Source organism: Mya arenaria, chromosome 4 (genome assembly GCF_026914265.1).
Source record: "Mya arenaria isolate MELC-2E11 chromosome 4, ASM2691426v1".
In the NCBI taxonomy this organism is placed as follows: Eukaryota; Metazoa; Mollusca; class Bivalvia; order Myida; family Myidae; genus Mya; species Mya arenaria.
In genome coordinates, this window is record NC_069125.1 from 20,199,733 (window position 1) to 20,333,544 (window position 133,812).

The window sequence follows — 133,812 nt, forward strand, 5'->3', positions numbered from 1 at the left end:
AATTTGACCGATGGGAAATAAATAATTAACAAATAAAGTGTAAAGAGTAAAAGTTTTTTTATAGTTATATAAGTGATATATTTCAATCGTTTTAAAATACATGGTCACCATTGTAATATCCAAATTGTGAAGCATCATGGGTAAATCATATTAATGGGCTATTATATAAATGCATATCATATAACATTACTCTTATTCTTATTCTAAAGCATTGTAATAATACTTTGAAAAAGTAAAAAAAGAAAAGAAAAAAAGACAAGATCATTCGGTCTAATCTATAACAAAACCTCCAAAACTGCACAGCAAGACATTTATATCTGAGATCTGATAGAGAGCAGACAGCAATAAAGATTAAGATCAATACACAGAAGTTGTCTTCTATACGCGAATGGGGGGGGGTCACTTATAGTAGGCTTAAACTGGGCCTTTAAACGCTCTTTTGGGGCACGCAGGTTTTCCAATTTGTTTGTTCCTTGGGTATTTTCTGGCCCAGCAGCTTGTAGTCCTAGTTCAACAATGTTATCAACTAAGTCGTTGCTTCCAGCATTTATTTTAATTGCCACATACTCATGAACCTCTGTACTGAATTAATTTTCATTATTTCGCTCTCTGCGACTCACTGCACATGTATTGTCTTTGCTTGAGATTTTACTGCCAACAATTAGTTCTTTCTTACTTTCACTTGTAATTATAGTTTGTGCTTCTGTTCATGTAGTATTTCGATGGATATACTTTTCTGGACTTATATTGTCCTTCAGGGTATTCTGTTTAAGACGTTAAACATCTCTTTTTGCACCCTGAGACCCTAACTACTTTGGGAGTGTCATAAAACAAGGGCGTTTGTTTTCATCGGCTAGCATTTTCTGTTCTTGTATTGACGGATTTCTTTGTCACTGCGGTCTTCCGAGATTTTCTGTATAACGTTGAGGCTCGTTCGGGCCATGGTGAAGTGAAAAAGTCGTTGACTTCAAATCATGATACACATCACAAACCAAACTGAAAGAATCGTAATCATTAGCGATTCTCAGAAATAAAAATGTATCCTCTCAAGACTAAATAATTGTGCAGAAGTTTGTTTGCATCTCACCAAAATGTGGGTAATTTGCTTGCAATAAACATAATGGGGGGGGGGGGGGGTTGTCTCCTTAGCCACAATCTGTTCAATAACTTTTTTATCTTTGAAGTTATGATACCAAACTAAGATTTTGATTGTAGAATATGTTTTTCGCCACAAACTGGACGCATACATTATGCAAAATTTAAAGAAAAAGTCCACTTACCAAAAGTTGGTACCTGAATCGGTACTTTTCATTCTAAATCCGCCATTTTGTTTGCCATGAAACATTTTTCTCACTTAATGTTTGCATAAAACAAAATTACGTCCTCCTCCTTGTACGTTATTCACAAAGTAAGTGCTGAACAATGCTTAAACACTATGAACCTGTTGTCAGCCTCCTATATTATATCGCCAGTGGCGTTGAGTTGAGCATGCTCTGCTTCTGTTGGAACTGTCATACGTGTATTTTCTTGGTATGTTCTCAATCCTGTAGAATACATGTAGAATCGTGTAGGGTTCTGTTGTAAGGACACATCGATCCTTTTTAACCCTTCTTTCTGTAGTAAAGGTACGACAGATATGTCTCTTGTGGTTATAATAGGGTTTAAAGCATGGCTCATAAAAAAATAACGGAGTGATAAACTGAACGGTTTGGTCATTTAACACTCTCTCTTAACCGCACATATTTCAATCTAAGAATCATATTTTTTCTGTGCATGCCGATCGAACAAGATCTTTAAGTCCCCCTCCCCCTTGAGCTGCTAGTGTAGCACCCGTCTTTCATTGTAGGGAAGATCGTTGACACATGGAACTATTTTGGTTGCACGCATATGTAGTCTTACAATGGAGTTTATATCTGTATAAGTAGAGATACCAAACGACATTAGCAAAGCCCACATGTGCGCTAACAAGTACTGCAATCTCCATATAACGTATGTTATAAACCCTTTAGTGAGTAGATACATCAGGGGCGGGTTCAGGATTTGACGTTAGCCCGGACGTATCGTAGGGGCGTAACCTATCGACATGCGCTCCTCCATCATAAACGAAAATTATTTGTTTAAAGTGTTCGAAAGGAGGGTTGGGGGCACTCCCCAAAGAAAAAAATAACAGGTTCTATACCTAAAAGTTGCATTTTGGGCGCATTTTACTACTTTTTGCTCCTTTATTGATAAAAAGTAAACTTGAACGATTTTATGGGGGTGCCCCCTCCCCCTCCCCGCTACTGTTCATAAACCCCAACAATTGAATCAGTTATGGAATGTATTATGATTACAAACTATGTTTAAAAAAACCTTCTATAATAACCAAAACTTGCACATCTATTAGGGATGGCAACGAGTAGTAAAATTGGTACTCGAGGACTCGGATAATCTAAATATTTATAATTATTACTTTTTATTCTGCTTAATTTCGTCCATATCTATTATCAAACTCCGCGCAGTGTTACTTCCCTTGCAGTACAGTAATCACTGCCTTCACAAATATCACGTGATGATAGAAACGGCACGTGATTGCAATTTACAAAATGGACGGAACACCTTTAAAAGAAATTCCAGCAACATGTTTCATTTGTTTAGAAAATAAACGATTTTATTCCATAAAAGGAAAAAAATGCAAAACGTTCGATACATGTCTGAATAGCTAACAACACATCCATGTTGATATTGTAATTTGTAAATCCTACTTTCAATTTGAAAAAAGACCGAACATTTCCGAATGTTTTTTTTAATTGTTATTTTTTTATAAAACATATTATGCCTATCAACTGGCGTAAAGTAATTATTTAAGAAAGGATATAAGAATAAATATATATGATTAAAAAAATGCCATTAAAAGTTTTCATCCAATTTTGGATGAAAATCTTGTGGTGGCAGTGATTACTGTACTGCAAGGGAAGTAACACTGCGCGGAGTTTGATCTATTATAATTATTTCGGTTGTGCGTAACCTATTCAATTCCGTACCAAAGCAAATCCAAATCTAATTGGTTTAAGTTTCCCATGATATCCAATGACAAGAGCTGATAGAATGGTCTACGCATAAACATTATCTTAAAATAGAGCATGGGGAAACCAAGTTTAAATAGGACATATAGCAATACACAAACCAAGCAAAATGTCTGTCAAAAAGCCTGTTAAAGATGGATATTATCGAACAGAGCTGAATAAATCGGATTGGGAAGTGCCTAATCGTTACCAGAAGTTGAATTTAATCGGATATGGAGCTTTCGGGCAAGTTTGTTCGGCAATAGACACAGTCACTGAACGAAAAGTGGCCATTAAGAAACTTTCTAGGCCTTTCCAATCTGGTGTTCATGCTAAAAGGACTTACAGAGAATTACGTCTGTTGAAGCACATGCAACATGACAATGTGATAGGTCTTGTGGACTTGTTTACACCTGCTGAAATATTTGAGGAGTTTGACGAATTGTATCTCGTTACTGTTTTGATGGGAGGGGACTTGAACAAGTTGATCAAACAGCATAAACTCAGTGAAGATCACATCCAGTTCTTCATTTATCAAGTACTTCGAGCCTTGAAATATATACATTCCGCTGGAATTATTCACAGGGATTTAAAACCAGGAAATATTGCGGTGAATGAAGATTTAGAGCTAAGAATCTTAGACTTTGGTTTAGCCAGACAGACGGACGATCAGATGACTGGATATGTGGCCACTAGGTGGTACAGGGCGCCGGAAGTGATGCTCAACTGGACTCACTATAATCAGACCATGGATATGTGGTCAGTTGGCTGCATTATGGCCGAAATGTTAATGAGAAAGCCACTGTTTCCTGGAGGGGACCATATAGACCAGTTGACACACATTCTGTCTCTTGTTGGTACTCCAAATGACCAGCTTCTAGACAAGATTGACAGCCAAGATGCAAGAGAATATGTTAAACAATTACCAAAGTGGACGAAGAAAAGCTTCAAGGAAGTTTTTAAAGGAGTGAACCCACAAGCCATTGACCTACTTGAGAGAATGCTTGACCTGGATGGAGACACCCGTATAACAGCCGAGGAAGCTCTAGCTCACCCATACATGAGCAAGTACGCAGACCCCTCAGACGAGCCAACTGCTCCGAAATTTGACGACTCTTTCGAGTCCACAAACTATTCCGTGTTGGAGTTGCGAAAATTGGTGTTTGATGAAGCGATGAGTTTCAAACCAGCTGATTCCGAAAGCATGGAAAACTAGTATAAACGCATGTTAAGGCTGAAAAAGGGTCTATATATGATTACCCTTTAATGGCTATGAACATATTGATAGATATTATGTTAAACATAAACCCCATACTGTACTGGGCTTCTATAGATATAGGATGAGATATGCTAGGTTTGAGAATGTTGCAGCCAAAGTGACACTTTACTCTGCGGTTGTCTATGATATGTAGTAAATACTGTAGTTTCCACTTTTTATTTTATTGTACGTCTATGCATGAACAATTGAGATTGCACCAACCTGAGAATAACATTAATGATTTTAACACCAATAGTAAACTACTAGTATAATTTATTGCTACACTTGTAATAATCTGGTACACTCGTATTGATATTGCCAAATTTTGAATTATATGTACCCTAACCCTATCCTGATTCTAGAATGCAATTACGCAAATAAAATATAAAACCTAAAAAAATCAATATCTAATCCTCTTATTAAAGGAACACGTACAATACAGATTGATGCAACAAATGTTATCATCATGCATTTACTTATATATATATGTTTAACTCGTTGTATTTTATTGATAAAAACAACATATTATGTGTACGAGATAAAACAAATAAAAGCGATAGTTCGAGCCTTTTTAACTAAAGCATTTGTGGCAATGTATGCATGTTATTAATTGATTATAAAGGCTAATCTTTTCATGCGTACACAAATCATATTCTTTTTTAGTTTTGCTGGTTTTCGGCTGGTCTTAGCATATGATTGCCAAGGTGATGCCCGTCGTCCCGTATTAAAGTCGTATATTGCGAAAGAAGTGTGTCGTGGCGAATTTTCACTTATTTGCATTTTCGCCTTCCGTTTCGGAAGGCTAAAGTGCGAAGATACGTCAAGTGGCGGGTAGAAAATGCGCCGCATGATTATTTCGCAGTTTCTTTTCTTGTTGCCTCGCTGATTTGCGAATTTCCGCATTGTCGCCCGCCATTTGATGCATTTTGCTCTTTTGCCGCGAAAAGGCGAGACCACGAGATAGCACTAATCAGCCATCGTAGGTGTACTTTCTGGCAATATTCAACAAACAAACTTCCGCATCAGAGGTAGCTGCTAACGCCACTACCAATACCCCCAAGAAAATGTGACGCACGTGCACACAACAACAAGACGACCCTCGGGCTGAGAATCAGAAGCACGCGTACACTTGAATGCGTTACCATTATGAACGATCCGTTGATTGTATTTTTGCCAAGTTTTGTTTTATCCGTGTTTTTAAAAACATGTTTATAAGAAAAAAATGCCATAAAAAAAGTCGAACTTTAAAATCATTGTGACCATGCACCCGAAAACTAGAATATTTTTAACAGTAATAATACTTTCGTTTTTGGGTCTGTCCGCGAGTCCAGTAGGTCTGCTATTATGGTGGTAGGAGATTCAAACAAAGAACATCATGGGAGGGTCTGTCCGCGAGTCCAGTGGGTCTGCTATTATGGTGGTAGGAGATTCAAACAAAGAACTTCATGGGAGGGTCTGTCGTGCATAACAATAGTGTTGCCAGCTCAAAGGTCAAGGTCAGACACGCAGTTCAACTCTCGAGTTCATAGAATCCCTAGCGGATTAAGGGGACGGGCCTACAAAATTAGATAGTCCACGTCTTATTATAAAAGCTAATATAGTGAAGGTGAAAGAAAAAAGTTAAAATCATCATTATTTGTTTCAACAAATTGATAAGTACTCAAAAATTGTAATAAAACCCCATACAAAACCTCTTTAGCATTAAGTTACTGGATTATTTGAATCATAAAAGCTCATTATTGTGGACGATTTGTAAGATCATGCAGGTCAAATCAGATAAACCTATTTTGCATATCCGTACGCTGTCTTTACATATCTACAAAGACAGTACATCATTTATCTCAAGGACAAGTCTTTATCGACATAATTATGAAAACTTATGCCTTAGGCTGTGCACGAATAGCCGTGTTTGCAGAAGTTCATAACTTTTGAAAACAATGAACGGACTCAGTTATTCCCGGTGTTCGAGTGACGGATCTTTTGACTATACAACTGTTAAAGATATTTTAGAAAAATGGTCTACAGTTCAGCCTGAGAAAGAAGCATTTGTTGGATATGACGTCGACGGCAACCGGACGTCAATAACGTCGCGACGGCTTTACGAAACAAGCGTCGCTTTCTCCAAATTTGTGACGAAAAGTGGACTAACAAAAGGGAAGTGTGTAGTGTTTTGTACGAAAAATTCGATACAGATGCTACAAGCGATGTTTGGCGTTCAAATTGCTGGCGGAATACCGATTTTCACGTCCTGTTCAATGGTTGATGGAAGTGACGTTATCGATCTTGTAGTGGACAGCAATTCTACGTTGCTCGTCATAGACGAAGCTGATGGATTATTATCATCATGTCTTTACGATAAAATAGTGAACTCCACGAGCGGCAACAATATAAAACAAGTGAAAAATCTTATCACAATCGAAAACAGTGTTATGAAGAATACCAGTGCTGAAACGGGTGACACTTTAACAATTGACCTAGCTTTGACTCTATATTCTGGTATAAAACTACCTGAACTGTTCCCTGAAGATATTTCCGTGTACTTCAATACATCTGGTAGCACTGGGAAACCTAAACTAGTTGGCCACACCCACATTTCGTGGCACAACAGCACCCACACCATATGCAACTTAATGGATGTGAAGTCTCGGTCGCGCTATTTCTGTGATCGGCCGTTTGGGTGGAGTGTGGGGTCTCCTAGGATATATTTGGCGTCTGGAGCCACTCGCGTGTTTGCTGATACCGACCTCTTCCTGAAAGGAGGAAATACAGGTTACGCAATATGATATTACGTAAACAATTGGTAGAAAAAAATACATTAACATAAAACAATACCACACCCAGATGATGCCACTATTTATGTGGCTATATTTGATTGCTAAAAGGCCAAATACTTTTCTTGCACGTGGTTGTGCTTAAGTGTTCAAAACAGAATATCTTTGAAAATGGCTGTGCATGTAGTCATACATTACAATCCAGGATTAGTGGCCATTGATTTCTTCTAATTTCTCCGAGCTTGTTTGTGAAGACAGACAGAAAGTTAAAAAAAATATATGTCCGAGACGGTCTCCTGGTTTGAACCCAGCTCTTGTGTCCTTCTTTGAAAGGCCTTGAGAAAATGCCCCTGCCGAGGCTGAAACCAACGGCCTACTTTACTGACACCTTTATCGCAACACCATTTCATCTGATTATTTATGCACACAGATCGTCTGGCGGACATAGTTCGGCGTGAACGCTGCTCTCACGTATACATGCCAGGCTACCTTGTGGCTGATATGGTGGCTCGGCCTGACCTCGCCCCAAACTTCACAACCGTACACAGCATTAAATGTGCAGGGGAAAGGTAGGAGATTGGCTGAATGTCTAAACTATTAGTGTTTAACGTGTTACAAAATTTACAACCAGTATTCATAGACATCCACGATTGGGTGTTTGTATCTGCACACCATGAGCCTTTAAGCCATGGTCCTGACTGAGGAATCATGAAATGTAATATAATCGAACAGAATCACGAAACCATAACAACATGCAAACAGAATTGATAAAATTTTGTCTTTACTGTATCTTAGGATATCCGTGAGGCATCGGGAGCTGTTGGGTCTGTTTTGCCGGAAGTTGGTTATCTGGTACGGCTCCACGGAGGTCGCCGGGGTCGCCGCATTCTCTAGTCCGCAGCCGGAACTGTATTTACCGGGCATCATTGGCACACCGCTTCCTGGTATGTTGTAATGTATTTAAAGTGACACTCTTATTCAAAATCAATACATACACATTTAAAACAAACATAGATTTTGAGTGATAAACCTTAAACGTCTTACTAAGTAATGCATTTATCGAAAATTTTAATTTCTGAAAATAAGATTTTAACCGTGTATTTTATAGCTAAAAACTCAAAAATACTAAATGATTGGTGAGCGCTAAAAAATTACTGTGATCTACTATCGTCTTAAAAGGTAGAAATACCGTGTTTTCTGCACCTTTCTTTAAAAAAACCCCACAGTATCCTTTATAAAAACCATTGTCATTCTTTTTGGTATATTAAAACAATTGCATAAATTGTGTAACCTTATTTAGGAGTAAGAGTGCAGCTTTAAGTTGTCACAAGCCGTGACACTCGGGCGTCTACTAGTAAATGTATCTTATCGTAGATTCAACTTTCGAAGGCCGGTGCAAAGTTTAAATAATTGAAATTGTGGTGCCATTCGGATATGACGTCAAAAAGGTGGCTGATTGCTGCCCTTTTTTGCATTTTCGCAGCGAAAGAGAGAAATTCGACAAAACAAACATGCGCCAATAGTCGGGCAATCGTTGCACAGCCATCTGCCAAAATTTCGCATTTTGCCCCGCCTATTGGCGCATTGTCTAACTTTTGCCCCGCCTATTGGCGCATTGTCTTACTTTCGCCCCGCCTATTGGCGCAATGTCTAACTTTCGCCCCACGTATTAGCGCATTGTCTAACTTTTGCCCCGCCTATTGGCGCATTGTCTAACTTTCGCCCCGCATATTAGCGCATTGTCTAACTTTCGCCCCGCCTATTGGCGCATTGTCTAACTTTTGCCCCGCCTATTGGCGCATTGTCCAACTTTTGCCCCGCCTATTGGCGCATTGTCTAACTTTCGCCCCGTATATTAGCGCATTGTCTAACTTTCGGCCCGCCTATTGGCGCATTGTCTAACTTTTGCCCCGCCTATTGGCGCATTGTCCAACTTTTGCCCCGCCTATTGGCGCATTGTCTAACTTTCGCCCCGCATATTAGCGCATTGTCTAACTTTCGCCCCGCCTATTGGCGCATTGTCTAACTTTTGCCCCGCCTATTGGCGCATTGTCTAACTTTTGCCCCGCCTATTGGCGCATTGTCTAACTTTCGCCCCGTATATTAGCGCATTGTCTAACTTTCGGCCCGCCTATTGGCGTATTGTCTAACTTTTGCCCCGCCTATTGGCGCATTGTCTAACTTTTGCCCCGCCTATTGGCGCATTGTCTAACTTTCGCCCCGCCTATTGGCGCATTGTCTAACTTTTGCCCCGCCTATTGGCGCATTGTCTATTTTTCGCCCCGCATATTAGCGCATTGTCTAACTTTCGCCCCGCATATTAGCGCATTATCTAACTTTTGCCGCGCCTATTGGCGCATTGTCTAACTTTTGCCCCGCCTATTGGCGCATTGTCTAACTTTACCCCGCCACTTTGCATATTGATGCATTTTGAATCCGGTAGTTGTGGACTATCGAAAATGCGAAGACACGGAGTGACAAATATCAGCAAGCATACGTAAATGCTGTTGCCAAATACAACTGAAGTAATATAGTTTAAATGCCTATTGCTGAGCGTTTTATAGGATGTTCAATATGCGTCTTTTCATCTATTTCATTTCAGGATTCGAAATAAAGCTGGTTGACGGTGGCGGAAACGTGATACATCAAGGACAGACCGGTGAGCTATGTGTTCGTAGTGTCCACAGGTTTGTCGAGTACCGCTGTATGCCCGAGAAATTTTCACAAGCTGTTGACCCTGCTAACTGGTGCCACACTGGCGATATGTGTCATATGAACGCGGACGGGAACTTTATAATGGAGGGCCGCAAAAGTGACGTCATGTCCATAGGAACCGTCAAGGTGTTTCCTTACGAGATAGAGAAGGTATTTTTAGCGTGTACTGGTGCAGCGGAAGTTGCCGTCGTTCCTGTACCGGATATCCGGTTGTATGAATGCGCATGCGCGTGTGTCATTCCGAAGCAGGGTACCAATATGACCGTCAACGATGTCTTTGAGTTTTGTGACGGTGCGTGGAAGCCTGACGCCATTATGAAGCCGCGACATGTTATTCTGTTTAATCAGTTCCCTAACAACGATTCGGGGAAAACGGATAGGAAACTTCTGGCGCAAGAAGCGCGCAAACAACTGGGACTGGAGTAGAAGAAGTACAAAGTGTACATATAAATTAATATTTGAATACTCAGAATGATTTGAATACTTTGTTAGTTCTTATTTGTTATGTTCATGTGTACATGATAAAAGAACACATATCTGCCTCATTGATATAGCCGCATATGTGTTTTAGGATGCCGTTGAATTTGGATTGACATATTGTCATGAACTTTTGAAAGAAGCAAGCTTATGTGAAGATGTACCTCAGGATTCGATTTGGAGTATGTAGGGCCATGGTCAAGGTCACAGTTACTATAAATAAGGGAAAGGTTTCGCTCAGTAACTTTAGTTTATAATAGAAATTATGAAAATGGAGCGAAGGCGAAAGTTAAACCGCTCAGGCGTTTATTTCATGAAATGAGTCGCGGCTTTTTTGAATATGGTATTAAAGCAAATACTGGGATGACCTCGTAGTTTTTATTCATAATGATCAAGATTGAATATTTTGGAACTGAATTTGCTTGATTGCCGGTTGTATATATTATAAAGAGCATATTAAAGGAAGAAACGTAAATGCGATTTGTATTTGAATATTGTTACAGAAATATTTTAACTGTGCACTGACTAGCTGTCAATGCGATTTGATAGCTGATAAAACATATATTTCCAATTCGGCTTCATTACGTAAGCTTCTACTGCCTGCCTACGACTGTGACCCTTATGTGCCAATCATAGTTACTTCACGCATGCGCAGACCGGGGTAGAGCTATGTATGTAAAATGGACAAAATGCTCTCTACGAAAATAAATGTTTGTTTTCACCGTCAAATCTGCTCTACATGCTATGAATATGGAGCTACAGTAAATGGGGTAAATCTTCGAATGTCATTGGCTCAGGAATATGTGCGGACACCAAAGCATATTGAAGAATATTTTCACAGATCTTTAGATATAACAATAAAACGGTCATCAACTGAAAGACATGTTCAAAGATATGAACATCTAAATAAATATGACATGCAACTCAACATATAAGGTCTTGCTGTTCCTCTTCCTAACCCTTATTGAGTGAAATCTGACACCATGAAGGCTTGATAAGTATTTTCTGGACATTTTCATTTTGGTGTCTAATGGCGACATTCTCTGAGAATTGACCAAGCTGAAATGTACCAAAAATGCAATCAATAGTCTTTGTTTTCTTCCATTCTGACAACTACATGTATAGAGATGAACAATTGCATTATAGTAATGAAACTATATAAGTAAACATGCAATTAAACATAGTGAAACTGGCAAACAAATCATCAAAAGTAAACGTGAGTGATATCATAACCTGCAGATTTATAGGTTAGAGTGAGTGAGGGCGCGGGGTAAGATTGACCCTTTTCCAGAGAAAAGGCCGAACACCCACATCGGGTTTGAAATTCATTTATCATAGTTTAATCAAAGCGCTTAAAGCGTTGAATGGCTTTCGGCCTGCAACATTTTGTGAGTATAGTCATGTAATTATAAACATATGTATTAACATAAACATCTAATTTAAAGATAGTATATGCTCGTGCATAATTTCCTTCACAAAAACTTTTATGTTTAATGTTGATTCTCAATAAAATCAAGAAGTATAAGTCACTTGAAATGTGGAATACGTCAAATAGTTACTTATAAGGTATGGAGTAATACTCAAAATCATATAAAACCTTATCTGGAGCTTTTGTTTCATAAACAATGCACTGACACGGATAAAGCAGTAAGGAATTCTTAGTCAAATCTACTCTACACTTCAAACTTGACTTGAGGCGTATTTAATTTACTAACTAGGGTATGCAGGCTTAACCAAATGCATCCCAACAAAATGCATTGGACATATTAATTAGGTTTATGTTTAAGACTTCTTTCTACAACGCCAAATACCTCAGGGTCGAATCACCCACATACTATTTCTTCCCTGTATGCTTTATGTACATGTATCTGAATATTGCCCTAAACATATGTCACTCGTGGACAGAATGAAAAGTTTATATCAGTTGTGTTTTTAAATATGCATATGCATTATGCTACATGCTCAAGATATCGGACTGAACTTACTGAGACAAACTAAGAACTATTCACATACTTTCCGTTTCATTCGGCATTTATACATGACTATGACAAAAATTGTAGCAGGTCGATAGCCTGACAACGCTTTACGCGGTTTGATTTGAATTGTAAAAGTGTATTATATTCATTTAGTAAATGGTTAAAAGGTTGTTAGTATGTACTTACACAAGAGAATGGTTTTATGCGACAAACATTTTACAAACACAATTAAAAACTAACAATCTCAATAAAAATGTCAAGTAAAAGCCGATTTAAGCAATTACAAAGGAAGAAATTATACTTATGAAGAAACTGATTGTAGGATAAAATGAAGTATCATAATTTAATTTAAAACATTATGGTTTGATATCTTACGCCTAATTAGCATTTTATAGCATCATAATACGATCCATATTTTTCCGTCTTTTAACGACTTCTCAGAGGTTATTTCCGGGGAATAACCATATCCGAATGTCATGACCCACAATCTATTCTTAACTACAATGTACATGTAGATATTATCGGTTTCCGGCCGAAGCAAAATCTAAACACACGTAAATAATGCATGAATTTATTGGATTCAGTACGCGTTCATTTTGCTACTATTTGCGGATTCTGCTTTTCTTTATTGTGGTCTGTAATTCGCCGATATCAAAATATATATCAATTGCGTTATATTACGCATAACGCATCTTTTTTCAAACTATATTAACCGCATAACATAGACCGAAGACTCCTTACAGCGCTATTTATAACAAGCTAATAAGTATGCAGATCGCAGTCCGTAGCACTTAGAGCAGATTGCTTACTAGGTATTTTCGATGTAAATGTTATTGTAAATTAGGTCGGTGACCACCGCAGTTCTAACCGCGCTAGGGTTGATACGCCCGTGCGCGCATTAATTCGCTAAAAGTTAAAAATGTTATGTCGATCTGCCGATGCGATTTCCGAGATACGGTTATAAAAGTCTGCAGGCATAGCGGCCTACAGCCTAAAAACCAAAGTTGCACAAAAACTTTGACCAAGGCCCACAATTTGTATTTAGGAAACTGTGGAGTGTGATAGCCGTAGACAACTGTGTGAAGTATTCATTCAATTGAATGAAGGGTATAGAAGGTAATAGTGAAACCCCAACTTGCACTAAATCTTTAACCGGACATAATGTGCCCTAAAACTTTAACCTAAGTTTCAGGGTCAATCAGGGGCCATAATTTGTATTTAGGATGAACAGATGTCATGTTACCTAATTGTAAGATGATCGTCAATAATTGCGTGAATTATTAAGTCAATTGATTGAAGGGTATAGAAGTTATTTGTGACGTGAATCCAAACTTGCAGTAAAACACAGTGTGGCCTAAAACTTTAACCTAATTAAGTTCCTAAGTCAATCAGAGGTCATAATTTGCATTTAGGATGATATGTAACAGCATTGTGTGGTGGTCCTGAACAACTGTGTGAAGTATTAAGTTCATTCAATGAAGGGTGTTGGAGTTATATTGAAAATGCCAACTGTGCCCTAGCTAAAACCTCATTCTCGTTCACCAGAGTGATGATACTATATATATATGCGTACCACAAATTTATCATTATCAAACCTCTGATGAATAAGAATGTAAAATTAACGTTAACCAGACGCATGGGTGAGTCGTATAGCCTCCTTATTCTTCGAATAGTCGAGCTAAAAACCTTCCAACCATAACTAAGTTTAGTCAGAATTATGGGCATAATATCTTGGGCAATTTCGATAACAGCCATATCGCTATAATCAAAAGAGAGTTATCGCCCTCTAAATATAGAAATTACATAAAAGTTGTCTTGTCCGATCAATAACTTGAGAAGCCTTTGTCCAATATTCACTGAATTTAGAGCAGAATACCTCGTATGTGTTCGATAAACACCCAAATCGCCTCAGCCACTCGAGAGTTATGACCCTTGAATTGGCAATTAAACACTGTATATTCCTATTTACAGTGTCCGCTCCCTAAATTTGGCTGATGTACAACAAGTCATCACTAAACTTGGTGTCTAAAAAGGACGGGCGTCAGTTGGCGTACCCCTGCAAGTGTATTCACTATCACACGTGTAGATAACCCACCAGGTGCACAGGCCGAATTTGTCTCAAATGATGTCTGAAAGTCATTTTTTCATAACCTGCAAAACCCGCTCATGTGGTTGCATCTATAGAAATATTTTCGTTTGGTTTTGCGAAATAAGTGTCAAGTGTTGTATACATATCATTGTAAAATAATTTAGTAAAACGTGACTGTCCATGCAGATTGCTTTCGTTGTGTTACTTATAGAGAACAGAGATCACTTACCTAGCCTAAACGGATGTTGGGTATGTCAGAAGCACTGTTCCATTTTGTAACACTACTGTAGATAATTATATATTTGTGACAGAATCTTGTCCGTAACTAAGTGTTGTCTTCTGTCACAGACCCGGAGTCGGTGCATTTTATAATGCACCAGTCAATTGCAATGCACCAGTCAATTTGTAACCACGGCTTCCCCAGATCCGGAGGTATACCGGGGATAGCCGGGGAAATGGGCCGTGTTTTTATCTTCCAGGTGGCCCCGCAGTGCCGGGTGAATGCGGTGGTTTTGTCTTCGCGCAAAACATAGCGGGGCCCTTGGGTACGTGGGCATTTGGCGGGGATTTTACCATTAGTTCGTCCCCGCAGGACGGGGATTTTACCCGGGGTTGGCTGGACCGAAAGTCAAAGTCCCCGCTATTCCCCGGACCTTGGGCGGGGGGGGGGGCGTGGTTACAATTGATTGGTGCATAACCACGGCCCCCAGGTCCGGGGAATAGCGGGGACTTTGACTTTCGATCCAGCCAAGCCCGGGTAAGACCCCCACCATGCAGGGACGATTTGCTGGTAAAATCCCCGCCAAATGCCCCCGCACCCAAGGGACCCTAGGTAAGGCCCAATCCCCGCTGTTTTTGGCGCGGAGGCAAAACCAGCGCATTCACCCGGCACTACGGGGCCACCTGGAAAGTAAAAACACCTCCCGGCTTACCCCGGTATACCCCCGGACGTGGGGGGGGGGGGGTTACAATTGACTGGTGCATAAATATAATGAATTTTAATTTTATTTCGTAGGTCTTGATTGCATCTTAAATTGTAAGATTAACACAAAATTTTCTGAAAAGTCGATAGGTAAAGATCGACAAAAAATTAAATTATTTCAGATACTACAATCATTGAACGTTTGATATGCGCTAAATATTGCATCAATATTTTCAAAACACCGCTTGTCACTCAATACCAGTTAGTCGATTAAACGTACTGTACACAGCGTATTTCGAAAACCAATCAAGACTACCACAACTGTCACAGGGAAAGGTTGACAAGCGGCATAGTAACACTTTTCACAGATAAGAGGCTACAATTCATGGTTGATATGAGAGCGGATCATTGTGTGTTCGGTTCATAAATATTAATTCGTCATGCCTGGCAAGACTTCTCCAAAACGAGACGCTCTGACCGAGATTAAATCAAAACAGAATGGAGTAAAGGCTAGGCAAGGGAGTGGAAAAGTAGGTCTCATTTTGTTTGTGTTTACATTTAAACAAACTATTTAAAATAGAAATCATAGCGTCACAAATGACTAAGTTCTCAATGTAATTCAAGTACTAGATTTTTTTCAAACTAGAAACAAATAAGCTTACTGTAGGTAAGTATTGCAGTGCATTTAGTAGTTCCTGTTTTAATTGATATGGTTGGCAATGTTGCATACCAGCCTTTCAGGTAGTTGGTGTATTGAGGAATGTTAAGTATGTGAATGTATTTCTTACTGTAAAAATGTGTAGGTGTGACAATTATTGTACTTGTTATAAATAGTCCACTTAAAGGGCGATCAACGTGTCTTGATGATTTTACAACAAGGCAGACTCGAAACAGGTACTGTATACATAAAAATGTGAAAATAATAAAAACAAGCATCCATGAAGGTTTATGATTGTACCCGGTAGTTTAGTAAATAACTTGAGGGTGTGGTACATGTAGGTAAGAAATTAGCTTAAACATAACTTAACTGGTATTGTAATTTAACATTTCAGGCTGCAATCATCCAAGGTTAAACAATTTTAGGTATTGTATAAATGAGTTGAATCAAACATTTTATAGGACACTGAAAACAGCATGAAAGGCCGGAGAAAAAGTTATATCATTATTTGGCAAGAATTGTTAATGATTCTAAATCAGTAGTTTAAATGACATTGAATGATTATAAATATAACACACTTACTTTTTCTATGGCTTTGTGATGTTGTGATATATATGTGTTGTAAGCATGTTCAGCCTGCCATATGTATCAACGAAACTCTCTGCTTACTTGCTGTTTAGAAAGCTTTTTAGTGCATAATTGAGCCAGCAGCTTAGCCGGTATGCAACCTGACAGGGTATAATGTATGCAACCTGAGGGGGTATAATGTATGACTGTTTGCTGTATGCAACCTGAGGGGGTATTATGTATGACTGTCGGTTTTATGCAACCTGAGGGGGTATAATGTATGACTGTTTGGTGTATGCAACCTGAGGGGGTATAATGTATGACTGTTTGTTGTATGCAACCTGAGGGGGTACTATGTATGACTGTTTGGTGTATGCAACCTGAGGGGGTATTATGTATGACTGTTTGTTGTATGCAACCTGAGGGGGTATAATGTATGACTGTTTGCTGTATGCAACCTGGGGGGATACTATGTATGACTGTTTACAACCTGAGGGGGGTATAATGTATGACTGTTTGGTGTATGCAACATGAGGGGGTATTATGTATGACTGTTTGTTGTATGCAACCTGAGGGGGTACTATGTATGACTGTTTGGTGTATGCAACCTGAGGGGGTATAATGTATGACTGTTTGTTGTATGCAACCTGAGGGGGTACTATGTATGACTGTCTGGTGTATGCAACCTGAGGGGGTATTATGTATGACTGTTTGTTGTATGCAACCTGAGAGGGTATTATGTATGACTGTTTGTTGTATGCAACCTGAGGGGGAAATATGTATGACTGTTTGGTGTATGCAACCTGAGAGGGGTATAATGTATGATTGTTTGCTGTATGCAACCTGGGGGGATACTATGTATGACTGTTTACAACCTGAGGGGGTATAATGTATGACTGTTTGGTGTATGCAACCTGAGGGGGTATTATGTATGACTGTTTGCTGTATGCAACCAGAGGGGGTATCATGTATGACTGTTTGCTGTATGCAACCTGAGGGGTATTATGTATGACTATTTGCTGTATGCAACCTGAGGGGGGTATCATGTATAACTGTTTGCTGTATGCAACCTGAGGGGGTATCATGTAAGACTGATTGTTGTATGCAACATGAGTGGGTATTACAGTACACTCCACGCGGAACTACCAATTTCCTCGGTGACTCGGAGGCGTTTTTAATTTATCGCGGATTTCCGCCGAGTACGCAACCTTTTTCCTCGCTAATTTTCGCCGAGTTGCACCGAGTTAATCGTTTTCTATGGAGGGTTTTATTGCCGGTAGCGCCGGTGATCGAATCGATTTATTGATCTAATCGCGGAACTCCGCGTGTTGTGAATAGCTACTACAGAACATTGCTTCTGTTAAAACAGTATTGAATAATTAGAGAATTAATTTTTCAAAGTACAGTAAGTTTCTTTTTAAAAACAATTATCGAAAATTTCCATATCAATTTTCATCAGCATCGTCTAACAACTGTTGTTTTTCACATTATGTAATTGAAAGATATACCATAGCGTGCGTTTGTTATTGTCATCTTTCTCTTACTATATTAAGGTGTTGAGAACTTAAATTAGATTGGAGTAATGAAGGTGTTGAGAACTTTGTAAGTGTGAATATTTTTCGGTCTTTTTTTCCTAATTTGCATTTTACCTGACTTATTAATTTATCCGTACTTATCAATGGTTCTAAACTTATTTATAACGCATATAGGTGTAAATCCTTCATCAAGTTAATTAAAATCCCATTAAACACCATTTTATACATGCATTGAAATGAATAACACATTCTATCGGCTTTAGATCAGTCACTCTGTGTGACGTCACATAACTCACAGTTTTACCCACGAGGATCTCATGGAGAGCATGTATATTGTTATGCAGGATTAATGTGTCTGAGTGGTGTTTTCGAATGTAACTGGAGTATTGCATTTCCAACTTTAATTCATCACATTAATTAGTTACCTATATCATTGAATGTGTTGACTTTTATTGATGATTCAATAAGTATAACTGTACATAATTGCTTCATACAGTCTATAAGTGTGGTATAAGTTTTAAAGTTTATTGGCAGATTGTTTTACAAAAATGTCATGTCTTTGTTTTCTTAATCCCTAGATTGCCCTTGTTGTTAATTTAATCCTCCAATAAATATTTCACACTTTCTCTTTCTACATGCAATACATCGTTTAAGATGGGTATTTACAAATTAACTTGTCACAGTGGTGTACTATACGGTTAGGTAATCTAGCTAGGATAAAAGATGAAAATCAATAATCTTCGTCTGTGAAACTTGGTAAGTGTGAAAGTTACGATTGATGTCCTTTGGGTGTCCGAAAATTAGGTACGCGAAATAAATTATTTTTATAAACAATTACGGGTGTAGCAAAAATTATCAAATAAATTAAACAAAATTAGATACAGTGGGAGATTCTTATCGGTTTTCCTCCGAGTTTCGCGGTGTTTTTACCTCCGAGTAACGCGGCGATTGTAATTATACGGTCCACTGATCAGCCTCGGTGGGTGAACGAGTAAAAACGCCGAGGAAAGAGGATTATGATCAATTGGATGTCGTGTCCGCGATGACCAAAATCCGCCGAGGAAAACGGAAAGTGGTAGTTCCGCGTGGAGTGTACTGTATGTATGACTGTTTACTGTATGCAACCTGAGGGTGAGTATAATGTATGACTTTTTGCTGTATGCAACTTGAGGGGGGTATAATGTATGACTGTTTGCTGTATGCAACTTGAGAGGAATATTATGTATGACTGTTTGTTTTATGCAACCTGAGGGTGTATTATGTATGACTGTTTGGTGTATGCAACCTGAGGGGGATATAATGTATGACTGTTTGCTGTTTTTAACCTGAGGGGGTATTATGTATGACTGTCGGTTTTATGCAACCTGAGGGGGTATAATGTATGACTGTCTTTGCTGTATGCAACCTGAGGGGGTATAATGTATGACTGTTTGCTGTGTGCAACCTGAGGGGGTATAATGTATGACTGTGTTTGCTGTATGCAACCTGAGGGGGTATTATGCATGACTGTTTGTTGTTTGCATGTTTGAGACTCTTATTTGTTATTGAAAGTAAAGTTAGATACAATTTAGATATATTTTAAATGAACAAAAATGTGATTATAAACCTACCTTATAAACATGTACTAGTATATTATTTTAGTCCTTAATTACATAAAAACATGAACTCTGTGTTTTGAATAGCTGATTGTGTTGACATTTTCCTTTCTAAATATAAAACATTTTATACAAAATGGAGGTTACATGTATATGACTGAATTTTTTAAATGTTTCTGCCATTTTATGAGTAACATGTGAATTAAGCAGAATGTTGCATTTTGTTTTGAAATTGTCTGTCAATTTTCAGCAGTCCAGAGAGACAGACCAGAAAGGTCCATATGTTATAGAGGTACAAGGTCTGTTTATGGAAGAGACCAGTCAACGTTACCATGTTAACAAGATGGGCAACTTAATGAGTCAAGAGGTGGACTTGAGGGATAATGAGGGACAGGGTGACCCACTTACAGAGGCAAAGACGGCACAAACAAAACATAAAAATGATAGAGACGAGGACGGAGAAATCCAAGATGTCGGAAATGGTGCTACTAATGATGTACAAGAACAGAGTGGGTCAGGAAAGGTTGATACGTTTGTTGAAGTTGATATAGGCGATGGGAATGTAGAAAACAATAACAGGGGCAAGAGGAAAAGTGAAAAGGATGAGGTTGAGATAAAACCTGATGGTTCATATGAGCTTGATCATCGCAAAGATGACACTATTGAGGTCCTTGATGCTGGTAAAGACGATGTTGATGCAGCCAGTACTTATTCCCTCTTTATGGCACAGAAGGATTTCAGATACTATTTCCAACACCCATACAGTCGCCTAATAATTGCCTACCTTGTTGTTTTTTGTAATTTTTTCATCTACGCTGAGGACCCTGTTGCCCACAGTCGTAAAGAGTGCTATATTCCAATGATTGGAAATGATGTTGCCTTCATTCTCACCCGATACCCGCCCAACGCCTGGAGTCTTCTAAAGGTTGTCTTCTGGCTCATTGGTCTCGTCATTGGCCTATTCGTGGGGAAGCTGCTAATACATGGTCGCTTATTTAGTAAGTATCTCAGTAATATGCCGGTACAGGAACTGTCTATACTATGTACACACTTGTCTATAGTTAAAGTAATATCTTGATGGATGATAATTATATGCTATTGTTGAACTCTTAATATTCAATTAAAAAGCTAGTTGTAGCTCCCAAAGGTTCTCGCCAGTTATACAGTATAATGTCAAATTGTTCTGGTTGGTGAATGCCTTGATTATTTATTTGTTGTAGATTTTAATTTTTAGACTTTGTAACTGTCATGTCAAGAATCTCATATATATATATATATATATATATATATATATATATATATATATATATATATATATAAAATATTGATTCCATTTCTACAAAGAGGACAATAAGAAACTATGACAAACTTGTTGACAATGGTACTGTATGTTTAATTTTTTCAAATTGGTTTATTTATTATTTTTATGTAAATACAAATACTGTGATTTATAATTTTGTACAATGAGATGATAAACAATAATCGTGTAACTTTAAATAGGTGAACTTATGCTTATACATACGGAAACAACGAATCTCTCGAGAAATCTGTCAGGAAAACATTGATTTTCTAAAATTAATTCACCATGTGTTGATTTATATCAATAATTCATCCAATGATTTGAAGTATAACATTATTCACACAATCAGTTCTGGAATGAACATTCTTATTGCATATTACTGTTTACTTACTGGTTCTTGTGGTTAGATTTTTTTCACTCATGTGAAATTTTTCACATACAAATATATTCATTGTGCTGTTTTGGAAACTTTTGAGGATTCAGTGAAAACCCTGTTGATACAACCCAGTTTGTCAATTCCATTTCATTAAGGGATATTTTAGACTTTACTTGGCAATTTTTGCTTGTTACCACTACAAGATGCTGCTTTGATACTTGGCTGGCATTACCATGAATAGGCTATAAGACATTTATTGCATTGCTGCAAACAAACAGTCCCAATGAATAATTAATGCTGATGTTTAGAATATTGCCTGTTTGGGAAAGTGAAGCCACATGGAAACACTTAACCGCTTATTGTCTAATTTGGTGATAATGCCTTTCACACTAGTTGTAATAAATAGAGGTTGTTGGTTGCCAGTCATGTGTTATAAATCATTGGAGTTTATTGCCATACTCTGTTAACATACTGAAAGCTAAAGCATTCCTTATAATGAAAATATACTTAGGAATGTAGATAATTGACCACTAAATAAATTATTTTGATTATTTAGTGAATTTACCAATTTGCACACAAAATAATACTGATTTCTAGCGTTTCACGATCCCAACAACATGTATGTATGTAAACAGAGCAAACTGGTGTTTCTCTCTTCTAGTGCACCTGCATGATTTCTTTCATTTAGGATCATTGCCTTCTTGGATATTAGCTGACCTTCGATCAATATTAAAGGCACCTAAATGGTCAGGAATGAAATCAGTATCTCACTCAGATACATGTATTTAAAGTTTTGTTTCTAAAAGAGAACAAGTGAATAGTTTTGTTGCCGCAATAAGATACGGCAGACCAAAGCCAACAGACATTTTTTGTGTTTTAATCATGATATTGTCCTGTTTTATCTTGGCAAAATCCAGATTTTTTCGTTGTCAGCATTAAGCTTGAGGAAGTTAGGCAAGTTCTACATGATCAGATTTTGATTTTTGTTCAAAAATCCGCATTCAACGCAACACAAAGTAAACATATTTGGAACTACATTCCCCCTTTTTTATTTTGCTCGTATAAACACCTGAAAAGGAAATATGGGAGACCATACTCACTGTTTACGTCCATTTTCAACTCATTGGCTATACAATGGAAGATGTGATGTAGCATTTTCAACAAAATATTGTGGTTTTAATGATTGCCAGCCATGTTATGAAAAGTATAATATTGTTCACATGAAATTGCTATACAGTTATACTATGACATACTAGTGTTGCAAGTCCCGTCACTTTGGCTATAACCTTTGTTGAGTTATGTCCCTTAACTGAGATAAAGAAAATGCCAACTGGAGCATACATATACCTACTGTGCTATATTATAATGTTCTATACTCTTTTGTATGTTCTACACCATTATATTTCAATTTGTCAAGTCTTGGGCATTAGGAAACCATGTGCATTTTTCATGCAATGCATGTAGTGTGTATGTTACAAGCAAATCTCTTGTCAATAATCTTTTGCAAACAATGGTTGGCTACTAGTCGTGTTAGTGACATGTTTATTACTCTATAATTCAACCCATGCTGTGGACCTTTCATCTCAGTATTGATTGGTGAAAAAATGGTGTCAGGGTGAGCTCCTCCCATTGCCCACCGTCTGTCGTCTGTCCGTTGTCCACCCATTGTCTGCCAACAATTGCTTCATACCACATCTCCTTCTAAACAGTCTGGCTAATTTAAATGAAACTTCACTGGGATGTTCCTTGAATGGTGCACTTAATATGTAAAAGATCTTCTTTAAAAACCATGATATTTGGTGTGTGTCCTCTACCAAGTTTGTTCAAATTATGCCTCTGGGGTCAAAACTAGCCCTGCTCCCGGGGTCACAAGTTTCTTACATTCCTACTTATATAGGGAAAATTTTCTTGTCTGAAACTGCTAGGCCCAAACCTTTGATATTTGAATGTAGCATCATAAATTATAGTAGTCCTCTATCAAGTTTGTTCAAATTGTGCCCCTGGGGTCAAAACTGGCCTGCCCTGGGGATCATTAGTTTTCTATATACTTACATGTATATAGGGAAGTCTTTGTAAATCTTCTTGTCTGAAACCGCTAGGCCCAGACCCTGGATAATTTGAAGGTAGCATCATCCTCTTTCAATTTTGTTCCAATCATGCCCCTTGGGTCAAAACTAGCCAAAAAAACAAAGGTTTAAATCTTTCACTCAGATGAGCGATATAGGGCCATCATGATCCTCTTGTTTCCTTTCAACATTGCCGAGGAACTGTTTAAAATTGCACAATATCAAATGTGTCTTTTTGAAGAAGTCAAAATGAATGATTTGCATTTGTGATCAGTTATCAGACAAAAAGTCAATTTATATTCTACATTTTAAGATATCACGCATGTTGAATAAATTGCATTTGCTTATATCTTTGTCATCTCCCACATTTATTTTGGTCAAAAGAGCTGAGAGAGAATAATTACAAACCACTTGATCCCTTGTTTGACATCAATTTCTGGTTTGCATATCTTGGAAGGCGTACAGACTTTGCGGATATTGATGGTTTGTGAGAGGCATTCCCAGAGTAATTAATGACAGAACCAGTCCCTGTCTTGTAGGAAGTACAGTGATCAGAAATCTAATCACTGTTCTATTATTACATAAAGTTTTCATATTGATCTGTAACCCACTAGCACATTTTGTGGACTGTTTATTAATGAAATTCTGGCTGGCTGTAATGGTTCATTATCAAATAAGTAATGGCTATTCAATTGTGATTCTGAGGTGTCCCTGCTTTAGCAAAATGTACAACCTCTGCTGAAACATTGTGTTGTTTATAAGAGTTATTATAGAATGGGCATCAATGTGGTTAGCCTTGTGACAGACTAGCTGCACCTTATACACAATGAAAAACTATAATCGTCATCAATGTTCATAATTTGCAGTGACAACATATACTACTGTTTCCTCATGACAATGAAAAAAGTCCACAAATAAGACATTTTTTTTGCTGTGCTGTAGATAGAAAAACACCTCAGCTCAAACTTTAGAATAAAAACAACAACATTGCCCGGAAACCAATTTAATTTTGTAAGCAAAATGATGAAAAAATTGACAACAACGACGATTGTGTTATCTAATCAAAAGCTGCTGACACATGGTATTTCATGAAAGCTTAAATGCATTAAAGGTGGTATTTCTTTTTTACACCTTTCAATTTCAGACAAGATATTTCGTCTGAAGATGTTCAGTGATGACCAGGGTTCGTGGATGGTCATGTTCCTCATCTCGCTTATCAGCATCTTTATCATGTCCCTCTTCTACAACCTCTTCCTAATGATCGGAGGGGACAACACACTTGATTACCGCATCTCAGACTTGATGGGAATCTCCAATGATTTCTTCATGAAGGTTGCAGCTTGTGGTACATGGTGTGGAGATTTCTTCACTGCATGGATGGTATATGTTTAGATTAAACTGATTATGTCTCAACTAAGAGGAATAGATAGATACTGATATTATACGCCCATTTTTCTAGGGATAAGATGAATTATGGTTTTACTGGAGACGGACAAGCGGCGTTTACTGAGTTGTCCAGCTCAAAATTGAGAGACTTTGGTCCATCTTCAAGTTTTGACAAAATGTATATGTTTATGGCCAGAATTTTTCAGCCCAGTTCAATAACCAGCCATGTTGCTCCAGTTATTTCAGAGTTATTGACATGAGTGGCTTTCATTACACAGTCTTGATGTTGTCCATGCTGCCCTGAAAATCATCACCAAAATTAAAGAGTCACTTCAGAGTTATGGCCCTTGAATTGAATGACTTACACTAAAATTGTTGTCTTCCCTAACTCTAGGAGCTGTTGTCCAATTTATCAGCAAACTTGGACAATAAATTCAATATGTGTGTATGATTGATAATGTGAAATTGTGCACAACAGAAGATTTAGATTTGGTCAAATTGTAGAGTTATCTCTAATTTTGATTTGTTAAAAAAAGTTTGTCAAAACCATTACTCCATAAGTACTGAAAGTAATTGAATGAAACGTTGAAACTTCAGTTAGCAATGTGCACAGGAGTTTAGCTCTAAAGCACTTTCTTGCAAAATTATCTTCCTTTGCACTTGATCTTCTTCAGACTGAATTTGTCAGAAGCATATCCTCAGAAACTAGAAGAAGAAACTTGGAATATTGATAATATGACAATGTAAGGATGTGCTAGAGTTCTAATTCTTGCTTACCGGACGTGTGTTTCCGGTCATGTAACCTGTGCTGGAATAACCCGACTTACATTCCCCATGTAAAATAAGTCAGGCGCAACAAGGCACCACTTCTTATTTCTTTTATTGTATTGTATGAATTTAGCTCTCCACATATGTCTTATTCTATTCTGATCTAATGCTCTTTTAACTGTTCTTTATACTGTTCTTAAACAGATGCGCTTCAAGATTGTAGAAAGAAAAGATTGACATTACCATATAAAAGACAATTATTATTTCTTAGAAAACATGAGTTTATGACCAGAACTGTCTGTTGCATTTTGTTATGGATGTGACCAGATTGCCGGCTGACTGTGGGAGTTCAGAATATAATCAACATTATTGGAGAAAAGAAAAGACGCTAAAGGCTGGAAGAAAATGTGATTTCTTAATAAGAGTGTAGAGTAAGCTGCAGGCAGTCTTTTCTTAAAAACAATCTATGAATTGATTTAGAAAGTGCCTAAATCCAGAAGATGGAAAAATGTTGAATCAATCACACAGTCTGGTGAATAACTATGCCGCCAATGCTGTAAACTGTCAGGAATAACGTCTGTATAGTTTCTCATGTCTCTTTACTTCAGCCTTTATTTTCGTTCTAATTTGCTGTCATGCCATTTGGGAATTTTAAAAATGTGTCTGAAAATTTTTAAGAGCTGTTTATGGAAAACATGGTCAATGTGGGTTTTGTACAAAAAAGGTTCAAATTAATGAAACTATTTTATTACTGGAAAAAATGTGGGATTTTCTGTATCATTCTGTGTTATTAAATCTCCTTTGTAGAATATGTTCCACTGACCATCCCCAGTAGAATATGAACCAATGACAATCCCCAATTGAATATGTCTCACTGACCATCCCCAATATAATATGAACCACTGATCATCCCCAGTATAATATGAACCACTGATCATCCCCAGTATAATATGAACCACTGAACATTCCCAGTAGAATATGTCTCACTGACCACCCCCAGAACAATATGAACCACTAAACATTCCCAGTAGAATATGTCTCAGTGACCACCCCCAGTACAATATGGACCACTGACCATCCCCAGTTGGATATGTCTCACTGACCACCCCCAGTACAATATGAACCACTGACAATCCCCAGTTGAATATGTCTCACTGACCATCCCCAGTACAATATGTCCCACTGACCATCCCCAGTTGAATATGTCTCACTGACCACCCCCAGTACAATATGAACCACTGACCATCCCCAGTACAATATGTCTCACTGACCATCCCTAGTTGAATATGTCTCACTGACCACCCCCAGTTGAATATGTCTCACTGACCACCCCCAGTTGAATATGTCTCACTGACCATCCCCAGTTGAATATGTCTCACTGACCATCCCCAGTTGAATATGAACCACTAAACATTCCCAGTACAATATGAAACACTGAACTTCCCAAGTAGAATGTGTCTCACTGACCACCCTCAGTTGAATATGTCTCACTGACCACCCCCAGTTGAATATGTCTCACTGACCATCCCCAGTACAATATGTCTCACTGACCATCCCCAGTACAATATGTCCCACTGACCATCCCCAGTTGAATATGTCTCACTGCCCACCCCCAGTACAATATGAACCACTGACCATCCCCAGTACAATATGAACCACTAAACATCCCAAGTACAATATGAACCACTGAACTTCCCAAGTAGAATGTGTTCGACTGACCATCCTTAGTAGAATATGTTCCACTGACCATCCCCAGTAGAATGTGTCCCACTGACCATCCCTTGTAGAATATGTTCCACTGACCATCCCCAGTAGAATGTGTCCATCTGACCATCCCAAGGAGAATATGTCCCACTGACCATCACCAGTACAATATGAACAACTGACCATCCCCAGTACAATATGAACAACTGACCATCCCCAGTACGATATAAACAACTGACCATCCCCAGTAGAATATGAACCACTGACCAGTCCCAGTAGAATGTGTTCCACTGACCATCCCCAGGATAATATGTTCCACTGACCATCCCCAGTACAATATGAACAACTGACCATCCCCAGTACGATATGAACAACTGACCATCCCCAGTAGAATATGAACCACAGACCATCCCAAGAAGGATATGTTCCACTGACCATTCCTAGTAGAATATGTTCCACTGACCATCCCCAGTAGAATATGAACCACTGACCATCCCAAGCAGAATATGAACAACTGACCACCCCCAGTATAATATGGACCACTGACCCTCCCCAGTTGAATATGGACCACTGACCATCCCCAGTAGAATATTAACAACTGACCATCCCCATTAGAATATGGACCACTGACCCTCCCCAGTTGAATATGGACCACTGACCATCCCCAGTAGAATATTAACAACTGACCATCCCCAGTAGAATATGGACCACTGACCCTCCCCAGTAGAAAATGTTCCACTGACCATCTCCAGTAGAATATGTCCCACTGACCATCCCAAGTAGAATATGTCCCACTGACCATCCCCAGTAGAATATGTCCCACTGACCATCCCCAGTAGAATATGGACCACTAAACATCCCCAGTAGAATATGTCCCACTGACCATCCCCAGTAGAATATGGACCACTAAACATCCCCAGTACAATATGGACCACTGACCCTCCCCAGTAGAATATGGATGACTGACCCTCCCCAGTAGAAAATGAACCACTGACCAACCCCAGTAGGAAATGTTCCACTGACCATCCCCAATACAATATGAACCACTGACCATTCCCAGTAGAATATGTTCCACTGACCATCCCCAGTAGAATATGTTCCAGTGACCATCCCCAGTAGGATATGAATCAGTGACCATCCCCAGTAGAATATGTTCCAGTGACCATCCCCAGTAGGATATGAATCAGTGACCATCCCCAGTAGAATATGTTCCACTGACCATTCCCAGTAGGATATGAACCACTGACCATCCAAAGTAGGATTTGAACCACTGACCATCCAAAATAGAATATTAACCACTGACCATCCCCAGTAGAATATGTTTCACTGACCATCCCAAGTAGAGATGAACCAGTGACCATCCCTAAGTAGAATATGTTCCACTGAATTTTTTGCAGTCATAAACCATAACAAGGCTGTTTACAACGGATTTATGGCTACATGTAGGTCACCATGGCTCCTATAAGATCAGATAATATGTTCATTTAAGTGCTTTAACTTTTCTAACCATTCATTATTATATTTTCAGGTTACAGACATCATGCTTCAAGAGAAGCTCTACCCTGGCTGGGCACGACCTGTTAGGAAGTGGTGGAGGGCCGGTTTTCACCGAATCATCCTGTTCTGGATCATTGTTGTTATAACATCCTTTATCGTCATCTTTGTCATTGCCACAGATTACATTCAGTGGGACTTGCTAAATCGAGACTTCATGCCAACTAATGAAGTCGCTCGTGCTTTCCTGGCCTCCTTTATTTTGGTCATGGATCTACTCATTGTCATGCAGGTAGGAACAAGCAGAAGTAGAGTGTTTTGATGAATATTTGATGTGCATTGTTTACCCTTGGCAATGTCATTGTAATTTTTAACAGTGTTAATCTTAATACTAGCTGAAGCCAGGAACTATTGCAGATACACTTTAGTTTTACAATGTCATAAGACATATTTATAACAAGCATATAAGTAAGGCTACAATGTATATCCCCCTTGCACTATCTAGACTGTGCCAGCAGGAGGTCCCTGGCAGTGTCTAGACTGTGCCAGCAGGAGGTCCCTGGTAGTGTCTAGACTGTCTCAGCAGGAGGTCCCTGGCAGTGTCTAGACTGTGCCAGCAGGCGGTCCCTGGCAGTGTCTAGACTGTGCCAGCAGGAGGTCCCTGGCAGTGTCTAGACTGTGCCAGCAGGAGGTCCCTGGCAGTGTCTAGACTGTGCCAGCAGGCAGTCCCTGGCAGTGTCTAGACTGTGCCAGCAGGCAGTCCCTGGCAGTGTCTAGACTGTGCCAGCAGGAGGTCCCTGGCAGTGTCTAGACTGTGCCAGCAGGAGGTCCCTGGCAGTGTCTAGACTGTGCCAGCAGGAGGTCCCTGGCAGCGTCTAGACTGTCTCAGCAGGAGGTCCCTGGCAGCGTCTAGACTGTCTCAGCAGGAGGTCCCTGGCAGCGTCTAGACTGTCTCAGCAGGAGGTCCCTGGCAGCGTCTAGACTGTCTCAGCAGGAGGTCCCTGGCAGCGTCTAGACTGTCTCAGCAGGAGGTCCCTGGCAGTGTCTAGACTGTCTCAGCAGGAGGTCCCTGGCAGTGTCTAGACTGTCTCAGCAGGAGGTCCCTGCAGTGTCTAGACTGTCTCAGCAGGAGGTCCCTGGCAGTGTCTAGACTGTCTCAGCAGGAGGTCCCTGGCAGTGTCTAGACTGTGCCAGCAGGCGGTCCCTGGCAGTGTCTAGACTGTGCCAGCAGGCGGTCCCTGGCAGTGTCTAGACTGTGCCAGCAGGAGGTCCCTGGCAGTGTCTAGACTGTGCCAGCAGGCGGTCCCTGGCAGTGTCTAGACTGTGCCAGCAGGCGGTCCCTGGCAGTGTCTAGACTGTGCCAGCAGGCGGTCCCTGGCAGTGTCTAGACTGTGCCAGCAGGAGGTCCCTGGCAGCGTCTAGACTGTGCCAGCAGGCGGTCCCTGTTAGCGTCTAGACTGTGCCAGCAGGCGGTCCCTGGCAGCGTCTAGACTGTGCCAGCAGGCGGTCACTGGGAGTGTCTAGACTGTGCCAGCAGGCGGTCCCTGGCAGTGTCTAGACTGTGCCAGCAGGAGGTCCCTGGCAGCGTCTAGACTGTGCCAGCAGGTAGTCCCTGGCAGCGTCTAGACTGTGCCAGCAGGAGGACCCTGGCAGTGTCTAGACTGTGCCAGCAGGAGGTCCCTGGCAGTGTCTAGACTGTGCCAACAGGAGGTCCCTGGCAGTGTCTAGACTGTGCCAGCAGGAGGTCCCTGGCAGTGTCTAGACTGTGCCAGCAGGAGGTCCCTGGCAGTGTCTAGACTGTGCCAGCAGGAGGTCCCTGGCAGTGTCTAGACTGTGCCAGCAGGCGGTCCCTGGCAGTGTCTAGACTGTGCCAGCAGGAGGTCCCTGGCAGTGTCTAGAATGTGCCAGCAGGAGGTCCCTGGCAGTGTCTAGAATGTGCCAGCAGGAGGTCCCTGGCAGTGTCTAGACTGTGCCAGTAGGTGTTCCCTGGCAGTGTCTAGACTGTGCCAGCAGGTGGTCCCTGGTAGTATCTAGACTGTGCCAGCAGGAGGTCCCTGGCAGTACTTAGACTGTGCCAGCAGGAGGTCCCTGGCAGTGTCTAGAATGTGCCAGCAGGAGGTCCCTGGCAGCGTCTAGACTGTGCCAGCAGGAGGTCCCTGGCAGTATCTAGACTGTGCCAGCAGGAGGTCCCTGACAGTATCTTGACTGTGCCAGCAGGCGGTCCCTGGTAGTATCTAGACTGTGCCAGCAGGAGGTTCCGGGCAGTATCTAGACTGTGCCAGCAGGAGGTTCCGGGCAGTATCTAGACTGTTCCAGCAGGAGATTCATGGTAGTTTCTGGACTGGATACATGCATTTGTATTTGTATAACCCTATAACACTTTTTGAGATATTCCAAAAGATCATCATAATATTTTGTGTTTTTCCAGGACTGGGATTTCCCCCACTTTATTAGCCCTATTGACATTAAGCTACCAGGACTGAATACAGCCCACATCCGCTTCCAGATCCCAAAGTTCCTCAAACGAGAGCACTGGAATGTCCACATCACTGGTAGGTGTGATTAAGTAAAATGCCACCATTTACTGCTGTACTGATAAACTGGACTGAGCTAGGATCTGTTTGCCTAGGTTTTCAATTAAGTTGCCTCTGTTAGAATCATGGCAAACTATTTTCTCACATTCCATATGCTTGGTTTATACTTATTTATTTTTGCTTGATTATGAAGGCAGTTGATAGCTGATATAAATAACTCAGAAACACAAACCAGTGAGAGGCCAATAGCACGTTCCCCTGGTGGGCATCTAACCCATCACTTCTAGGGTCAGAGGAGGACACCTGTACCACATGCCCTTGTGTGTCTTGTTTATTGGTAAAACACAATGAGCACTTGCGTAGACATTGAATCATTCGTGTCAATCATGAGCATCACATACATTTAAGGGTTCTCTATTCTGTTTTCAGTTCGGATTTGTAAACAATTACGAAATGCAAATGGAGAATGCAAATGTACATTAACCTGTGTATCAATCTAGTGTTTGGATATTTCAGGTAAATGGTTCAACTATGGTATTTTGTTCATTGTGATGCTGCTGGATCTCAACATGTGGAAGAACCAGATATTCTTCTCCCCGTACGACTACGGCCAATATACCAACAACGAGGGGCGAATATACACCGTACAAGATGATTACAGTCTCAACACATTTAACGAGTCACAGATAACATTCGAGTACCGAAGCACGAATATCAACCCCGAAACTAATAAAACATATGTGGAAACAGATACACATATGAATACCAAATACCTTTACACTGCTTTGGGTCTTAAATGTTTAGCATTTATACCTAGCGTTGTAGCCTTTATAGTGTTCGGAATTCTCATTTGGCAATTTGGTAGATTTAAGCCCACGGAAAATAATCCATATGCAGGCAGGCTAAAAAAGAGAATAAAGAAGAAGCGATTCTCATTTAGGTTATCTTGGAAACGCAGAGTGGAAATTAAGCGGAAAATTAAAGCGGTGCCAAAGCTTTTATATTTTAAGAGTAAAGGTGCGAGTGGGAAAAGAACAGCCGCAGAACAGGAAGTACCCACAGAAGCATTTACAGATAACAATATTGAGATCGCAGTTGAAGATAAGGATGTTGAACCATAAACGATATGGAAATATTGAACATGACTGTGTTCTGTAGTTTTGATGAAATGGAAGTGAAAATGTTTCAACTGCATGATTTTGATATGGATCAAGGGCTTAGTGCTCGACAGACATCACTCGCTAAAACATGTGAGGGAATGACTTCTGCTGCAGCTGTGACCTTGTTTTGCAACTGTTGTTAAGAACAGACGGTGTGAATTTTAAAACACCATCTTCTTCAGATATTTTAAAAAAATGTTTGAAATGTATATTCTAATTCTGAAATTATCATTGTTATTTATTATTGTATCAGGTATGTATTAATGGATCATCACTTGCAGGGCTGTATACCTGCATTATTACTTGCAGGTCTGTTTACATGTATCATTACTTGCAGGTTTGTATACATGTATCATTACTTGCAGGTCTGTATACATGTATCATTACTTGCAGGTCTGTATACCTGTATTATTACTTGCAGGTCTGTATACCTGTATTATTACTTGCAGGTCTGTATACATGTATTATTACTTGCAGGTCTGTATACCTGTATTATTACTTGCAGGTCTGTATACATGTATCATTACTTGCAGGTCTGTATACATGTATCATTACTTGCAGGTCTGTTTACATGTATCATTACTTGCAGGTCTGTATACCTGTATTATTACTTGCAGGTCTGTATACCTGTATTATTACTTGCAGGTCTGTTTACATGTATCATCACTTGCAGGTCTGTATACCTGTATTATTACTTGCAGGTCTGTATACATGTATCATTACTTGCAGGTCTGTATACATGTATCATTACTTGCAGGGCTGTATACCTGTATTATTACTTGCAGGTCTGTATACATGTATCATTACTTGCAGGTCTTTATACCTGTATTATTACTTGCAGGTCTGTATACCTGTATTATTACTTGCAGGTCTGTTTACATGTATCATTACTTGCAGGTCTGTATACATGTATCATTACTTGCACGTCTGTATACATGTATCATTACTTGCAGGTCTGTATACATGTATTATTACTTGCAGGTCTGTATACATGTATCATTACTTGTAGGTCTGTATACATGTATCATTACTTGCAGGTCTGTTTACATGTATCATCACTTGCAGGTCTGTATACCTGTATTATTACTTGCAGGGCTGTATACCTGTATTATTACTTGCAGGTCTGTATACCTGTATCATTACTTGCAGGTCTGTTTACATGTATCATCACTTGCAGGGCTGTATACATGTATCATTACTTGCAGGTCTGTTTACATGTATTATTACTTGCAGGGCTGTATACCTGTATTATTACTTGCAGGTCTGTTTACATGTATTATTACTTGCAGGTCTGTATACCTGTATTATTACTTGCAGGTCTGTATACATGTATCATTACTTGCAGGTCTGTATACATGTATCATTACTTGCAGGTCTGTATACATGTATCATTACTTGCAGGTCTGTATACATGTATTATTACTTGCAGGTCTGTATACCTGTATTATTACTTGCAGGTCTGTATACATGTATTATTACTTGCAGGTCTGTATACATGTATCATTACTTGCAGGTCTGTATACATGTATCATTACTTGCAGGTCTGTTTACATGTATCATTACTTGCAGGGCTGTATACCTGTATTATTACTTGCAGGTCTGTATACATGTATCATTACTTGCAGGTCTGTTTACATGTATTATTACTTGCAGGTCTGTTTACATGTATCATTACTTGCAGGTCTGTATACATGTATCATTACTTGCAGGTCTGTTTACATGTATTATTACTTGCACGGCTGTATACATGTATTATTACTTGCAGGTCTGTTTACATGTATTATTACTTGCAGGTCTGTTTACATGTATCATTACTTGCAGGTCTGTATACATGTATCATTACTTGCAGGTCTGTTTACATGTATTATTACTTGCACGGCTGTATACATGTATTATTACTTGCAGGTCTGTATACATGTATCATTACTTGCAGGTCTGTTTACATGTATCATTACTTGCACGGCTGTATACATGTATTATTACTTGCAGGTCTGTATACATGTATCATTACTTGCAGGTCTGTTTACATGTATTATTACTTGCACGGCTGTATACATGTATTATTACTTGCAGGTCTGTATACATGTATCATTACTTGCAGGTCTGTTTACATGTATCATGACTTGCACGGCTGTATACATGTATTATTACTTGCAGGTCTGTATACATGTATCATTACTTGCAGGTCTGTATACATGTATCATTACTTGCACGGCTGTATACATGTATTATTACTTGCAGGTCTGTTTACATGTATCATTACTTGCAGGTCTGTTTACATGTATTATTACTTGCACGGCTGTATACATGTATTATTACTTGCAGGTCTGTTTACATGTATTATTACTTGCAGGTCTGTATACATGTATCATTACTTGCAGGTCTGTATACATGTATCATTACTTGCACAGCTGTATACATGTATTATTACTTGCAGGTCTGTTTACATGTATTATTACTTGCAGGTCTGTTTACATGTATTATTACTTGCACGGCTGTATACATGTATTATTACTTGCACGGCTGTATACATGTATTATTACTTGCAGGTCTGTATACATGTATCATTACTTGCAGGTCTGTATACATGTATCATTACTTGCACGGCTGTATACATGTATTATTACTTGCAGGTCTGTTTACATGTATCATTACTTGCAGGTCTGTTTACATGTATTATTACTTGCAGGTCTGTTTACATGTATCATTACTTGCAGGTCTGTATACATTTATCATTACTTGCAGGTCTGTTTACATGTATCATTACTTGCAGGTCTGTATACATGTATCATTACTTGCAGGTCTGTTTACATGTATTATTACTTGCAGGTCTGTTTACATGTATCATTACTTGCAGGTCTGTATACATGTATCATTACTTGCAGGTCTGTTTACATGTATTATTACTTGCACGGCTGTATACATGTATCATTACTTGCACGTCTGTATACATGTATCATTACTTGCAGGTCTGTATCCATGTATCATTACTTGCAGGTCTGTTTACATGTATCATTACTTGCAGGTCTGTATACATGTATCATTACTTGCAGGTCTGTATACATGTATCATTACTTGCAGGTCTGTATACATGTATCATTACTTGCAGGTCTGTATACATGTATCATTACTTGCAGGTCTGTATACCTGTATCATTACTTGCAGTTTAATAAACACATAACATTGCTTGGAGAGGTTTCAATCATTTTTTAAATTACTTTTTCAAAACTGAATTTTTTCCAGAATATTTTTTTTTGAATATTGACATGCTTTACTTGTATTTAAATGAGGAAATTATTAAATAAACATGTCTGTTAAGGAATGGAACGGGTATGTCATTGTGTTTATAATTTAATTGAAGCAAAATAGAATGATGTATGTTTGTTATTTTATTAATTAGATAAAATAATACCAGATAAATGCAGCAATATGCTGCATAAGAAGGGAATTGTTTTTACTTTTTAAAAAGTAAACATAAAGGGTTTTTTTTCATTTGAATATTCATAGATGACTTTTTCTATAAAACTGTGTCTTGAGAATCAGGTGCTATACAGAAATGTTATATATGATTGCCGTCGGTAACTATATTTTATATCACTCATACTATTATTCATACTAGTGCTATATATGGTGTGTAAAAATGTTTTGAGATAAAATGATATTTGAACAATATTTTGAAATGATTATTCTTGTATTACATTGTTTTATGAACTGAAATCATAATGTTCTTATCTCACTTGTTAACACCAGTGTCACTCAAAGAGTAATTTGTAAATGTACTGTTGAATATTTATAGATTTTGTTATTGATGACCAGGGGTGCAGTAGCATTTCATTTACTTCGTCAGTACTAAATTGTTAATGTAAGAATATTTTATTTTTTTTAATTTATTTTTTTGGGGGGGGGAGGGAGGTTGGTATTATGTTTATAATGTGTACATATAACTCAGGCCTGTTGTCTACTGATTGATATAGTAGTTTTTATCTACATTGGTTGTCAACTACTTAAACAATTATTGAAGTACGTGAATTTTGATGCCTGGTTATTACAAATGATGTAGGTGTCATTTGCAAGGGATTTTCAAACATCAGTCAAGATTGACCGAAATATATTAAAAAAATGGCCCTGAAAAAATGCAAGATAGTGTATTTCAATTTCAATGATAAATATATATTAAAACACAAGATGCAATAACTTTATGTAAAGTGCTTAAATCAATGTTTAACTTTATGGCCAATGGTTCAATGAATAAAACTTTAATTTGTACATGGGGTATTGAAATAGCGAGCATATGGAGCAATCTCATTATGATTTCGAAAACATTTAGTTACTGCCCTTCATTTCTCTATGGTGAACTGCTTTGTGTTTGAAATATACACATTGCTCTTTTGTACAGTATGTACCGTAAATGTCCTACTAAACATGGAGGTCGCGTGAGAACCCTGTGCACTAAATAAGACCCATTTTTTCCCATTCTGTAATCTTTTTAAAATCTGCTTAATTCTATGTTCAGTCATGTCAAAGGTAGAAAATGATTCAAAGTTTAAGACAAAAAGTGGAAATTTTAATTAATAATGATTTCCAATATTTAATAATTGTCCAAAACACTTCAGTTGGAGCTTATTTCTTGTAAATATAAAACTGGGATGACAAATAAAAGTACAACTTTGAAAAGTTGTCATCTTTTTGATGCCTGACAGGGATCACATGACCTAATGATTATCATGTGACTTTTTTATTGCGCTTCTCATTGGGTGTTTGGGTATAATGGCAACAGCCTGAGCAGTCGCTCTATAATGGCGCAGATTGGATGCTATTCATTGAAGCAAATGGCATTTTTTGAAGTTTAGAGTTAAGGTAAAACCTCGTTCATGTAACAACCAGAATATAGACCCTAAAGAAGACCCCTTGGCACGTCTCTTCGGGCATGTGTGTTTAATAGGACATTTACAGTATTGATACTTGTAGTTGTATAAGTCTATTATTATTGTTGTGTTGCTGATCTAATCAATGTTACTTAAATGTAGCAGCTAAAGTTTCTGTGTAAAATAGGCTATTTTTGTAGTATGTGTAAATCACTTGTTGTATCATACATACAACACATTTATAATAGAAGTTGTCTGTTTCTTCCTACCATATTTTTTTCACACTTTCTATCTTATGAAAGTCTAATCCAAACCTTTGTGTGTTTGATATATCATCAACTTAAAACTTGTGTTTGTACAGTGTTTGTCTGATAGTTTAAAACATGCAGTGACACATTTTCATTATGAAGAACTAGCTGCCATTATAAATGACTGGTATGATTTGATTAATATAAGAGGGTTGTCCCAAAATAAAGCATAGGTGTTCTTTAGTAAAACAGAAAGAAAGGATGATACATAAACCAGAAACATATTTAACATGACCCCATGCGGGTAAAGTCTGAAAATATCTAGGATATTCACACAAAATTAACCTTTTTATTCCAATTTGAAGGACATGACAGGTTGGGTGGAGGCATATACCACATCAGTTTGTCACACTACCCTACGTCATGAGAGGTTGGGTGGAGGCATATACCACATCAGTATGTCACACTACCCTACGTCATGAGAGGTTGGGTGGAGGCATATACCACATCAGTATGTCACACTACCCTACGTCATGAGAGGTTGGGTGGAGGCATATACCACATCAGTTTGTCACACTACCCTACGTCATGAGAGGTTGGGTGGAGGCATATACCACATCAGTATGTCACACTACCCTACGTCATGAGAGGTTGGGTGGAGGCATATACCACATCAGTATGTCACACTACCCTACGTCATGAGAGGTGTGGTGGAGGCATATACCACATCAGTATGTCACACTACCCTACGTCATGACAGGTTGGGTGGAGGCATATACCACATCAGTATGTCACACTACCCTACGTCATGAGAGGTTGGGTGGAGGCATATACCACATCAGTATGTCACACTATCCTACATAACCAATAACGTCTTCTCATTACAGGCAACACTCTCAATACCCATTTCCATTGTCATGCAATCTACTGTTTAGACATGTCTAATATAATTTAAGGACCCTTTAAACACACAAAATATATATTACCATAAACCTTACCAAAATCTCCAATTCTTATTTACATTTTGTGATCTGTAAGTTCTTGATAATTAAGGAAAAAGAAGTAGAGCCTCACTGTCTGCATATCAAAAAAGAATTTGAGCAATTTTAGAATGTAAATAAGGTGAGTAAATGGTTTGATGCATTATTGTGCATCTGCCATAAATGAAATGTTATACCAATAAAACTTCAGCTTAAGGTTAAAACGGATGTGAAAAAAAAATGTAATAGAAAAATCCTATTTTAAGCATTACTGACCAGTGATCACTTATTAAAATTTTAAGTTACTTTGGTAAGTTTCAGAACTATAATGTATTGTAAAATAAATTTGTTCAAGAAATGTACGCTATTTTGGACAATACTGGGATAACCCTCGTACATTACAACCCTGACCAAAATTCACACTAAAATTCCTCATGTTTTACCGTAAGTACACATAATTCAGATCAGATGACATAATACAATTGAGATCAATTGACTTATTTTAATGAATGATTTCATTTCTTTAATTTAACCTCTTTTACTCCTTCTTTGTAAGCTTTACCTTCTGGAGTTCACATATTTTGTAATTTCAATGTTGAAAACATCATAAATGAATACTTGATTCTATAGCACATCTAACAAGTTGTTGTATAATGAAGGACTTATGTCCAGCATATTCAATGAAGTAGATGGGGAAATACCGTACCTCTCACAGTCATAGAAGTATAACTAGGGAGGAAGATTGCTTTTGGAATTTCTTTTCAACGAATTCATGAAACCCAATGGTGTTAATGTCTTGATAATCATTTTTATTTAGTTATATTTTGTCTTCTGTGGGCAGTCAGATTGTATCAAGGTTTATGTTATTTCATCAATGAGGGTTTTTCAATCCATATCCTAAATTCAGTTGAGGTCTTGCATGAACAAATCATTATACTACCTGTTTATATAACTGTTAGGAGCTGGATTCCTGAAAGTACTGATAAATTTTAAGGCTGTGTTGTAATATATTAAATCATTGTTTTAATTGTCATTATTGTTTTTATTACAGCATTATTGTTTTGTCTTTTTTGTTTTTATTACAGCAGTAAAAAAATCAGCTTTGTGTTATGCTAATTGTTCATGTATCATTATTGCAACAGAACCAATTGTGTAGACCAATGTAGTTACCTCATGGCTCCTTTTATGCATTTTCAATGTAGTGTATAATTATATAATTTTTGTTTGAATGTTTATTTATTTCTTTTATCTTGGGGAACAAATATTTACATACCATATTTTCAATTTCAGGTTTTTTGTTTCTTGGGCGACCATGCTCTCTTTTGAACTTTTGTTTAGTTTGTCAAGTCTCAAAAAGCACCTTTAAATCAAAATTGTGAATGGTTGTGACTTAAAGGATTCAATACTACTGGAAGTATATATGAGGAATGTTTTGACTGCAGCTTACAAGATGATTCTTGAAATATATCAGTAATAATTCAGTATATCTTGCTTATCAAACTTTTTGTCATGTGATTCTCTTATAATAATTCACATATGATGGCTTTCAGTTGTAAATAGAAATAGAGCAACTTATACTGTCCACTAGAATTTCTATGTTTAATTTATCTGGTCCATGGAAAGGCTTTAAATTATTCACTAATTACATGGTTTTTTGTATAGTTGTAGTGTCTATAGGTGTTACATGAGGGTGAGAGTGATCTTGTGATTCACATGTCTGTCTCTCTCCAAAGAGGTTCAATCTTCACCAGGATGAGAGTAGTCTTGTGGTATCGATGTCTGCCTCTCACACAAGAGGTTGTGGGTTTGATCCTCACCTGGGGTTCTTTCTCATGGCCTTTCAAAATGGACACAAAAGAACTGGTATCGACCCAGGAAACAGACTTGAGCCTGATTCATTAAGCTGTCAGCTTTTGTCACAATCGGGCTAATAGAAATTAGTATAAACAGAGCGATACATGTGGTTTAAATCCATTATAATCATTATTCAAGAACAAGTAAATCTTTATTATTCAAGTTTCATGGTATTTGTTTAAAAAATTATAGAACCATTGTAATTTTCAATTAAAACAATATCTCCACTATTGTAAACAGTACAAAATTATGAGTTGCTACATATTTGAATAGTTCCAAATGTTTTACTTGATTGAATCACCTTAACATTACATTGTTTGAAGAAAAACGCTGCTGATTAATCCTTTTTTCTCATGTAATAAAGAAATACCGTTTTCGTCCAGAGTGTTATGATTTTCTGGTACGTTCAGTTCATGAAATATATTGGAATGATTTTTGGAATGGAATAACGCTTAAACTGGTGATAGGGGGCCTATTTATAGCGAAATGAAAACTTGCTCTTTTGTCATCAAACTTTATTTTTCTTGAACATGTATATTGACTAAAAAAACTCATGTTTAAAAGAATTAGACTGTTCTTACACACATATGTATTAAGCATTATAAGAGTATATTTTAATACAAAAAATATAAATAAATTATCTTCTTTACATGTACAAAGTTACAATTTAGATGATAGAATGTATTGTTTTGATGTGTCTGTCTACTTAATGTGATAATAAAGTTATACTTGATATATATAGAACTTCTTTGCTTTGTTATTTACTTTATCATACATGTGTTCTCAGAAATTCAAGCACTGGAATCATATTCATGTACAAATGCTTTCCTTCTTTTCAAAAATATTTAATCTTATTAATATCTTGTCATTTTTTGAAGGAAGAAAGTGCAGTATATAATTGTTTGGTAATGGACTAGTGGCTGCCGATTGCATGATAGACATGTGGTTGTTAATTGCAGCATAGCCTAGTGGCTGCCGATTGCATGATAGACATTTGGTTGTCAATTGCAGCATAGCCTAGTGGCTGCCGATTGCATGATAGACATGTGGTTGTCAATTGCAGCATAGCCTAGTGGCTGCCGATTGCATGATAGACATGTGTTTGTCAATTGCAGCATAGCCTAGTGGCTGCCGATTGCATGATAGACATGTGGTTGTCAATTACAGAATAGCCTAGTGGCTGCCGATTGCATGATAGACATGTGGTTGTCAATTGCAGCATAGCCTAGTGGCTGCCGATTGCATGATAGACATGTGGTTGTCAATTGCAGCATAGCCTATTGGCTGCCGATTGCATGATAGACATGTGGTTGTCAATTGCAGCATAGCCTATTGGCTGCCGATTGCATGATAGACATGTGATTGTCAATTGCATGATAGACATGTAGTTTTAACTTCAACAAACTTAATAGAGGACTTCTATATGCTGCTACACACAAAAAATCAAGGGTCTGGACTCAGCGGTTTCAAACAAGAAGATTTTTGAAGATTTCTCTATATGAGTGTGTGAAAAACTTGTGACCCCCGGGGTGGTGCCACTAGAGTCACAGGGTGGTGCCACTAGAGTCACGGGGTGTTACCACTAGAGTCACGGGGTGGTGCCACTAGAGTCACGGGGTGGTGCCTCTTGACAATGTAACACACCAAATATCCAAGATCTAGGCCTCATGGTGTTTGTCAAGAATATTTTGAAAGTTTTTCCTTTTGGTTGCCATTGTTGTTCTGCATTGAATTTATTTCTTTAAACAATTTTGAAAGGGCACCATTTAAGAAACATCCCAGTGAATTTTCATATAAACTGGACAGAGGGTATATGGGAGATGACGTTTGAAGCAATTGTTGTCGAACGACAGACAGATGACTGACGATGGGTGATGGGAAAGTTTACACTAAGCACTATGTGCTTATACCAATTGTTACCAATGACACCTTGAATGAAGTTAATGACAGATTGCCTAATAGTAATCGTTTGTTGAACTCCAGCACCTTTCAGGAACAATAACTGTGGTACCATTATTCTTAAATTGCCTCCCTTGGCAAAAGGTGTTGAAGTAAATTGCATTTTCTTCTCATCAGAATTTGGAAAGTTCTGGATATATGAAAATAATACTTGCTGCATATGTTAAAGGCGAAATCAACTTTTTAAATTTTAAGAACCATAACTTAATGACCTGTTGTTCCTAAATTGCTTCTCTAGACAAAGTAAAAAAATACCATACACAAGTTTGTTTCTTTTGCACAGCACTTCAAAACAGTCAATATGTGTATGAAGTTTGAAGTCAATACCTCAAAAGCATATGGAGTTATCAAGGAAAGTAGACTTGTCCCGATGTCCAAGGATGGACGGGACATGGTGATCCTATGTAGCAAGTCTTTGAAAACTATTTAAGGCATAAATGTTTTTTAATTGAAGGTGGTTAATGACAATATGTTGTTTGTAACCATAGGAAAACTGTATCTCTTACATCCATGATCAGTCCGCAACATTTCCATTGCAGGACTCTTTTTTTGCATAGTGACCCCATTAACATACGGTGCATTGAAATTATCTGTTTCATTAGGGGCCCTCATCACATTTGGTGATGACTGTAGTTCCAATTCTGATATTGGTGAATACATACTTTACACTGATGTTTACACAGCATTTGTTAATGTTCAGAACCAATAATTTTAATCATTCTGCCCTCATATAAGAATGTTATAGTCTGCACTATTCAGTTATAGTATAGATGTCCACCTCTCACATAAAGCATCCTGGGTTTGAACCTCACCAGGCCTTCAAGGAAACGTCCTTATTCCTGGGTACGAACCTCACCAAGGGAACAGTTTTATTTCTGGGTACGAACCTCACCAAGGGAACAGTTTTATTCCAGGGGAACTTATGGTTTTACATGAAGGACACCAGGTCTAGTTTTCACTATAATTCTAATTCTTACCCCTAGACATGCCTCAGTGATTCCATTAATTCCATTGGCCAGTTATTTTTACAATCCAATCAAAACACTCACATTTTATTCTTAAAGTTAAATCTAAGTTAGTTATTGAATAGGGCCCCAGTACTTGCTTCTACAGAAGACAGGCCCAACTGTGATTAATAACATATCTAAGGGAGTTCACATATATATACCTAGAAATAAATGGCAACAAGGAATGTTTATGTTTTATTTCACGTTTCAAATATATTTTTACATCTCATAACCTTGTACATTAAAATGAGCAATCAAGAAAACCCCCGATATTACTTGTGTGGTTGCCATAATGGATCATGTTTTCAAATACATAATAAAGGTACAAATTAGGATTTCCCATTTTCTTATCAACATATGTTTTTTCAAAATTGCTACATCACGATTAAGGTAAGTTCAACACTATTTTCTGTGAATTTGCAACTTGTACAAGAATAAAACATGAATTTATATGATTATCACATAAGTGTTAATGATGTCAGTAGGTATGTAATAAATTTCCATCTTTAAGAAGGTGGTGGAGGGGGTGGGGGAGCCATGCCTGGCATATTTGCTGGGGGCCCTCCACCCATGGGTGGGGGAGGAGGGACAGGGGGTGGGGGTGGTGCACCACCCATACCCATCGGTCCTCCCATGGGGGGCATAGGGGGTGGAGCCATGGGAGGTGGGCCGGGAGGTCCAGGTGGCATGGGTGGTCGAGGGGGTGGGGCCATCCCTGGGGGTCCCCCTGCCATTGGAGGGGGAGGCATCCTTGGGGGTGGTGGTGGCATCCTTGGGGGAGGAGCCATCTGTGGAGGGGGGCCTCCCATCCCTGGTGGTCCATCCCCCTTGTCTTCCTCTCTCATCCCTGGGGGTGGGCCTTGATCCCTCTTGGGTGGAGCAGGGGGGGGTGCCGGCTTGGAATCCACTTTGAAGGCAAACTGCAGGAAAAACTGAAAACAAATATACCTATATGAATAATCATTTGACATGCATCACTGTAAGATGTATATACATGTTTAATTCAACTAAAAGTTCTCTACATATCATACATTATAAACAAGTTTCAGAAAAGCAGACTTTGAACTACATAACATGACAGCTACCAAAGAACTGATGACTATCCCTAAACGCCACAATGACACTGGATGTAGAGTATTTTTTTCAGGCAGATATTCAAATATGAAATATAACTCATAATTGAAGATTTTTGATTATTTCAAGGCACATAAATCTATTTTTCCACAAGGGCAATGAAAACAAATCGAATGAAGAAGTTCACTTCAGAAATCTATGTAACTATAAATGCTTAATTTCAGTTCAAAGGCACATAACCAGAAGATGAATATTCTGCGGCTAATAACAAGAGCTGTGGAAGGACAACAGGCTCAAGTATACACCGCTTAGTTATAGAAATGAATGCATTAATGTTGTTATATGTGCTAGTCAAAACATTCAAGAAAAAAGGGAAAACTAGTCAATCAAGGGCCATACTTTGTATTTAGGTTTAAATGGAGTTTTATAAAAGTAACCTAATTGTGTGATGGCCGTGAACAACTGTTACTATGTTAAATATGAAGTCAATTGAATGAACAATATTTGAGATCTGAGTTAAAATCCCAAAATGCCCTTTAACTTTAATCAAACTTTATAAGTCAATCAAGGACCAAAATTTGTTTTTAGGATAATATGGAGTTATGTAACCTAATTGGGTGATGGCCTTGAACAACTGGGTGAAGTATGAAATCCATTGAATGAATGGTATAGGAGTTTTTATACTATAACAAAACTTTGTAATTCGATTAAGGGCCAAAATTTGTATAAATTAAGGATGACATGGAGTTATTTAACCTAATTGTATGATGGCCATTAAGAATTGTGTGATGTATGAAGTGAATTTAATAGAGGGTATAGGAGTTATAAACGAAAATCCCAACTTGCCCTAAAGTTTTAAGTGGATATAATGAGCCCTAAAATTTTAACGCAAGTCAATCAGGGGCCATAATTTGTATTTAGGATAATATGGAGTTATGTAACCTAAATGCGATATGGTCCTAAACAACTGTGCGAAGTATGATATTAATTGAATGAACAGTTTTGGAGTTATAAGTGAAATGCCAATACACATACTTAAACTGGATGTCAAGGCCAATGAGAGTAGTATTTTCGAAAAGTCAAGCTTCCATGAGAGCACTTCATGCTGTTTCAGTTTATTCTTTTTATAGCTGTTTAACTTACACTGTCCATGGCAATAAGAGAAACAAGAGGCCCAAAAGGGCCTATGCTCTACTGGCATGGCTTTTGTGGTCATATCAATCCAGAGCATGTATGTATGGGTAAAAGGCAACAGACATATAGTTTATGTTTTGTGTTTGGGTTACCTGAAAACGTAGCACGTTCAACATCTGAGCCCAGAAAGTATTGTAAGCAGATTAGTTGCATGAACTATTTTAATATGTGCCAAGTAAAAGTCATCTGACAAAAAAAAATGCTTTCAAAACTGTACTCATAGTAAAAATTTCTGTAGTTTTAAAAGTTAAAAAAAGTTGGTCAAAAGGTCAAAGTCAAGGGCATCTTAGGACAACATTGATCAATTTAAACAAACATTCACAATCAATTGTGCTGAGATGGATGCACGAACACACAAAAAGATTTTCAAACCTGTCCAGATTTATGTTTACCAAACCTGTGAACCCTGGGTGTGGCCAGTAATGACACCAGGTGCATAACTTAAACATTCACAACCAATTTTGTTAAGATGAATGCGCAAACTACAGAACTTCAAGCTAAAAAACGGCCTTTGGGCTTTCAACAAGAACAAGGCAGAGTAATTCACAAAATCAACTGCAAAAGCAAAAAGCAAATTGTCTCTCAAAATCTAAGACTTGCAAATTGTCTCCCTTAACTCTAGACTGGAATTTACATGTACATGTAAACTTGGCTAAAAATAGAATTCGCTCATGCAGACCTGGCTAAAAATAGAAAGCATTTCTTTAAAACTTTCATGGCCCATAATCTAGGCATTCATGGGCGGATCTTGCTGGTTTTCGAAAGGAACCGAGCTCTAATGGATACCTAGATACTGTACAAGTTTCATCGAGATACAATCAAAACTGAAGACTGTATCGTGTTCACAAGCAATTGTTTACAGACGCACGAACGCACAGACGCACGACCGCACGGATGCACATACTACGTACACATTACCATCGCATAAGCTCTTCTGGCCTTTGGCCAGTAGAGCTAAAAATCACAGACAGCTAACTCTTGAATGACTACTGTAACTGACAAAATAATATGTAAGGCACTACCACAGTTAACAGTGAACACGTGGAACAGTCTTTAACTGTGGAAGTATATCGCTCCAATATTCAGTACAGCTATAAAAAGAATAAGGTTAAAGGGTACATAACTCTTAAAAGACTTGTGAGCAAATGACGAAAAATATGTAAGGCACTAGCACATTTCATTATGATCAGAGTATTAATCTTCAGAATAATCACTATGAACCTGTGGAAACCAACCAACCAACCAACTATATGGTGACTCCAATCTACCCACCTCCTTCAATCTTTGTTTGCAGGCTTATGAACAGCCTTTCCCTTATTGAGAAAACTTCAGAAAGACATGAAGAATGATGTATTATGAATTAAAGTAAGATCTAATAATGGTACGGACCTGTTTGGTTTCTTTGTTCCAATGACTCCACAGCTTCTTAGGGTCTTTATCTACTTCTCGGCTAGGAACCTAGAACAGCGAACATAATACATACACATCATAACATAGACAAACAAGAAGTAGTATTAAGAAATACATGTGCTTAATCCTTAAGTTAGAACAAGAGTGCCGGATACCGAACGCCAACGCTTGTCTTGTTCTTTTTAGTCAAACAAGCGCCATGACTGAACATTTATTAAAGCAAGAGTTATATTCCTTACTTTACATGTGCTTATTGTCTATGGCAACATGCATCAAGCTTCATTTAAATATCTTGAATGTTTTTAAGTTATGGCCATGATTTTTACATTGCAGCCGACAATGACACCAAGACTATCACAATACCGGGTCTTTTTTTCTTTGAATTTATAAGATTCATTTACAATGAGTACAAAAACATGCACCAAAAGGAAATAAAAAGTTGACACATGTTTCGGTTGGACAGAGTATCAGATATTACAACCATTCACATAAAGAATTAGATTTACCTGTTACCTGGAAAACAGAAGTCAAATAAACACATATGAGGACAAACTTCGACATTATTCACACCTTAAAGGCAATGGTCTCATACGGCTCTGCAGCAAACAACAGGTACTGCCAGCGACGATCTGGGGGTTCAACTTTCTGTTCGTAAGCAGCCATAAATCTATGTCGTGGCATAATTCCTTCCACAATCTCTGGGTAGTCAATCTGAATGAAAATGTTGAATGTATTTAATCTGAACATATAAGGCATATTCTATGGCCATTTGTCATAATTCAATAAAAACTTTCAAAATAAAATAAAGAAAAGCCCACTTATTAATAACAATATCAATAACATTTTTTTACCAATCCTTTATCAAATAATTGTTTTATTACCAGATGAGCTGTTTGTTTTCCTTTGTCATTTTGTTTTGTAAGGAAATCATTACCAAACTCCAAACAGGACAAAATTACCGAATTCCAAACAATTCTACATAAATTATGCAATCTGTCATAATCTTCAACCAAGTATGATTAAACTTAAAAGCAGTAATGACAACAAATGTGTCCTAGTGTAACATATGAGGTCAGTTTAATAGCTCAATTTCTACCTGGAACAGCAGGCTTTGCTGGTGTGACTCTGGGTCTCTCTGTTTGGTAACTGAAAATTTTAAACAAATAAGGATTTTTTCATTACAACTTTGTACAGACAGCCTGCGGATGAAACAGTAGTTCGGGTGGTTTTAGACAACTAGAAATTGACCCTGACTCATTTCTTTATTATTTTAAGAGACTAGCAACATGTAAATATTCCTTTGTTAATAATCAACGAAAACAAATGATTGCTTTTGTTTTATTTAAAACAAGAGCGCCAACTGTCACCAAATACCCCTGTCCTCTTTTTAGGATGCCAAATTTGGTGATAACTGGTTTAGAGAACAGAAACTTTAAATACGATGCCAATTAAATTAACTCTGGAAAGACTCGGGTGACTTGGTTGGTTATCGAACCGGACCGAGAGGTTCTGCACATTCTGACTTAATTTGGTGACAACGGCTTCTAAACTTATTGATGGGAAAGACAGATTTAGGAAATTTCTATAATTAAAGGGCAATAACTCTCAAGTTATTTGAGGGATATGACTGTTTAACAAATTATCCATTATATATTACTGAAACACAATCTGACCTAATTTGGTGATGACTGATTTAGGCTTCTAAAGTTATTAATCAGACAACACCATTTTTTATATAATTCCTAAAAAAGGGTGAAAGCTCTTGAGTGACTCAAGCGATAAGGCTGGTTATAATTTTTTTCTGAGATATTTTAATACAGATTTTGACCAAATTTGGTGATGACTGAAGTTATAGATTAGACAATATACCCTGCCCGTACACTGCAGATGAAAACTATAATACATAATTATGTATGCCCATTTCTATGAATGGGCTTATACTGTAATAAAAATAGTGAACTTAAAAAAGTTGAGCTTAACCTGTGTTTATTGGCGTTAAACATGTGTAACCAAAAGTTAACATGCGATCAAGACCGACAGCAAGCTAACTCCTATATGCCCCCTCAAACTTTGTGTGTAGGTATAACATATACTAAGTCACGCTTGTTGGCACAATTTTGTACAAGAGTGTTGTCTTGTGTTGTGGTGGAAACCTGTGTACCCAGAGAAAATCCACTTAGCCGGCTTGGTGACCACTAACCAAACTCATGTGTGCCCAGACTGGGAATCAAAACCGAATCGACTTGGTGAGAAGCGAGTGCGCTAACAACTGCACTTACTGGACAAGTACTAATACCTTATATAATATCAAAAGAAATTCAACAACTTAAAATCAACCTGTAAAATTCCAGCACACAAGGGTCTGTGGTGACATATTGTTCAAGAGCATTTAAAATGAAAGCCTTAGTTCCTAACAAAGCTTGCCTACCCTTGTAACCAGGTCGGCCAATTTTCACAAATTTCTTAATGTCCACCCGGGGTTTCTCCGGAGCAGGCTGGGCCGGTGCATCCTTTGCTTCTTTTGCAGCTCGTCTTGCTCTGCAACAAAGGGTATAACGTCTCAATGTCGCCCATTATTACTTTTGATTGCATCATATTGATTAAATAATTGAAACTAAATTTTCACGCTAGAAAATAAAATATCTACTTATCCTAGATTATGACTTCCATTACCAAACGGGCATTTCTCTTTGATTATTTCACCCAGAGTGATGGTGTCCTTGCTTAACATACAAGTAATGACACTTGAAACAAGTGTACTAGGTTGCAAACAAAATATCTGAATTCTTTGTTATGGGTTTTAAGTTATGCCCAAGGATATAGTTTGTGCATGACTCTGCCATATGCCCAAGGATATAGTTTGTGCATGACTCTGCCATACGCCCAAGGATATAGTTTGTGCATGACTCTGCCATACGCCTTAGGATATAGTTTGTGCATGACTCTGCCATACGCCCAAGGATATAGTTGGTGCATGACTCTGCCATACGCCCAAGGATATAGTTGGTGCATGACTCTGCCATACGCCCAAGGATATAGTTGGTGCATGACTCTGCCATACGCCCAAGGATATAGTTGGTGCATGACTCTGCCATACGCCCAAGGATATAGTTGGTGCATGACTCTGCCATACGCCCAAGGATATAGTTTGTGCATGACTCTGCCAGCCAGCAACAACAATGACAACAAGGTTGTGGCCAAGTTTTTGCTATTAAAAGCTTACAAGCTAAATATCCATTACAAGCATCATTATTTGCACTTTGCAGCAAAGCAAAATGAAACATAGTGTTACCCATCCAGATTTTGAACAAGCCATGTAAACCATAGCAAGGCTTTCAGGCTAGAGCTGGTTATAACCACTGAAATAATTATACTGAATCCTTACAAGTTAGCCTGATGTTTTTTCCCCTGTGTATGTGCCAGGTAGCTGCCTTCATTGTTGTGTAGTGTCAGACATAGCTTACATTCATAAGAACCGAGGTGATTTTTCATAAAGTATGGGTCCTGGAAAAACAAAACAATTTAGCTAAATCCATGTACAAACAAATGATTAGATGATTCTTTCATTTTTTTCAATTCAAAGCGTTGTCTAAAGAAGAATTATACGGTGTTATAATTTTTTAGGTTAAAGTTAAACTATTAAACTGTTATAATGTGTCTTATCAAATATTGCATTATAAGTAGATTTAAAATGAAAATTTTAATACTTTAGTATGAAAGACACACATATTATATGTGAATAAAGAAGAATTTCAAACTATTACAACAGAATAATACACCAAGTTAATGTCATTTCTCATTAAAAAGCAAATATCATTATATTGTTCATGTTTTCTCCCTGCCTTATTCAGGTCAATCGTCTCCAGAGCCAGCTGCCTCAGTCGCTCCCTTCTATCTCGGTTGCTTTCTGAGGCTGAGGCAACACCTCCTGTACCCGTCTTACCACCAGCACGATTTTGAAAATCCATTATGGGCTTTTATCCTGTAATATTAAATAAGACAATTAAATGCAAAATCTCATTTGTTTTATTGAAGCAAAATTGCCAGATTGGGCAATAAAGTGGTAAAGTATCGAGACACAGTCTGTATAATGATGACAAGCAAAAAGATAAGTTCTTTTACGCGTGTTGATTTTAAAATCGCCAACTGCTCATGGCAATGATCAATCAGTTCCTAAAAAAGAAGCCAAAATGAAATAATCCGTCTGTTAAAACTGTTTCAATGTGGAAGAGGAAGTTGACCATTGAAGTTGAATCTGGTTTTGTGAGTTGAAAATTTAAGCACTTGTAAAAATGGGCGAGTATCAAAAAAAAAGTTAAATTCAAGCCCAGGTTCAGATTTGTACCTAGTCAGTCAAATAAAGGTCTTCACCTGTTCACAATTGTCACAAGAGAGGTCAATATTTATGAATTACCGGGCACTTTAAATAACAGTCTTAACAAGAGTGGCATTAGCTTTTGACTCGAAAATATGTGACATACTAAAATTTATTCAAAAAAACTTATAAAAACATTTCATTAAAGATGGAAAGTAATTAAAAGCAACATATCCTGCGAATTTCTTACAAACTCACCTTATACCGAATCGTAAAAAGTACCGTTTTAAAGGAATTAAAGTCTTTTCAAAGGTAAACAATAACAAAACGTTTTCACCCGCATGATCGTTTTGATCAACACATTCAAACTATAGTTTTGAAAAACATATTTTTTCATGAAATATATAAAAATGTTTCATATAGACTGAAATCATTGTGTAAATAATATATTTTTTGCTATTTCCCTGTGTAAATGTTCATTTTATTCTTATTAGAATTATAATCGGCTAAAATGCAGGGCGCAACAAAATCGAATAAACCGTGCACCTGTCAGACTGGTATGTTAAATATCGTCGTAGTTTTTTGAGCGCTCTTTGAAATAAAATCAAGTAAATCGCAGAAAGAAAAGTTAACCCGTCAAATGTTGTTTACTAGAAACAAAATGGACGACACCAGAGAAATTCACAATTACGGCATCGACAACATCTAAAATCCTAAAGTAAACTTAACCGAGCAAACGTCCCACATAAATGTGAAGTATTGGCGCGTTAAAATATATCTAAAGTTAAATGTATATTAAAAAGAACAAACAGTTCAATTCAACATGACACCGTCTCACATCAGCTTCACCAAAATGGCAAAAATCACATTAACTTATATGAAGAAATAATAAAAAAAACCAGTCTATTAACATACAGTAACATGACCAAATAGTCATACCAAGGGTGTGTCATGGAAAAACTGCCTCATTTTCTTCAAGGATTTTTTCAATATTACTGACTAGAAACTGATTGAAAACTTACCTTATGTCACAACATATCAACAGAAGTTTTGCCAGAAAATCAACCTTGAACCTAGAAAAATCGTTTTGAAAAAAAGCCACCTCCTTAATGATAAAAGTCACCATTTTGTTTGAATATATCAACTGTTTGAATCACCATGGATTTGAACAATCTAAGTAAAACGTACTCTCCAGCTATAGATGTGCCTAGTGATGGGCCGATGATCGGCGATAATCGATTATATCGGCAGACATTCATTATATTGGCAGACATTCATAACACTGCGATTGGCGACCTCATCGTTCCATAATCAAATAATTGAAAATTTTTTTTGCTTGAATCTAGTAAATTTCCAACTTTATATAGCGCAGTAACTTAGAGCTAAGAGAAGTAAACGCTACTACGAGTTTTAACAGTACTTTTCTTTGCGTTCAAATTGCTTTTTAAACTCAAAATATTTTATTACCCTGGTAATCGGTTGTCCAGGTGCTGGGAAAGTGCAAATTATTCCAGCGAAATGGTGTGGGTCATTCAAGCCCAGATTCTTATGAAACTAGGCTTGATTGACCCTAGCTGTGCTCACATATTGAAATGAACATCAAAATCAGTTGATGTAACAACAAGAAATATTTGAGCCAAACCAATTTGTTATGTCTAATTTTTTCAATTTAATTTTCAAAACTGGTTCAGGTCATTGACGAATGAAAAAGCACATGTATTATACAGGATAAGAGGGCGAGGATAAGACATGGTTGCTTTTGGTTGATAATTGCCCAAGTGAAAAATAATTACCCTCAGGCAATTATTCTTCGCACTATGGCAATTATCAACCAAAAAACATGTTGTTTTTTAATAACAGTCAACTTAAGTAAATCTCACCATGAAATGTTTCCTTACTTCATAAACCTTGAAATTTTATTTCTTTAATTATTTTTAGAATTATTCAATGTGTCAGTAATAATTCCTGTTTTCCGACTGAAGCATTAGAAATGCAATATACCTGATATCTAAGGTCTTTATTAGTTTAAACAGTATTTATTTCAAATTTACATATACAAGGTATTTTAACAACAATAATAAGGATTGGAAAACAAGTTACTAAAAACTTATGTAAATTCTGTTCCTAATAGTTATTTAGTTCAATAAACATATAATATTCAAATCCGATACAGATGCTTAAAATAAGATGTGTGATATATTTGTTTATATACTGTTATCATTTCTAACACATGTAGCTTTATAGTATGTTTATCATCCCATGCATGACACACTGCCCCCGACACCGAACACTATCTGAACAGACCCGATCAAGCATCGAATCTCCTTGAACTTGATGTGAACCTCTGCACACACAGAAATATATCCTTGTTTTGTTCAAAAGTTAAGCGATCGTCACCGAAAAGTAAGTTATGAATAGTTGGTGCACAAGGAAGGTCATTATTGAAATACCGTAAATGACTGGGTATTAGACGCGTTTTTTCCCCTCAGATTCCAATGCAAAAAAATACCTGCGTATAATACCCAGTAACAATTTTTTGAACTTTTTTTCTGAGGTCGATTTCAAGCCGAGAGTTTGTTTAGATTTATGTAGAAAGGGATGTTACTCACGTCATATTGATCGATAATATACGGGTTAAAACGGCAGTTGAAGATTGGTATACGTTAAATATCGTAAGACGTTTATAATTTTAACAAAAATATTTTTCGATTAAAGGTATTCAATATTATTTTTAATAATAAATTGAATTGAACAATAATTAAACTTGCATATAAGAAAGCAAAGTTGGGCACTGTCAAAATATTTTTTGTTAGTTGTATGATAAGGTGTGAAAAACTCGCATTGCCTTTTGTTTTGTTTAACATAACAATACTACAAATTGATGCGATAATGGTTTTGTTTTTTCACACATTTACGCGAACTTTATTCTTTTCTGTAGGTGTTGACATTTTGAGAACAAACCCGCACAATATAAGGTTTACAGTATGCATAACTTAACTTCATTCTCGACAGGTTATCGTTTACGATATACTGTCAAAAAGAAATCTTACATATTTTCATAAAAGGCACCTTTCAGTGCTATCCAGAAACAAGTGGTCACAATCAGTTCTTTTAAGTGCCTTTCCTAACATAAAACGAATTAAAATGAAACACATTTTGCATTATCATTGTATGGTTTTAAAGATAAACATCTCCATTTTCACGAAAAAAATATTTTTCATCACTGTCAACAAACATGGTGGCCGAAATTGACAGACGATGTTGACATATTTTCTATGCGTCTTTTAACCAAAAACATAGATTAAAAGTTTTTTTCTCCAACTTTTCACAGAATTTTTTCCCTGCGTCTAATACCCCCTATCGTCTTATAACCAGTCATTTACGGTATACATCAGAAAATGATGCTTTTTGTGTAACTGTCCAATTACAGCCTATTAATCGGATAATCAATCGATCAGGGGCTCCTATTAATCGATTATGAAAATCCAAGCCGATTGACCATCACTATGTGTGCCCTTTAGAGTGAGGAATTATGATAGAATACCACAGAAATCATAATAATAATAATTATTTCATTTTAAAATTAGAAACATCTGTGTAACCAGTTAAAGTCTAAGAACACCTGAATAGAAAAAAGGACTGTGAATTGTGTTTTTCTTGAATTTAATGTTTTTAGAGAAGGTAAATATTTCACTATTTGGGGGAAAATGCACACATGTATACACAAATTGAGTGTCTGAATGAGGACAAACTGCCCTGTGATACTAAATAATAAATCAAAATCATTTGATATAAAAAATTATCACATAACAGTCACTTTACAAACAATTTTGTCACTGTCAACTTCAAATGCCAAAACACACTGTTAACTTGTTGATAAATATCATGCATGGGATTTACAGCTGAGTTTAGATGTGATTGCAAAAATAATTAAATTATATTTTTTTAAGTAACATAATTTTAATGCCTAGGAAGGGAGGCATTTAGTTGTCACATTCTCGAATAGTTTGTACGTCCGTCTGACTTTATGGGAAAATGTGTCGCGCATTGTTGGACACTGCATTTGTGATCTTGCCTGAGGTCAAGGTCATACTTAAAGATCAATAGGCTATGTTTCTGACAAGGCCAAATTAGGGGCTTTGTCACATTCCCAAGGCAGTTCTAACTTGGTTATAACGTAATTGTAAAAAAATATTAGAGGAAAAAGAAATACATAATAATTTTATTTATTTGATTTCAGTCTCAGACAAACCATTCAGAATGGAAGAAGAGGAAATGAAAAACGATGTAAACGAATTACGACTAAAAAGGCTGGCTTACTATGAGAGTCTGAATAAACATCCTTCTGATGAGCCTACGGAGCACAATGGCCACATTGAAACATCCACTGATAAACTCCAAGAGAAGGCTGAAGATAGAAAACAAACTCAAAGAATTATTGACAGTGAGGAAACAAGAGCAAGATTGTCTAAAAAAAAAATTAACCTGCCAGAACACCATAATATTCAAGGAAACAGTAGCGATAAAGATTTCAACTTTAAGTCCAACTTATCTGAAAGCAGTGAAAAACTAAAAACATCTGAGTTTCATTTTCAAAATCCTGATGTCCATAGTAACAAAAAGCAACCCGAGTCTTTTGCCAAATTAGAAAATGAGATATCAAAAAGGTGTTCAGCTGTTTATACTGCAAAATATGCTGATGCCAAGTCTGATGATCTTGACCCATATAATGAAACAGTAGAAAGGTTGATAAGAGCAACAAAAGAAGAAATGCTAGGCATGACTGTCAGTGATGATATCTGGTCCAAAATAAAAGAGGACTCTAAACAGTTCTCTAACAGTCTTGATAAAGAGACAGAGGAAAATGATCATACTACTTTTGAAACCAAACCCACATTGGAAATTGCAAAAGCAACAAAAGCCTTTGAACAATCTTGTGTTGAATATGAAAACAAAAATTTAGTGGAATATAGTGAAGAGAAACATTTGTCCCATAATGAGAACTTCAGTAATGAACAATCACATAGATCAATTGTAAGATCCATTTCAGAAGATGTTGGTCAGAGAAATGGTGCAGTGTTATTTGAAATGGAAAAGACATCTTTAAGACAGCATAGGTCTTCATTTAGTGGCGCAGTTGATATGCATCCAGAGCCAAGTAAACTAGAACCACATGTTCATAGGAAAGTTGATGATCATCAGGAAGGTCATTTAAAACATAGCTATAACTCTGCCAAAGTGGAAGAAATGTTTCATTCAGTGCAAGTTTCTTGTCAAAAGGATAATCAGTCTTGGAAAAACCCTCATGTGCAAGGTTATGAAAAAAAACCTTTGCTAGTAGAAGCCTCTGAGGATTTTTCTGCACTTGGTTTAGAAACTCATAGACCTGAAAATGAGAAAGAGCAGATAGATGTTCAGGCTGAAGATATAAATCTAGGTTATACTGTTTCAAAAGAGTTACGGACAGTGTTAGGTGACGATAAATTTAAAGAATTCTTAATAAAAGCTAAGAGAGATATAGATGTTTTAAATGATAAGTCAGCTGAAAATTCTTCCAGAACTCCTCGGCTTATCAAAGACAAACCAAGAAAACCAGAAACATCCCATGGGAAAGACATCAAGGAATCAAGGACACCAAGACAAGCCAGGGATAGGCATGATTCAAAGGAAGGGAAAAACAAAATAGAGAAAAGAATGCCAGCAGAATCTGCAAAACCTGAAAGTCTTTTACAACTCTGTAATTCTCAAGACTTTACTCCTAGATTACAGGATGCTGAAGCTATTGAAAATATTCTTGGTGAATATGTGCTTGGAAATCATGGGGATAAGAGTAAGGAATCTACAGTGAACCCAGATTACAATTCGAAGAACTTTGAAAAGAATTTAGAAATGATGGATGAAAAAAGTAAGCAAGAGAGTGGTATTGTAATTCCAACCCTTGATCTAGAAGAAGTAAAAGACGATTCTCCAAGAAGAAAACTGAACAGACCGAAACACCAGCCACCAACTATTTATCAGGAGAAGAAAGGGAAAGACCATAAGGGCTCAGGTAGAGTTGCTAGTGGTGATTCAAGAACCAGGCAGGGTAAGAATTATGAACAGATAACAGTGCCAAGAAATGTGGCCTTTTCAGCTGATGAAATCTACAGTCAAGCATATGGTGCCTCATTTTCTGAGCATTCAGGGATTTTAAGCCCTGAAGCTAAACATGGAAATTTTGAATTTGAAAATGTTCCCCAAACACCTACCACACCTATCCGTCAACCATTGATGCCTCATCAAGATACCACTAGTTTCAGAGGACATTATGGTCAGGATGATGTCAACTTTGGTTATTATCATGCAGTGAGGCAGCAATATCAAGCAGGAAATATCCGACCACCACACCCCCCTCCATATCAGGGCCATGTGCCCCAGCAGGCTCCCTCAAACCATGTGTACAGTAGCTCCCCTGATTATAGTGGGTACGGTGTGAACGCTACCATATACTCAAGTCTAGCTGCCACACAAAATCATGGTGTCCAAATGCCTTATCATCAACAAGGTCAAGGCATAATGTACACACATCCTCAGACAACTGTACAAAGCAGCCAAGTACATGAAGTCACAAAACCGAGTTCTCAGATGTCCAATGAAATTGTTGCAGTACCCCACCCACCGAGTAAGCCTCGGTCTTTGCAGGGTGTACATAACGCAGTTCACCCATCTGTGCATGCACCTGTTTCCATGACAAATGAAGGTCATGGTCACATTCAATTTCCAATGGCAACTAAAGGTCAAGGTTATATTCCAGTTTCCATGACTGCTGATGTTCATTTAGCTACTCAAATGGCTGTCCCTAATTCATTGCACACAAAGGAACATTTTAGAGTGCAAAATCAAAATGACCTTGATCATGTAATACCTGTATCCAAAGCAACACAAACTGGAGAATTTTCAAGAGTTCCTATTACATCAGATGCAGAAATGCAGACTGACCGAGGAGATTCACCAGTGGTTGATGATAAAGGTATTTCACTTAAATAATTTCCAATGATATTATTATCCGCTTGTTTAATTTATTATTTTGATTCTTGGAATAAGTGTGGCAGCTTTTCTTGCTTGGCCAGGGGGTTAAAGGATACACTGATTTTTTTTTTGATAATTCTAGAATATGTAATTAAGATTTAATTATAATTTTTTAACTATAATTTGCTTTATCATGGAACTAGAAAAATTTAAATGGTAAATATTTGCCATGCCCCAATGCAATTGTTCATTTGGCTAGCTATATTCTATTTTAACTCCAGTAACAATGGTAGAGGAGTCTACATTCACGTCTGTGAGCCAGATTGTTCAAGAGGAACCGCTTGTACCCCACCCACCCAGTGTAGAAAAGGATGGACGACCATCACCACGCAGGTAGTTATTACAGATTTTGTGGAATAGTGACACTGTTTGCCTGGTTTGGGATGAACATAAAGGCTTTTTTTGTTTGAAAATAAGTATTTGTCATTGCCTTAGTGTTGTTTTTCGGTGGCAGAGTAACAACTACGAAATCATCTGAGATGTTTAGATGGAACTTGAGACACTTGTTCATAATTGCAATAGACATGTTTTAAGCAAATCCTTACACTTGGAGAACATACTATTTGAGTTGTGCCTCTTATTTGACTGAACATTTGCATCTTGCAGTGATCTGAATGTTTGTTTCTGCTTTTTTTCGAGCCCACTTGGGGTGAGCTTGACTTGCAACAATTGTCTGTCCGTCAGTCTGATGGGGGCTTGTCCTGCCAGTAACTTGGCAATGCACTAGGGGATTTTATAATTACTTGTTTACAATGTTTACCATGAGAGAACGCTGGTAGGTGGGTGAAAAAACGCTGTCATTTAATGTTCACCAGGTGGTCCACCTCATATTTGTCATATCAAAGATCCAGGTCACATTCAGGTTTACTTGTAATTTTGCTTGTTTGACATCCTAACAAGTTATGGATAATTTTATATAGTCATCAAACCTACACCAATTACATTCCAAGTCAAAGAACAATGGCAAACAAACAATATGAGGACATTTTTTATAAAAACGCTTTGGCACTATTTTATTAAGTAGTTTTATAATCTATTTCGAAGTGAATTGCTTTAATGGTCAGATTAGCAATACTTATTTAAATATGCAAGTGAAACTTTTAATTTACTAGTTGTTTGTGCCATTCATTTCAACTTTAACTAAAATTCTTGATCTTTTAACCCTTTTCATCCATTTATTTATAAGATGGCTGTTTTTACAGCCAACAGCCTTAAGAGGAATGTGACTTTGTCATTTCTTTCAGAGGCCGGCTTGACAAAGCTTTAGCTTAATATCCAGTTTCTTAATTTTAATATTTTAATAACATTTAGATGATGCTTAAGTGAGTGTGCTAGGATAACCTGAAAAGTCAAAGTAGATGATTTTTAGCTCGACTATTCGAAGAATAGGTGGGCTATACTACTCGCCCCAGTGTCGGCATCGGCGTCGGGTTAAAGTTTTAGGGCAAGTTGGGATTTTCACTTATCAGTCCAATACCTTTCATTCAATTGAGTTAATATTTCACACAGTTGTTCAGGGCTATCACATGATGAGGTTAGATAACTCTATATTATTCTTTACACAGATTATGGCCCCTGATTGACTATGAAACTTAGGTTAAAGTTTTAGGGCAGGTTGGGATATTTATAAATAACTTCTATACCCTTTGTTCAATTGACTTAATACTTCACACAGTTGTTCAGGACCATATTATCGCCCCTGATTGACTTAGGTTAAAGTTTTAGGGCAGGTTAAAGTTTTAGGGCAAGATGGGATTTTAATAAAAAAACTTCTATACCTTTCATTCAATGCACTTAATAAAATTCAAAATTATTTATGACCATCTTACAACAAGAAACATAACTCCATTTTAACCTTAAATACAAATTAATTCCCTTGAATATTTTTTTTTTTTTTTAAATTTCTTTTGACAGGCACATTTTTACATTCCAGTGGTCGAAATTAACACAAGCCCGCAAGCCCTGCACTGGTAAAATGTCTTCCGGGCTTGCTCAAATTCTGAATTTTTTATAGCAGGGCTTGTTAAAAATCTTTATTCCAAGCAATAATATAAGAATTCGGGCTTGTTCATCCTCTAGTCTAATTTCGATGACTGACATTCTTAACCAGTTTTTATGCCTCCACAAAGTGGCGGCATATAGGGTTGCCCTTGTCCGTACGTACGTCTGTCCGTCTGTCTGTCTGTACGTACGTACGTCCCGAAGATTGTTTCCGATCTAATTCTTGAAAACCGTTTGTCCAATCCTCACCAAACTTTAAACACATGTTTGTGACCATAATATCTTGATCAAGTTCGATAGTCATGGAAATCGCTTTAGTCATTTAGGAGTTACGGCCCTTTTTTGCCAAAAATACTTCAAAAATATGTTTCCGATCTAATTCTTGAAAACCGTTTGTCCAATCCTCACCAAACTTTAAACACATGTTTGTGACCATAATATCTTGATCAAGTTCGATAGTCATGGAAATCGCTTTAGTCATTTAGGAGTTACGGCCCTTTTTTGCCAAAAATACTTCAAAAATATATGTTTCCAATCTAATTCTTGAAAAGTATGTGTCCAATCCTCACCAAACTTTACATACATGATTGTGACCATAATATCTTGATCAAGTTCGATAGCCATGGAAATCGCTTTAATCATTTAGGAGTTAGGGCCCTTTATTTCCCAACAATACTTAAAAAATATCATCTCGATGTAAATGAGATGTGGATCCAACAAGTTTTTTCCTGCCTGAATGGCGCCATATAACCTATACAGTCTTGCGATGCCGTAAAACCCAACTCAACTCAACTTATCCTATATGTGCAGATTATCCTGAATAATCATTATGGCTTATTTTCTGTGACAAAAAATCAAAGTGGGGGCATCTGTGTCCTATGGACACATTTCTAGTTTACCAAGGGAAAACAAGGAGCGCTATACTATATGGCCCTTGAATTTTTTTTATTAATTTTTTTCTTTAAATTTTATTTTAATTTCTTTTGAAAGGCATATTTGTATATTCTTTACCACATTTTCATAATGGGAATTCAAGTTATTTGAATGACTTGCGTCATTTTTCGGGTGGTGGGAGGGCAGCATCAAAGTCAACTTATGTATTGAATAATTTGAGTTAGGTTTGACATAAATAGACCAAACTTGGTAATATTACATTTATATTGTATTCACTTCTAAGTCAAAGCAGCGATGTCGAGTGCGCTGTCTTACGACATCTCTTGTTATTAAAAAATAAATAAAGTTTGGTTTATCAATTTTGAAGTATATGACTTAGATTAAACAAAATGTTGAAACTCACAACAATAAACAAATATAAAGTAAACAAACATTTTATTTACAATTCCATCCAAAATAGGCCCTGTTTAAAACATATTAAAACCTTTTCTACTTCGGTTACTATCTCACATACCATAATCACTAAACAAGCACAAAATTAGTGTTGTGTATCTGGATTTGAGTCTGTCCAAAAATCCTTATCATCTAAATATGTTATATAGGTAAACAGAACTTTGCCCGAAATTGTTTTAGTATGCAGATTAAAACATATCCTATGTACATCTGTTACGAGCTGTAAGCCTATGTACCTCTGTTATGAGCTGTAAGCCTATGTACATCTGTTACGAGCTGTAAGGCCTATGTACATCTGTTACAAGCTGTAAGCCTATGTATATCTGTTACGAGCTGTAAGCCTATGTACATCTGTTACGAGCTGTAAGCCTATGTACCTCTGTTACAACTGTAAGCCTATGTACATCTGTTACGAGCTGTAAGCCTATGTACCTCTGTTACGAGCTGTAAGCCTATGTACCTCTGTTACAAGCTGTAAGCCTATGTACCTCTGTTACGAGCTGTAAGCCTATGTACCTCTGTTACGAGCTGTAAGCTTATGTACCTCTGTTACGAGCTGTAAGCCTTTGTACATCTGTTACGAGCTGTAAGCCTATGTACCTCTGTTACGAGCTGTAAGCCTATGTACATCTGTTACGAGCTGTAAGCCTATGAACCTCTGTTATCGGCTGTATGGACTATGTACGTCCATTATGGGCTGTACAGCCTCTGTACATCTGTTATTGGCTGAAAGACCTATGTATGTCCATTATGGGTTGTAAGGCCTTTGTGTGTCCATTATGGGCTGTAAGACCTATGTACATGTACTTCTGTTATGAGCTGTAAGGCCTATGTATGTCTATTATGGGCTGTAAGGCCTATGTTCTTTTGTTTTGGGCTGTAAGGCCAATGTACGTCCGTCATGGGCTGTAAGGCATATGTAAGTCTGTTATGGGCTGTAAGGCATATGTACATTCATTATGGGCTGTAAGGCCTATGTAGTGCGTTATGGGCTGTTAGGCACATGTACGTCCGTTATGGGCTGTAAGGCATATGTACGTCTATTATGGGCTGTAAGGCATATGTTTGTCTGTTATGGGATGTAAGCCTATGTACATCTGTTACGAGCTGTAAGCCTATGTACCTCTGTTACGAGCTGTAAGCCTATGTACCTCTGTTACGAGCTGTAAGCCTATGTACCTCTGTTACGAGCTGTAAGCCTATGTACCTCTGTTATGAGCTGTAAGCCTATGTACATCTGTTACGAGCTGTAAGCCTATGTACATCTGTTACGAGCTGTAAGCCTATGTACCTCTGTTACGAGCTGTAAGCCTATGTACATCTGTTACGAGCTGTAAGCCTATGTACCTCTGTTACGAGCTGTAAGCCTATTTACATCTGTTACGAGCTGTAAGCCTATGTACCTCTGTTACGAGCTGTAAGCCTATGTACATCTGTTACGAGCTGTAAGCCTATTTACATCTGTTACGAGCTGTAAGCCTATGAACCTCTGTTATCGGCTGTATGGACTATGTACGTCCATTATGGGCTGTACAGCCTTTGTACATCTGTTATTGGCTGAAAGACCTATGTATGTCCATTATGGGTTGTAAGGCCTTTGTGTGTCCATTATGGGCTGTAAGACCTATGTACATGTACTTCTGTTATGAGCTGTAAGGCCTATGTATGTCTATTATGGGCTGTAAGACCTATGTACATGTACTTCTGTTATGAGCTGTAAGGCCTTTGTGTGTCCATTATGGGCTGTAAGACCTATGTACATGTACTTCTGTTATGAGCTGTAAGGCCTATGTATGTCTATTATGGGCTGTAAGGCCTATGTTCTTTTGTTTTGGGCTGTAAGGCCAATGTACGTCCATTATGGGCTGTAAGGCATATGTAAGTCTGTTATGGGCTGTAAGGCATATGTACATTCATTATGGGCTGTAAGGCCTATGTAGTGCGTTATGGGCTGTAAGGCACATGTACGTCCGTTATGGGCTGTAAGGCATATGTACGTCTATTATGGGCTGTAAGGCATATGTATGTCTGTTATGGGATGTAAGGCATATGTATGTCTGTTATGGGCTGTAAGGCATATGTACATCTGTTATGGGCTCTTAAGCCTATGTACATCCGTTATGGGCTGTAAGGCATAAGTATGTCTATTATGGGCTGTAAGGCTTATGTACATCCATTATGGGCTGTAAGGCATATGTATGTCTGTTATGGGCTGTAAAGCCTATGTACATCTGTATGGGCTGTAAGGTATATGTACATCTGTTATGGGCTGTAAGGCATATATGTACATCTGTTATGGGCTGTAAGGTATATTATTATTATTATTATTATATACCGTATTTATATAGCACTCTTTTCATTCGTCATGAACGTTCAAAAGTGCTTTACAAAGAAATAAATATATCACATACATGTATATGACAAACAATTTAAAATAAGTTACAGATAAATACAGAGACAGTTAATACGTTATAAATAAAAAAACGAATTAAATGAGATAAAATGTCCATCCACAGGTGACTGTAAAACAACAGGAAATTGACATATAGAAATAAATTATAAAATGAACAGACCCGCTAAAACCTGTATTAATTGTCCTGTACTAAAACACAAATAAAAATATAAAGATAAATCATTCAATATTTCCTAGTACATGTACACACAATATAAAAGGAAACAGGATAAAATGAAATAAAATATTGAAATTACTGATAATACACATTACTCGATGAGAGTACGTCGGATCAATGTCACAGTCAAGTCAAGTACCGATACAATGCGGTTAACACGTTAAGTTTCATAGAACTGAATGAATAAGTGTGTTTTTAATGCCCGTTTAAAAGAGTACAAAGTGTCACAATCCCTTATTCCAGATGTACATCCGTTATGGGCTGTAAGGCATATATGTACATCTGTTATGGGCTGTAAGGTATATATGTACATCCGTTGTGGGCTGTAAGGTATATGTACATCTGTTATGGGCTGTAAGGTATTTGTACATCCGTTATGGGCTGTAAGGCATATATGTACATCTGTTATGGGCTGTAAGGTATATGTATATCTGTTATAGGCTGTAAGGTATATGTACATCTGTTATGGGCTGTAAGGCATATATGTACATCTGTTATGGGCTGTAAGGTATATGTACATCTGTTATGGGCTGTAAGGTATATGTACATCTGTTATGGGCTGTAAGGTATATGTACATCTATTATGGGCTGTAAGGCATATATGTACATCCGTTATGGGCTGTAAGGTATATGTACATCTGTTATGGGCTGTAAGGCATATATGTACATCCGTTATGGGCTGTAAGGCATATATGTACATCCGTTATGGGTTGTAAGGTATATGTACATCTGTTATGGGCTGTAAGGCATATATGTACATCTGTTATGGGCTGTAAGGCATATATGTACATCCGATATGGGCTGTAAGGTATATGTACATCCGTTATGGGCTGTAAGGTATATGTACATCCGTTATGGGCTGTAAGGCATATATGTTCATCTGTTATGGGCTGTAAGGTATATGTACATCTGTTATGGGCTGTAAGGTATATGTACATCTGTTATGGGCTGTAAGGTATATGTACATCTGTTATGGGCTGTAAGGCATATATGTACATCTGTTATGGGCTGTAAGGTATATGTACATCTGTTATGGGCTGTAAGGTATATGTACATCTGTTATGGGCTGTAAGGCATATATGTACATCTGTTATGGGCTGTAAGGTATATGTACATCTGTTATGGGTTGTAAGGTATATGTACATCTGTTATGGGCTGTAAGGTATATGTACATCCATTATGGGCTGTAAGGTATATGTACATCTGTTATGGGCTGTAAGGTATATGTACATCCGTTATGGGCTGTAAGGCATATATGTACATCCGTTATGGGCTGTAAGGTATATGTACATCTGTTATGGGCTGTAAGGCATATATGTACATCCGTTATGGGTTGTAAGGTATATGTACATCTGTTATGGGCTGTAAGGCATATATGTACATCTGTTATGGGCTGTAAGGTATATGTACATCTGTTATGGGCTGTAAGGTATATGTACATCCGTTATGGGCTGTAAGGCATATATGTACATCTGTTATGGGCTGTAAGGTATATGTACATCTGTTATGGGCTGTAAGGTATATGTACATCTGTTATGGGCTGTAAGGTATATGTACATCTGTTATGGGCTGTAAGGCATATATGTACATCTGTTATGGGTTGTAAGGTATATGTACATCTGTTATGGGCTGTAAGGCATATATGTACATCCGTTATGGGCTGTAAGGTATATGTACATCTGTTATGGGCTGTAAGGTATATGTACATCCGTTATGGGCTGTAAGGCATATATGTACATCTGTTATGGGCTGTAAGGTATATGTACATCTGTTATGGGCTGTAAGGTATATGTACATCTGTTATGGGCTGTAAGGTATATGTACATCTGTTATGGGCTGTAAGGCATATATGTACATCTGTTATGGGCTGTAAGGTATATGTACATCTGTTATGGGCTGTAAGGTATATGTACATCTGTTATGGGCTGTAAGGCATATATGTACATCTGTTATGGGCTGTAAGGTATATGTACATCTGTTATGGGCTGTAAGGTAAATGTATGTCTGTTATGGGCTGTAAGGTATATGTACATCTGTTGTGGGCTGTAAGGTATATATACATCTGTTATGGGCTGTAAAGCATATATGTACATCTGTTATGGGCTGTAAGGTATATGTACATCTGTTATGGGTTGTAAGGTATATGTACATCTGTTATGGGCTGTAAGGTATATGTACATCCGTTATGGGCTGTAAGGTATATGTACATCTGTTATGGGCTGTAAGGTATATGTACATCTGTTATGGGCTGTAAGGCATATATGTACATCTGTTATGGGCTGTAAGGTATATGTACATCTGTTATGGGCTGTAAGGCATATATGTACATCAGTTATGGGCTGTAAGGTATATGTACATCTGTTATGGGCTGTAAGGCATATATGTACATCCGTTATGGGTTGTAAGGTATATGTACATCTGTTATGGGCTGTAAGGCATATATGTACATCTGTTATGGGCTGTAAGGCATATATGTACATCCGTTATGGGCTGTAAGGTATATGTACATCCGTTATGGGCTATAAGGTATATGTACATCTGTTATGGGCTGTAAGGTATATGTACATCCGTTATGGGCTGTAAGGTATATGTACATCTGTTATGGGCTGTAAGGTATATGTACATCCGTTATGGGCTGTAAGGTATATGTACATCTGTTATGGGCTGTAAGGTATATGTACATCTGTTATCGGTTGTAAGGATTATGTACATCTGTTATGGGCTGTAAGGCATATATGTACATCTGTTATGGGCTGTAAGGCATATATGTACATCTGTTATGGGCTGTAAGGTATATGTACATCTGTTATGGGCTGTAAGGTATATATGTACATCTGTTATGGGCTGTAAGGCATATATGTACATCTGTTATAGGCTGTAAGGTATATGTACATCCGTTGTGGGCTGTAAGGTATATATGTACATCTGTTATGGGCTGTAAGGTATATATGTACATCTGTTATGGGCTGTAAGGTATATGTACATCTGTTATGGGCTGTAAGGCATATGTACATCCGTTGTGGGCTGTAAGGTATATGTACATCTGTTATGGGCTGTAAGGTATATGTACATCTGTTATGGGCTGTAAGGCATATGTACATCTGTTATGGGCTGTAAGGCATATGTACATCTGTTATGGGCTGTAAGGCATATGTACATCTGTTATGGGCTGTAAGGCATATATGTACATCTGTTATGGGCTGTAAGGTATATGTACATCTGTTATGGGCTGTAAGGTATATGTACATCTGTTATGGGCTGTAAGGCATATATGTACATCTGTTATGGGCTGTAAGGTATATGTACATCTGTTATGGGCTGTAAGGTAAATGTATGTCTGTTATGGGCTGCAAGGTATATGTACATCTGTTGTGGGCTGTAAGGTATATGTACATCTGTTATGGGCTGTAAAGCATATATGTACATCTGTTATGGGCTGTAAGGTATATGTACATCTGTTATGGGTTGTAAGGTATATGTACATCTGTTGTGGGCTGTAAGGTATATGTACATCTGTTATGGGCTGTAAGGTATATGTACATCTGTTATGGGCTGTAAGGTATATGTACATCTGTTATGGGCTGTAAGGCATATATGTACATCTGTTATGGGCTGTAAGGTATATGTACATCTGTTATGGGCTGTAAGGCATATATGTACATCAGTTATGGGCTGTAAGGTATATGTACATCTGTTATGGGCTGTAAGGCATATATGTACATCCGTTATGGGTTGTAAGGTATATGTACATCTGTTATGGGCTGTAAGGCATATATGTACATCTGTTATGGGCTGTAAGGCATATATGTACATCTGTTATGGGCTGTAAGGTATATGTACATCCGTTATGGGCTATAAGGTATATGTACATCTGTTATGGGCTGTAAGGTATATGTACATCCGTTATGGGCTGTAAGGTATATGTACATCTGTTATGGGCTGTAAGGTATATGTACATCCGTTATGGGCTGTAAGGTATATGTACATCTGTTATGGGCTGTAAGGTATATGTACATCTGTTATCGGTTGTAAGGATTATGTACATCTGTTATGGGCTGTAAGGCATATATGTACATCTGTTATGGGCTGTAAGGCATATATGTACATCTGGTATGGGCTGTAAGGTATATGTACATCTGTTATGGGCTGTAAGGTATATATGTACATCTGTTATGGGCTGTAAGGCATATATGTACATCTGTTATGGGCTGTAAGGTATATGTACATCCGTTGTGGGCTGTAAGGTATATATGTACATCTGTTATGGGCTGTAAGGTATATATGTACATCTGTTATGGGCTGTAAGGTATATGTACATCTGTTATGGGCTGTAAGGCATATGTACATCCGTTGTGGGCTGTAAGGTATATGTACATCTGTTATGGGCTGTAAGGTATATGTACATCTGTTATGGGCTGTAAGGCATATGTACATCTGTTATGGGCTGTAAGGCATATGTACATCTGTTATGGGCTGTAAGGCATATGTACATCTGTTATGGGCTGTAAGGCATATATGTACATCTGTTATGGGCTGTAAGGTATATGTACATCTGTTATGGGCTGTAAGGTATATGTACATCTGTTATGGGCTGTAAGGCATATATGTACATCTGTTATGGGCTGTAAGGTATATGTACATCTGTTATGGGCTGTAAGGTAAATGTATGTCTGTTATGGGCTGCAAGGTATATGTACATCTGTTGTGGGCTGTAAGGTATATGTACATCTGTTATGGGCTGTAAAGCATATATGTACATCTGTTATGGGCTGTAAGGTATATGTACATCTGTTATGGGTTGTAAGGTATATGTACATCTGTTGTGGGCTGTAAGGTATATGTACATCCGTTATGGGCTGTAAGGTATATGTACATCTGTTATGGGCTGTAAGGTATATGTACATCTGTTATGGGCTGTAAGGCATATATGTACATCTGTTATGGGCTGTAAGGTATATGTACATCTGTTATGGGCTGTAAGGCATATATGTACATCCGTTATGGGCTGTAAGGTATATGTACATCTGTTATGGGCTGTAAGGCATATATGTACATCTGTTATGGGTTGTAAGGTATATGTACATCTGTTATGGGCTGTAAGGCATATATGTACATCTGTTATGGGCTGTAAGGCATATATGTACATCCGTTATGGGCTGTAAGGTATATGTACATCCGTTATGGGCTGTAAGGTATATGTACATCTGTTATGGGCTGTAAGGTATATGTACATCCGTTATGGGCTGTAAGGTATATGTACATCTGTTATGGGCTGTAAGGTATATGTACATCCGTTATGGGCTGTAAGGTATATGTACATCTGTTATGGGCTGTAAGGTATATGTACATCTGTTATGGGTTGTAAGGTATATGTACATCTGTTATGGGCTGTAAGGCATATATGTACATCTGTTATGGGCTGTAAGGCATATATGTACATCTGATATGGGCTGTAAGGTATATGTACATCTGTTATGGGCTGTAAGGTATATATGTACATCTGTTATGGGCTGTAAGGCATATATGTACATCTGTTATGGGCTGTAAGGTATATGTACATCCGTTGTGGGCTGTAAGGTATATATGTACATCTGTTATGGGCTGTAAGGTATATATGTACATCTGTTAAGGGCTGTAAGGTATATGTACATCCGTTATGGGCTGTAAGGCATATGTACATCCGTTGTGGGCTGTAAGGTATATGTACATCTGTTATGGGCTGTAAGGTAGATGTACATCTGTTATGGGCTGTAAGGCATATGTACATCTATTATGGGCTGTAAGGCATATGTACATCTGTTATGGGCTGTAAGGCATATGTACATCTGTTATGGGCTGTAAGGCATATATGTAGATCTGATATGGGCTGTAAGGTATATGTACATCTGTTATGGGCTGTAGATATATGTACATCTGTTATGGGCTGTAAGGTATATATGTACATCTGTTATGGGCTGTAAGGCATATGTACATCTGTTATGGGCTGTAAGGTATATATGTACATCTGTTATGGGCTGTAAGGTATATGTACATCTGTTATGGGCTGTAAGGTATATGCACATCTGTTATGGGCTGTAAGGTATATGTACATCTGTTATGGGCTGTAAGGTATATGTACTTCTGTTATGGGCTGTAAGGTATATATGTACATCTGTTATGGGCTGTAAGGTATATGTACATCTGTTATGGGCTGTAAGGTATATATGTACATCTGTAATGGGCTGTAAGGTATATGTACATCTGTTATGGGCTGTAAGGTATATGTACATCTGTTATGGGCTGTAAGGTATATGTACATCTGTTATGGGCTGTAAGGTATATGTACATCTGTTATGGGTTGTAAGGCATATATGTACATCTGTTATGGGTTGTAAGGTATATGTACATCTGTTATGGGCTGTAAGGCATATATGTACATATGTTATGGGCTGTAAGGTATATGTACATCTGTTATGGGCTGTAAGGCATATATGTACATCTGTTATGGGCTGTAAGGCATATATGTACATCTGTTATGGGCTGTAAGGTATATGTACATCTGTTATGGTCTGTAAGGCATATATGTACATCTGTTATGGGCTGTAAGGTATATGTACATCTGTTATGGGCTGTAAGGCATATGTACATCTGTTATGGGCTGTAAGGTATATATGTACATCTGTTATGGGCTGTAGATATATGTACATCTGTTATGGGCTGTAGATATATGTACATCTGTTATGGGCTGTAAGGTATATGTACATCTGTTATGGGCTGTAAGGTATATGTACATCTGTTGTGGGCTGTAAGGTATATGTACATCTGTTATGGGCTGAAGCATATATGTACATCTGTTATGGGCTGTAGATATATGTACAACTGTTATGGGCTGTAAGGTATATGTACATCTGTTATGGGCTGTAAGGCATATATGTACATCTGTTATGGGCTGTAAGGTATATGTACATCTGTTAATGGCTGTAAGGTATATGTACATCTGTTATGGGTTGTAAGGCATATATGTACATCTGTTATGGGCTGTAAGGTATATGTACATCTGTTATGGGCTGTAAGGTATATGTACATCTGTTATGGGCTGTAAGGTATATGTACATCTGTTATGGGCTGTAAGGTATATGTACATCTGTTATGGGCTGTAAGGTATATGTACATCTGTTATGGGTTGTAAGGCATATATGTACATCCGTTATGGTTTGTAAGGTATATGTACATCTGTTATGGGCTGTAAGGCATATATGTACATCTGTTATGGGCTGTAAGGTATATGTACATCTGTTATGGGCTGTAAGGTATATGTACATCTGTTATGGGCTGTAAGGCATATATGTACATCTGATATGGGCTGTAAGATATATGTACATCTGTTATGGGCTGTAAGGTATATGTACATCTGTTATGGGCTGTAAGGTATATGTACATCTGTTGTGGGCTGTAAGGTGTATGTACATCTGTTATGGGCTGTAAGGCATATATGTACATCTGTAATGGGCTGTAAGGCATATGTACATCTGTTATGGGCTGTTAGGTATATGTACATCTGTTATGGTCTGTAAGGCATATTTATGTCTGTTATGGGCTGTAAGGCATATGTATGTCTGTTATGGGCTGTAAGGTATATGTATGACTGTTATAGGCTGTAAAGCCTATGTTCCTCCGTTATGGGCTGTAAGGTATATGTACATCCGTTATGGGCTGTAAGGCATATGTATGTCTGTTATGGGCTGTAAGGTATATGTACATCTGTTATGGGCTGTAAGGTATATGTACATCTGTTATGGTCAGTAAGGCATATGTATGTCTGTTATGGTCTGTAAGGCATATGTATGTCTGTTATGGGCTGTAAGGTATATGTACATCTGTTATGGGCTGTAAGGTATATGTACATCTGTTATGGGCTGTAAGGTATATGTACATCTGTTATGGTCTGTAAGGCATATGTATGTCTGTTATGGTCTGTAAGGCATATGTATGTCTGTTATGGGCTGTAAGGCATTTGTATGTCTGTTATGGGCTGTAAGGTATATGTATGTCTGTTATGGGCTGTAAGGTATATGTATGTCTGTTATGGGCTGTAAGGTATATGTATGTCTGTTATGGGCTGTAAGGTATATGTATGTCTGTTATGGGCTGTAAGGTATATGTATGTCTGTTATGGGCTGTAAGGTATATGTATGTCTGTTATGGGCTGTAAGGTATATGTATGTCAGTTATGGGCTGTAAGGTATATGAATTTCAGTTATGGGCTGTAAGGTATATGTACATCCGTTATGTGCTGTAAGGTAAATGTATGTCTGTTATGGGCTGTAAGGTATATTTACATATTTTATGGGCTGTAAAGCTTATGTACATCCGTTATGGGCTGTAAGGTAAATGTATGTCTGTTATGGGCTGTAAGGTATATTTACATATTTTATGGGCTGTACTTTATGTTGACAACATTGTAAAATTGTGAGTAAACACTGAAGTGAAAATCACTATTTTCGTCAAAACTTACTTTTTGGCACATATTTTCAAAAAGTATAATTTAAATGCCAACAAAATGTGTTGACAGTACAAAATGTTTGGATGTCATTTTATAAGATAGACCCACTAAAAGCTGAAATCAACCAGTTTTTTTTTTTGCACATTTTTTCACTTTCAATGTCAGTGTATTTCAGTGTATTGTTAAAAGAATATGATTATACTTCTCGTAAAAGCAAAACAGTGATGTTGGTGAGGAATATTTTGCAGGGAAATATGTCCATGTGCACATTTTGAATTTTTCCATTTCTCTCCAAGATACAATTATTTGAAGTAATTAAGATTTATTGATTTCTTGCTTAGGTTGGTTAATGGTTATTGATTTAAATATTGATCTTCATATTTAATTGAATTTCTTATTAATACTACAATCATGATCATTATATGACTAGGTACCACGGGGTGACTGTGGCAGCCACGAGAGCGGAGGATTCCAGGAGACATATTGATGGTATCAGGCATCACCATGAACAAAGGTACACATAAGGAACATGTCTTGTAGGCTTCTGTCCACACTGTCTAAAATTTTCCAATGTAGAAGATTTAGGTCAGTATTTCTATTTGAAAAAAATATACAGATTTTGTACATAAGTTACTTTGACAAATGCCTTAATTAATCTACTTTCTGGAGCTTTATAAATGAAGTAATTAATCATTCGTATATTGATTTCCTTGACTCGCAGAAGACAGCAACATGATGGAGAAAAGCAGTCAGAAGATCAGATTGTTGAGCATCAGAAACGGTTTGCAAAGGCCTCAATAGAGAGATACTTTTCCTCACTGGAAAACATCTACATGCCTGCTGACCAGGCCCACCCATCAAGTATTTCATCTTGCATTCCTGAGATTGCTAATGATATGGAACTTGAGAGTCTTACATCAGGCCGGCTTGGTAAATCTCCTGATGAAAGGGGACCTGAGCAGGATGAAGTAATTGATGATGTAATACGGAAGACTGTTTCTGAAAACTTCATGGATACTAGTACTGTTGTCAGTGAAACTAAATACAAAGAACAGACAGTTAGATTTAATCCTGTTGTTCATGGTTTTGCTGATTTCACTGAAGAAGGTATAAAACCCTCTGTTGAACAAAAACCTTTGAAACAAGAAGAAAATGATGATAGTCAAACGCTTGTAAATAGTGTTGTTAATACTGATGTCACAGTAAATGGTGGTGGATTAACTGACAGGTTACATGATCTTGGAATAGATGTTGCTCATGTTATACATGGTGATGACAAAGACAGTGAGTCAAAGAAAGCTAAGAATAAGGGTAAAGTACTAATTGTATGTCCTGAATGTCAAGGTCTGAATAAGGAGTACATGTCCTGGTGCACACACTGTGGGGAAATGATTATTGGTATTGAACCAATGCTGGTCAGCAAAAATAGGGAGGGAAAAATAAGAACAAAGCCTCTCAATAAGTCTGATTTGTCTCATAAGATTGAAGATATTGTTATAAAAGATCCTCATGCTCAGCCACTGAATTCTAGTACTCAGCTAAGTAATGAGATTGAAGTGAATTATGTTCAAGACACTAGTGAAAAACCGTTTGCTCTAAATCTTGAGGAATTAAAGACAGACAAGGAAGAGGAAGAAATGAAGCAGAGCAAAAAGTGTTCACCAATCAAATCAGATGGGAAGGATTCCGGTCGACCTTCCAGTGATGACCATGACCTTGAAGTTCAAGCTCAAAAGATTGAAGAGGAAGTTGTCAATGATATTTGTGCTACTATATCTGATCCAGTGCTATTAGGTTATGTCAGGTCCCAATTTAACAATTTTAAGAAATCTGGCAAAGAATTTACTGATGGTATAAAGGATAATGGAATTTCAGAAAATAGATTGGACATTGAACTCTTTCTTCAAAATAAAATAGCTCAAGAAAAGAGAAATAAACCTAGTAAAGAAGTTAAGTCTTCTGTTCAAAAACATGATACTGTTCAGATGCCAGTACAGGGAGATGATGACACTGAACAAATAACTAAAGGGATTGTTAAGGACAAGATAGCACTGTTTAACACAGGTGGTGTTAAACCAGAAATAGAACATTGGGATGATAACACTCTATTGCCTCCTCGTTTGCCAAACTTTAGTGCCAACTTACCTATAAAACATGGTGAACTTTCTTTAAAACTACCAGCCAACTCTATGGACTACTCAACTGATGTTTCACAGGTTGTGTCTCAGTCTTTTAAAGTTGTAGAAAATTTGGAACAAACAGCAACTGTAGCAGGACATAGTCATGTGACTGAGGAAGAGGCAAAGACACTTAAACAAGAGAGGAGAAGACAGAGGCGGTTGAAGCGGGGTCATGGGGCTATTGACGTGGAGGTGTTTGGGTATGAAGAATCCAGAGAGAGCCGGAACTCCAGTAGAGCGAATAGAATGGTTCCACTGCTCAACTTGGCTGGTGGGTACTCCACCTTCCTAACTATTATTTAACATATCCCTTATTGTAACGTCATGACTGTGTCGATATCGCGTACTTTTATATCATGATGTCATTCTAACATTTGCCATGTTAATATCTTTGTTAGTATTTTGAAAAAGGTGTTAAGGTTGAAACATCAATGAAGAGTTAAATATAGGATTAATATTGTTGATACAGTTGAGGTATTGCGATAGTGCTTGTGTGGGGTATCCGTTTTAGGCAACAAAACTTTCAGCTATGCCCCATGACCAACTTAGAAAAATGGACATATGTTGCCATCTGCTTTTGAGCTCACTTTACTACCAAAAGTCATCTTTGATTTTTCAAAGTACTTATGAAATTTGAAAGAGATTAACATTTATGTTTCCGAAAAAGAATTCAAAGGAAAAAAAACAGTTGCTTATTGCTATAAACCGTTTTGTTTACAATTTAGGGTTAAGTGCTCAGTTTTGGTGAACATTTATTTTACAGATAGCAGTGATTCTGATTCCAGCTGCAACATTTAGCCTGAAACCATACTTGCATGTACTTACTTAATATTAAGTTTTTGTTAACAGGTTATGTTTGAATGAAGTTTTGATCTTAGTTAATTTTTGTTTTTGTCAAGTTTTATTATGTTGACCCAGGAATATAAAAATGATATTGTTAGCTGAACAAACCATCCATATTATCTTAATGTATTTTACTCTTGCATTCAAATTGTACCAGATTGAAAAAAAGTTTTTCGTTCTTGCAAACTCCACAAATGTCACCATTGCTTAAATTTATACAACAACTCCCATGTCATGTGCAACAACATGCCAATTTAATATATTTTACTGTATATTTTATGCAATTTGAATTATTGCATGTGTATGGTTTATAGGTCTGTGTCATCATGACATTGGTCAACAATGATTTACAAGAATTTATGTGAAATGTACAAAAACATGTTTTGAACATCAAATTTGATAAAATTTGAAAGTTAAAGCTGCACTCTCACAGATTGATCATTTTGACAACTTTTTTATTTTTTGTTCTTGAATTAGCAAATTTTGTGTAAATGTCTGTAAGACAGAGTTATAAGACTGATGAAAAATTATCAGTTCACATTTTATTTTATTTCCCTTTGAAAATTGATTGTGGCTAAAAACATTAGTAACGGTTTATTTTTATTAGAAATTCCGGCAGTTTAACAAACAATTGAGTTATTTTCTATAGTGAATGATCTAATATGAAAGGATTGAAGGCATTGATGCTAAAATCAGCTGATTCTGAGACACTATTTTTTAAAAAGTATCGAAACTGACATTCTTTGTGAGTGCAGCTTTTTAAAGGTTTGCAAAAAAAATATTAATCATGTGTGCTTGACAGGCGGTTAAAGTTTTAGGGCAAGTCGGCATTTTCACTTACAACTCCAATACCCTTCATTCAATGAACTTAATACTTCACACAGTTGTTCAGGACCATCACACAATGGGTTACATAGCTCCATATTATCCTTCATACAAGTTATGGCCCCTGAGGATCTTAGTTTAAAGTTTTAGGGCACATTGTGTCAGGTTCAAGTTTTAAGGCAAGTTGGGATTTTTATTAATAACTTTTATACCCTTCATTCAATTGGCTTAATACTTCACACTATTAGTGAAGACTATCTTACATAACTCCATATTAACCCTAAATACTAATTATGGCCCTTGATTGACTTTTTTATTGCTTTTCAACAGTGCATTTTTGTATTTTTAAGCAGGTTTTCACAAACCTAGATATAAGTATGACAAGGGTCATAGTTCGGGCTGGCCGGCAGAAGGCAGTGTCAAATTAACCTATGGTATCGAATAGTTAGGTGATATATAGTGTCCAAACTTGGTATATAGGAAGAGTTTATAGAGACCTTTCACGGGATTGTGTGTGGGGCCCCTAGGATCAAGGTCAAGATCACTGTTACTATAAATAGAAAAATTGTTGGTACTGAAGAACTTAAGTTAGGGTAGACATATTTCATGGAATTGCGTTTGGGGCCCTTAGGGTCAAGGTCACTGTTACTAAAAATATATAACTGTTTGGTACTGAGTAACTTTTGTTAGAGATGACATATTGTGATCAAACTTGGTATGTAGGAAGAGTTTATGGAAGACTTCCATGGGATTATATTTGCGGCCCCTAAGGTCAAGGTGACTGTTACTAAAAATAAAAACAACAACAAATGAAACTGAATCTTACAACAAATGCTGTAATTGTTTACTTTTTAATTTGACTTTTTTATTGCTTTTGACAGTTGCAGTCGAGCACTTTGTGCTACAATAGCTCTTGTATATACTCATACCTGAGTTTTGTCTTCACTAAAAATCCACAGGCAACAGTAGTGATGAAGATGACAGTGTATATTCTGACTTCAAAAGCGATACAAAACAGGAACCAGTTGAGTTTGGTTACCAACATCATAATAAAACCACCACTGGAGCCTGGGACCAGCCAGTGATTCCAGAGGAACCTGAAACCACAGAACAGTTGTCCGGGCCACTGGAGACTGATGAGCCAGATACTAGCGCCAGACCCATTCTACTTGGAACCAAAACAAAACAACATGATGACACTTCAAACACTGACGCTATGTCAAATCAGCAGCAGCAAGTCAGGTTTGTTGTTGATATGATAATTCACAAAAGAAATTATAGCAATTGACTTGATGCAAAATTAATCTTTTGAAATTGCACTCCATGTGTATTTTCTACTCATTTAATAGGCTGAACCAGATGTTAAATAAGCCAGGCACTGAGGCAGACCACCCCTCAAGGCCAGACAAAGGGCCACTTGAAGATACAACATCAAGTTGTGGTCATGGTCAAGAAAGTTCAGCCAGGGCAGAGGGTGGAACTGAAGAGGGTGGTGAATGGAAAACTTTATTCCAGCCTCAGACAATGGAAGCGGTAGGAAATTATTCAAAAATATATTTATTTATTTTCAAAATAACAGCTTTTGCCTTTTATAAACTTTGAAGCACATTACTTTGTTCAGTTCATTTCAATTCCAAGTTAAAACACTCTTCGAACATATCGAAAACAGATTGCCCGACTGGATAAGTTCAGCATTTTTTATATAAAAGATTTATAAAATACTGAGCTTATTTGAACGAAAAAGTCTGATAGCAATCTTCTTCTTGATAATACAAAACAATGTCAGAAATGATAGTGTGTTTTACCTGTTGAATGGATACAAAAGTGTTTGTTGAATATTTTCATGTTAATAATTCCTTAAAATCAATTAAATTGCAAACTGATTGGTAAAATACTTCTGAAAACTAGATGGATAAATGTTACATGTATGCCCATATTGGTTCTCATTATTTTCAGCATGATGATGCTATAGAAGAAGACACAAGTCCCAGCCCTGAAGCCTCTGGCCAGCCTTTTCTTATGCAAATTTTAAACCAGCCTAAACCCACCAAGTCGCGACAGCGTCCCAAATCAGCGGGTAAACCAGTCAAGTCAAAGGTGCGCCAGTCGCTGGAAGAAGCTGGGTATCAGAGGAAATGGGGGAGGTCCAGCACTGCCTGGAACAGTTACAATGCCGGCGAGCTTAATACGAGCTCAAGCCTAAGGTAATGCTACCATTATATGGCAAGCGTTTGATCTGTTATGTATGGAAATATTTGATCAGTAAATTGTTGATACCTGTTTCTAATTTTCTCACTGTAAAGTCTACTGATTTGAGTTATGAGAATATTGTCTCAAAACAGCCATTGTATACTCACTCTTAATGGTATGGCAACAAGGAGATTTAAACTCTAAACAACTTTTTAAAGTGGTCAATTTTCAAATTAAGATATATTTGAAATGTATATAGGACATCACTTAGAATGGAATATCCAAAATAAAATGCAGTACTAGTATCTTAATACTCTGTCATGTGTTTGAACTTTTTCCTGGATCACAGTTGAAATGTTCTATTTGTACAATTTCTTTTATTGGTATTGTTTTTATTTGTATAGTGTGCATCATTGGGATTTGGGGTGCTTGTTTTGTTGTTACTTATTTGCCTATGATTTTAATAGTACCAACATTTTTCAGCAGTATGTTGCACAGACACAGGCATTACTCCTGCATACAAGACAGATTGCCATAATCATAATTATATCTTCATTATTATTTCACATAAAACAGAAAGATGACCAATTGGAGAAGTTGTTCAGTGGATGCTGCCCAGTGCCTGTTGTTGTCCTGTTAGTTACATTGGTGAAGCATTAATTGTAATACATAATACCGGTACAGGTCAAGTGCTGATTTTCCAAGAAGGAGGCCCTTTAGTGCTCCAAAATCTCGTGCACAAGTTTCTTCAGATATGCAAGCCTCTGAAGGCATGGATGATCAACAAGCCACTGCTGATCCAGAGCGACATGAACCTCCTGAAAGATTGTGGGGTGCTTCAAGAAACAGACCAATTAGCGCAGATGTTCAGACAAGGTACTGAATAAAAATGACTACAAAGTTTTTGAAAATTAAAATGGTAAATTACATAGTTATAAATGTGATCTGCCTTGTTGATTGCTTTAATATTTTCAGGTATTTATTTTTTGCAAATAACTGTTTATCTGTTATGTTCCAAATTTTAACCATCATTAGTAATAAACTGCACCCAGTACCTAAGTTATTGAAATTATAAACAAGTGCAAGCAGGATTTATGTATGATTTCATGTACCTGTGTGGTTAACTGTTTTGTACCATATTGTCAAGCTGACCATGCAGTCAGTAGTGTGCGTATATTGGAACAGCGTTGTAAAATGTTCACACTTACTTACTGCATGGTTTGACTGGTTTCTGTTCTGATATGAAAAGAAAACGCTCTCCAATGTTGTGCAATATATTAAAAAGTACTGTGTAAGCATATCTTCTTCACCTTCCAAACATTTGACCAATAAAGACATTTTTGATTTAACGCAATTGGCAGTCCCTATGCCATTTTATTTTTCAGAAAGCACACAAAGAAGAAGTCAAAGAAGGGAGGAGTGATGGACAGCCTTGACCTTGACCTTGATGTGGAGATGATTGAACATCGACTGCCGAAACCCAGCTTGATAGACAGATTACAAGGTAGGAGTTCGCTTCAGTTAACTTTTTGAATGATTTGCGTGATTGATGTCATTGTCTGGGTATGAACACAGTTGGGCTCGTTAAAGTGTGTGGAGTCAAGAAGCCACGCTTAATTAACCAGCAAAACTGCATTCATGTCTCTAATAATGACATCGGTCACAAAATTTATTACTTATATTTACACCAAGAGTTCATAGTAGTTCATTATTACTTTCAAGAAGTTTTTAAAAAAAAAAATGTTTAAAAATTCTTTATTTCATTTAAGAAAACCTTACTAATATTTTACTCACCCATTCTGTAAATAGAACGACCTGAATGTAACCTGAAACTGTTTATCATATGATGTCATAATAATGCGGGGAAAAAATGATCACTTCATAGTTGATAAGTTAGCATAACTGTTATAAACATAAAATTAAAACACTAATGACAACAATACATTAAACAAATAATTAAAAATGTAAATAAGATAAGTATTGAACAAGTTGTTACTGGCTTAAACATGCCTTGCGTGTAGTGATTTCAGGTGCATGTTTTATTTATTATATTGATTAGTACATAATTTACAGCATGCATTATAACAATACAAGAGTTCAGTTAAGCTAGTTATTCATTGCAAAAAGTAGCAAATAATTCATTTGAATTTTTCATAGTTCCAGCGAAGCAAGCTACAGTTACTTCTGACCAGACTGGTATATCCATTCTTTATAGAAATGATCCCAGATTTTGTTTTAACCCCTTTTTCTACAACATCTTGCAGAGAACCCAGTCTTCCAACTCGCAACCTCTTTCACTCCCCAAGACTTTATGAATTTTTTTAACTGTCTTAAGTTTAATAATTTTTAGATTTTTTCTTCTGGATTCAAGGATTGACTAGCATTTACTGGTTTAAATAAAAAAGAAAACACTTGTTCTCGTAGCAGCTATTTCAATAAAGGATATTTTCTTTCTCAAAATGCTATCAATAGAGCTGATAATTCTGCTGGATGTTCCTTGCTGTTTTGTTGACCTCGAAGAAATCTCGCTGCACAGTACCTGTATGCAACGCAAAGTTTCAAACTTCACTTAACACCTTGCATGATCTTTGATTAAGTATTATATATGTAAGTGCATACTTGTGTCATGGTATTTGGTTTTCTTAGTTTCGTAGCAAATGGTATAATACTAATATTCAAGTCCTGCCTGCTATCATGACCTTTTATGGTTTGCATGAAATGTCTGTCACTAAATGTCTTTAGTATCTAACAGATCGTTCAAAACAAGCATGAAATGTCTGTATCCAGACTTTCAGTGAAATGCATGCATACTAAAGCTGTTTCTTGTTTAGTTTGATTACATGAATACTGTTGTCAAATTATTATTGTTGTCAGAGCAATTCTTTTCTTTTGCTTATAGCGTGGAGCATATAGACACAATAAGCTTTATCTGTAGTATTTCCATTTTTTAATGTTATTACAATTTTAGATTCTCATCTGGTTTCATATTAAAATTCTCCGTTTTGTTTGATACTGATTTGTGACTACTCCTGTGAACATGAAATAACTAAACATCACTTACCTACGGTACATGTACGAAAAAATGAAAATTCTGCGTAACCAGATTTATATCTCTGTTTCTTTTTAGAGAGAAAAAATATGATTACATCTATAATTTAGACATAACATTAATTTTTCAAAATATCAGTATTTCATTTTAAGGTTTTTGATGGATGAGAATCTAAAAAGGTTATGATACCTCAGTTACTTAGTTAGAAATTTTACTTAACCTTTCCCTAGAGCTAGACATTCTCATTCAATAGATAATGTTTTAACCAACTATGATATATAACTCCAGCTAACTGATCAGTTATTGTCTTATATGTTATAGATCACATGGCCTCTCCTGCGTCCACATATGACAAATACCTGCAGATGGTAAGTACCGGTACAACTCATTGAAATGTACTTACTTTGCACCCTTGGGGGGTGTTTGGCAGGTGGACAATGTCCCTTGGGGGTGTTTTCGCGGATGGGCAGTATGGTATCCAATCAACAATTTGTGAAGCATTTGTCCAATCATCAACAAATTTGGCCAGAATGTGTTTGGGCATAATATCTCAGACAAGTTTGATAATCAGACTTATTTGCGCGAGTCACTCGATAGCTTTTTGATTATAGAAATTACCTAAAATCCATCTTATCCAATCAATCACTGTAGAATCTTTTGTTCAATCATAACCAAATTTGGTCAGAATGTGAATTTGCATGAAATTTTAGACAAGTTAGATAATCAGTCATGTTGCCTCATTCACTCCAGAGTATTTGGTGACAGTTGGTGTCTCGTTAAGAATTGAAGACCTTTTTTTCATGTGTAATAAGAAATCATATTTCAAACCTGTGTGTTATGTATTTCATAGAAAGGCTTCTCCTCTCCTATGTTACAGACCCCACGTATCGAGGCAGGCACAGTCTCACGGTGGCAATGTCTCCCTGACGAGATTCTTCTACACATCTTTGCTTATCTCGACCAGTCATCACTGACCAGAGTTGCCCATGTGTGTCATCAGTTCTATAGAGTTGCCATGGATGAAACACTTTGTAAGACTTTTGGAACATATTTTTGATACTGCTTTAGGATTATTATGTCATGTGTTTCCAAAGTTTGATGGCTGCATTCATAAAACATTATGGGTCATTTATTTAACATGGAAAGATGTGCACTTAAGTTTTGTTTTAGATTCCATCAGTAAAACCAAAGTACCGGTATGGTCCTTTAGTTTATGAAAAATGGATCCACAAAATCTTTTGTTATATATGTCTCCAAAAACTTCAATGGATAATATATTTTATTTCAGACAGTAAATGTTAGAATAAAAGCTTAGATTAGAACTAATACACATTTTCTATACCTGTCCTCCAGGGAAGTACATTACCATAAAGAAAGGCCAGCTGACGGACCAGCACCTGTCAGAGATAGCGGAGCGCCATCCTGTCAGCCTTGCCCTTATTCAGTGTCACGGGGACAGTGTTACGGCTCGTGGCCTTAGAGATTTATTCAGGGATTGTGCTGCCACCCTCAAGGTTTGACTGTTATAACCTACCATTCTATCACATAAGATGTCTTTTTTGGCACATCTTGATATTTTTTAAAAACAATATAGACTCTTTAGTAGCTTACATATCAAAATTACCATAACAGAAATTAAAGAATTGTAAACAATGGACTCAAGAGATCAGGTCAGGGTGGGATTTATTCTGGCTGGACTCGAGAGATCAGGTAAGGTTGGATTTATCCTGGCTGGACTAAATGGAGGAATTATCGTTAAGATGTTCCGAACACATGGAAACTATTTGGCAAAACGCATTTCTGCCTTTACTTTTTTATAATTTATAACTTTTATATTCATTATTAGAATTTATTTGCTAGATCAGTTTTATGGAATGAACCCTTCTTTGACACTACATGTATTCCAGGAGTTGAACATCGCCAGATGCAGTGGTGGAGCACTGAGTGGTGACAGCCTGTTGCTCCATGCCGCGGCTCGATGTCACAATCTCACACACATAGACTGTAGCTGGTGTAATGTTACGGACAGTGGCCTGATGGCAATCTCAAATTGTGCCCACAGGTATGGCGCAGAAAAGAGGTATTCCTCTTAGATATCAAAACTGTAATAACCTTTTTTTCAATTCTTGAGAAAACATTACTTTTTTTAAGTTACTTGTTGATATAGGTATTGGAGACTTAAAATATTTGTTTCATCCTGATACTCGAGCAGATCACTATGGAATTACTTACCTAACCATATCAAGGCAAAGCAAATCAGCTGCTGTATAATCATGAACTAAGTAAGTATGCATGGTAACATAATGTCATCTGCATTACAATCGCATCACATTTGCTTTAGTAGTTTTGCCCCTTGATCAACCAAGATAAACAGAAAAGCCCTCACAACTGCTTAGTGCTATATGTTTCTGTGTTTGTTTTCTTTTAAAAACGTTTACTTCATACACAAGAATGCTTATTGTTCCAAAAAAAAAATGTTGACAAAATTATAACACAACACTCAAAAGTCAAAGTCAGTACACAATTTTGCAACTCATTCTTTGTTTTCTTGATAAAGGCAAAACTGGATACAACGCTTTGAGTGTTTTTTCATATTTTCTGGTTTGTTGAAGCATCTCATAAAACAGAGATTTTTCTCTTCAGGTTGGAAAGCCTGTGTATGAATGGCTGCCAGGCAGTGAGTAATGATGGCCTGGAGACAATCATCAAGAAGCACGGAGCACACCTCCGGGTACTTGAGATGTTTGCCTGCTTCAATCTGTCCCCTAGAGGACTTCGATCGGTGGCCAATAATTGCATTAATCTCATTACCTTGAATCTTGGACAATGCTATAAGGTATAATTGTTGAAGTTCTTGCTTAGAAATCATGCTGTTTGAACAAAATGAAAATAAGGGTTGTGTTCTCCGCATAAAGGCCAATCTCTAGAAACAAGTTAGCTGAAACCCCCATTATAAATTATATTTTTATTTTTTTTAAATCTTTTCTGTTGTAAGTTTTTTTTGCTGATCAGAAATCTAGATACATGTTTATTGTAATAAAGTTCAGTGTAACTTAATTCTGTTTTGACCTGCTTGATTCATTGTTGCTTAATTTTTTCACAAATATCATCATTCACCATTATTACCGTTTGCAGCTAACAGACAGTTGTATATCGCAACTATCCACCAGCCTAGGTCGTGTAGAGTCGCTTGATCTCCGAGGCTGTAAGCAAATCAAGGACAACTGTATACGTCGAGTTGTGAAAAACTGCCCTCGTCTCAAACACCTCTCCATCGCAAATTGTCTGAACATCACTGATGTCTCGTTACTGGAGATTTCTACATACCTTACAGATATCAGGTACTGTTTTAGAACATGTAAGCTGTTGTACAATCATTACTGTAGTAGGGTTTATCCATAGAGATGCTCAACCTTTTAGATACCAAGACCAAGATAAATTGCAGTCTTTTTAAAAAACAAACATCTGTTCTATTCAATAGTACTCATGTTCTTATTATTCTTATAATTTTTTTCTTCTGGTAAATGAGGGCAAATATTATGTTTTATGAATTTTCGTTATCATCCATTTTATATGCTTATTGATGGAGTTTAAATACCCTAAATGACACAAGACCAAATGAGTGAGTGTAAACTTCAGGAGTGTGGATGTGTGTGGATGTAAGCACATCAGTGATGGCAGTGTCCGAGCCCTGGTGAACACATGTACCAACCTGCGACATCTCGACATCAGCTCAACCAACTGCACACATAGAAGGTGAGAAATGACATAGATATGTAGGAGGACTTTACCAGTGCTATACACATGTTGATTGCTGAAATACTTGCTTTAATTTGCAATATCACATCTTGATTTATATAAAGTAAGCCTGTCACAGAGATTTTGTATCACTTTTTCAGTAGCTACAATTAAATGTTCAATCAAGCGATTATTCAAGAGTTTCAAAAACTGAAAGTACATGTACAGTTGTGACATTTTATGGATGTTCTCTTTATTTTCCCAGTGTATCAATGATAGCCAACTTCTGTGGTCAGAGGCTGGAAAGTCTTAAGATCAACTTCCTGAGCGATGTTACTGAACAGTCACTCGTGAAACTGGCCCGCCATTGTCGACGACTTAAATCTGTTCACTTGTATGGCTGTACAAGCGTCAGAAATGTTGAGAAAATTAATGAAGAGCGACCAACATTTACACTAGAAATGTGATTAATGCTTTATCATTGTGATAACCAACATATTGTGATCATCTTATTATGGTTTGTTTTATTGTTGATTATGATTGTGTAGAGGTCATTTTCAAACTAAGACTAGCATCTGAAACCCAAGTACTGTTTTCTTTTAAATTAGTTTGTACAAATCATACTTATTATAATTATTATGTTTCCATTAAAAAGTATTATGCTGCGGTATTGAAGTGTTTGTGAACACTTTTAGACAATGCTTTTATTTTAGTTAACACTTTATATTGTTGTTTTGTTAAGCTGCAGAGTAGTCAGAAAATTTAGAAAGAAAAGACTTAATTGGGTAATAAGTTGGTGAAAAGTATTAAGTCATTGCTCAAACATATATTATAGATTTCTGAAATGTGTAAGATGTTATAAATACTCTATGGGCTATCCAGTGAATTTTTGTTACATAGCATTTATAGTTGTTTATGTAAATGCATATGATATAGAAATGTTTATTCAGCTGAAATATTGTGATATGATATCCGTCCTTCATGATAATTTTCAAAATCTTTTGAGTTTTGCACTGGTCCTCCTTTGTAGTTAATGCATGTAATGTAATTTTATTTAATCTGTACATATTTCTAATTCTTGACTTTCGTAATGCATTTGATACATATATACATGTCTGGTATTCACTGTGCAAACCAGATCATTTTTACCTTTTAACTGTTGCTTTTTTACAAAGGGATATGGAAATAGATGAGTGGTGCAATTTAAGAGCAATACTTACGAAGAAATAAAAAAAATAAAGTAAGCATGCTGCATATATGTACTAAAAGCTTAGCGAGAAATTTTCAAGCTTGCTTCATATATGGGCTTAAAGCTTGGTGAGGAATGTTCAAGCTTGCTGCATATATGGGCTTAAAGCTTGGTGAGGAATGTTCAAGCTTGCTGCATATATGGGCTTAAAGCTTGGTGAGGAATGTTCAAGCTTGCTGCATATATGGGCTTAAAGCTTGGTGAGAAATGTTCAAGCTTGCTGCATATATGGGCTTAAAGCTTGGTGAGAAATGTTCAAGCTTCCTGCATATATGGGCTTAAAGCTTGGTGAGGAATGTTCAAGTTTGCTGCATATATGGGCTTAAAGCTTGGTGAGGAATGTTCAAGCTTGCTGCATATATGGGCTTAAAGCTTGGTGAGAAATGTTAAAGCTTGCTTCATATATGTACTAAAAGCTTGGTGAGGAATGTTCAAACTTGCTGCATATATGGCCTTAAAGCTTGGTAGGGAATGTTAAAACTTGCTGCATCTATGTACTAAAAGCTTGGTGGGGAATGTTCAAGCTTGCTACATATATGGACTAAAAGCTTGGTAGGGAATGTTCAAACTTGCTGCATATATGTACTAAAAGTTTGGTGGGGAATGTTCAAGCTTGCTTCATATATGGACTAAAAGCTTGGTAGGGAATGTTCAAACTTGCTGCATATATGTACTAAAAGTTTGGTGGGGAATGTTCAAGCTTGCTTCATATATGGACTAAAAGCTTGGTGAGGATTGTTCAAGCTTGCTACATAAATGGACTAAAAGCTTGGTAGGGATTGTTCAAGCTTGCTTCATATATGGGCTTAAAGCTTGGTGGGGAATGTTCAAACTTGCTGCATATATGGACTAAAAGCTTGGTAGGGAATGTTCAAACTTGCTGCATATATGTACTAAAAGTTTGGTGGGGAATGTTCAAGCTTGCTTCATATATGGACTAAAAGCTTGGTGAGGATTGTTCAAGCTTGCTACATAAATGGACTAAAAGCTTGGTAGGGATTGTTCAAGCTTGCTTCATATATGGGCTTAAAGCTTGGTAGGGAATGTTCAAGCTTGCTTCATATATGGACTAAAAGCTTGGTAGGGAATGTTCAAGCTTGCTTCATATATGGGCTTAAAGCTTGGTAGGGAATGTTCAAGCTTGCTGCATATATGGCCTTAAAGCTTGGTAGGGAATGTTAAAACTTGCTGCATCTATGTACTAAAAGCTTGGTGGGGAATGTTCAAGCTTGCTACATATATGGACTAAAAGCTTGGTAGGGAATGTTCAAGCTTGCTACATAAATGGACTAAAAGCTTGGTGAGGAATGTTCAAACTTGCTGCATATATGGGCTTAAAGCTTGGTGGGGAATGTTAAAACTTGCTGCATCTATGTACTAAAAGCTTGGTGGGGAATGTTCAAGCTTGCTACATATATGGACTGAAAGCTTGGTGGGGAATGTTCAAGCTTGCTACATATATGGACTAAAAGCTTGGTGAGGAATGTTCAAACTTGCTGCATATATGGGCTTAAAGCTTGGTGGGGAATGTTAAAACTTGCTGCATCTATGTACTAAAAGCTTGGTGGGGAATGTTCAAACTTGCTGCATATATGGACTAAAAGCTTGGTGGGGAATGTTCAAACTTGCTGCATATATGTACTAAAAGCTTGGTGGGGAATGTTCAAGCTTGCTTCATATATGGACTAAAAGCTTGGTGGGGAATGTTCAAGCTTGCTACATAAATGGACTAAAAGCTTGGTAGGGAATGTTCAAGCTTGCTGCATATATGGACTGATAAGTTGGTGGGGAATGTGTTCAAGCTTGCTGCATATATGGACTGATAACTTGGTGGGGAATGTGTTTTATGTAGACAGTCAATAAGATTGTAAACTTTACTTACATATTTATAACCTGTATTTTTTAATTGATCAATACATTCCTTGTTCACTGCATTCATCAATATTTTATTTCGATGATAGTTGTTATTATATTATGAACTATACTCTAGTTAATAATTCTTGTATACGTTGTTTGTTCAACCTTTTGAAAGCTTTTAAAGCTTATTTTGTCTTTTGTAGATCTCAGTTTTCTTACACGTGTGTCGTTATTTTTACCCCATAGTCAGAGATCAACCGGTTCTAGACTTGCAAAAGTTGTCACTCTAAAACTCTTCCTCAACATTATTTTGAGCTTATACAAAATAAATGGTGTAAGTCTTTCTAAAATAGCGCTGTGTTTGATTTTTTATCTGTGTTCATGTCTGGCATTTATAAATTTGCACATACCGACACTAAAATTGCTTATTCCATGGATTGTATCTATATATTAACATTCTAACAGCTTTGTCTTTGTTTAGCTGTCTGGTTGGAAATTGTTCTCATAATCATGATTTGCTAACCCTTAAACAAATGGACAGTATTACAATGGAAATGTTTTCAGGCCAAAAATCCAACACCGGTTTGATTTTGATGCTTATGAATATATAAATTATGTAGCCATTTGTTACTGCATGAAATCAGTGATGTCATGCATACTGATCATGTCACATAACAACTTAATTAACTTCATAGATATGATAAAATGACTCATTGTTAAAGCGATGTTATTTAAATGTAAGCTTAAAGTTAAAACAGCTTGCACTGTATATCAATTACAAAAATATGTCAAAACTATGCAATTTGTGATAAATGTGTTGTTCAGTTATTACGTCTTATAGATGTGAAATAGTTTATTTTCTTATCTTTCTAGTTTTGTTTGTAAATGTTAGATTATAATTATTTGTTTTTACATAATTGTATAGGTATGTGTTATAATAGGAAACCTGTTCACACACTTTACTCAGATAATATTGTAATATACATGAAGTACATGTACATATTGTAATATACATGAAGTACATGTACATTTGAAACATGCCCTGTCTGTAGTTGAGTCTTAAAAAAGGAAACAAGGGAAACACGTTGTGAAGATTGGCAGTTTTTTGGTTCATTAGTTGAAAGTTTTCTTAGATGTTGATGTATTTTAAACACAAAATTGGGACTTTATTCTGCTAATCATGTATAATCTTATTGTTACCAATGTTAGCGATGTTAAGATAACTAGTGAATGGATTGTGGCGATGTTAAGATAACTAGTGAATGGATTGTGGCGATGTTAAGATAACTAGTGAATGGATTGTGGCGATGTTAAGATAACTAGTGAATGGATTGTGGCGATGTTAAGATAACTAGTGAATGGATTGTGGCGATATTAAGATAACTAGTGAATGGATTGTGGCGATGTTAAGATAACTAGTAAATGGATTGTGGCAATGTTAAGATAACTAGTGAATGGATTGTGGCAATGTTAAGATACATTGTAACTCATTGTCTAGTTTGCTTTATATAGACAGATGTTTAAAATTGGATATTGGTCTCTAATACATCAAACTCTTTCTTATCAGCTTTGTTTGTTTTCAAGGAAATAATAAACCACTAGCCTCATAAAAGTTTGCATTTGATTTTCATTTCAACTTCATCTTGAAAACGCTGCTGTTTTATTGAATAATCATGGAGGAGACATATTGTGTTTGCCCTGTCTGTCAGTCAGTCCGAAGTCACACTTCGTTTCCACTCAATAACTTAAGAGTGCTTAGACCCAGGAATTTCAACTTGATATGCAAGTTGGTCATGACTAGTAGATTACCCCTATTAATTTTGGGATCAGTAGGTCAAGGGTCAAGGCGACCTTGAGGAAAATTAACGGATTCCGCGGAATAACCAAAGAACGCTTGGGCCCAGGATATTTATACTTGGTTTGCTAGTTGATCTTAATTAGAATATGACCTCTGTTGCTTTTGAGGCCAGAAGGTCATGGTCACAGTCACCTTCGGGTAAAAGAATGCTGGTCACCAGTCCGTACATGTACGTCATGCTTATTTCCGTTCAATAACTAAGCAACGCTTAGGCCTTGGAACTTCATACTTAGTATGCAGGTTGGTCATGACTAGAAGGTTACCACTATGTTTGTTCATCTCCAGTTCAAAAATTACAATATTCATTTTCATTATGATAAAATAGAATAATGTATACAATATAAGGTTATTCAACGGTATAAACGGCGAACTGTTGGGCGTTATAGCATCCATACAGTTTCAGCCAATAGAACTAAATTTACCCTACTAGGCGTGTAAGTAATGTAGTAACTATATAACAAATCACACGAACATGTTGTTTTTTAAACGTTTTTCTATACGGTTTGTTTTATTAGCAATGTAATGAGATACTGATATGAACAAAAATATCTGAGTAATATATCACGAACACCTCTAGAATTCAAAGGCACAGTCAGAAATGTTGTTGACTTTAAAATAATGTCTTACAAAACTGGTTATGTAAGTTTTCTTTCGTTTCCAGTCTCGTATTAAAAACAATTTTTAAGATCGCTGGATAAAACTGATATTGAAAAAACAACTACTTCATATATCTTAAATGTTTTTCACTTCTCTGGTGAGCGGATCTAGAAATGCAGTTTGCCAAGATATATATATTTATATTATTCATGAGATCCTTCCTTTCTGATTATTAAAGTACACAATCCCATGGTCCATGTACATATATATTTTATCATATACAACCACCCTTGTCCATGAACGTGAGACAAGATGAAAAAGAAGCCGCCATCATCAATACGTGCAACACTGACGCACCTTCATGACTAGAGACACATGTGGCCGGCCCGTGGTGCGGATGGTGTATATTGGTTAAATCATGACATGTGGCCGGCCCGTGGTGTGGATGGTGTATATTGGTTAAATCATGACATGTGGCCGGCCCGTGGTGTGGATGGTGTATATTGGTTAAATCATGACATGTGGCCGGCCCGTGGTGTTGATGGTGTATATTGGTTAAATCATGACATGTGGCCGGCCCGTGGTGTGGATGGTGTATATTGGTTAAATCATGACATGTGGCCGGCCCGTGGTGTGGATGGTGTATATTGGTTAAATAGTATATATCAAACTCAAAATTCCCTTCATTGACTTACTTCACTATTCTACACATAATTAGTTTCTGTAAAGGTCTGGTACTTAGTTTGCCTGTCTGGCCTTGCTGGGATCTGCTCGGTGGAGGTCTAAAACAGAAGCACACACTACTTTTTTATTTTTTATTATCATATAATATAACATTTAGGTTGTTGGTTTATGTACTCCTTCAATGATTACACAAGTCAAAGAAGATGAAAATCTTTACAATGATTTAACGATAGTATAATATCACATATTTACAAACTAAACAGAAATTGGTTTTGATTATTATTACATGTACATGTACGTCAATTCAATTTTGAAAATGTTTGGACGAACAAATCTGGACAAAGCATTATGCGAGACCTGACTGATATCTGAGAGCATGTTTTTGCTCGTAGTAATTGCATCACGCACTCAACATGTAACTACAAAAGGCAAGAGATTTCTTGACTGCATGTACATATAAACAAGGCAATGTTAGGGAGCTAACTTAATCAGTTGTCATGATGGTGGTAAAATTATAATTAATAAAAAATATGTAAAAAATATTCATTGATATGTAACAAATACCCAATTGTCAATTACATACGTCACTTTCAAAGGATATGTTTACACTCCACCCCATGATAAGCCTTGATATTAATATGCAAATTACACAATACACTTTAGTTTTGATCAACATGCTCTTAATTTACACTTTATAGTATACAGCATAAATGGAGAATTATGCGTGAACAACACTTAAACTATGAGAGAACTTAGACTCAAGTAATTGTGCTAACAGGCATAACGTTTCCGGTGGTGTCCGGATAGTATTCCACTTTCGGCGGCCTCACACGAAAATGTTTGAATTCTGGGTAAAATGTTGAAAAATATATCACAGACACGAACGCGACCAGCCATTCTGATATTGTAGCCACTAGATGTTCACTATAACCCTGAAAATGGAATAGAACATATAAGTTATGGTTTCAGAGGAAAATTACCTTTAAAGCAGACTTAGGATGAAAGTGGAAGTGGTGTTACCACTCAACTTAATAAACATGCAAATGTTTCAGCGAAATCGGCGTCGACGGATACAAAGGCAACCTCTACATATATAGATGTAAGAAGACTTTTCGCAAGACAGACGTAACTCCTTTTATTTTTATAACGTGTTAAGCCACTTTTGCGCTGAGCCATCGTTCTGGGTATTATGTTGTCAAGATCGATAAGCATTGCTTATTTGTGGAGATTGAAATGTGTCTTTACCGGATTATCTGAGGTCCATTTGTAAACCGGAATATTGGCACCGGGCCCCTTTTTACCAGCAGCTGCCGTCATTAAGCCTGCTTGTCTATGTTAAGGAATCTAAATCTATTGTTGGTCAAATTTACAAATCAACAGACAGTGCGAAATGGATGATTCACAGTGCCTTTTGTAAAAATACAGCATTTGAAATACTCACTGGATTATCCTCTGACCATTTCCTGCTTGGTATGCCCTGCCCTGGCCCCTTCGATCTAGATAGCTGGGCAAATATTCCAGCTTGTTGTGTTAAGGTTAGTAGGTGTTAGTAATTTTATTTGGAAAGCGTAAACAATGTTAGCATGTTAGTAATCCTAGAATGGATGTACACGTACGTAAACACTACTAATGCTAATATTGGTTACTACGTTTTATGTTATGTAGGTAGAGTTTTCAGGCTTTGCGTAAGAACTACTTAACGATATAATTTTGATATGGTCGATGTAAAAACAAATGCAAATGTGTGCGTTATCTGTGTGCAAGTACTTTATTATTTACTATTAAAATACAACAGTAATCACATTTGTACAAAGTACTAAGTCCACCATATGGGAAATTCACAAAGAAAGTCTTACTTTGAATTCAAAGGATACTTAGCAGCAAAAAGATGAAGTCCAAGACAATTAGCAACACCCGCACGCGCCGAGTGTTGACCGTATTTCCGGGAATTTTGAAATCCAGGGCTGCCACTTTAAAGCTGATGATAGTTTGAAGCACAAAATAGACAAAGCCGACGACAAACGCCAATGTAGCACCGAGTAGATGGACGACTATCACGTTGGTCTCCTAGGAAAACAACAGTGAAAGTTGACATGGCCACGTTTTAATCACCGTTGGTCTACTCGGAAAACAACAATGACGGTTGACATTATGGCCACGTTTTAAGCACCTTTGGTCTACTGGGAAAACAACAGCGACAGTTGACATTATGGACATGTGTTAAGCACCTTTGGTCTACTGGGAAAACAACAGCGACAGTTGACATTATGGCCACGTTTTAAGCACCTTTGGTCGATTAGGAAAACAACAGTGACAGTTGACATTATGGACACGTTTTAAGCACCTTTGGTCGATTGGGAAAACAACAGTGACAGTTGACATTATGGACACGTTTTAAGCACATTTGGTCTACTGGGAAAACAACAGTGACAGTTGACATTATGGCCACGTTTTAAGCACCTTTGGTCAACTGGGAAAACAACAGCGACAGTTGACATTATGGCCACGTTTTAAGCACCTTTGGTATACTGGGAAAACAACAGTGACAGTTGACATTATGGCCACGTTTTAAACACCGTTGGTCTACTGGGAAAACAACAGTGACAATTGACATTATGGCCACGTTTTAAGCACCTTTGGTCTACTGGGAAAACAACAGCGACAGTTGACATTATGGCCACGTTTTAAGCACCTTTGGTCTACTGGGAAAACAACTGTGACAGTTGACATTATGGCCACGTTTTAAGCACCTTTGGTCTACTGGGAAAACAACAGCGACAGTTGACATTATTGACTTGTTTTAAGCACGGTTGGTCTTCTCGGAAAAAAACAATGACGGTTGACAATATGGACATGTTTTAAGCACCGTTGGTCTACTAGGAAAACAACAGTGACAGTTGACAATATGGACACGTTTTAAGCACCGTTGGTCTACTCGGAAAACAACAGCGACAGTAGATATTATGGACACGTTTTAAGCATCGTTGGTCTACTGGGAAAACAACAGTGACAGTAGACATTATGGACATGTTTTAAGCATCGTTGGTCTACTGGGAAAACAACAGTGACAGTAGACATTATGGACATGTTTTAAGCATCGTTGGTCTACTGGGAAAACAACAGTGACAGTAGACATTATGGACATGTTTTAAGCATCGTTGGTCTAATGGGAAAACAACAGTGACAGTAGACATTATGGACATGTTTTAAGCATCGTTGGTCTACTGGGAAAACAACAGTGACAGTAGACATTATGGACATGTTTTAAGCATCGTTGGTCTACTTGGAAAACAACAGTGACAGTAGACATTATGGACATGTTTTAAGCATCGTTGGTCTACTGGGAAAACAACAGCGACAGTAGATATTATGGACACGTTTTAAGCATCGTTGGTCTACTGGGAAAACAACAGTGACAGTAGATGTTATGGACATGTTTTAAGCATCGTTGGTCTACTGGGAAAACAACAGTGACAACTGACATTTAATATGGACATGTTATAAACATCGTTTGTCTGCTGTGGAAACAAAATATATTGTCGGCATTATAGACATACGTTGAACACTGAAACAACAGAAAGTTGGTATTATGAATATGTTTTAAACATTTAACTTGTCACGGTTAGAGTAACGGAGATAAAACATATATGTTTGCCAATTTATAAGGCGACATTAAATGTACCACTGCTACATCATGCACCATTAAGAAATGTGTATAGATGGTTGTGTTTTGGTACTTAAATTTACTAACAAGGCTACGGAAACTGTCGATGCGATGATCTGTGTTCTACGGTTGATTTACCTGAAAATTTCCGACTACACTGACGCCAAAGACTGTGAGAATACCAATGACATAGGCAGCGGTGTTGAGTCGGATCATCCCCTGGGTACCTGGCGTCTGCTCGCAGTGGAGCTGGATATGACGGTACCGTATGTAGATTATAATTCCACCTGAACAAGACATGGGGAGATATTCATGACAATGATTCAGACATATGTAACACATCGAAATGGGATTGCTTTAACAGCGATTTTATTAAAAAAAAGTTTTCCTATGTCATTTATATACCTAGTTACTGTTTCCCCATGGTCATTTTTCAACCTAGATAAAGTTTCCCCAATGGCTATTTAAAAACCTGGTAACAGTTTCACCATAGACATTTATTAACCAAGTAATAATTTCTCTATTCGACGAACTGATGGTTAAATCCCCGGCAAATGCCCCTGCACCCAAGGGACCCTAGGTAAGGCCCATTCCCCTCTATATTTTGCGCGAAGACAAAACCACCGCATTCACCCGGCACTGCGGGCCCACCTGAAAGGTAAAAACACGGCCCATTTCCCCGGCCATCCCCGGTATACCCCCGGACCTGGGGGGCGTGGTTACAATTGACTGGTGCATAACAGTTTCCCTATGGCCATTTTTTAAACCAAATATCAGTTTCCCTATGGTCATTTATAAACCTAGTAACAGTTTCCCCATTTCCTTTCATAACCCTATTTAGAGTTTCCCCTTAGCCATTTTTAAACAAAGTTACAGTTTTCCCATGGCCATTTATAAACCCGGTTACATTTTCCCCATGGCCATTTATATACAAAGTTACTGTTTTCCCATGACGATTTATAAACCCGGTTACTGTTTCCCCATGGCCGTTTATAACCCTCGTTAAAGTTTCCCCATGGCTATTTATAAACACAGTTACAGTTTTCCCATGGCCATTTATAAACCAAGTTACAGTTTTCCCATGGTATTTTATAAACAAAGTTACAGTTTTCCCATGGTCATTCATAAACAAAGTTACAGTTTTCCCATGACCATTTATAAACCTAGTAACAGTTTCTCCATGGCCTTTTATAACCCTATTCACAGTTTCCCCATGGCTATTTATAAACCAAGTTACAGTTTTCCCATGACCATTTATACACCCGGTTACAGTTTCTCCATGGCCTTTTACAACAATAGTTACAGTTTCCCCATGGCTATTTATAAACCAAGTTACAGTTTTCCCATGGCCATTTATAAACAAAGTTACAGTTTTCCCATGGCCATTTATGAACAAAGTTACAGTTTTCCCATGACCATTTATAAACAAAGTTACAGTTTTCCCATGGCCATTTATAAACAAAGTTACAATTTTCCCATGACCATATATACACTCGGTTACAGTTTCTCCATGGCCTTTTACAACAATAGTTACAGTTTTCCCATGGCCATTTATAAACCAAGTGACAGTTTTCCCATAGCCATTTATAAACAAAGTTACAGTTTTCCCATGGCCATTTATAAACAAAGTTACAATTTTCCCATGACCATTTATACACCCGGTTACAGTTTCTCCATGGCCTTTTACAACAATAGTTACAGTTTCCCCATGGCTATTTATAAACCAAGTGACAGTTTTCCCATGACCATTTATAAACAAAGTTACAGTTTTCCCATGGCCATTTATAAACAAAGTTACAATTTTCCCATGACCATTTATACACCCGGTTACAGTTTCTCCATGGCCTTTTACAACAATAGTTACAGTTTCCCCATGGCTATTTATAAACCAAGTGACAGTTTTCCCATAGCCATTTATAAACAAAGTTACAGTTTTCCCATGACCGTTCAAAAACCTGGTTTCAGTTTACCCATGACCATAAGGCTCATAGAATATACCAGTTTCTACATATAACGTACCACACAACGAACCGGGTTTTAAACCTAGTAACAGTTTTCCCACGGTAATTTATAAACTCACATGCAGTTACAGTTTCCTTATGGCTATTTTTATTAATCTAGTAACAGTTTTCCCATGGCGATTTATATACAAAACAGACTGGATTACACGGTGACTTTTTTAGTAACATGAGTAAGCACAACGCAAGAAGAACAACTCCTATAGTTACACGTACCTAAAAATAACAGAGTTATCTAACCAATGTTAACATCTATCAACAGTTAGTTGATTATTGAAAAATTAATGCTTAGATTATAGTTTAATATGCATTTTGCAGTCGGAAAATAGCTAATACTTCTTGTAATTATATACCTGGCTGTTAGTAAGTATTATAATTGGACAAACCACCGTGCTAAGCGATTCTCACATAGCATCAAAATGAACGTTACAGGTTTGATTCCAAGTTTGAAACTTTCTTTTCTTTCATTTCATGATACATAACAGTGCATAATTAAATGCACTTTTATCGTCAAAGATAGTGTAATAGAAAACAACAATAAATATATCCTTTTAAATAACACATATTATGAACCTCACAGAAATGAATTTAAAGCACAATTTCAGATTTGATTGAACTGCTTGCTGGAGATTAGTGAACTCCGTTGACAGAAACAGTTCTGGAAAGCAGATACAGCCATTGAAAGAGCATATATAAGTAGTATTTTCATTTTCTTCATTGAATCTCACGTATACTTTGTATAAAAATTATTCCAAAAACCTTTTTATAACCTTTTTCAAAGCCAGTTCATTAAAATAAATGCAATTGATTATCGTTTTTCATTTAAGGTATATGACCACGTTCCTCCGAAAAATATGAATGTCGGCCGATTTTAATGAAACTTGGAACAAACAATCGTCAATGATTCTACTTTAACGAGATGTATTTATTTATTTTTTTAAATCCCGTTGTTTGTTGATTTACAGCGCCACCTAGCGGACACGTGCTATTTGGCGCAAAAGTTGCTGAAACCGTATTTTTTTTTATAAAAATAGGGTATGTTTTTTTATTTCATAGGAAATGGAATAGAATAATGAATATAATTATGTAAAAACAAAAAAATGACGGTGAGGTAAATTGCTGAAAGATATAAGTATTCTAAGAAAATGGATAGAGTTAGCGTGATTTCTACGCCAGCGTCAACGTCAATATGAAACACGTCAAGTTAGTGACGCCATGGGTTTGTTTGATGCATGAGAATAGTTGTGGGGTGAAACGTTATATTCGTCTATAAATGATGGTATCTGTATCTTTTTATTGTTTAATCTAATATTTGCCAGTATCAGAACTAAGTAGAATATCAGAAAATAGTAAGAAAAATAGTAAGAAAATCAAATTCTTGCTATCTGAAAAATATCTACAGAATTGAAACAATAATTTACGGCCTGTACGGAATGGTTCGTCAAAAGCGATGGAACCCTTTCTTACAGAAGGGGTTGAACATCGAACGGTTAACAATGCACGGGGATTCAACCTCTTTAACTCGTGTCAAGCGGTTTTTATTTTCAGATCTTAAAAAATCAAATGATAAAAATCATATTCTCAAAAATTTCGGACATAGTATAAGCTGAAATCATAACACAAATCATTATCAAACAATAACAGTGCCCATATTCAGAAATGCTTTTCCTATGGAATAAGTCAAAATAATGGCAACACACATAGAATAAAGACCAGTTTAAACGCCCTGTCCGCCCACATGCTCAATGAACACTCCTCATGCAGCCCAACCTGGTGTAAGTTTCTAAGTACGAGAATTACCGGCAGGTGCACATAAAAAGATTTCCAGAACGTGATGCACGGGTACGCACTATAAATGTCTTACATATTTTACACGTACTGTTCATTTTTGTAGCAGGGGTCATAGTTATTAAGATAATCAGTAATAATGATAATCAGCCATCAAGACTCGTGAAAAAAGATTTATATATTTTGAATCGACAGTATTTAATCTAATAATTAAAGTGACTCGCTCAAATATCGTCTTTGAAGACCACAGTTTTCATTAGCGTTAATAACGCGATTGAAAAATTATCACGGCTGTGGTGTTGCGTGATTGACACTTTGTCTCGTGATGCTATCAATGTATCCTTAACAGGTCAACATATCCACCATTTGTTAAAGTTCCGGTGGCCGTGTGGACTAAACGTATGTTTTCTATTTTCTTCTTGACTAATCTGGCGTGGGTTCGAACCACACTAAACCAAAATACCTTTTTTATGTTATAACTGTATTTTTTTCTGCAATATCGAGACCATAGAGTAAAATAATGATAACAAAAGTGTTTTCAGATGCTATACCGGGAAAACTAATTTTTTGTCGAAAAAAACGAGCGAGTCACTTAAATACGCATTGATGACTAAATATCAAATTACAATATGCCTGCAATGATTAAATTTTCAGGTACACAAATGAGTGTATGCTGGAAAATCTAGCCCATTTGCAAAGTACTAACGCAAACGAGAACATGAATCACATGGTTGCAAGGAAGGCGCCAAAATATGTCACGTATTAAGAGTCAGAGAGCCTCGACTTTCGGGTGTCCGTTGCGGTAGCGCAGAAAAACGGTTATAATAACTGTATTGGTACTTCTAGTGGATGCATATCCGGCGCCCGCCCCCAAATCCCACCATGTCAACATGTTGTAAAGATGATGCAAATAATTACAATCGCTGATTCAGGTGGCGGGGGGGGGCACCCGTCGCCCCCCCCCCCCCTTTTTCCCAAAACTCAAACTTTTATGTCAATATTGGAGAGAACAAGTAATGAGTTCAAGAGGTAGTACCACAAAACACCGCTGGCACACTTAAAACAAAACAAAGTCGATTATGAGAGAGGGGCGCAATTCAAAAGGTTACACCCCCAGTTACGACACCTCTTACGTGTAATCCTGAAGCCGCCCCTGCAACATTTCAAAATAATTTCAGCAAAACTGCATGGATGTTAGAAGCAGTCTGTAATTTATACCGCAATTTTTGTCTTAGATTGCAAATTAAATATAATTCATCTATTTTAAAGCATGCAAACATGCCTACTCTGCTAAAACAATGATATATTTGCTGTTTTTATTCATAAATTATTAATTTGAAGCAATTTCAAACATTTTTTCAAAAAAGTCGATCAAGCGATTTAGCGGCCTAGCTGACTTCACGCCGCTATAGCGCTAATTTCACGCTGCTAGGTCGCTAACTTTTCGCCGCTAGGCCACTAAATTCACGCCGCTAGGCCGCTAACTTCAGGCCGTTAGGCCGCTAACTTCACGCCGCGAGGCCGCTAACCTCACGTACATCATTATAAGCCGTGCTTTCGTTTAATCCGTTTCAATATATCCCCGGTCGTGTATACAATAAGATAATATATGATGCTGATATCTTGTCGATGTTTGATATATTTGTTGAATAAAATGTATGTAAACTAATTCATTTGATATGAATGTGAGAATAATAGGCTCAAACAATACTGAAATAGTCAATCTCATTTCTACAATGAAATTATTTCCAATTCAGACGCCAGATTTGTTTTGTGACGTTCTCGTTTTTTAGCGAGAATAAAAATAATTTAACTAAGAATCGATCATGGCTTATATCCCAGTTTTAATAGGTTCATACAAGCCGTAAACTAGTGTTTCAATTCTGTAGATATTTCTCAGGTAGCAAGAATTTGATAATATCCCATCATTTATAGACGAATATAACGTTTCACCCCACAATTATTCTCATGCATCAAACAAACCCATGGCGTCACTAACTTGACGTGTTTTATATTGACGTTGACGGTGGCGTAGAAATCACGCTTACTCTATCAATTTTCTTATAATACTTAAATCTTTCAGCAATTTACCTCACCGTCATTTTTTTTTGTTTTTACATAATTATATTCATTATTCTATTCCCTTTCCTATGAATTAATAAAAACATACCCTACCCGAGTTCATTTTCGAAACAAATACGTCACATTCACCGATGGGTATCTATTTTTGGCGATTTCTTATAAAAGACTTTACGTTTTAAAACTTAAAATTAATAATTTTCTTCTTAAATACTAGTACTAAAATTATAGGATTATTTATTCAGCATACAATAAATTATATTCCGATTATTTTTTTTTATAAAAAAAGCCGTAAAATTATATTTTTTTTACGGTTTCAGCAACGTTTGCGCCAAATAGCACGTGTCCGCTAGGTGGCGCTGTAAATCAACAAACAACGGGATTTAAAAATTAAATAAATACACCTCGTTAAAGTAGAGTCATTGACGATTGTTTGTTCCAAGTTTCATTAAAATCGGCCGACATTCATATTTTTCGGAGGAACTAGGTCATGTACCTTAAACGGACTGTTTGCTTCAGTTCTCTCGCCGACAGTCTTTCAACGCTTTCAGCGCTTTGATTACATATACGTTCCAGTGTAGCGAAAGATGAGAACGAACTTAGTTGAACCATTCCAAGGCAATCGAGTTTCCAGTAAAAGACAATTACCTAGAACGGCCCCAATGTTCATGAGCTGTCCGAAGACGCAACTTTCCGGTGGTATGGTTCCTGTGTCGCTAATGTACGGAAAGCCGGGCTCAACGTTTCCATTTCCCACTGCTATTGAATACCTATAGACATGATTCATAGTTGGTTTGTGGTTTGTTCATAGTTGGTTTGTTTTAAAACATACAAATAGTTTAAAGGAGCGAAATTGAACGCTTGAATTTCTAATTCCACAGTTAATAAGGATATACCTGGAATCATTCATAACACGATATGGTTCTCGTGTCACTAATATAAGGAAGTTTAAAGCTTTACATGTAGTTAATTATATTTTAGAGCGCTGTGCAAAGTTCAGATCCAGATATATGCGAGAAAAGACTTCCCACGCCCGTTTGTAATATTCAGGTATAAGCCTAAAAAATGTATTGTTATATTTCGTTGTTTTTTTCTGTCATTCAAGAAAAAGCAGTTCCGTATCAAAACAAAAAGGCTTATAAGAGAATGAGTTGCATAGGACGCCGATCTGTACATGCTTTTAAACGAGAAATCAGCATTACTTTGAGGTAGCTTTCTCTAACCTCCATGAAGTAAGTGTTCTTTAAAAACAACATAAAAGAGAAAATATAGTTCGCTTAATTTCTTGGCAGCATATCGTTTAATTATAGTCACGTGTAGCCGGAAAAAAATTATTCCGCTTATTACAAATCGTACATGTGTCCTCAAAATATAAAACTATGTCCGACGATTCTACAAATATTATTGTCATTTTCTTTATGTAATATTATGCCCTACCAAAATATAACTATATATCGTCCTGTCATGCCCGTTCATGTCCTATCGTGCCCTATTCCATCCTGCAACTAACTGTCTTATCCTGTCGTGTCTTTTCATGCCTATTTCCTGTCCTGTCATAACAGTCATATACGCGTTGCTCTTTCTATTCCTAATATGTCATTCCTTGTCCTGTCCTAGCCTGTCATTTCTCTGTTCTATTATGTCAGTTTCCTGTTAATATGACATTTCCTGTCCTGTCCTAGCCTGTCATTTCTCTGTTCTATTATGTCAGTTTCCTGTTAATATGTCATTTCCTGTCCTGTTCTAACCTGTCCTTTCTCTGTTCTATTATGTCACTTTCCTGTTAATATGTCATTTCCTGTCCTGTCCTAACCTGTCCTTTCTCTGTTCCATTACGTCAGTTTCCTGTTAATATGTCATTTCCAGTCCTGTCCTAACCTGTCCTTTCTCTGTTCTATTATGTCAGTTTCCTGTTAATATGATATTTCCAGTCCTGTCACGACCTGTCCTTTCTCTGTTCTATTATGTAAGTTTCCTGTTAATATGTCATTTCCAGTCCTGTCCTAACCTGTCCTTTCTCTGTTCTATTACGTCAGTTTCCTGTTAATATGACATTTCCAGTCCTGTCACGACCTGTCCTTTCTCTGTTCTATTATGTAAGTTTCCTGTTAATATTTCAATTCCAGTCCTGTCCTAACCTATCCTTTCTCTGTTCTATTATGTCAGTTTCCTGTTAATATGTCATTTCCTGTCCTGTCCTAACCTGTCCTTTCTCTGTTCTATTACGTCAGTTTCCTGTTAATATGTCATTTCCAGTCCTGTCCTAACCTGTCCTTTCTCTGTTCTATTATGTCAGTTTCCTGTTAATATGTCATTTCCTGTCCTGTCCTAACCTGTCCTTTCAATGTTCTATTACGTCAGTTTCCTGTTAATATGTCATTTCCAGTCCTGTCACGACCTGTCCTTTCTCTGTTCTATTATGTCAGTTTCCTGATAATATGACATTTCCAGTCCTGTCACGACCTGTCCTTTCTCTGTTCTATTATGTCAGTTTCCTGTTAATATGTCATTTCCAGTCCTGTCACGACCTGTCCTTTCTCTGTTCTATTATGTCAGTTTCCTGTTAATATGACATTTCCTGTCCTGTCACAACCTGTCCTTTCTCTGTTCTATTATGTCAGTTTCCTGTTAATATGACATTTCCTGTCCTGTCACAACCTGTCCTTTCTCTGTTCTATTAAGTCAGTTTCCTGTTAATATGACATTTCCTGTCCTGTCCTTTCTCTGTTCTATTATGTCAGTTTCCTGTTAATATGACATTTCCTGTCCTGTCACAACCTGTCCTTTCTCTGTTCTATTATGTCAGTTTCCTGATAATATGACATTTCCTGTCCTGTCCTAACCTGTCCTTTCTCTGTTCTATTATGTCAGTTTCCTGTTAATATGTCATTTCCTGTCCTGTCACGACCTGTCCTTTCTCTGTTCTATTATGTCAGTTTCCTGTTAATATGTCATTTCCTGTCCTGTCCTAACCTGTCCTTTCTCTGTTCTATTATGTCAGTTTCCTGTTAATATGTCATTTCCTGTCCTGTCCTTACCTGTCCTTTCTCTGTTCTATTATGTCAGTTTCCTGTTAATATGTCATTTCCTGTCCTGTCCTAACCTGTCCTTTTTCTGTTCTATTATGTCAGTTTACTGATAATATGACATTTCCTGTCCTTTCTGGTACTTGCATAACCTTTATTGCCTTTTCGTACCCTTAGACCTATCATGTCCTTTCTTGTTTTATCAAGCGCTTTTCGTTCTTCTCAATGTACTAACATGTCCTGTCCTGTCTTATCGTGCCATTTACTAACCTACCATGACAATTGCTGTCCTAGTATGTCTTTCTCATCCTTGTCACGTACACCCGTGCCCTGTCATATCATGTACAGCTCATCATGCCCTTCCATCGGTGCCTTCTGTATTTCAGTTCGTTTCTGTCTATTTATTGCACTATCGTAGTTTGTATATTTACACCTTCGGTCAACTCACGTGATGAAGCAAGAGACTGGGAGGTAGATGGCCATGGCCACGGGAAGCCAGTGGTGCCGCGTCTCTAGCATCCCGGCACTCTTGTCCACTTCCGGATATGACGCACCAACTGTTATGATGTGAAAATTATATAAAGTAGAACAATAGCAAAGCATATTACTTTTGCATAAGGCTTCGACCTTTTTATTTATTTCCATAATAAGGCCGTGCCGAATCATGTCTTCGTTTATCCCTAAATCTGAAAACATTTGTAGCTATCGTAAAGAAGGTTATTTATTGAAAAACCATTTTACTTATTTGCTGACTATGTTGACTTATCTTATTTCGACATGATTTTTGTCAAGTCCGTATCATAACGTGTTCAACTAGTTTTGTCGAAAAATTAAGTCGAAGATTCCTGTTAATTAGTGAACAAGTCGACATACATTATTTACAACATCTTGTGATATAACTGAGTGTGTTCCCCGCTCCCCTTCTTTTAGGTAGAATTATATAAACCTTACATAATAACAATACAAGACCCTTCGTACTTGGTAATGCGTTTGTACAGCAGACCATAACATTGCAATAAGGAAATATGTGAAATCATTAGCACAATCATTAGGCGAAAGTATAAGACTTTGAACTTTCAAAATAAATGTTTAGGCGCATTACAAAAATAAGCTAGGACGACAAATTGATATAAGTCAATTGCTGCATAATCGTATCAAATCAATTACAGAATACCATATGTCTTTTCAACATAACAATATACGAACACGTACATTCGCAAATTATTTATATTAAGATGAGTTGTTAAAATAACAAATCTCTTTCGTCGATAAAAATAAAGGATTTATACATTGATAAAATTATTAGATAAATCGTGTTTCAAGTGTTGAGATCCGCGTTTTCATTGTGATACTGTGCTTGAAACTCGCTGATAATATTAGCTAGATGTATTCACGTCATTCAACCAATAGAGTGTCATGCAATAACAACAGGTCAGTAAAGTCTAGATCATTTTCTTGTTGTATTGGCCAACCTAAAACTTGTGTAGACACTACCCCTCCAACCGCCCTACATGTACATTTCATTTTTAGTGAGCCGCTTTATATTTTTAGTGAGCCGCTTTATAATCCTGCTAACCTGCGTAAGTGTTTTCAATCAGCTGCAGGAAGGCTAAATCTCACTGTTTTTTTTGTCAATTTCATTTAAATATTACAATAGCTTTTACGTACAAAATAATGCAGAGTTCTTATAGAATTGTGTTCTGATGTTGATAACAAAATATCATTTTTTTTTAATTTCATATATTATATTTGACTTAAAAAACAAATGCACAATACCGCATAGCCTCAAGCGCGAAAATCGATCGCGTTCACTGTGTAAAATGGATTTTTTTTTAAAAAATTGGAACCTTTGGCGCAAAATTGAAACATCTACATATTTAAATAACAATAACAACAACAACACTAACAACAACAACAACACTAACAACAACAGCAGAACCAACACATTAGGTTTATATTAAAGGAGTAATACCAGTGTTATCATTCTTTATTCTTTACTTGTAATTATTGATTAAGACTTTTATTAAATATTTACTCACCAAAATCTCAATGAATTTCTATTTTAATGAACGAGTCTGGCGACGAGAATATCCAAGTACAAATTAACTATTGAATACAACTTGATAAATATGCCAGTTAATTTTGTCCAATTGTTGTCACTGTTTAACCTGCTTTAACAGTTCGAATCTGAGAAAAAAGTACATTGGCAAACATTTGTAAACTCATCAAAGAGAAGGACGCGCTGATATAAAACAAAAAAAAAGATAAACTTAACTTGATTTAGGTCTGCTTCGTGCAGAAAATCCCCGTGTTTTATTAGTTGTCGAATTTAAAGCAATTATAGACAAAAGACATATCAGATGACAACGTTAACTCAATATAAGTAACTGTTCAGAACAACTTCCTTTTTCAAATGCCAGACTTTTAATAACGATTGTCGAGTTATTGAGTGGTATTAAACATATCATAAATGTATGTATACAGGTAACAGGTTTCAATTGATCATTCTGCTTCAAGATTACATCGGAACGTCCATGTATGGTTTACAATGGAATATATCGAATAATGTAAAAGAAAAAAATGTACATACCTAATACAAATGTTTTAATTTCTGGTTCTTTTTCTATTCACATCAAGTCATTAACACGTGTTTAACTGTTTCATATTTCAAAATCTTAAAAGTCAAACATAACGATATCGTATACGATATGCGCACTCATATCTACAGCTACTCGGTAAAACTGCCGACAGACGGTATCCCTATCTCGCAATGTCATGTTCAATGATGACTTTTACAATTTTGTGACACTTTCAAAGACACATTAGCAAAAGCTTTGCTTAAACTTATGTCGTCGATTCTACATTCCATTAATACTACTTTTTTAATTTATGATTAATTTGCGATTATATACGTTGGTTCATAATTGTATATCGGAGTGATATACATACCGCTACAACAGTGACATTGTGTTGTTCTACCAAAACCCTTTCTTCATCACATACCGAAATGCAATCCCTATCGTAGTACAATGTATACATTTTAATGTTCGTCGTTTTTAAAACTCGCCATTTCAGTAACTCAGACATTTCACCAAGTACTGACCTGTTCGATAATGTAATGTTTACAAAATGATAAAGACCGTCACCGTACTTAAAACTCGCTCGCGATATGCTATAATAAGCTTTATGATACAATCTGTACTTAAATATTTCCATAATCTTTCATGTTCTTAGTTATGCAAACATTTCATCATTAAATTTCACCTTTTTCTTGGGTCAAACATGCACAGCGTATTACCTCGTCACGAAAGAACACGGAAGAAGATTCAAATTCTTCATATGGTTTGTTAAAGTATAGACCGTAGGCCTGCAAGATAACAGTGTTTGCTGAACAACAAGGGTCAAGTCATGGTAAGTTTCACTGGTGGAAATTTTAATATGTCGGCAGAATGCAGTAGCGCCCCTGACTAAACATATCGTCATAAGTTACCTCTTCGTGTCAATATGGTGGAAACAATCAGGCATACATTACACCAGAATGCACAAAAATATATTTGTGGAGGATCCCATCCCTCCCCTATACACCACGTCTGAGACGTATTCTATTTGGTTCAACGGGGAGGGTCGCATGTTCAAAATCCTGGAACCGGCCCTCGTTTACCCGACTTTTCCGTGAAATGAAGTAGCCAGTGTTTTAAACAGACATATGCCGAATAAGGTGCTTTAATGAACACCAAAACGAAACGATGTTTTTAAAACATGTGTATTTCAGTAATGCTTACATGTATAGGCAGCAAAGTAAACTAATATAAGCAACTATGTCCATGTCCCTATTGTTCGCGGACCCCCATAGAAAGGTATACACCTACTTTTGCGTCTAAAAAAGAAGTTAAATACGTCGTGCATATTACTAGCAATATAAGTGTGTGTTTTAAATGACATGTTATGAGTGTGACAATGATGATAAAGACATAAGAATAACCAATATCAGTCTGTGAAAGCCGTTTGAATAATACCTCAAAAACTTTTGGAATTATGATCTAGACAAAAAATAGAGTTACATAGGCTATCACTTGATGTGAATAATATCTCCAACACACCAACACTTGAACATGATATTAAACTCTTTATATGCCCATATGTCAGTGAGTGTAAGTTTCACCATTGCTGTATTTATAACAGGATACTGATGGGCATGTATTCACTATTTAGTATCGCCTCCAATAGTATTTGTTGAATCAGTGTAAGGGAAGTGAAGGAACACATAAAGAAGAAAGTATTAAAAAGTAAAAAAAGGAAAAAGATAATCAAAGGGCATACGAAGTAATGGAGGGAAGTAAAAACAAGTATAAAAATAATTAGATAATCGATCATTTAAATAATCGATTAATGTTTGATTACGTTATCGAAGTAAGGATTCTTATTTTTTTAACTATATAAGTGGTGCATAAACAACAATACAACAACAAGACCATACTCCCATGCATCATCGTGCCAACAACAAGACCATACTCCCATGCATCATCGTGCCAACAACAAGACCATACTCCCATGCATCATCGTGCCAACAACAAGACCATACTCCCATGCATCATCGTGCCAACAACAAGACCATACTCCCATGCATCATCGTGCCAACTAGCGTCACTTAGGTTAAAATAACTTTCTTCATAATCGTTGTAAAATAAATCAAGTTTAATCTAAACATCAAGACGCATCTGGACAAGAAAGCACACTCTCATAGTGCATTCGTTATATCGGTGATGAGATTGAAGTTTTTACCTTAAATAGGTTTATAATTTGGTTAAACATACTGTCACATTTTAAGAGAATAGATCGTGTATCAACCAATTCTGATATTTTGCAATCGCGTATCGGCCACCTAAATCATGTTTGAACAATTTCAACTACACTCCATTATTGTCTTATCTCTAATATATGGTTCAATAAAACGTGTATACTTTGTTTTATTTATGTTTGTTAACATTTAGATCATAAACATCACAACTATCAAACTTACTTTGGAGCAACACGTGGAAACCAATGGCACAGTAGTTTTGCGATTTGTCACATTTCAGGTGTACAATATATAAAAACAAAACTGACATACATCAAGAACATCAAAAAGGACTAACATAACTGCAACTTTGCTGATGAAACTGCATACTGCAATGTCAGAGAGTGTATCAGCGAAGATCCATTACTAATTTGTTAACAAAGCGAGCAAGTTTTCTGCTCCAAGACTCAATTAGAAGGAATGGAGATTTCTCATTGCGGTGTGTAAGTTCCAGCATTTTACATCCAAAACAGCCTGAGATGTATGCCGGTGCATTAGTAGAAGTAGTTTGTAAAGTTAATTATAATAATTAATTATAATGTTTTTTTCAGTGTAATTTGTATTATTACGTTCAAATTGATTCCGTGTGAAGTGTATTAATGCACAATTAATTAAGATTTAAAAGAGTTACTACGCGATCTACTTGCAGCGTAGTTAAATGTAAAGATTCCTGACATTGTGAACCGTCCATATACACCAGGGGTTGTTTTTAATGGGAAATAGCCGAGGTGTTCCAATTGCAGTTTCTGTACATGAGGCCATCACATTGGCAGCAACAGCAAACAAGTCAGAAAACATCCCCGACGAAGCTCAAGGACGCTATTACATCCAGTTCAACTTCCGAGACGATTGGAAAGATCATTCAGGTATCAGTGGGTAAAAAATGTATTGTCCAGACATTCAAATTCTTGCTTTTATATACAGCTGTATCGTTACATACAATACTTCGTAATAGAAATCATGTTCTGCCCTGCTCTTGATGCTATCATAGTAGTGTAGCTGCCATGATGAAATATTAACTTCTAAAAGTGACAGTATGCCTGCCATGATAAAACGTTACTTTTTCAAAGTAGTGTATGCCTTCGCTTAAGTTTTTGATCATAAGCACGTCATAGCGCCTACAGGGTTTACGGCATGGTCCAAACTAAAAGCAGTAATGCACCAGTCAATTGTAACCACGCCCCCCCCCCCCCCCCCCAGGTCCGGGGAATAGCGGAGACTTTGACTTTCGGTCCAGCCAACCCCGGGTTAAATCTCCGCCCTGCGGGGACGAACTGATGGTCAAATCCCCGCGAAATTCCCCCCCCCCCGCACACCAGGGAGCCTAAGTAAGACAAATTCCCCGCAATATTTTGCGCAAAGACAAAACCGCCACATTCACCCGGCACTGCGTGGCCATCTGAAAGGTAAAAACACGGCCCATTTCCCGGCTATCCCCGGTATACCCCCGGACCTTGGGGTCCGTGGTTACAATTGACTGGTGCATAACATGTGAGATTGAACATGACCATGAGACATGGACTGTTTATATGAAGCAATTACAATGTTTAACGGCCTAGTGCAGCAAAAACCTTGTACGTGCATTACAGTAACGTGCCGGTTCCACATAATGGTTCTATTCGTAATAACTTCACTTCTTTTGATCATATATATACATGTATGCAGATGTCAGTCACATGGTTGATTGTGTTAAAAGATGAGGCTCTCTTTATTTTCCAGGCACCAGCAATCCACAGGGAGCTCTTTCTGTGATATTTCCGTCACGAAACGAGCCGATTGTTTCATTTCACAATGGCGTTTTTTGTTAATAAAATGTAGGCAGTTATTAATATAGTTTTTACTACAATTTATTGTATTATATGGCGCAGGAATGTGTGTGAATTGTTTTGTCTTGGATTCAAATAGTCTGACCAGAAGTTATAAAAACTAGAGCTATCACTGAATGTGATTAATACCCCCGAACGCAGCCTCTCATTATGATTTATCATTGTATGAAGTTTTATACTATTTTATCTAGTAGTTTTCAAGTTACTGTCCGGACAAAAGTTTGACCAAAAAAACAAACACAGAAAAAGGCAATAACTCTGTAATTTGCTAAAAAAGTGTAGTGATTCATGTACACTGAACGCCTTCTCATTGTGCTGTACCATTGTATAAAGTTTTATTACATTCCATCCGTAGTTTTCAAGTTATGCTCCGGACAAGAAAAAAGTTACAAAGGGCAATAACTCTGTAACTAGCTGAAATAGAATTGCGGTTCCTGTACACTACACTTCCTCTCATTATGATCTATCATTGTATGAAGATTTATGAAATTCCATCCAATAGTTTTCAAGTTATGCTCCGGACAAGAAAAAGTAACAAAGGGCAGTAACTCTATAATTAGCTAAAATAGAATTGCGGTTCCTGTACTCTGCAGTCCCTCTCATTATGATCTATCACTGTCTGAAGTTTGATTAAATTCCATCCAATAGTTTTCAAGTTATGCTCCGGACAAGAAAAAGTAACAAAGGGCAGTAACTCTATAATTAGCTGAAATAGAATTGCGGTTCCTATACACTGCACTCCCTCTCATTATGATCTATCACTGTATGAAGTTTTATAAAATTCCATCCAATAGTTTTCAAGTTATGCTCCGGACAAGAAAAAAGTAACAAAGGGCAGTAACTCTGTAATTAGCTGAAATAGAATTGCGGTTACTGTACACTGCACTCCCTCTCAGTATGATCTAGCACTGTATGAAGTTTTTTTAAATTCCATCCAATAGTTTTCAAGTTATGCTCCGGACAAGAAAAAAGTAACAAAGAGCACTAACTCTGTTATAAGCTAAAATAGAGTTATGGTTCTTGTGTACTGCACTTCCTCTCATTGTGCTTTACCATTGTATGAAGTTTTAATAAATTCCATCTAGTAGTTTGCAAGTTAATGTCTGGAAAAAAATGACAGCAAAAAAACAACAAATAAAGGGCAATAACTCAGTAATAAGCTGAAGTAGAGTTATGGTTCATGAACACTGTACTTCCTCTCATTGTGCTTTACTATTGTATGAAGTTTCAATGAATTTCATCCAGTACTTTTCAAGTTATACTCCGGACAAAAAAAGTAACAAAGAGCAATAACTCAGTAATAAGCAAGAATAGAGTTATGGTTATTGTACACTGCACTTCCTCTCATTATGCTCTATCATTGTATGAAGTTTAATCCAATTCCATCTAGTAGTTTTTAAGTTATGCTCCGGACAAGGAAATTGCAACGGACCGACCGACAAACCGACGGACCGACCGACCACAGGGTGACTCCAATATACCCCCTTCAAACTTCGTTTGTCGGGGGTATAATAAGGTAAAAAGTTGAACTAATAAAATAATAAAAATGCAAAGGATTTGTGTTCAAATTAACTGTTTATAGAATAGCAAGTGAATTTACGTGATGACTGATATTGATAGGTTTTATTTGCGTTATGGAGGTATGAATACACTTGTATATCAAATGGTTAACATTAAATGACCATGGTAAATACTTTAACGGTATTTAATAGTGCTCTTAAAAGGTTTCCCCCTGTTAGTTTTGACATAGTTATCCATTATAATAATTGCTTAAGACAGTTTGTTCATGCAGTTAAGCATTCTGATAAAGCCACATAATAATTAGGTAAAAACTTTTGATATTATAACGAGGATTTTCTCTCTCGGAGATTTGACTTAGTTTACGTTTAGCATGACGTTAATCAAACTATTGTTTTTGTTAATTAAATATGAAAAGATTAGAAATCTAAGAGTGTCTGATCAGTTTTATGTTAGGGATATTTGTTATTGTTGTTGTACAAAATATCTAATTCCACACAAGACGGGCGCTGAATAACCAGCTTTATAAATCCACGGATGACTTAAATCTGGCGGCTATTTTAATGGATTTCTAAATTATTAAGCAACCTCATTTGCCGAATTATAATAATTTGATAATACACATCAATAATCGTTCAAGTCATGGGACTATGCTGACAAGTGCTTTTTTTATATATTCATCTACAGTAGTAACACAACAATAAACAGTTCTACTACTTTATTAGTTACCAATTTCTTGTATAAGTGTCCGTAGAGATCTGTAGTTATAATGCTCTAAACTAAATGATTATCAACAGAAATCTGCATTGTAATAAGCACAAACGGATCCAGGCAGTAGACGGGGTGCAGCCGCCCCTTCCTTAAAATTATCCAAGTTTACTTCTGTAGGTCACTATCGGAGAAAAATTCCACTAATAGGGGTAACCATATTATTGACTAAGTTTGGTAGTGTATATAACTCTTGAACGACTTTCAACAAGGGCCATTTGTTACGCAACGGTTGGGGGAGGGGTGGGGGATGGTCAGTTCTTAACGTTAAAAAATGATTGGTCATTCTTTGAACAGAAAGAAAATGACTCGTGTGGTCAAAATAAAACGGGGTCAAAATTGAATGATACATCGGCGTTAATTTAAAACACACTAAAATTTTAAAGTGAAACTCTTATTCAAAATCAATATTTCACATGTATAACAAACATCAATTTTGACTGATAAACCCTTCTTACTAAATAATAAATTCATGCAAAATATTATTCACTGATAACAAGATTGTAACTGTTTATTTAATAGTAGAAAGCGCAAGATTAATTCATTTTTTGGTGAATGCTAAAGGATTTACTATGGTCTCATATGGTAGAAATACCGTGTTTTATGCACATTTCTTTTAAATTAAACTCGGTATCCTTCATAAGAACCATTGTTTTCGATATTTATTCATTCTTAAAGGCATATTAAAACAATATTATTAATTGTGGTAAATCGTATTTGTGTTTAATACTTGTGTCAAATGATCACATAGAATTGTTTCTATTATCTAATCTTATTAAGGGTTGTTATAGTTCACACAAATGCACTCGTTTGTTTTAATCCATAACGAGTTATTCTGTTTTTCTGACTTGACCACGCAATCAAAGCTTCTTGTGCGTACAAGCAACTTCATGAAACAACTTTCGGCGATGCATTCAATGCCCATGATAAAGAAGCCAACATAGCTACATTATCCCGCACTCAAGGTCTCTGCCGTGAGTACAAAGGCTGTGCACGTGTGCGTGAGTGTGTGTGCGCGCGCGCGCAAGCGTGTGTGCATACATGCCTGCGTGTGAGTGTGTGAGAGCGTGCATGAGTGTGAGAGCGTGTGCGTGCGTGCGTGTGTGTGTATGGGCGTGCGTATGGGCGTGTGGGTATGTGTGCACGCGTGCTTGAGTGTGAGATGGTGTGTCGGGTGCGTTTTTATGCATGCTTGCGTGGGTTTCTTTATTGTACCTGCGTTGTGTGCGTGTGTTTGTATGTAAGCTATAACCACCCTTAACAAAATAATCTTATAGTAACTATTTAAAGAGGCACTCTAACTCTCCCAACTCAACTCAACTCAATATCTTTATTCTCCCCATGGCTGGAGATATTCATAATATATACAAACATTGATAGACATAGAACATAAATAATATTATATATATATATATATATATACAATAATAGTACAGTTTAAAATAATAGCATATTGGTGTCAAAATATTTATACAAATATTGTAGGATATAGCTTCATATCTAAGTATAAATAAAAAGCTTATATTCTACATGCAAACAGAATAAGTCTATTTGACTTCCATGATAATAAGGTCGTATGTGATCCGCCGCTTGGATGCACAAATCTTGTCGAAAACAATGGTTCTTATGAAGAATACCGAGTTGATTTGAAAGAAATGAGCATAAAACATGGTATTTTTATGTTATGAGATAAGAGTAGACCACAGTAAATATTTTAGCATTCACCAATCATTTAATATTTTTGCGCTTTCTGTTATTAAAAACGCAGTTAAAATCTTGTAATCAGTAATTAATATATTCCATAAATGTATAATTGAGTAAGATGTTAAAGTTTTACAAGACAAAATTGATCTTGTTATACATGTATATGTATTGATTTTGAATAAGGTGTCACTTTAACTATATAGTACATGTTTATGTATTGATTTTGAATAAGCGTGTCACTTTAACTATATAGTTCATTTATAATCAGTGCTTTAATGGTTTAATAATGTTTACTATTCGGAATTCAACAGAAGAAAACAATGTTGAATTGTAGATTTAACTAAAATTAACAATAACTGTTATATATTATTGATCAGTGGTTTATTCAAAACTAAGCTCTTATTAACATAAACAATAGTTCGATTAACGTCATGCTTTAAAACGTTATAATACAATACGTATTGAAAAGGAAAAGGTATAGGGGTTAGATTATTTGATACTGCGCAAAAACGAAGTCGGAAAGATACCCTTTTCTTGATATCAGACGATTTGTAATAAAACATTGAATACATGTATCTAAAAAAATCAAAAATTAAACGAGCAGTTTTTTTCAAGAATTAATGAGCCCTAAAATCAATAGGGGTCATCTACTGGTCAGGCCCAACCTTCATGTCAAGTTTGATGACCATACGTCAAGGAAATGTTGAGTTATCACTCAGACAAGCTTTGGTCTACCGACGGACCGACCCACCGACATGTGCAAAGCAATATACCCCTCTTCTTTGAAGGGGGCATTATTAAAGACAATAACTGAAATATAACTGCATTCAGAGTTATGGTACCTATGCACTTCTCCTCAATAAGATGAATCTATATATGAGGTTTGAAGTCAATACCCCAAAGACTTAAGTTATGATCAAGACAAGATTGCCCAGGTCGTCACACACACACTCAGGCCTACCATGAGTAATCCCCCTTCACCTTCACCAGGGGATAAAAACACCTTGAAAATGATGTACTGATATATATTAACAACCTTTATTTTGAAAACAATTAAAATGCAAAGAACTGTAAAGCACTTCCATTAACAAGGAAATATTTATATAAAATAAAAACAAACAAACTATGCAATGCAACGTTACCAGGTTTTCAATGATTGACTTCAGCCTTTGATGTGAGATTTAGTTTCAACTGTTTTTATTTTAAGCAGCAGTGACTTTGACCATAGAGGCCCCAAATGCAATCCTATGAAGGTCCTTCATAAACTCTTCCTACATAACAAATTTGGTAACAATATGTCAACCCTAACTAAAGTTAATTAGTACCAACTATTTTTTCTAGTTTTAGTAACAGTGACCTTGACCCCAAACACAATCGAATGAAAGGTCTCCATGATCTTTAACCAAGTTTGATCACAATATGTCAACCCTAACTATTATTCAATACCAACTGCTCTTTTTTATTTTTAAGTTTCTATTTTTAGTGTTTAAGTTTGATTGAAATATATGTTATTCAATGCCAACTGTTTTGTTTTTGTTTTTTAGTATCAGTTACCTTGATCTTGACCCTAGGGGCCCGAAACGCAATTCCATGAAAGGTCTCCATAAACTCTTCCTATATACTACGTTTGGTCGCAATATGTCAACTCTAACTTTAGTTATTCAGTACCAACCGTTACTCCATTTTTAGTGACCTTAATCTTGACTATATGGGCCCCAAATACAATCCCATGAAAGGTCTCCATAAACTCTTCCTATGAAACCAAGTTTGTACGCAATATTTCAACCCTAACTAAAGTCATTCAGTACAACTACTTTTCTATTTATTGTAACAGTGACCCCAAAAAGAATCCCATGAAAGATTCCATGAATTCTTCCTATATACCCAGTTTGGTCCCTATATGTCAAACCTAACTAAACCTATTTCGTTACCAAAGGTAAGTTTGACACCGGTCACTTGCCAAACAACAGCATATGTCATTCTAATAACAAGCTTTTTTGTGAAAACCTGATTAAAAATACAATTTCAAAATAACATTTTTAACTTAAAGGAATACATCCCTTTCATCTTAAATCCCACTAAATAAATTGTAGCACCTAGATCCTCTTATCGGAGTGAGACTCCCATGATTTCCTGCACACGAAGCCTGATCACACTTTGTAGTTTCCACGATGTATCATATGAGAGAGCACAGTCTGGGGACTGGAAAACCAGTCTGTAGCACCTGCTCCATTTCCCTGTGTTTGTATCACGATAACGATCTAACAGCTCCACATGGGAAACAGTCATGCCAGTAACATCACGGATTATGACCAAGAATGCAAACTCATCAAACTCCTTTGTTTCATGTTCCCAGAAACTCATGTCATGAGTATATTTCATTGGGTATAAACTAACAGGTCGGAATGCTATAGAAGTGCAGCACTGCTTTTGCTCCTGTGGATTATCAACATGAACCAATGCTTCAATACCAAGTTCTTCAAATTTCTTCAGAATTCCTGGTTCTATAGACAGAAGAAGTCTTTTGTCAGGTATTTTCAGTAAATCACAAGCCAACTGTAACAAGTCAAGTGTAACAACCAGAGTTGTCTCTGTTTCTTCATTTACAAGAGATTTACGTCTATACACTTCACCAATGATGCATGCTTTCATTTCACCATTGCCACAGCTTTTGTTACTGCAAATGTAACAGTGGATTTCATAACCAGGTGAGCATTTCCAATGACTGTCATTCGAACATTCAGCAACTACATGTATTGTGGTTTCTTTAAAAATGCCAGCTATTATTGAAACCAATTGATCTACTTCATTATCAATAGCATGTTTGTAACATTTATCTGCAGCTGTATTTACAGGCCACAGAACTACCATATGAAAGCCTAACGGCAGAAGGTTAGGCTTGATATGACACCTTCTCAACACTGCTCCATATAGTGTTACTATCTCATCGGATTGTTCTTCAGATTTACTTATTGCATCTGCATATTGTAGTGCATAGTTGGTTAATACAAAATCACAACAACATGCCTTCTGTCCATCTTTTACCATGATATCACTGTATTGCTGGTCTGCATCATCACTCTCACATTGGGTCAGTGTGTACATATAACAGTCAGAATGACATGACTTCTCCTGGCAATCCTCACAGCTTGAAAATCGACTCTTTCCGTCAGTACAAGTTTTGCCTATTGTCAATTGCTGCAGACCTCTGTCAGTGAATACGAGTTGTTTGCCATATGCTGTTTTTGACATTTCAGCCCGCAGAATTCTGTAAAGTTTGTGAACTGGATGGTGTGGCCATGTTTTGACGAAACTAGAAGAAAGAATTTTGTAAAATGAAACAAACATGGCTATTATTACATGCATTAGAAGTGAAGGTTAAAAGCAAAATAGATCATAATTATGATACCATTCGAAACATTTGTCCATCACATTTATAAAACAAAGCATTTTATCAAATGACAATAAAACTGAAGACCAAAATTACACTTATTGTATTCAACAATACTTCCTATTCTATTTCCCATGAGTCCACCTAGTTTTGTGATCATTGATATCTGTTCATGACAACTGAGATGAGATTACAAAAATTACAAAACAAGACTCACTCGCATGAGTAAAACTTTAATTGTCCACTAGACAATTCTATAATTAAAGGGCAATAACTCTCGGGTGACTTCAGTGATTTGGCTAGTTATCAAACTCATCCGAGTTATTATGCCCATACACATTCTAACCAAACTTGGATACCATTGGACAAGTACTTGTAAGGTGATTGATCAGACAAGACCAATCTTAGGTAATTTCTATAGTTACGAGCAATAATGTTCATGTAACTACAGCGATTTGGCTAGTTATAAAAATTGTCTGAGGTATTATGCCTATATTCATGTTGATTTGGTATTGATTGGACAAAGGCCTTTAATATATATATATATTATAGAAATTACCTAAAATTGGACTTCTTATATATATATATATATTATATATATATATATATATATATATATATATATATATATATATATATATATATATATATATAGGTAATATCTAAAATATAAAGGTGATAACTCTTGAGTAATATGGCTGGTGAGGTTATAGAACATAAAATATTGTGCCCGTACACATTCTTACAAAATTTGATCATGATTGGACTAAGGGTTCTAAAGTTATTGATTGGACAACATACTGGATGCCGCCCACCAAAGCGCGCACCTGCCTGGAAACCCCAGGTGAAACTATAATATGTTCCACTTTTTAAAAGGGCGTATAAACATACAAAAAATAAAAAATAATAATATGTATTTGTTTAAAAAGTTTAAAAAGTTTTAAATGGCCATAACTTGTACAATATTTATATTGGAATTATATAACTCTTCACAAAAGAGCACATTGTTACTTAAACTTTATATATATCTTTGAAAATGTTGAAATAAATATTTTTTAAACCAAAACTTGCGATATGCCAAGTACGTCACTCCTAACTTAAGCTATTGCACACCTTTGTCCAATCATGAACTATTTTAAGAAACAGTGATCTTGATCCCACATACACAAAAATCCTTAGGTATGAAACCACATAAAACTGCTACATTCCAATTTTCATCACTATAGGTCACTCCTAAATTCCTTTATTGAATGGAAATTGTTAGGTCACTATAATTATTTCAATCTTAACTTGAGTAATAGAGCCGAAACCTTTTCTTTCTATCTTCAATTATAGTGGCCTTGACCTTAGATACCCCAAATACATTCCCAAAGTATGTCTCCACTTGAGATTGCTACATACCAATTTTCAATACTATATGTCTATACCAACTTAAGCAATTAAGCAGAAACAACTAGTTTGACATCCTGACTTCGACAACCAACATCCTCATTCTAATAAGGCAGTTTATCATTGAAAATTCACGTGGATAAATAGTCAGAGTTATGGTATTTGCTACACATTCCATATTCTCTCTGGCAATTTGTGTACCAAGTTTCATTTGAAAATCTTGATACAGTAATTGAGTTATGATTAAGGGTTAAAGTTTGTGCATGCTGACAACAATGAAAAGGCAATAACAATATCTGAACCTCTTTCTTCGAAAAAAACAGACAAACTAAAATATCAATGGCACCTGCCCTAAAATTAGAAGTACAATACTTGAAACACAGGTTGCACAGTATTTAACATGTTACTGAGTGTTCATTTACCTGACAGTATCAAGCAGATGGACCAAGTGTCTGGAGCAAGCAAAGTTGACATCCCCAAACTTCACACACACCCTGTAAATAAATATCAATATTAGCACAGAGAATACATGTACACTGATTTGTTGTGCATTACTTAAATGACACAAGGACAGGACTTTTTGATCCTGTCTATATTCAATATGTGCCAAAGAATCCTATATACATATATATAGGGTTCAGGAAAGCAGTGTATTTGCATAATTATGTAAACAAGAGCTGTCACAGTATGTGACGAATGCCCCCGAATGTGACATTGATCTATGAACAAGGTCAGTACAATGTTATGAAAAGTTTAAGATCAAACAAATACATATGGCAAGTTATTTTAAATTGCCTCTGAACATAAAAAATACCACCCATACTTGAAAACCTACATTCTTATGTCCTTATATTTAGCATTCCATTGTGAATAAACACTAAGTGTATCTTTCACCTTAATGGTAGGGACATGGGTCTTGCACGTGACACGTCAACTTGGTATGTCGAACACATGTGGCAAGTTATTTTAAAATCTGTCCATACAAGGGAAAGTTACAGGCCGGACACGACAACCTATACTCTATGTCCCTATATGCAGCATTCCATTGTGAATAAACACCTAAGTGTGACCTTGACCTAAGAGGTAGGGACACGGGTCTTGCACGCGACACGTCGTCTTGGTATGCCGAACACAAGTGGAAAGTTATTTTAAAATCTGTCCATACAAGGGAAAGTTACAGCCCGGACACGAGTTATTGAGCCGGACACACGGACGGACGGAAGGACGGACGGACGGTGCGATTTTAATATGCCCACCTTCGGGGGGCATAAAAAAACAACAACACAGAATTGCTATGCAGAAAACACAATTTTTATTGTCGTCAACTGGTAACACCCACAACCATCATGTCAAGTTTGAGGGCCATGCATGCAGGCATTGTCATGTTATCACTCAGACAAGCTTTGGTTTACTGACAAAAGGAAGAACTGACCGACATGTGCAAAGCAATATACCCCCTCTTTTTTGATATATTAGGTATCTCTAACACACATACATTTTTTATAGCAGAGGTGGCAACAGAGAAAAATCATGAAAAGTGAGCTTGGGGCCACTGGTCCAGGCTGAATTTTTCTGGCTTATTTTAATTAAGATAATGAGGTCAGAAAATCTTAAAAACCTTGACCTTTGGCAAGCTGCTTCAGATATAGGACCTACCAAAGGCCACTCTTATAATAAATGTCACATGGTCAAATTTATCCAGAATTTTGACAACCCTGTTATAGAGATTTGTGGACAAATTAAAAAATCTGTCATACTACTACCTGCCAAGGCTGTTCGGGACCTCTATGCCAGCAGCACTCTGGAAAACATGGGTGAGGGCACTATTGGTATGGAAACCTTTATCCTGACTCCTGCGGTGGAGATTTACAGATGGCATAAAGGTAAGGTCTTCACATGTATTATAGGGACTATCATAATTGTTAAAATTTGGCAATAGTCTAATAGCTGCACTTACACTAAAGTGTTGGTATGGAAACATTAAACAAGTTAAAATAAGTTAGAATACTACAGCAGGGACAAAATGCGTACGCAGAGCGCTATTTGAAATAGCAGCAAGAGCCAGGGTTCTCGTCTACTCGCATTGCACAGTCCCTGGACTTACTCTTTTGCTTTGGAATTCTTATTTTCTATTCAACGCCTTGCTAACAAAGCATGGTTTCTGCAAGGCACCAAAGTTGTGGCCACAGAACACTTTTGTAATGTACAGTTGAATGAGAACTAACTATGGAATACTCGAATACTTCAGAAATGCACCTGAACTCACATCTTTTTGAAGAAACATCCTCTTATAGACAAACAATTTTAACTATGACCACCACAAATGATATTTTACAATCTAAACAGTTAAAACTATCCCCACAGACACATAGCAAATGCCAGTTAACAATATCATATTGCAAAGATGGTTTTTGTTTCTAAATTCTACCTAAATCCAGTTGATGTATAAGTAGTGTAGTCCTCAATAATGAAGGGTTTTACATCAGTAAGAATAAAGCCTGAGTTTGCTGCCATGGAAACAACCTGCCAACTATCATGCCATGCCCTCATTGGTTGATCTGCAGGTGTGCCTCCCTGACCTTTACACAAGGTCACTAGCACCCGACCTTCTGGCTCTAACACTTTAACAGCACTGGAAAACATAATCAGTATACATTATTTTATACATCTTATATATTAATATGTTGTTGAGATCGCAAGATGGATCATCTTATAAAATCCCCTCTAGCATATACCCAAATATTCAGATAAAACTTTGTAATTTGTCCATTAAGAGGTTTAGCTTGTTCTTGAAGGTATTCAAAGACAGTGCCGTGACTACATTTTCTGAAAGATCATTCTACTTTTAATTCATTCAGTCCACTTAAATGTTTACTAACTTAAGTATAATAGACTATTTAACTACTTGTTTTCAAGTAATGCTCTGGACATGAAAAAATAACAATTGGTTATTGGCTATATAGAGATCAGGTTCTTATTTCGTGAACTTCACTTATTTATCTGAATTTGAACCGGTCAAACTTCCATTTGAACCATATATTTTAGCTGGCAGCTGGTTCTTTTTGAGAACACTGCCATTGCATGAAGATTTTCAAGATATTGTTAAAAAAACACAACAAAGGGCAATAACTCTGTAATTGGCTAAAATAGAGTTAACATTCCTGTTCACTGCTCTTCCTCTTGTTGTGCTTTACCATTGTATGAAGTTTTATTAAATTCCATAGAGTAGTTTTCAAGTAATGCACGGGACAAGAAAAAAGTCACAAAAAGAGTTATAGTTCTTGTACAATGCACTTCCTCTCAGTGTTCTTTACCATTGCATGAAGTTGTTTTATATTCCATCTGGAAGTGTTCAAGAAATACTCTGGACAAAAAAAGTAACAAAAGCGCAATAACTCTGTAATTAGTTATCATAGAGTTCTGGTTCTTATACACTGCACTTCCTCTCATAATGTTCTCTCATTGTATTAACTATTTCATACAGTAGTTTTTAAGTTACGCTCCAGACAAAGAAAATTGTAACAGACCGACTGACCACATACACCGTGACTCCAAAAGACCCCTTCAAACTTTATTTGTAGGGGGTATAATAACCAATGTTTTCTGCCTAATATATACTGGTGCACATAGATCTTTTGCAAACGCTTTAAATCCTATTATGAGGAAGGTGGTTAAAAAGTTTCTTTTTTGGAAATGAGTTGCAATTCCTGAAATTCGGCCAATCTGAGCTAGTAGTCAAAAACACATGTATGTTCATACTGTATACATGCACACTCACCTTCTGAAGAAATCGCTCAGGAGTTTTCTGTTCTTTTTGTGGTTTGACTTTCCTCCGACATGTGGAAAGTTGAACACAATGTTGCTGAATGCTTGAGCACCTAGCCTGGAGTTGGTGTGCAGACTTGTAGCATCCACATTCAACATTACACTAGCACCTGAAGAACAAAATACGCCATAATGCGACGAAACCAGGTTTTAAATATGGGCAATCACAAATTATAGCAAATTAATTTCTTGTACAAGTTAAAAAAAAAAAAGTAGCCACCTTTATCTTTACTATTATCAAAAAGTGACATAACTGAAAAATACTCTAGTTAAGTATCTTATGTGTCTAGTTTCCACCAATTTTAACTAAAGTTGCTGGGCGGAAACTAAGTAACAGTGACCTTGACCCCATCCTCCTCAAAAGTAATCCCAAGATAGCCCTTAAGCTACCTACCCACCAACTTTCATTACTATCCATCAATTCTACCTTAAGTTATTGGGCTGAAACAATTTTTTTATTTTCCATTCACCCTAAAAAGCAATTCCAAGCAAGCTTTTCACAAAAGCTACTTACACACCATCTTTCATCACTATCCATCAATTTTCACCTAAGTTATTGGGTGGAGACCATTTATCTATGTTTAATTAATGTTACCTTGACCCCACCCCCCTCAAAAGTAATCCCCAGCTAGCTCTTCACATGAGCTACCTTCTCACCATCACTATCCATCAATGCTAGCTTCAGTTATTGAGCGAAAAACCAATGTTTGATGTCGTAGAAACCATTTTTCTATTCTTAATAACAGTAACCTTGACCCTACCCCCTCCAAAGCAATCCCCCAGCTAGCTATTTATTGGGTGGAAACCTTTTTTCTAATTTTAGTAACAGTGACCTTGACTTTGACCCCACCACTTCAAAAGCAATCCAAAACTAGCTCTTCACATAAGCTTCCTACATACCAATTTTCATTACTATCAATCATTGTTAGCTTAAGATATTGGGCAGAAACAAATTATTAACTTGTCCAACGACATCACCATTCTAATAACCTGGTTTTTCGTATTTTTCGTGCTTTTATCTATTTTTGTGTTAAACAATGATAGACACCTGCCTTGGAGGATTTGGTGTCCCTCCAAGAAATTTGGTATCCTCAGCATCCCGTGACACTGTTAGTGTTGAATGCTAAAACCAGGTTTCTTATTGATGAAAACTTTTAAGAACTTCAGATTCAAAGACACATAAACACCAATACCATGTTCCTGCAGCCATGTCATGTTCCTTGCAGCATCCTGATGTTTGTGTATGGTAGTTTCTGTCTCCAGGCTGGTTGCTATCACATGACACGTCTCATCCTTCTGCTGAGCTGAAAGGCGGTGTACAAGCGACACTGCAAAGGAGAAATCCCCCTCCCCAACTAGCAGGATTTTTCCTCCAATCAACCCTTCCATTTGGTAGGTGCTGTAAACACCTGAAATCAAAACAAGGGGTTGCTTTTGCATGTTTACTATTCAGACATTGCAATCTAGAATAAGATTTGATCTAGTAAACTATTTGGACCTGAATTACCCATATTTAAACTTGTTCACGATTTCAAATCAGAAGCATTGGTGAAAATTTGTGGCCACTAATGGTTAAATAAGGTTTTTCTATGAGTTGACATACTGACATATTAAGTTTTGATTAAAAGCAACCCATATTACATTATATATACATTATATCCAGACAATAATTCGGACTAATTTTAGAAGCACTTGTCTAAATAAGGCCTTTGTCGGACAAACAAATTCGTAAGATAAAATATTAGGAAGGATGATAAAAAAGCCACTATTGTGTGAACAGGGTTTGTCTAAATTTTAATCTAGTTATCTAGTTTTCAACCCATACTTGAACAGAACTTGTCTGAGAATTCATCAAGACAATCATTTGAACTTAAAGAGGTGGTCCGAACAAAGTACATGAACATCCCTAACAACATTAATCATCCTATCAACAATAAACATTTCAAACTTTGACCTCTAAGCGTGACCTTGACCTTTGAAGTATAGACCAGGGTCTTCAGCACCACACCCCACAGGTATCAACTGATGGAAAACCACTAACTCTTAACTTGTTACTTGTTTTAATTTTTTATTATTTAAGTATAGTATCTTTTGCCTCACTTCAAAATGCGGAAGCTGCATTTTTTCTGTTTCAGAATTTTTACATCACTAAAATCATAAAGGCGAGCCACATCTTACTGCAAAATGCCAAGTAAATAGTTCAATGAGAAAATGGTACTGTATCATGTGATCAAAATGTTGAGCCATGATGATTGAACATCTCACATAGAAGCAAAAATGCTGAACCTTCTGAAATTGTAACTTCTGCATTTTGTAAAAATTACCAAGATTAAATACTAAAAGTAAAACCTTTGCTACTGAAAACATTGGATTTTGTAGCTTCGACATTTGGAAGTGAGGCCATCCATTTACTATAACAAGAGGCACATCAGTGCCTGTGCTCCACTGGCCAAAAGGTTCAAGCAAAGACCACCTAACGAACATTTTCGTCAAGTTTCATAGAAATACAATCATCAATTTTTGAGGAGAAGTTATTTAAAAAATTTTTTTACTTTAATAGCTCTGGCTGCCATGTTGTGCAGTGGACCGAAATGATTTGGGCAATTTGAGTAAAGGAGCACCAAACAAACATTTCTGTCAAGTTTTATCGAAAAAAGGTCATCGGTTTCGACGACAAGTCGTATAAAGTTTTTTTTATTTTTTAGCTCTGGCAGCCATGGTGTGCAGTGGACTGGAACCATTTAACAAATTTTGGTTAATGACCACCCAAGGAACATTTCTGTCAAGTTTCATCAAAGTCTGATCATCGGTTTCTGAGGAGAAGTGGTGTAAAGGTTTTTCCTATTTTTAGCTCTGGCTGCCATGTTGTGCAGCGGACCGGAACCATTTGGGCAATTTTGATTAAAGGGCATCCCGATGAACATTTATGTAAAGTTTCATCAAAATCTGATAATCGGTTTCTGAGAAGATGTAGTTTAACGTTTTTTTCTATTCTTAGCTCTGGTGCCCATGTTGTGCAGCAGACCAGAACTGTTTGGGCTATTTTGGTTAAGGACTACCCAAGTAACATTTCTGTCAGTTTCATTGCAATACGATCATCAGTTTCTGAGGAGAAGTCGTTTAAAGGTTTTTCTATTTTTACCTCTGGGGGCCATCTTGTGCAGTGGACCGAAACCATTGAAGCAAATTTGATAAAGGACCATCCAAGGAACATTTCTGTTAAGTTTCATCAAAATCTGATCATCGGTTTCTGAGAAGATGTTCTTTAAAGGTTTTTCTATTTTTTTGCCCTGGCAGCCATGTTGTGCAGCGGACCGGAACCATTTGAGCAATTTTGGTTAAGGACCACCCAAGGAACAATTCTGTCAAGTTTCATCAAAATCTGCCTATCCGTTTCAGAGGAGATGTCGTTTAAAGATTTTGCTATTTTTAGCTGTGGCGGCCATATTGTGCAATGGACCAGAACCATTTGAGCAATTTTAATAAAGGACCACCCAAGGAACATTACTGTCAAGTTTCATCAAAATCTGCCAAACCGTTTCAGAGGAGATGTCGTTTAAAGATTTTGCTATTTTTAGCTCTGGCGGCCATATTGTGCAATGGACCGGAACCATTTGAGCAATTTTGGTAAAGGACCACCAAAGGAACATTCCTGTGAAGTTTTGTCAAAATCCGCTTATCAGTTTCAGAGGAGATGTCGTTTAAAGTAAAAGTTTACGCACGCACGCACGCACGCACGCACGCACGCACGCACGCACGCACGCACTCACGACGGACAATCTGTGACAACATAAGCTCCATGGCCTTCGGCCAGTGGAGCTAAAAAGTACATAAAAGTATATATTCATTATCAATAAATAAGCCTCAATTTATATTCACATTCAATTTGATTGCATTTACTAGATGGAGTCTGGTTATAAAAAAACAAACATGTTTAGATGAATGTTTTTATTAGCTCAAGGTTTATGTATCCTAATCTGTAATTATATCCACAGTTTGATGTGTTGACAGGGTTAGACACTAACATTTTTCACAAGGTAGTCCCTCGGACTACTGGATCTGAAATCCTGGTAGTCCAGCCAAAATTCTGGTAGTCCAAAAAAATGCAACGGATTCCTTCAGTGTTTTGTGAGACTAAGCCTTCTCTTAAGAACATTGTCAGTATAATTCTTTGATTGGTCATGTTGTTTTATTTGTCTCAATCTTAAAATTTCCACAGTCTTCAAAAAAATAAATAAAAAAAATTGGCTTTAGAATTAATTTTAAAACATAAAAAAATCTAAAATCCATGCTAAAATTTCCCCAGAATAAAAATCTAAAATCAATGCTAAAATACCCCATAATCTGTCACTTTCAGGAAAATAGTGCAATAAAGTTTCAAGTTTTATTTTTTATAAACCAGAAGGTCCTAAACCCATGAGGCATAAAGTGCACAATCTTGACAAAAACAAATAATATGTACTTGTGCGGTAACATATTATTAAACTAATAAAATTTATGACAATGCCTATTATACTGGACTGTTACAGAATGTCTATTTGACATGATGTGAAAAACTAAATGTAAACAAATACACTTAAACTCTTCAATCCTCCATTTTTAGTGTTAATTAACTGTATAAATTTGTGCATACTAGGATGTCGTAAATAAAAGGAACATGTCAAAGACCAAGATTGTTGCTAAGTTACGGCACAAATAACAGACATCCTACTTATAAGCAATATTTGATAATTGGCATCCTACTATTCAGTATTCTTAGTTAATCTAATTCTAACCAACATATCATAATGCTTAAAAGACATAATGAAATAAATTCCCAAAGTGTTACTAATTATTTTTAATATGGGAGTAAGATAAAAATCGTTATTGGTCCTTGCTTCGATGTATATAAAGTTACGATATTTTGGCGCAAAAATTAACACACACAATTTTGCCGTCGTCTCCACAATTCTCCACTTTTGGACACAATCTTTTTTGAGACCCAAATCTACCTCGTTGACATTGGCAGAGGTTCACATGTATGACGATTTAAACAGACCATACAGTGTGAAGAATGGTTTTCCCTTTCTTAATAAAGACATTCTTTAGACTGGTTTAAATATTGATCAAAAGGCTTTACGAAATGTGCGGGAAATTTGGTTAACAGTCCACGTTGTACGTAACTGCTCGGCCATCTTCAGCAAGCTTTAGAATGAGTGTTTACCGGTGATATTTGGCTATTTGACATCATTTTTTGCAAGTTTAAGCATAATAAGATTTTATGCTCAATTAACTGATGTGATATTTATTTTTTCTAGTAGTCCAACAGACTACTGACTTAAAAATTCTTGTAGTCCGACCAAAAAACTGGTAGTTTCGGACTATCGTTAGTGTTGAACCCTGCATGGTTGATAGTTGAATGAGATCAATTTACAACCCGAGATCGGCAACTTTAACTCAATTCAATGCTGTTCATATATCGTGGATGAGAAAGTTTTTGTCCTAAGTTTGTAGATAGCCTTTGACATTTGTGAATTATCTGTTTATATTTCTTTAGACATTGGTTATATATAAGATCTTCATAGTCAAGATGAGTTCAGTACATTAAGGATTTTTTTCAGCATCAGGAAGTTTGTGTTGTTTTGTTTTTTTATGTGGCAAATTTTTAAGGAAGTCCATATATACAGCTGCTTCAGTGTCTTTGACGATTTTTGTCTTGGTGACTCTACATCTACGACCATAATGAATGTCCAAATGTTAAAAAATGTTCCCTTAACGTGCATTATTGTGGCTAATCATTAAGGATTAGAACAATCCCGTTTTGAACATCTATTATTTAAGACTTCACACGTTAACAGGTGGATCTTTCCCAAATGTGGTGTTTGGGGAGTGAAATGCAGCAAATCAGTCAATTTACTACAGATGAAAACTCATGAAATTAACATGTATATAATATAAACTAACAAATCTATGCACGAAAATATATGACAAAACATATAAGCATGTTTTGTGAGCTTTTTTACTATATATTGAATGAGTGATAATATAATACTTGTCTGGAGATGAGACTAGAAATATATTGTAAAACGTTTATTCAAAATGTTAGAAATAATGGTATTTTAGCAGTTATGCCATAAAGTTCGGATGAACCATAGGTCGCCGTAGATCTCTATATACAACGATCACAACTGACATTGGATTCTATACAGTTATAAACCGGTATGACTAGTTAGAGGAAAGTGCACTTTCCGCGGAAAGTACGAAACCCTACGGAAAGTACATGCAAAATACCCATTTTTATTAAATTGCACTTATTTTTTTTTAACAATTACATTTGAATACCTAAAACACTTTATGTGTATAATGTTTGTACATTTTGGAAAAATTATTGGAAATTTACATATTTTGAATTAGCGGAAAGTACGAAATTGTAAGAAAGTACACTCAAAATGCATATTTTTATGAAAATTAAAGAAAAAAATATCATTTTGTATTACTAACGAAAATACATGATGTGTTTAAGTTTTGTACAAATCGGATGATATTTCACTAATTTATTTGAGGATATATTTATTTATGCATACGGAAAGTACGCAGTACAACGGAAAGTTCATCGAGGGCTGATCGCGAAACTGTCCCATTTGACATATTTTCAGAAAACCACTTTTTGGCAAATATATATATATATATATATATATATATATATATATATATATATATATAATACTGTGATACATATCCTACAAAAATATTAAGTTCATATCTCTACAAATATTTATTGTATTAAACATTTGTCCTTTAGTTCCATCTGGCAAAGCAATTTTATTTTCCCGCGAAACTTCCATGTGAATATGCAAGGAAATAGGACAGTTTCGAAGTCAATTTAAAATTATTTTTTCAAATGTAAATTGTTCTATTTGAATAAAAGTGTTTTTTGCCAATCATTTCTTAGATTTATATGAATGAAAAGTGTGGATCTAAACTTATATGGCTAAAATATATCATTTTTATCAAAATACTTCTTCTGTTTTTCAAATGGTACAGTTTCGCAGTATTTTTATCTTTCATAAGAATGAACTTTTACTGCGAAACTATACTAAGTGCAGCACATTTCTCAATATTTGGCACATTTTTTTTATCAATAACGATATTTATATTATTAGAATATAAATATATAGTTACTATATGATCATTAAATCAATTGAAATTAGAAAATATTAAAAAAAAATACAAAGATGCAATGTCATTATGATCATATCTGCATCATGTGATGTGAATTCATATGTTTATGTTAATAAAAGTTTGGATATTATATAGTTTGAAAAAAAAAATTCTTATTATTACATACTGATAAACCTTTATTTATCTAATAGCATTTAAAATGACACTCATATTCAAAATTCAATTTATAAGACATACACAGAAAAGTCATGTATAACAAACATAAATTTTGAGTGATAAACCTTTAACTACTTACTAAATATTGCATATATGAAAACTATTAAAAACTGATAACAAGATTGTAACTGTGTATTTAATAGCTGAAAAATATTAAATGATTGGTGAGTGCAAAAAGATTTACTGTGATCTTCTCATTAGGTAGAAATACCGTGTTTTCTGCACCTTTCTTTTAAATTAAACCCAGCATCCTTCATAAGAAACATTGTTTTAGACATGTATTCATCCTTTTTAGTACTAGTATATTATAACAATTGTATTAATTATGGTTAATCTTATTTGGGAGTAAGAGTGTATCTTTAAGTATAATGGATGACTTATTATTTTACCTATTCTCCCACATTAAAAATGTGCATCAGACCACACATTTTAAATCATTCAACAGAAATTCAATTTATTCTAGATATTAACTATCAACTTTGTGACAAACAATGTTAAGTTTTATCTTTTCACTTGATTTTACTTCTGTTTTTACCTCAAGTTACCAGAAAAAATGCATACAATTTCAAAGGGACTTAAATGGCGACAAAAGTATTCATGAATATGTTTGAAGATTTAAACTTAATATTTTCAAATAAGGCAATAAAAATGCCCAGCTTTGTAACACCGCAACTGCAATTCTATAGTTGTGGCCTAATGTGCAAACTATAAACAGCAAAATTCTTATTCAGAGTGAATTCCTTTTTTTGCCATCCCATTACAACAATACCTGCAAAATTGGGAATTTGCACATCGTAGAGATTAGATATTGGGAACATGAGTCAAAGCGACAATAAATTAATAACTAAAAAGTTGAGAAATGTAAAAGTAAGAAATGTCAATAAATCAAATTGTTCAATGACTTGTTAGAGAAAAAAGCAAGTTGTTTAACACACTGGACCTGAGTTAATTTAAATTCCGAAAAATGAAATGAGAATTTTCCCCAGTAGTATTAAGAAAAACATATTAAATATATTAACTTTTTCAGCATTTGGAAGAGCCGATTATTAGATATAAAAACAGCTAAGAAAAATAGACCCGAAGTTTAAATACCCTTTAACAAAATATAAAATGTGTTCTAGACAATACTTTGCATGCCATGAATCTGTCTCTTCTATCAAAGTCCAAACATGGTATGTATCACAAACTCCAAAAATTTATAATTAAATCATTGTAATAGGTACCCTTGAAAAGCTCATGATTTGTTTTCAATTACTGCAGTTTTGCTACCTGCTTGGCGGAAAAATCAATTGGTTTGAGGGACCTTAATAAAATCACTTTCTTTTCGATGTTGACAAATTCAGCTAAAGCCAAAAATGTTATTTTCCTAAAGCCCTGTTGCAGCTATTTCCCTTTAAAGGAGCAATGTTTAAATAAATATTATCTTAAAATGATTTTAACAGGGCTCTCACTAGGCTGAAAATTTTGGGAGATGTGACTTCTCCCTTCAGTCAATTTAGGGAGAAGTGGGGAGACTTTAGGGAGAAGTGATACTTTTCGTAACACCTGATCCAAAAACTATGCCATACCACACACCTCAGTTTATATTCACATTCAAATTGATTGCTATAACTATAAAATGTTCATAAAATAGTTCATAAAATAATGTATCATTTTTGGCTGGGCAAAAGTGTATTTGTCAATGTCACATACCGACAGTTTATTTCCAAATAGCAAATAAAATGAAACAAAAACCAAGACAGCTATATACAGTTTCTTAATATCTAGACGTTTTGCATGCGCGCTGGCTAGTAAAGAGATATCCTTGTCAAACACTAATAAATAAGTGTTTTTTACTTCATTAACTATTGTTAAAATTGTTTAGTAGAGATATTTTACTGTAGTATTTGGATGATACACAGGGTAGGTATTACTGGCCACCATGATTGTTCATGATTGGCTGAAGACTATGTGAATAAATATCGAGTCCAGGATATCCATACAAAATTTCACATGATTCACTAGACTAGAGACTGATGTGACATTGCAGTGATTTGGTCATTATCGCAGATATAACGAGTACACAAATATTTATAGTCTTTTTAACTGATGTTGTCACACTTTTTTAACTGATTGTTGTCACACTTTTGGTTTGTTCTGTTTTGTACAACTGTACAGATGTTAATTAGCTCAATCATAAAAAAATACCCATAAAGAGGCTTTTTTCACAATAAAAAGAAGGTTTATAGTTCAGAGTTTACTTTAAAAACTTACATCATAGATATTGATATCATGCAATCATTTTTTCATGATCAAACGTGTTTCTTGCTTGGGAACATTTCAATAATATTATATTATTTTTCATTCAACTGAGGAAAAATGTTTCTTGAAATGCATATTTTTTTCCCCTGCAAATCATGCTTAATTAATGTTATTTATCTTATGTTTCAACTATTAACTTCAATTTTCAATGTAAAACAATGGTTTCAGTTCATAGTTGTTAAATTTTAGTCATTTAATCTGGTAAAAACATTCGGTCACTGATATATGAAGGGCAATTCAAAAACGGCAAATAGGACAGTTTCGCAGTAATTTTAATTTCAAAAAGTATTTATTTGCGTCTTTTTTCCTAAAAGTGACAAATTTTCATAACTATTTTGTGTATAAAGTTATGAACCATTATTTAAATAGTAAAATTGCAATATAAACCGTACTTTTAAAAAT

At 36.5% G+C, this 133,812-nt stretch overlaps 7 protein-coding genes across 16 annotated transcripts; 4 read left to right on the plus strand and 3 right to left on the minus strand.

Annotated features, from left to right (window-relative positions):
• Positions 1-3,114: 3,114 nt before the first annotated feature.
• Positions 3,115-4,867, plus strand: LOC128231375 (mitogen-activated protein kinase 14-like). The gene has a single exon (XM_052944128.1). The coding sequence runs from the start codon at positions 3,175-3,177 to the stop codon at positions 4,258-4,260; it is 1,086 nt and encodes a 361-aa protein (XP_052800088.1). The 5' UTR covers positions 3,115-3,174; the 3' UTR covers positions 4,261-4,867.
• Positions 4,868-5,628: 761 nt separating this feature from the next.
• Positions 5,629-10,941, plus strand: LOC128232637 (3-[(3aS,4S,7aS)-7a-methyl-1,5-dioxo-octahydro-1H-inden-4-yl]propanoyl:CoA ligase-like). The gene is made up of 4 exons (XM_052946308.1): positions 5,629-7,071; positions 7,504-7,642; positions 7,869-8,017; positions 9,676-10,941. Exons 1-4 carry the CDS (start codon positions 6,240-6,242, stop codon positions 10,212-10,214), a joined length of 1,659 nt encoding a protein of 552 aa, XP_052802268.1. The 5' UTR covers positions 5,629-6,239; the 3' UTR covers positions 10,215-10,941.
• Positions 10,942-15,581: 4,640 nt separating this feature from the next.
• Positions 15,582-32,842, plus strand: LOC128230351 (transmembrane protein 117-like). 4 transcript variants are annotated; one of them, XM_052942545.1, is made up of 7 exons: positions 15,667-15,782; positions 16,305-16,335; positions 19,858-20,605; positions 24,494-24,729; positions 28,736-28,993; positions 31,130-31,253; positions 31,752-32,842. In XM_052942545.1, exons 3-7 carry the CDS (start codon positions 19,915-19,917, stop codon positions 32,354-32,356), a joined length of 1,914 nt encoding a protein of 637 aa, XP_052798505.1. In that variant the 5' UTR covers positions 15,667-15,782; positions 16,305-16,335; positions 19,858-19,914; the 3' UTR covers positions 32,357-32,842. The 4 variants fall into 4 exon arrangements, with proteins under 4 accessions (XP_052798504.1, XP_052798505.1, XP_052798507.1 ...); XM_052942547.1 differs by having other exon boundaries at positions 15,669-15,782; positions 19,861-20,605; XM_052942548.1 differs by having other exon boundaries at positions 15,700-15,782; positions 16,305-16,320.
• Positions 32,843-43,490: 10,648 nt separating this feature from the next.
• Positions 43,491-51,712, minus strand: LOC128230194 (splicing factor 3A subunit 2-like). Its single transcript, XM_052942258.1, has 8 exons — positions 51,560-51,712; positions 50,829-50,968; positions 50,372-50,490; positions 49,415-49,524; positions 48,083-48,132; positions 47,557-47,697; positions 46,966-47,034; positions 43,491-44,240 (listed from the first exon to the last, which is right to left on the minus strand). Exons 2-8 carry the CDS (start codon positions 50,952-50,954, stop codon positions 43,815-43,817), a joined length of 1,041 nt encoding a protein of 346 aa, XP_052798218.1. The 5' UTR covers positions 50,955-50,968; positions 51,560-51,712; the 3' UTR covers positions 43,491-43,814.
• Positions 51,713-51,965: 253 nt separating this feature from the next.
• Positions 51,966-90,384, plus strand: LOC128231710 (uncharacterized). Of its 3 annotated transcripts, none has more exons than XM_052944811.1 (19): positions 51,966-52,019; positions 55,542-58,310; positions 58,591-58,702; positions 73,260-73,343; positions 73,551-75,280; positions 77,637-77,919; positions 78,027-78,210; positions 78,634-78,881; positions 79,552-79,743; positions 80,253-80,371; positions 81,025-81,063; positions 82,238-82,284; positions 82,794-82,947; positions 83,270-83,430; positions 83,824-83,978; positions 84,560-84,752; positions 85,052-85,257; positions 85,556-85,672; positions 85,920-90,384. In XM_052944811.1, exons 2-19 carry the CDS (start codon positions 55,562-55,564, stop codon positions 86,119-86,121), a joined length of 6,975 nt encoding a protein of 2,324 aa, XP_052800771.1. In that variant the 5' UTR covers positions 51,966-52,019; positions 55,542-55,561; the 3' UTR covers positions 86,122-90,384. The 3 variants fall into 3 exon arrangements, with proteins under 3 accessions (XP_052800771.1, XP_052800773.1, XP_052800772.1); XM_052944812.1 differs by lacking the exon at positions 51,966-52,019 and adding an exon at positions 53,622-53,704; XM_052944813.1 differs by lacking the exon at positions 81,025-81,063.
• A 757-nt stretch (positions 90,385-91,141) lies between these two features.
• LOC128229842 (DNA damage-regulated autophagy modulator protein 1-like) lies at positions 91,142-107,206 on the minus strand. Of its 3 annotated transcripts, none has more exons than XM_052941686.1 (8): positions 107,065-107,206; positions 104,923-105,031; positions 102,097-102,218; positions 95,702-95,850; positions 93,774-93,966; positions 93,145-93,224; positions 92,676-92,831; positions 91,142-91,997 (listed from the first exon to the last, which is right to left on the minus strand). In XM_052941686.1, exons 2-8 carry the CDS (start codon positions 104,991-104,993, stop codon positions 91,920-91,922), a joined length of 849 nt encoding a protein of 282 aa, XP_052797646.1. In that variant the 5' UTR covers positions 104,994-105,031; positions 107,065-107,206; the 3' UTR covers positions 91,142-91,919. The 3 variants fall into 3 exon arrangements, with proteins under 3 accessions (XP_052797646.1, XP_052797648.1, XP_052797647.1); XM_052941688.1 differs by lacking the exons at positions 93,145-93,224; positions 107,065-107,206 and adding exons at positions 93,341-93,420; positions 106,514-106,846; XM_052941687.1 differs by lacking the exon at positions 93,145-93,224 and adding an exon at positions 93,341-93,420 and having other exon boundaries at positions 91,143-91,997; positions 107,065-107,203.
• An 8,280-nt stretch (positions 107,207-115,486) lies between these two features.
• On the minus strand, positions 115,487-129,931 carry LOC128232001 (ferredoxin-fold anticodon-binding domain-containing protein 1 homolog). 3 transcript variants are annotated; one of them, XM_052945325.1, is made up of 7 exons: positions 129,862-129,931; positions 124,926-125,141; positions 123,686-123,842; positions 122,336-122,539; positions 121,671-121,760; positions 120,330-120,401; positions 115,487-118,440 (listed from the first exon to the last, which is right to left on the minus strand). In XM_052945325.1, the coding sequence occupies exons 2-7, from the start codon at positions 125,119-125,121 to the stop codon at positions 117,234-117,236; spliced, it is 1,926 nt and encodes a 641-aa protein (XP_052801285.1). In that variant the 5' UTR covers positions 125,122-125,141; positions 129,862-129,931; the 3' UTR covers positions 115,487-117,233. The 3 variants fall into 3 exon arrangements, with proteins under 3 accessions (XP_052801285.1, XP_052801283.1, XP_052801282.1); XM_052945323.1 differs by having other exon boundaries at positions 129,764-129,900; XM_052945322.1 differs by having other exon boundaries at positions 124,926-129,908.
• Between the last annotated feature and the right edge of the window lie 3,881 nt (positions 129,932-133,812).

Coding starts and splice junctions, on each gene's coding strand:
- LOC128231375 (XM_052944128.1), top strand. CDS start 3,175: ATGTCTGTCAAAAAGCCTGTTAAAGATGGATATTATCGAACAGAGCTG.
- LOC128232637 (XM_052946308.1), top strand. CDS start 6,240: ATGAACGGACTCAGTTATTCCCGGTGTTCGAGTGACGGATCTTTTGAC. Junction 7,072..7,503: donor CCTGAAAGGAGGAAATACAG/GTTACGCAATAT, acceptor TTATGCACACAG/ATCGTCTGGCGGACATAGTT. Junction 7,643..7,868: donor ATTAAATGTGCAGGGGAAAG/GTAGGAGATTGG, acceptor ACTGTATCTTAG/GATATCCGTGAGGCATCGGG.
- LOC128230351 (XM_052942544.1), top strand. CDS start 15,693: ATGCCTGGCAAGACTTCTCCAAAACGAGACGCTCTGACCGAGATTAAA. Junction 28,994..31,129: donor ATCTACTCATTGTCATGCAG/GTAGGAACAAGC, acceptor GTGTTTTTCCAG/GACTGGGATTTCCCCCACTT. Junction 31,254..31,751: donor CTGGAATGTCCACATCACTG/GTAGGTGTGATT, acceptor TGGATATTTCAG/GTAAATGGTTCAACTATGGT.
- LOC128230194 (XM_052942258.1), bottom strand. CDS start 50,954: ATGGATTTTCAAAATCGTGCTGGTGGTAAGACGGGTACAGGAGGTGTT. Junction 47,698..48,082: donor AGCAAAGCCTGCTGTTCCAG/GTAGAAATTGAG, acceptor ATTTTCATTCAG/ATTGACTACCCAGAGATTGT. Junction 44,241..46,965: donor GGAACAAAGAAACCAAACAG/GTCCGTACCATT, acceptor ATTTGTTTTCAG/TTTTTCCTGCAGTTTGCCTT.
- LOC128231710 (XM_052944811.1), top strand. CDS start 55,562: ATGGAAGAAGAGGAAATGAAAAACGATGTAAACGAATTACGACTAAAA. Junction 75,281..77,636: donor TCCACTGCTCAACTTGGCTG/GTGGGTACTCCA, acceptor AAAAATCCACAG/GCAACAGTAGTGATGAAGAT. Junction 81,064..82,237: donor AGTTACTTCTGACCAGACTG/GTATATCCATTC, acceptor TATATGTTATAG/ATCACATGGCCTCTCCTGCG.
- LOC128229842 (XM_052941686.1), bottom strand. CDS start 104,993: ATGCTAGAGACGCGGCACCACTGGCTTCCCGTGGCCATGGCCATCTAC. Junction 93,967..95,701: donor GTGTAGTCGGAAATTTTCAG/GTAAATCAACCG, acceptor TTGTTTTCCTAG/GAGACCAACGTGATAGTCGT. Junction 92,832..93,144: donor AATGGACCTCAGATAATCCG/GTAAAGACACAT, acceptor TTCCATTTTCAG/GGTTATAGTGAACATCTAGT.
- LOC128232001 (XM_052945322.1), bottom strand. CDS start 125,172: ATGCAAAAGCAACCCCTTGTTTTGATTTCAGGTGTTTACAGCACCTAC. Junction 121,761..122,335: donor TATACATCAACTGGATTTAG/GTAGAATTTAGA, acceptor TCTCCACCGCAG/GAGTCAGGATAAAGGTTTCC. Junction 120,402..121,670: donor GTCCCGAACAGCCTTGGCAG/GTAGTAGTATGA, acceptor ATTTATTTACAG/GGTGTGTGTGAAGTTTGGGG.